At 42.6% G+C, this 115488-nt stretch overlaps 4 protein-coding genes and 7 non-coding genes across 13 annotated transcripts in view; 6 read left to right on the top strand and 5 right to left on the bottom strand.

Annotated features, from left to right (window-relative positions):
• The window catches only part of lbhd2 (LBH domain containing 2), a 16943-nt gene extending 3533 nt beyond the window's left edge, over positions 1-13410 (top strand). For both annotated transcript variants that reach the window (XM_011490690.3, XM_004082692.4), the window contains exons 2-4: positions 6165-6246; positions 7955-8129; positions 12490-13410. In XM_011490690.3, the coding sequence (XP_011488992.1) occupies positions 6166-6246; positions 7955-8129; positions 12490-12551 (318 nt within the window). In that variant the 5' untranslated portion in view covers position 6165 and the 3' untranslated portion in view covers positions 12552-13410. The remainder of the gene's footprint in view (positions 1-6164; positions 6247-7954; positions 8130-12489) is intronic.
• A 36188-nt stretch (positions 13411-49598) lies between these two features.
• Positions 49599-52837, top strand: LOC101175526 (radial spoke head protein 3 homolog). Its single transcript, XM_004082691.3, has 8 exons — positions 49599-49780; positions 50089-50170; positions 50241-50346; positions 50436-50581; positions 50707-50910; positions 51185-51347; positions 51439-51525; positions 52618-52837. The coding sequence occupies exons 1-8, from the start codon at positions 49695-49697 to the stop codon at positions 52689-52691; spliced, it is 948 nt and encodes a 315-aa protein (XP_004082739.1). The 5' UTR covers positions 49599-49694; the 3' UTR covers positions 52692-52837.
• A 4850-nt stretch (positions 52838-57687) lies between these two features.
• exoc3l4 (exocyst complex component 3 like 4) lies at positions 57688-83057 on the top strand. 2 transcript variants are annotated; one of them, XM_020713628.2, is made up of 14 exons: positions 57688-58311; positions 61119-61355; positions 64106-64222; positions 66683-66904; positions 68526-69144; positions 71355-71472; positions 72912-73037; positions 73317-73417; positions 75447-75545; positions 77533-77656; positions 78077-78199; positions 79559-79711; positions 80089-80210; positions 82631-83057. In XM_020713628.2, exons 2-14 carry the CDS (start codon positions 61154-61156, stop codon positions 82848-82850), a joined length of 2346 nt encoding a protein of 781 aa, XP_020569287.1. In that variant the 5' UTR covers positions 57688-58311; positions 61119-61153; the 3' UTR covers positions 82851-83057. The 2 variants fall into 2 exon arrangements, with proteins under 2 accessions (XP_020569287.1, XP_011488990.1); XM_011490688.3 differs by having other exon boundaries at positions 57688-58398.
• Positions 83058-88043: 4986 nt separating this feature from the next.
• LOC111946892 lies at positions 88044-88249 on the bottom strand. The gene has a single exon (XR_002872705.1). It is a non-coding gene; the product is annotated as a small nucleolar RNA U3 (small nucleolar RNA).
• A 1163-nt stretch (positions 88250-89412) lies between these two features.
• Positions 89413-89618, bottom strand: LOC111946890. Its single transcript, XR_002872702.1, has one exon. It is a non-coding gene; the product is annotated as a small nucleolar RNA U3 (small nucleolar RNA).
• Positions 89619-93143: 3525 nt separating this feature from the next.
• On the bottom strand, positions 93144-93349 carry LOC111946893. Its single transcript, XR_002872706.1, has one exon. It is a non-coding gene; the product is annotated as a small nucleolar RNA U3 (small nucleolar RNA).
• Positions 93350-95657: 2308 nt separating this feature from the next.
• On the bottom strand, positions 95658-95863 carry LOC111946887. The gene has a single exon (XR_002872699.1). It is a non-coding gene; the product is annotated as a small nucleolar RNA U3 (small nucleolar RNA).
• A 568-nt stretch (positions 95864-96431) lies between these two features.
• LOC111946891 lies at positions 96432-96637 on the top strand. The gene has a single exon (XR_002872703.1). It is a non-coding gene; the product is annotated as a small nucleolar RNA U3 (small nucleolar RNA).
• Positions 96638-98045: 1408 nt separating this feature from the next.
• Positions 98046-98251, bottom strand: LOC111946888. The gene has a single exon (XR_002872700.1). It is a non-coding gene; the product is annotated as a small nucleolar RNA U3 (small nucleolar RNA).
• A 554-nt stretch (positions 98252-98805) lies between these two features.
• Positions 98806-99011, top strand: LOC111946889. Its single transcript, XR_002872701.1, has one exon. It is a non-coding gene; the product is annotated as a small nucleolar RNA U3 (small nucleolar RNA).
• An 8530-nt stretch (positions 99012-107541) lies between these two features.
• Positions 107542-113835, top strand: tnfaip2 (TNF alpha induced protein 2). Its single transcript, XM_020713615.2, has 11 exons — positions 107542-107952; positions 108600-109230; positions 109672-109783; positions 109863-109985; positions 110340-110434; positions 110506-110598; positions 110733-110859; positions 111098-111217; positions 111295-111450; positions 112577-112698; positions 113357-113835. The coding sequence occupies exons 1-11, from the start codon at positions 107784-107786 to the stop codon at positions 113496-113498; spliced, it is 1890 nt and encodes a 629-aa protein (XP_020569274.1). The 5' UTR covers positions 107542-107783; the 3' UTR covers positions 113499-113835.
• The last annotated feature ends 1653 nt before the right edge of the window (positions 113836-115488 follow it).

The following is a 115488-nucleotide window of genomic DNA, read 5'->3' as shown; positions in this document are numbered from 1 at the left end:
CCATCCATCCATCCATCCATGCATCCATCCACCCATTCATCCATCCATCCATCCATCCATCCAATCATCCATCCATCCATCCATCCATCCATCCATCCATCCATCCATCCATCCATCCATCCATCCATCCATCCATCCATCCATCCATCCATCCATCCATCCATCCATCCATCCAATCATCCATCCATCCATCCATCCATCCATCCATCCATCCATCCATCCATCCATCCATCCATCCATGCATCCATCCACCCATTCATCCAGTCCTGCGTTATTTGCATTTGGAAAGAATTATGTTCACCGGTAATAGAATAGAATAGAATAGAATAGAATAGAATAGAATAAAATAGAATACTGGTTACCAGGTGCAGATGATCTGAAGGCTCAGAGGGACCTTTCCCTTCTGTCCATCATTGTACAGTTATTGATATTTTCCTGATGATAAAGCAGGAATCACCTGTCACCTGAAATGACCTGTCTTCATATAAACATTACTACTAAACTTTTAACAATACTCCTCTTCAGATGTCAGATCTTTGTTTGTTTTTTAGCTCTCCCCCGTCCTCCTCTTTGTCTTTTAGCTCTTCTCAACCTCAAAGTTTGCATCTTTGTGTGACAACAGCATTCAGGCGAACGTGTGTCCTTTAGGAAATGTTGAAGCTGAAAGTGTCTGGGTGGTTGTTTTCAGGTCAGACAGGTAAACTGATGGTGGTTTGGCTGATTTTCCATTTTGTATTCAAACATATATTATCCATGACAAAGCAATATATGGAACAAATCACCAAGGCAGCCTTTTTTCTGAGCTGCGTTTTAGTTAGAAACCAGCAGACGCTAATTTCAAGATGGAATTTTCCAGAGTCTCATTCTTTCTGTTCAGTTGTTTTGTAATTTTTCAAAGGAAAAGAAAGCAGAAGTGGTTTTAGATTACCTAATAATCAGTCAAAAAAAATAACAAAAAGAAAATGTTTTCAAGGCATAGATGCATTATACGTGTGTTCAAAGTAGGAGGACCTTGTTTCACAGCTCCTCCCCGCCTCACTGAGAAATAGATTTTAGTGAAACTTTTGAAAACTTTCTGAAGGATTAGTCGCCAACAACAGCCTGTAGTTACATTTTGGACACCCAAAGCGTGAACAGACGTGCGCGCTCTTCCTGCCTCCAGCAAAGCAGAAGTGAGGCTACTCACTCTAGACGGGCGACTCAGACCTTAAAGCAGACGGCGCATGTCTGCAGTCATGCCTGGCATCAACATTCAAATTCTTGCATTTGCCAGGTTGTGCATCAGCGCAGAGTGGATGCACTCTGCAGAAACCTGATCAGAACTCCAACCACGTCCACAGGCCCTCCATTTGCTTCCCACAGAGCAGCAGACCCCCGCGGACCGCTGCGACTCGCTCCAGAAGCACAATGCCAGCCTGTGGTGTGGAGAAAGGCTGCGTTGTCTCTGCTGATGCTGACAGCCAGGTGCAGGTTTTACAGGTGACGTCTTTCAACAGAACACAAAGCAACCCTCTGCAAAACAAAATTCACTTCCTAGACAATCATAGGCAGAAAATCTCACTTGGTCGTCCCCATGGAAACAGCAACTGCCTGTCTGATTGTAGGAAAGGAGAATTTCTGATAACTTGAGAAGTCGCCTTTCACCACTGAGCACGCTATTGTTGTGGCCAGTCCTGCAAAGGGGATGGTGTGTCATGCCTACTTTTCAAAAGCATGCACACTTTCCTGAGATCCTCATGAGACGTTTGGGTCACTCGTTACAAAAAAAAAAAACCCCAGACAGCACGAAGACTCTGCTGTGACCCGTCTGTGACCAGCAGGGATGGCTCTGCTTTATCACACGCCTTCTGTATGTTTACTTTTTACATTGAAGTGAGACACGAATCCCTGTTTTCCTTCTTTCACACGACACACACCTGTAAAGCTGCTGAGCGGACTGTGGGTGTCAGCCGCTGCATTGACACGGTCACTCAAACACAGAGGCCATCCTGGCATCATCATGAGGAGAGGAGGAGGATCAGAGGAGTTTTTGGTTGTTCATTCAGAATTATCAGGCATTTTGTGGTGCAGAGGTAGAGCGGTCAACCTCTGATCAGAAGATCATTGGTTCGGTTCCCGCCTTGCCTGCACATGTGTCAAAGTGCCCCTGAGCAAGACACCCACATTGCTCCTGGTGGTTGTAGGTTGGCGTCATTCTTTGGCAGTGGAGCCCCCATCAGTGTGTGAATGAGTGACAGTGAAGGCCTTTAGGTCTTCAAGGAAGACAGAAAAACGCTTTATAAGGGAACACCATTTACATTAGATTCCAATCGTCTTCTGATCTGTTCCCACAGTGTCCCCAGCTGTCTTTTAACCCTTGTGCTATCTTAGATGACCCCCCCCTTACATTGATGTGTTCTCCCTACCATGACAAAGGTGGATAAAGGTGGAAAGATTTCATGTAATCCATGGACACCAGTGAAGATTACAAATGTAGATGACCCAAATAGATGACCCAACTCCCAACGTTAAAGTGCCTAGGATAGCACAAGGGTTACAGAGGACATAGGTTCTGCAGAGTGGCAGGAGCTCATTAGAAATTCAGCTCTGACTGGTGGGAAGGACTTTTGGCGCAGAGTAAGCCCGCACCCACTTCCCCTTGTCCATTTGCTTACAAGCTCTCCTGCTAGCTTAAAGCCCTCACAACCCCAACCAAACATTAGCAGTGCAACAAAAATGCGGAGTAACAACAGAGCTTCACCGCCGTGCAGCAAAGTATGTTCACCTGATGGTTGCAGAGAAGGCTGCTTTTTTTCCTTTTTGACCGCAGCTCAGGTGTGAACTTGAAACATAAGGTTATATCTCATTTACCTGATTGCTGTGGTTGCTCCCCGCTCCTGCACCAGGCCCTGACCTGCCGAAAACATGGAGAACAGACAGGAAGCAGCTCACCTGAGGAACAGAAAAGTCTGCAGAACTGTCAGAACTGTTACTGTCCGTCTGTTACCTGAGGAAAAACGAAGAAAGACTGGCAAAGTTAAAAGAAATTATAAAAAATACGGAAAGGCAAATATTTATTTTACAATTTTCTTCACCTGAATCTTTAAAAAGCCAACTTTTTTCCGTTTTCATTCAAAATCTTGTCGAGTGGATGGATTTTAAAAGCATCTGCTGGTGTTTTGGTGCAGTCCTTGACGGCTCATGGACGCAGACAGCATGTTTCAGATCCTTCCAAAGACCTGCAGCAGGGCGTAGGTCTGATGAACTCTTTCAAATTGTTCGTTTTGTTCTTACGTGTTGAGGAGTGCAGTGGAATTGGATATTACAAACCCTCAGGTTTGGTTCTCTTGGTTTTTTCACAGTTAGAGTTCTGGTTGTGTTTTGTTGTTTTTCCTTTTTCTCACATTTACTTTGTCCTGCTTACGTTCTGGTTCCAAAGCCTCCATTCTTCTGCATTGGCGTCTTTTACAACAGTTTTCTGTCCAGAAACGGGTCCTAAAGATGAAGCAGCTGCATGAGGACATGTACAATCTCTTCATGTTTAACGTTTTCCACCACATAAATAAGATTTTTAATCTTTTTTGACAATACTTTTTTAAATAGATATTGTGTAAAAATACAATGAAAGTTTTTTAATGTGATGGCAGCATCAGAACAGTCAGGTACAGATCCATGGTACAGATCAGCTGCTTCGGTTCTTCTTCTGCCTCCTTCCTGCGTTTTCGGCAGCTGCTGATGCCCTACAACAAAATGTTTTCCCGAATCTGAAATCACTGAAGCCGCAGCTACAAGCCTGTCAGCATCGCCTCGATTTATCTAGTGTTTTTAGATCTGCATTGCACAATGTAGAGCTTTTTCCTGAGGAGTTAGAGTTTAAAGTGGCTGAGCGTGGCGTACAGAGAAGACGTCTTTAAAAAATGAATCATTTGGACTGCAGTTTGAGCGGCTCTCAAACCTGCATGAATCACTCGGCTTCACAGATGTGGTGTTTACCCACGCAAAGTCCACCCTCTGCAAGAGATGATTGTTTCATGACTGGAAAGTCCTGATGAAGATTGGGGTCGACTATTGACCACACAAAACCCCACGCTGTTGAAATATGTCACTGTTTTTTTGATCGTTTTTTTAGGTACTCCTGTTATCCAAGAGACAATAGGAAACACGTTCTAAACGTTCACGTTAAAAAAAAAACACAGTTCTGCATCAGAACCTGATGAAAATATTCTGGGTTTCTCGTACTTTTTGGATTGACTCATGGAACGACTGCTTTACGTGCCTTGAGCTCCAAATGCATTTTGTTTGGTCCAGTTCTGGATTCCAGCTGGGTCACTGAACTCTTGATTCTTGTCATTCTCAGCCATTCTGACAGGGTTGGTGCTGAGTTTGGGACTCATGGCTTCAAGCTTTGAGTTTTATCTCCTGAAAATAACTCCTCACCCTTCTGCCTTCTGTGGTTTGAGTGCATGTTTTTATCATGTTATTTCATTGTTTGAATCACCATAAGAATGACTGAAGGTGCAGTCTGCAGCTTTGATTCTAAACATCATCAACGTCTATAATTAACCCACGCTCTGCCTCTCTGTCCAGATTAAACCTTCCGTTTTCACCTTTTGTCTTGTCGTTTTCTTGTTGTTTTTGAGTTCTCCTTTGTTTTAATGTGTCCTGGACACGGCTGCAATATACCAGCTCTGTTAAAGTGCCAGCTTTGGAATTTTGTGTTTCTGCTGTTAACTAAATTTCAGAACTTTGGAAAAATGTCAGTCTGACAAAAAGCACAGCGCCCCCAACTGGTGGGCTGTGGGAGGGTCCTCAAATGCTGTCAGCAACCAGCAAACCATCTCACGGTTCGTAACGAGACGTCAAAGATGATCCAGAATAACCTTTTCTAGGTTTTATCTTTCTTACATTACCTCCATTTGGGCGGTAATGAATGTAAGCAAGAGATCTGGAGCGTCCACTGTGCCACAGCACGCCGCTATAGAGGGGAATGGATGTGGCTCACCCGTGGATGGCATGTAGTCCTGGCCTAAACCAGGCAGCATAGAGACTAAAGAAAAGACAGAAAAGAAAGACTAAATCTGGAAAACTGAAGCTCGCTTTGTGCTGAGAAGGTCCTCAGTCAAACCACTGTGATGGACAACACAGCAAACGTGTTCAAGATCTACGGCAATAATGGACTAAGTTATGACCGGTTACTTATGAAAACAAAGATCTAACCTTCTGGATGTGGAAACTCCAGCATCACCTGTATCCGTGGAGTTTTGGGTCACTAATTTGCTGTGATTCCAGATGAACTTCTAGTTATTTCCAGATGTAGGGACAATTTAGTGCCACAATCTCAACGAGTGTCCCAGGCTTCAGTGTTTTTGGCTGATCTTTTGAGCCACAGCCGTCGTCATTCGCTCATATTATGGTTTCATCTGTGAAGGATTTCTGCTCCTGTGTGCTCCAGCGCTGCAGCAGGATGTTACTGCAGGATCTTGACCGTCCTGATACACTTCTTTGCCTTCCTACGGCTCCCTTTAGGGGGCTTCACAATGAATCATCCACCTCCATCTAACCCTCTCCACTCTATCCTCCTCACTCATATCAGCCACCCTCAGGTCCTCCTTCTCTCCATCCATGAACCTCCTCTTTGGTCTTCCTCTTTTTACTGGTAGCTCTAGACTCAGCATCCTATCACCAACATCATCGCTGTTTCTTCTGTCAAACGGTCTCCATCTGCTTCCCTGCATTGATCTCCAGAACATCTACCATAATCTGTTCTTCTGAAGTATTCATTCCTGATCCATCCCGATCGCTCCCAAAAAGAGCCTCAACATCATCTGATTACCTCCTCTAGTCACAAGTGTCCTTACGGGTGGATACAGGCTCCGTGGAGGGGAAAATGGGCAGACCTGTATGTGGTCTGCAGGAAATTTTTAGACCGTAGACCGCTCGGTGAGCCTGTGGAGCCAAAATGTTAATGCATTTTTTTGTGCAGACATACTGCATAGTTAACACTTAATCTACATGTAAGGTAAGTAAGGGTGAAGTAGGTGAGATGCACCACAGATTTTTTTATTTTTTCAACCCCCTGAACCCTACGCACTGCACCAGCGGGCTGTTAATAATGACAAATGAAGCTGGATCTGAGTCATGTCTTAGTTTGTTTCTTACTGGTGATCCTCAATGTCTCTTTCCAGGATGACTGAAGTGATAACCTCAGTGGAGCCGGGGACGGAGGACTTTGGTGGTGGTGGAGGAGCAGGAGGAGAGCAGGACTCAGTATCCTACATGATATGTATTTGATGTAAATGCAGACATTCACAGAAGCAAAAGCCTGAGCTTCACTGGGGGAGAAGACCCTCTCGCCTGTGTGTGAATCTGTCACCAACATTTCTACAGTCTGGTTGGATGGAAATGCCACTTTGTTGTCTGCTTCAGTGACAACAAAGTTAAATCTAATCTCCTCTATTGATTTATTCTCACTGAGAGTCTAGGAAAAAGTTTACTTGTTCATTATTAGACCAAACTGCAGAAAAGAGAATGCCAAAAAGTCACAATTCCCCACAATTAAGGAAATCAAGAGAGGCTGATTGATGTTCATTAATGTATCATCTGCACATATAGATTATTCATTTATTTATTGGAGATTTCAAGAAAGTGTATTAACTTCTACATCCACTTCATTCTGTCATAGGTCTTTGAGATCTGGAGAATGACAGTGGAGGAAAGCAGTGTTGCAGTTACAGATTAAGTGGTACCACCTAAAAAGCTGAGTTTGGTCTGTGATGTTCAGAGAAACACTTCAACTATGAGAGACAGAATGGAAAATAAAAATCCAGGTGTGCAGGAAAAAAGTATTTAGTCCATAACAGACGTTCACTTCAAGACTTTGTAATGTTACCCTGGTTGTCAATGACAGAGGTCAAAGGCTTCCTGTAGGTCTACAGAAGGTTGGATGTGACCACATGACCTTCTCCCCGTCCTCCTCTGGATCCTCTGGATGGTCTCCGGAGAACTTTAGACGGGTTTGGACCTGTTATGTCTTAAGCAGGAGGACCTTTGGGGCTCTGCATGATTTGAATCCATGACATTGTCATCTGTTACTATAGTAACCTTCACTGTGGTCCCAGCTCTCTTCAGGTCATTGACCAGTTCCTCTGTGTAGCTCTGGACGGTTTCCTCACCGTTCTAGAGATCATGTGGGTGGAGGTAGATTGTCAGTAATCTTGGTGTGAGGAACTGGTGGTGGAGGACCCAAAATGCAGGAGACCAGGCTTGGGGACAGAAAATAAAACATTTAGGAAAAAAACTGAAACATGACAAAACCATGGGGAGCAACAAAAAGGTGGCAAAGGAGAAGAGAGCAGATGGCCTGACAAGGATGAACAGAAACCAAGACACTTAACTGAACTGAAGACAGCTGTGGATCATGAACCTGAAACTGGTGTGATTGACAAAAAGGAAACCAAAAACATGAACAAGAACAACAAAACCAAACTAAACCACAGAATCCTTCCACTTGGTTTTCTTCCGTTTTCTAAGAATGGCTCCAACAGTGGATCTATTCTCTCCAAGCTGCTGCCTATTGTAGATCGGTTCATTCCAGTCTGGTTCAGGTCTACCATCTTGTCCCTGGTGTCCTTCGACAGCTCTTTGGGCTTGGTGGAGAGTTTGCAGTCTGACTGTTTAGGGATGTGGACAGGTGTCTTATATACTGACAACTTATTCAAACAGGCAACCACTGGAGGACAGAAGAGCTTCTTAAATTGGAAGACAGGAACAGAAATGCTGTTTGTATGAAATAAATCCTTATTTTCTGCACCATTTGATGCATACATTCATTAAGAATCAAGCAATGTGATTTTCACCTTGTATGAACATTACAGCCAACTTAATACTTAAAACACTTCATAATAATTGCACAGCAGAGCTGTGTGTGAAGGATGGTTGACCTCCCATCGGTAAACCTTACATAAGTTTCAAACAGATCTTCCCAGATGTCCATGAGAGGAACCCAAAACTGTCCAAGAGGCTTCCTTCCATCGTGGTGGAGCCCACAGATGCAGCTGAGGTGGAGAGTGGAGAGCTCCGCTGGCCTCCAGAGGACGGAAGCTCTGCAGACGCCCAAACCGAGAGGCGGAGCTCAGACAAACACACTGCAGGTGAAGAGGAAACCCAAGCTCAGCCTGTTCCAATTCAAACTGTAGATTCAGGTCCAGTGGTTACGAGCGAGCCATGTATAGTGAGAAAGTATGGAGAGACTGTGAAGCAGCAGCTTTCTCATCTGCAGCTCCACAGTCTGTTTGAAGAGCAGATGGGAGACGGTCACAATGGTCATGTCTGCGAGAGATGAACACACGTATCTGCTTCTCTGTGTCTTTTCTGCACATGAGATCTCAAAGTTTTTCTTTTTCATGAAGACGCCAAAGAGTCAAAGACCAAATGAAAGAACTTAACCTCAGATATGAGTCTATAGTGATGCTCAGATGTCATATTTTTCATTCCTTCAGAATGCACATCATTTGTTACCTTCACTTTCTCCTTCATTTCCTAAGACTGCTGTCTTTTCATCAGGGAGGATGTTTGGCTGCAGCTTAGCAGCTCTCAGCAGCAGCTGAGAGTCTTCTGGTGGTTTGGCATCGGAGCTTCCTAAAGTCAAGTGTCATCTGCGTAAAGATTCTGCCTGAGCAGGACCTTTACCAGAGGGAGCATTAACAGGCTGAACAGCAGAAGTCCAGGAATTGAACCATGAGGAACTCCATGATTTCAGATTTAGAATCAGAATTGGAGACAACCTCTTCCTTCTCTTTTACAGCCTATCAGGAAGGATTTGACGGTCCATGACATGAAAAGGGTGGCTTCAGAACAAGCAGCACGAAAGCTGCTGTTTCCCTGAGTGGGTGTTGATACGGGTGTCGCTTAGCCCTTCAACAGGTGGTGTCTCACAGCTGTGTAGTCCTATGAGGCCCATTGGACGTTTTTCTACAAGGCTGTTTGTGTTTCAAAAGTTGGAAGTTTTCAAAATTCTAGTTTCGTAAAAGGGAAATCACAATTTGTCTCGTAACACTGAGATAATTTTCCAGCATGGAGGAAAGCAGGTTGATCTTAGCTTTTTGACCAGAGTGTTCCTGTTGGACTTGATTGCATGCAGATGAGCAATCTGGTACTAAATGAGTTGGGGGGGGGGGGGGTGTTAAAGAACACACAGGAATAGCTGATGTTACTGTCTATGCTAGTTATCACATTTAGTAAATAAACATTTTTAGACTTTTTAAACTCTTAGCAGTATAAGATAGGATAAGGCGGGATTTTATTCATCCGGGTAAATTGGAAATTGAGTTGTTACAGCAGCCAAACAATAAATATAACAGTTAGAAAAAACAAACGGCACGAGTAAGGATAAAAATAGAGGTAAAAATTCAAAAATGGTAGTAAAAGTACAAGTCATAAATAAATAAGTGAATACAGCAGCAGTGTCAGCAGTCCTATACCGTTTTATTGTCAAGTCTAACTGCTGTTGGGACAAAGCACCTCCTGAAGCGTTCCTTTTTGCTCTGGGGGTGCAGCGGTCTGCGGCTGAACGAACTCCTCATGGTCCTCACCGTCTCATACAGAGGGTGAGGCAGTGGCGCCACCAGGGGGTGGCCAGGGGTGGCCATGGCCACCCCTGGCCACCCCTCTCCGACACCTGGCCACCCCAGTGGCCACCCCAGTAGCCACTATAAGCTGTGGTAGCATCAGTTGTGCGTTTCATCCCAAATGCACAGCCAGCAAGCGGCAAGTCGCTCTGATCACCTTAACCGGCCTTCACCCCCTCCCCTCCCTGCTGCCTTTGAGTGCGCAGACATCTACAGAGGAGCCGCTGGACGCAGAATGAATAAGACGCGTGCTTCACTTCCGCGTTCGAACCCTCAGATCCTCTGGGCCGGTCAGACAAAAGAACCAGTCTCAGTCACTAAAGATGAACTTTCTTTATTACTTTTTCCTTAAGTCCAAAACGGCGACTGACCGCGCGTGTACGCGCTCCACACCCTCACACGCGCTCTCCCCCCTCTCTTCCTGCATCGCGCGAGCACCGGTTTCAGCACGCACACACACGCGTGCGCGCGAGAGCGCACGCACGCACACACAATCACACATCCCGAAATGCTACGTTTCTTTTCCTGTTAAATATTTTCCGTGGGTCTTTAACAATCTGTTTATTGTACTTTAGATCTGGATAGATAGATAGATAGATAGATAGATAGATAGATAGATAGATAGATAGATAGATAGATAGATAGATAGATAGATAGATAGATAGATAGATAGATAGATAGATAGATAGATAGATAGATAGATAGATAGATAGATAGATAGATAGATAGATAGATAGATAGATAGATAGATAGATAGATAGATAGATGATAGATAGATGACTTTATTAATCCCACAATGGGGAAATATCATTTATCTATGGCAGCAACACGACATTCAGAAATAATCTGTATAATATAACATCAATAAAGGACATCACAAATGACATTTATATTAAATAATTAAAAATATCACAGAAAATTATTATGAAAAATTATTATCAAAAATTAGATGCTTATTAAATAAAGAAATATATATTAAATATTAAATAAACACAGCTGCAAAGGTGTAAAAAACATGCGGTCTGCAAAACATGTAAACCCAGTGTGCAAATACTTGGTGCAAATACGCCACATCATCAGCAGCGGTGGTAGATGTGTCATTACTTCTTATTTATAAGTAAAAAAAGGATGTCCCTGTCACAAGCCACTCATTTTCATGGCACTATTTAAGCACTGGTTGTTGTGTTACCGCAACATTTTGATGTGTTTTTGTTTCCACAGAGTTACCTATAGTCATTAGTTGATGCTTGTGTCTGTCCATTTTCAGAGAATGAAGACAAATTCAACATATATTCTTATTTTAAGAATAAAAGTGCAGCAGAAGGAGTGAAAGAGATGGTAGGGGAGCAACAGAGGAGTAGTGAGGAGGAGGAGGAAGATGAGACAGAGCAGCATGAATGACAGAAGAGAACAAGGAAGACAAAGATGAGACGGCATCAGAGGAGGGACAGTCAGCATCATTGGTCAGAGAAGCAAGGCAGAACTCAGTATAAGCATTGGCTCCACCTGTTCCTGGACCAACTGGTGAAGTTAGAATTATGTTACCCTAATAATAAAAATGTTTCATGATTATTAGTCTGAATAGAAATGTCAACAGATATAATTAATAATTAGAAGGATATTTTTATTATTATTTCAGAACAACAGATTTCATTTTTTGTTTATTATAGATATCTCTCAGTCAAGAGCCGAACACCCCAAGCAGACACACCAAAGCATTAAATATAAACAAAAAAATATATATATATATCAGTAGTAGTATCTACTAATGGTATCTACTAGTATCTATTAGTTATTATACTAGTAGTATCTACTATAAGTTCATGTTCTACAAAATATCAGTAGGCATTTATCTTTCTGTTGGTTTTCTAAAGGTTGTTTTACTACGTTTGGTAGAATGAATTTTAAAAATATAGCTCATGGTTTTTGTGTGCCACCCCAAGATTTAATGTGGCCCCCCACTGGCCACCCCCATGAAAAATTTCTGGAGGCGCCACTGGGGTGAGGGGGGTTGTTCCCGATGCTGGACAGCTTGGTCAGCATCCTCCTCTCACCTACAGAGTCCAGGGGGTTCAATCGATGAAAAGACATAATGTGTGGCCTTTGTCAAGTGTAGGATAACACTGTGTTGTCATACATTTGCTTTAAAGTACAGGAGAAAGAAGTTTGATTCTGGAACAAAACATTAAAGACCTATATCTCATGGATAAAACCGGATGAGCTTTAACTGTTTCCACAGCAGTGGAGATGGTCATTCTACAGTCCACTGACATTTTGATCTGATTTGCATATTTTCCTCCTGAACGTTTGTAAAGGTTACTCTTCTTTAATGTTCGCCGCGCTTTAGTGGGATTTTAACTGAAGGATTAACACCACGGTGTTAGTCAGTTATCATGGTTTCATCCATCACATCTATGGCAACACGTCTGTTCTATGAAACTGCAAAATATGAGTCAAACAGCTCAGCATAACTGTGAGGTTTTTACTCTTCAAGGTTCACAGGGTCAAGGGTCACTCCATCCATAGTGCAGCTGCCGATTTTATCAGCATTAAAGCATTTCAGTTTGTTACACACAGCTGGTCTTAGTTTATTTCTGGTCACTCCCGTTGTTAGAGACTTTACTGGTTGTTCATAAAAAACATAAAGAGCTTCTCATTTGATCTGTTTAGATTAAACCACATGGATGCAGCACGTTATGTAACAGCAGGACCTCTGCTGATGTCATTGGTATGCTCTTGCATGGCTTTAAGACTGAATTAGTGATTGATTTGAATAATCTGCGTTCGCAGATCTGTTTAGAAAAATGCTCTGAAGAGTTTCAGTGTTTCAGTGCAAACCTATGATTTTGGCTTTTTGAAATCTCCAGCTGTGTGTTTCTTTCAGATGTGGAGAAGACAGACATTGGTGGGGATGAAGAAGGGGTGGAGATGCAGGACTCCAACTAAACAAGAGAAGCTCCTGTGAAACGCAGTTACTGCGAGTGTGTCCAGGCTTGGACGGAGGATAAGAAGCCAGCAGAGGAGCACACGCGAGGAGGAGGAGGAAGAGGAGGGTGGAGAACCCCAGCACATGGGCTTGGAGCCTGAGAAGTTTCATCACATTCTACAGTAATTCCCCAAAAAGCGATGTATCCTCAGACAAACGATGAACTGTAATATTCCTCACATAAAAACTAGTGCAGTCTGAAACAGAAATACTTTAAGCAGCCGGGGGTTCCGCCTTCATCATGCTTCCAGCTTTAAAATGAAAGAAAACAACAACTAAGACGTTTTCTGTCTCCGGCTCCAAGCCCCTGTTTGTCCAGACTCCCATCATCCGATCTGGACAGATGTTTCTAAATACCGTATTTGAGTATTTAGCTCATGTGTGCCAACGACTACAAATGGTAGCTCCTGTATTTTGTGGACAGTTATTATTCTAGTTTTAGATGTACAGAACATCACTGTTAGGTGCTTACTGCTGTAGTTGAGTGATCTAGTCTCACTTTGTTCTTTGTAATCATACACACAAGTGTTGGAAGAAGAACAAACCTGTTTCTTAACTTAATATTATGACATTGTTTGATATGAACATATCTTGTTCCTTGGAAGACTAGTCCTCATGCAGTAGGGAATTATTTAAGGAAATGTTACTGTGTTGTTTTCCCAACAGCAATATGTTCACCAGGGTTTCAAGTCACCCAATTTTCTTACAGAAGTAAAAAGAAAGTATATTTTAGATGTCAGTTGGTCTTCACAGACATATTTTTTAAAATTCTGGAAACCTGAATTATTGCAAAACCAATAAATCTTTTGAAATTCTCGATCATTGCGTCTTTCAGTCATTCTCCACATCCCATTATGGCTGGATGGGAATCTAAACCCCTCCCTCTTTGAAATCATTGCACACAATGGGTTACATAGACTAGAGTCGCTACGCTAGCTTGTTACGCAGGCAAAGTTGGACACCATATTGGATAGGTCGAGATGCTCAGTGCTGTGCTACAACTGCACAAACAGCTGGAAAGACAAGGATGTGACTTTCCAGAAGTAAGATCTTACTGTCAGCTTTTTTGTTTTTAGGAGGATGACCCGTTGAATTAGAGCACATTACTAAGCGGAGGAAAATGGCGTATACTTGTATAGCGCTTCTCACCTTCGTCAAAGGCCCAAAGCGCTTTACGGTCAGTGCCATTCACACATTCACACACTGGTGGCGGCTCCGCTACCGAACACTGGCGCCACTGGCGTGGATTCCCTATAGGCCCCTCGGACCAGTGCGACTGTCGACCGGGTTGCACTGTTCTCAGTCCGCTCAGACCGTCCAGTTTGGAAACATGGAGCGAGGAGAATAACATTTTGTGTAAATCTTAGTCTGTGTGTAGAGTTGAATAAATTTACAACCTTGTATCAGGAATTGATTGTGTTTTCTATATTATGTATAAAAAAGTCTGAACTGTCGTTCATCTGTTGCATCTTGTACAAAAACATGAATCCTACGGCCTGGGTCTTATTTTTACTATGATACAAGTTGGAAATGGACTGGAAATTCTTCTCTTCTTCAAAAAATCCCTTCAAGTTTGCATTTGGCCCCCTAAAATAACCAAAAGGTCACATGGAGAGGGACTTTCTTTTTTTTTTGCTTAGTGCCCTGCTCCAACACACGTGAATGTTTCCATGTTAGAGATCTCACTTCTCCTCTCCATAAACACTTCCTCTCTCAGTGGCGGGCAGCAGCACAGCTCTTCATCACAGCCCAGCAGATCACACGGAAAGCATGTGAGCGTATTCAGCCCCTCTGATAATGTCAGTCCAAAGGTAAAGGCAGCGAAGGATAAGACCGTTAAAGCTGGGGGGTCCATCATGTAGGACGTCAGGGCAGTCAGTCATTAAGCTGAAAAGCTGCAAACATTTTAATTAAAGCCTGCCTCACACCCACTTTTCAGAGGGGGCAGAAACTCTAATGTGGGATGTTGACAAACGCAGACAGCAAGCTGTGGCGAGTTTTCTGATTCTATCCGTGGTCGCAACCTTTTTAAGACACGAGAAGCTCACATTTTTCCACATGAAATATCAATAAACTGGAAGAATTCTTTGATTAATCCATGAATATAATAAGACATGAATGTGAATTATGATGTGACTGTGTGGACATTACAGCTAACATCCTTTGATTTGTTGTACAAGCGTTTCCAGTGGTCTTTGATTAGGATTTTAGCCAAAATCAAAACATCTGTCTCTTTTTCTAGGTCATAGTTTCTGTAGAGCGGCATGAGTTCATTAAAAATTACCCATAACACCCCCAACCTAACCTAACCAGGGTGCAACAAAAATGGCAGCAATATCAGAGCTATCCAGTTGTCCAGTTCTGATCCAGATTCCAGCTCAGATCAGGAAAACAAAGACCTTCATGGATCTGTTTGTCTGACAGTGGATGCATCAGAATGGAGCAGAGCAGGAAGCTGTAGCACCTCCGTAACAACTGGAGGCTTTTTCCTATAGCGTTTTTTCGTCTGCTCCTGATTCACAAGGATTTAAAAAAAAACACTCAGGAAGGCAAATTTGAGCTGAATGTTTTACAAATGTTTCCGACCACCGGAAAAATGCTACCAGAACACGTTAAAAGCAGCACTTTCATTGGAGTGGGTCTTTTAACTAGTTTTAAGTGTCACAATCTAAATGATCTTTGTTTTGGACTGACTCTGTGCTGCAGTCTCCTGCTCTGTTCCGCCTTGCTTCTATTTTGCACATTTCTTTCTGGAAGATGGCTTCGGTTTAGGGTTCGGACGTCACAGATCACTCGACGGGCTGCTGAAGCGTTCCAGCTGCATTTCCACAGAAGAGTCTTCCTTCAGTGACTGTGATACTTTGCTGTGTTTCACAGAGGACTGCTTTCTGAACTAATCTCAGCAAGAGGCTGAATTTACCCACAATGCCTTTGCTTCCCCAGAGCACAGTCGCCGGTGCATGGAGAGGAAAAGAGACCACGGGAGAGATGGAGGAGAGGAGAAGAGCGTGCACAAACAGAAACTTCCAAAGGAAAAAGGCAATATTGGAATAAAGGGGTAAACAGAAAGAGAAAATCAATGTCAACTTTAGTTGACATCACTGCTTCCATGTCAGCCCTTCACTAATCTAAAGCTCCAACACTGCAGAACACGTGACAGCTTATTGCACATGAGCAGAAAAAAAAATCAGATTTTGTTGCCTTTTGTTTTAACAGCATCTCCTTCCTGTAACAGCGACTACAGACATTTCTGCTAAAGTAATCCATTCTGCATCTGCTTCTCCCAGTTTTTCTGCCAGAAACCCCTGCATAGCATCCATGGCAAAGGTGCAAAATGGATTTCTCATAGTATTTTTCCCATCAGATGCAATTCGATCGATAGATAAATTGCAACTTGTTGTTGTGCAGGTTGTAGAGTTGTTTTAACACTTGCAAATCTTCACTAAATCAGTGACAAAACAAAAACAAGCTGCGGGTGAACTTTGTGACATCAATGAGACTTTTGTGTCACGAAGTTCCTCTTTGGACAGACTGGCTGTTATAGTTTTGCCACTCTGAGGAGGAGGACATCTGTGTTTACTGATACGAAACAGATATTTTAGTGCATAACTTCCGGTTTTCTATATTTCCACTCAGCTTAGGATGTGGTTCTTTGTAATGCTAATGTCCTGCAGTGTGGAGAGACAGAAGCAGCAGCTTTGTGTTTTTGAATGTCAGTGCTGCAGAAGCAGCCAGTTTCACCTGCAGATTGAGCTGGTTGATTCTTGTGGGTCCATCCCAACCCAGCTGACTGAAGCGAGGTTCTGATTCCACTGGAGATCCAGTTGGACAGAGAGAAGGCAGAGGCTGCCACAGTTTGAAGCGATGCAAGGGTTTTTGTCAATACAAACCGGTTTTTGTCAACACCTGCTGGTTCACAACAGCTCATTTACGTCCTTTACAATAGACATTTAGGTTACCTGTATCTTTCTTAAGTATTTGCAGATACTCTGTGGAGGACATCCTGGGCTTTCCAGTGATGTGTCATGAGATAGGTTAGCATGCTCCTCTACCAAGATGGCTGCCAAAGCAGCACCTTCATTTTATGGAAAGATGAAACTTAACTCAAATATTCTGTACCTATTGCTTTTTTTACCATGATAGTTATATATATTCTTGGTCATAAACATGTTAGGAACAGTATTTTTTTTAAATCTCAAAACAGTTTCATGTTTCCTGTTTTGAAACAGCAGGCATTTAACCCTTGTGCTATCTTAGATGACCCCACCCTTACATTGACGTGTTCTTCCTACCATGAAAAAGGTGGATAAAGGTGGAAAGATTTCATGTAATCCATGGACACCAGTGAGATTGCCAAATCATTGAAGAAAAAAGGTTCAGAGCAATTTTAAAGTGCCTAGGATAGCACAAGGGTTACTGGCTGCACATTGTTTTAGGAGAAAAAAGGGAAGCAGAGAGGATTCTATACCAGATAACAGAGGGAGATTCAGATTTGGAGCATTCAGATGATGAAAAGGATGAGGATGATAAGATTCCTTCTGTGATAGGTGAAGATGATGATGAAGATGATTCAGGATAATCTGATGAGTCAAAGAAGGAGCAAAGTATCATGCTCATTGGGCCAGGAATAACTTGTATGTTTTATCTAGTTTCAAGCTCATTTTTTACATTTTGTTACCATGTTAGAGTATTGTTGTATTTTTACCATGTGTAACTGCTGTGGGCACTGTGGCAATGCTCCTACGGCTGGGCTGCTCCTGGTATGAAGAGATTCCCAAATACTTCCTCGCCGCAGGGCCAAGCCTTAATTTTTCTTTTGGTACTTTTATCAGTATTCATTGGATCTGGGGTCATGGGTCGTAGGCCTTAACGGAGGGGAGAGGAAAGGGTGAAGGGTGGGTTGGGATTTTATTGTAATTGTGTGGGTTTTTTTTCTCTAAACGTTAAAGCGCTTTGAGTTGCGCGGTGTATGAGAAGTTTTTATAAATAAAGTTTGATTTGATTTGTAAATGTAAAAAATTAACTTGAATTTTTTTTTTTTAAACATCCATCATAACAGATTCACACATGTGCTACCTGGGCGTTCTGGCTGTTAGGTTGACCCCAAAGTTTATACTGGAGTACAATCTAGTACTTTTCACAGTACATTGATGACAACGTTTTTGAGGATCTGGCAGGTTTTACCGAACAGAGACAGCTGCAAACAACAGGAGTGTCACTAAAAAAGACACTGCCCAAGAAATCAAGATTGTCTTTGGCGTATCAGTACACGTGGCTTGCCTTGGTTTTCCCAGAGTCAAAATGTTTTGGGCTAAAAAGACTAAAGTTTCAGTTCTTGGCAGGAAAATGACAAGGGATGGGTTTTACAAGCTGAGGAGCACACTCAAGATTGTAAATGACCTGGATTTGGCTGAGGAGGCAAAGGAGTCAGATATTCGTTGGAAAGTCAGACCATTGCTTGACCGTGTGAGGTAAGGTTGTCTCAGCCTTCCAGGAAGTGCATTGATGAGCAAATCTTCCTGTTCAAAGGCCGCTGCCCAGAAATGAGTATGTGCCAGGAAGGCCAAACCCTACCTGCCAAAGGGTTTTTGTGCTTGCCTCACCAAACGGCTTGGTCCTGGATTTTTATGTCTATCAGGGCAAGTACACATTCAGTGGCCAAAAAGAAACAAACAGTGAAACAACAAGAATAGTCAGGATTCAGGCGAGATTCAGGGCAGGGGGCAGGCAAACTGAGTCAGAGACAAAACAGATCAGCTATAACCCTCCGTAATAGAGGGCAGAGTAGCACAAACAATGCTTCACACTGAGTGAGGCTCAGCGCAGTGCTCAAGTGTACTGTGAGTGATTGCAAATGTACGGTGGCCCAGAAGGGTCACAACACAACACATTAACTTTATACACAACACACTAACTTTACACACAACACAATAACTTTACACACAACACACTAACTTTACACACAACAGATTAACTTTACACACAACACATTAACTTTACACACAACACATTAACTTAACACACAACACATTAACTCACAACACAACACAATAACTCACAACACAACACAATAACTCACAACACAACACATTAACTCACAACACAACACAATAACTCACAGCACAACAAATTAACTCACAACACAACACATTAACTCATGGCCCAGAAGGGTCACAACACAACACATTAACTTACCTCACAACACATTAACTCACAACGGAAGTAAAGCAGCAATTGAAGTGCTTTTATTCTGAAATTTCTACTGGGCTGAGCAGCTAACTACCTAACAGAAAGTAATGTCACAGTGAGCTGTGGAGGGAGCTGCACGCGCGCTCCTCTCCTCTCCTTTTTTCCGCTCCGTCCTCTCACACAGGCACGTGCAGTCCCCAACACACACGCACACACAGGACGGAGCGGAAAAAAGGAGAGGAGAGGAGCGCGCGTGCAGCGACAGAGGGGGGTGTCAGAGCGGAGGGAGGAGTGTGTGTTCATATTGTGTGTGTTTAGAGGAAGGAGAACCGTAGTAAAGACAAAGTTTCTGGCAACACTGCTGCTAGCTTCTCTTGTAGCAATAACATGCTCCCTCCACAGCTCACTGTGACATTACTTTCTGTTAGGTAGTTAGCTGCTCAGCCCAGTAGAAATTTCAGAATAAAAGCACTTCAATTGCTGCTTTACTTCCGTTGTGAGTTAATGTGTTGTGAGGTAAGTTAATGTGTTGTGTTGTGACCCTTCTGGGCCATGAGTTAATGTGTTGTGTTGTGAGTTAATGGGTTGTGTTGTGAGTTATTGTGTTGTGTTGTGAGTTAATGTGTTGTGTTGTGAGTTAATGTGTTGTGTTGTGAGCTATTGTGTTGTGTTGTGAGTTAATGTGTTGTGTGTTAAGTTAATGTGTTGTGTGTTAAGTTAATGTGTTGTGTGTAAAGTTAATGTGTTGTGTGTAAAGTTAGTGTGTTGTGTGTAAAGTTAGTGTGTTGTGTATAAAGTTAATGTGTTGTGTGTAAAGTTAATGTGTTGTGTGTAAAGTTAGTGTGTTGTGTATAAAGTTAATGTGTTGTGTTGTGACCCTTCTGGGCCACCGTACAAATGAGAGTCAGGTGTGAGGCATCCACAAACTGTGCGCTGGGGTTGCTGGGAGATGAAGTGCCTCCAGAACTCTGCTCCTTTTTTTCTCATTTTCTAAATTCAGTACTATTTTAACAAAAATATTGTGCTGTTGTCCTCCCTCTTATATTTTTGAAATAATTAACATGTAAGGTGTTCTTTTAGTCACAAATAGAAAATCCCACAAAATCAGAAATTGTAAGACACTTTTTCACTGGGTTCTCAGGAGGTTAAATCTCTCTGTTCAAATCAACAGAGTTTATTTACTAACTTTAAACAGGGTAATAACAGCCCTGTTTAAAGCAATAACAGCAATAACAAAGAAGCAAAAGTTCGAAAAAATGAAACAGATCTTTAGGGAAGTTAGAACCAAAATCTGCCAGAGCTGCTTCTGAATCTCACATCCACCTGAAAATAACCAGTTTCATGTTCAACTTCCTGGAATGTCTTCAGGAAATATGATCTTTGTCACAAAAAACAACAACAAGCAACAAAAAACATTTCATTTATTTTGGTGGGATTGGAGGAGTCTTGCATGCTTCTGTGTTTCTGCAACCATTTTCCAGACGACTGCTTACACTTTTAATATGTTATCTTAATATGCCACGTTGACACTGGCCATGTGTCTTCAGGAACGGGCTAAATGCGGTTTCATGAACACGCCTCCAGGTTTTTTCTTTTACAGCTCTATTCTATAAATTACACACTTGGTGTCGTAGAATTCCAGCAAAACAAAAACCACAATTATTCATGTCTTGTCTGTAATCATGTTTTCAACGGTTAGCTCTTCAGTGTTTTGAAAAGGACGCGATCCACACGTCACTTCCTAATCCGAGTCCCTGATTGGTTCTCAAGCAGTCAAAAGTTCAGCATACATTTACTGATGCCCGGTTTGTACGTTGAGCCTGGGCTTTAAAGCTTGTGTAGCGATGCATGGACGCCAGAGTTTTGAACGCGGGAGCCCAAAATGTGGGTTGAGGTGCTTTCAAATAGAGTTTGCATTGGAAGTGACTGCTTAAAGTTGCAGCGGCTGGTGTGAACCTAGCTTATCTGTAAACGCCCGTGAACCCGAATTTCTGGGTTTCGCGTTTAGAACTCTTGGCTTTGGTCGATCGGATCTATGTGCAAACCAGGCATCACTGAACGCACGCGGAAAGTTCAACCAGCTCAACAATCAGGGACTCAGATTTGGCAGTGATGTGTGGATTTTCAAACTGCGGAAGTGCCAACCAGTTGAAAATTGGACATTGAAAATAATAATTGTGCTTTTTCTGGCAATTTTTTAAACTCTATAACACCAAGTCTTTCATATATCGGAATAGAGCTCTGACAGAAAAAGCCTAGAGCAGGATTCACGAGATTTGGACTGTTTTGACAATTTGCACTAGTTCTCTTCCAACTGTAGGTGGTGGACATGCCCACAAACAGTAGAAAAAGGAAAGCAGAAGAATCCCCTCCCTGCCGCTACCTGCTATGAACACCACGGGTTGAATGTGCATTTAGGAAACAGCGGATGGAACATTTTTGAACACACCTGTGACAGACTGCTGACATGTTCAGGGTGTACAAACAGTAGCCGGGACAGGCTCCACCCTTTTCAAAGCACGTGACCCCGACAGGGATTTGGCGGGATAACAATGGATGGAGAGATTCAAGCTTTCAGTACACACGTCTTCTTTAGTTTGTACTGCAAAGGTTTAGCTTTACGTTGCACGTAAAACTTTTGTTTTTGGGAAAAATTTGAATTTGTGTTTTACTTCTTGGCTGTGGGTCTGTTGGAAACGTGAGATAATGTCACGTCTTGTAGTGTGAAGACACAAGTCCCTCCAAACATGCCAGACAGCAGAAACTTTTAAAAACTAAGCAAAAGCAAATCCATTCAAACAAATTGGACGTTGGAATAAAACGCTGCAGAATGTGATGTCCTGGTTTTTAATTTCCCGATAGTCTGTCAGGATGAAAGGCAGACGGGGTCTTGGAGGATGTAGAATCTGATTTGATATGTCTATAATTTTAAAATATCTTCTGAAGGTGAGCACATCACATTAAATGTGGATCATTCACATTAAAGGGTTTGCAAGAATATTAGAAAATGATAAACAGTTGAAAATGAGATTCAAAAATCAGAATTTCCCCTCTTTGACTGTCAGAAGTGTCTTTTTTCTGTCTTGCTTTGTTTCCCTGACTGTTTCTGCCTTTTCTCTTCCACTCAGATGAGCTCCCACACAGTCTGATGGCCTGTTGAAGCTGATACTCTGTGAAAGGTCAGGCTGGTGTCTTGATCTGGAGAGCGAGATGGATGACAGGATCTCCATCTTGTGTCTTTCGTGGCCCGTTCACTCTGTGGGTCTGACCTTTTAGATGACAACCTTGTGAGGAGCACTTCAGCAGAGCAGCCCGGGTCAGTCCTGGGAAAATGAAGTGCAGTAGAGAAGGAAAGAATGCTACATCAATTATCTCTCAAATGTCACAAGCTGCTTCTCAAGGGACTCACGACTCGAAGTTTCCTCTCTTCTGGAGGGCAGCTTCAACCCACAACGCACCTGGTTTTCCTCGCGGTTCTCAAAGAGCCGCGATCAGGTAAACTCTGTCGTAGATCGGGTCAAACTAGACCCGGGAACTAGACCTGGAAAAATGGGAAAATGACATTTCGCACCCAAACAGATGCCAAGGTTAAGGTCAACATCTCATGTAATCAAACAAAACTGATCCACATGAAGTTATGTGAGCCTTTTTTAGGAGGTAACCTGGAACTGTCCCACAACAGCACATTTAAAACAACTCCATCATTTGAACTAAGTAGCAGCTGTGGTCCAATGATCTGTCCTCAGGATTCAACCATAGACACAAACATTCCTGATGTTACCCACTGGATCCAAAGATAAAGTCAGGAGGGGGCGGAGCATCCTCCCACCAACAATATTCCACCCACATACCAGTCAATAATATATCATCATATATTTCTGCCGTAAAGTTGGACTTGGGGACGTGTCTGAAGAGTTCTCCTTTGCGCTTGTTCAGATTTAATCTGTGTCTGGTTTAAGGCCCGCCTCCTCGTCAGTGACGGTCATGGAGCCACCTGTCCTGTTGCACCCGTTAGCTCCCGTTAACCTCCGTGAACACTTGACTGACAGCAGACACAGTCAATGCTTTGACTGCAAAGAAAGTAGGGCTGCACGTTATGAGGAAAACTCACAAATTGCGATATTAGTGATCAATATTGCGATGACAATATAACCCGCGATACATGAACAAATAACAAAACAACCAAAACATCATTTCTACTTTACAGCAACAGTTTCAAAATTACACTCCAAATGACCCTCGTCTACATGGGAGGCGAACATCTAACATAAAAGAGCTCCATCCGATTGGTCAAATGCATAAATGAGCGACCTTGGTTGCCTTTCAGGCAGACAACTCTAGCAGTGTTTTACTCGGTTACTCCCCTAGGGCATCCGTCTCCCCTTCTTTTTCGGCGATTTCGGAGGCGTTGCGGCTCCCCTGTCATTTGGCGCAGCAGAATCTCAGACATGTGTCTGCGGGGGGAGCGTCCTGAGGTGTGCGGGTTGTCGGTGGCGCTCGCTTGGGAGATGTTGGGCCCCCCTGGACGCTGTTATCACCAGTATGTTGAGCGGCATGCTGGCTTTTCCTCTGCGTTTCTGTGTTGCCAAATGAAAAGAATGTGAAAATAAATATTTTACTGCATGAGTTGTCTGACTGAAATGAGCGACCTTGGTCGCTTTTCAGGCAGATTACTCTAGCAGTGTTTTACTCGGTTACTCCCCTAGGGCGGTTAAGTTAATGAACTCACCTGTTCAGCGTCCTATTTAAGTCTAGGTGTGCAGTTGTTCATTCTCTTCCTTTACTGCAAGCGCTGCTTTCGTAGCCCCACCCTCCTCCCCGGCTTCCACCTGTGAGCTCCGTGAGGGTTTGTTATTACCCAAAAGTTTAATGGAAATCTTGTCTCATGGAATTGTACGGAGCCTTATGCCAAACAAAAAGTATATGAATGCCAAACGAAAAGAATGTGAAAATAAATATTTTACTGTATGAGTTGTCTGAGTAAAAGCGATTTATTTGATCCGTTTAATACTTCAAGCAGCCATAAGATTGTTTTTGCACATCAAAAGTCACCATTTATCACAATTTGCACAGCTTGATATCGGGAAAACAATACATTTGCGATGTATTGTGCCGGCCTAGGAGGAAGTGCTGTCTGTGGTTTTTCTCTGTCCTTACAACAGTCTCTGGATTCTCACCCAGTTCGCTCGTGAATATGTATACATAACTGATGTTATAGTGACCCCTTTTAAATTCCCACACCATTCAAATTGCATTTCTGAGTATTTCATTATTAAAATTGATGAAAAAATGCTGCTGGATAAAGCTTGTAGCTGTGAGATAGATGCTGAAATCAGTGGCCCACGGTCTCCCTGCTCCGCTCCATTCTGATCATACTCTATCTGACAGATAGATCCATGAACGTCTTTGCTTTCCTGGTCTGAGCTGGAATCTGGATCCAAACTGGACTAATGGATAGATCTGATATTGCTGCTGTTTTTGTTGCACCGTTAATGTTGGGGTGTGAGGGGCTGTAAGCTAGTGGGAGAGAGTGTGAGTGTGTTTACAGATGAATGACTTGATCATAAACAACAAAAAGCTGCAGAGTCAAATATTAGCAGCAATATTTTTGGTTATTTAGCTTGTTTTAGGAAAAAAAACAGGTTTGTCATGGGGGGCTGTTCATAGACTGTTCTCAAAGGTGTAGCGATGTCCTGAGAAGAAGCCTTTTTACAAAAGAATAGCCGTTAAAATGCTTGTTCAATGCTTTCAGCCAGCAGGTTGAACATGTCTTATATCAGCAAAGCACAAGGACATGATGGACGACAAGTCTGGCGAGAATCCGTTCAGAAATAGCGCCAAATCCGGATTTTATTTTGGTTGGGCGTTTCTGTTTATGGGCAAATTCATTTACTTGTTAGCTAAATATTTAGTTAGAAGTTTAAAATTTAGCTCCAAACTAAATGTTTCTTCCAAACACAACATTTAGTTAAAAAAATGAAACATATATTAGATCAAAACATATATTAGATTAGAAAATGAAATATTTAATTTGAGCCTAAATGTTTAGGCTTGGATAAATAAATATTTAGGTGGGATCTAAATATTTAATTTGCAAACTAAATGTTTCGTTTTATAAAATGAAACATTTAGTCTTTAAATTACATATATAATTATAAAACACAATATTAAACGTTAAATGAAACATTTAGTCTTTAAATTACATATATAATTATAAAACACAATATTAAACGTTAAATGAAACATTTCATGAGTATATGTAACATTTATAAATACATAAATGAAAAGGATAAAATATGCATTTGAAAAACAAAACCTATTTTTTTCTAAATAACAAAAAATATTGCACTTAATTTTTGACTGCAGCTTAAGAAAAGGCTCTCCATGAAGTCTGTGTGATCCATGCAGTTGTTCTAGACGTTTTTCTTTATTTTAGTTTCTATTGTCATCTCTGCGCTTGTTTATTTTTCATTTCTTTACCCTGTTACAGGCCTTTTTTCTAAACTTTCCCCCCGTTTTTTTTTAAATATTCTAGTCTCTTCATTTCCTTCATCTGATTTATTTTTCCTTCCCTTGTTTTTAAAGTCCATCCTTCAGCTCTTCTGTTTTGTTGCCAGTCTTTGACTCCTTTCAACTTTCTTCCAATAATGTTTTGATTTCAGTCCGTTCAGCTTTTTTGCTTGAAGAGAACTTTTACAGGTAAAAGGTTGAAATCCTGGCGTGTTTTCTCCGTGAACGGCCACAGGCAGCAGGTGAGCTCAGCTGCAGGTCCTCCTGCGTCTCCCCTGTTTCATTATGTAAAATCCATTCATGTTCACTGTGCTACAAACAGCCAGCAGACGCTGTAGCGGCCACTTGTGAATCCCTGGTTTTAAAAGCAGCTTTTAACACAGCCATTAGAGCCGCAGAGTGCTGCGAGGGAGTTGGGTTTTGATGATGTCAAAGTGCGCCGCGCCAGGACTTTCATCTCCCCCTCCTGCTGGCTTCAAACGCTTCATGCAGGTGGGTGGGTGACATGTGGAGGTAACCTCCAACCTCCCTGCTCCCTGCTCAGCCCCATTCTGGCCTCTCACAGCCTCCAACCTGAGCTGCACAGTTTGTTTTTACAGTCTGACAGCAGACAATTGAAGGTGCCGTCAGAACAGATTACCTGCAGCTGTGAGCCTCAACAAGGCCGTGAATGGTGAAAAGTAGAGCGAAAATACAAGGAATAACTTTGAAAATGTCTGAAATGACATCCAACAGAAACAACCACATGAAAAGCGTATAGTTTTTGAAAGACAAAATCATTTTAATGTGAAAAGACGAAGCAAAGAGCTTTCTCTGATGGTTTAACATAGCGTAAATGGTAAATGGCGTATACTTTTATAGCGCCTTTCTACCTACAAGGCCCAAAGCGCTTTACAGTCACAGACCCATTCACCCAGTCACACACACATTCATACACTGGTTGCGGTTCCGCTGCCAAACATTGGCGCCAACCTCCCACCAGAGGCAAGGTGGGGTTCAGTGTCTTCCCCAAGGACACTTCAACTCATGGGCGTGCAAGGCGGGAATCGAACCTGCAATATTATGATCATGGGTCGACCGCCCTACAGCTGCACCACGGCAGCTTGAAGGCAGAACGGAGAACTACTTTGAACCTTTCACTTATATCATGCAAAATCAACTTTTAGAGCTTTTAAGTGGCGGTTTCTCACATTGTGGCGGTTTCTCACATTGTGACATCACAAAGGGAGGACCCGCCCCTTCCAGGAAGAGTCTGTGCTGCCAGCTCCGCCCCCAGGCAAACAGACACGCCCACTTTCTCCTATGAACATCCATCTTTGCAAAAGTTCAGATGTTTGTTTTTGTGGGTGAAACGCAGACACGCTGCTGAGGCCGACTTAGAATGACATCATGAAAGGGGCGGCACCCAAAAGGAGAGAAAGGCGGGGTCTCTGATATCGAGTCATCTTATGCTGCATTCTTTGTGGCTGCGTGTGGTGCGTTTTGCAAGAACTCGCTCTATACGCAGTTTTATGAGCGCGCATTCAGCCAGTGGTGCACCCACCGGACCAGCGGCAGACACGCAGGCAGCGGCTTTTACTGTTCACTAGCACTCATCAGCCACCTACAATAGGTAGAGCCTCAGAGTGAAAAGTCAAAGCAGTTCAAATCCTACAAATACAGGCTTTTTGTTTTCCCGGCTCTGTTGCTCTGTTCCTGTTGTTGTCATATTAATCTGATCTCTTCGTCATCATGTTTACAATGGTTGATACTTCCGTAGTTTGAAGCGGACGCCACCCACACCTCACTACCAAATCTTTGTCCCTGATTGGTCACAGTGCCGCGTTGCCATGATTCACCACCAAAATGTTCAACTGGCTGGACATTCAGCGCCAGATCAATGAACACCCGATTTGTACGTATATCCAGCGACCGGACTTAAAAATGTACAAATGTATTAAAAATTAATTAAACTAAAAAGGTAGCAATGTGCTATCCAGACACATTCATCTTCTAATCTGTTTTTTGGCATGTGAAGGCAGGGGGACGTTCTGGACACACACCCATGCACATTTAGGGACAATATACATTAACCAATGAACCTATGAAGCATGTTTTGGGATGGTGGGAGGAAGCTGGGGTCCCTGGGGAAAGCCTATGCAAGACCGGGGAGAACATTGGTGTTCTGGTCCAGGTCCCCCAGCTGGGACTTGAACTGGGGAACTTCATGCTGCCCCCACTGTTCCAGACATGGAAGCATGTTTGAAATTTGACCGTCCTTTAAAAAACTTCTATATTTAAAAAAACAAAGCCGTTAAAAAGAAGTGAGGCTGAACAGCTCATCAGATGAAGAGGAACTCTTCCTGAAACTCCAAACTGATGAAACGAAAGCGCAATGAGATGCAGTGTGTTTGAGTGAGGTGGTCTTGTATGTGGACAGGAGCCAGCAGTAGCTTTGTCTCCTGTGAGACCTCTCAGCTCTGTAGCTGGACGCCCACACAGCACAGAAGAAGCTGCAGCGACCCAGCACCACCACTGACAAAACCACACAATTCCTGCTACACACCATCTCACTTGATAACTCATTTTCATCCTAAAAATGTGGAATAAAATGTACTTGTTGACAGGTGAGGTGAACAAATAAATAGTAATTGAATTCTCCTGTAGGTGTGAGTGTCCTGAGACAGATACAGTAGAGGTGTGTGCTGCTGCTCTGTCTTTGCTGTCCGTCTTCCTCCGTTGTCATGGGGAAAGTGACAGTTTTTACAGCTTTGCTCACTCTGAGGGCCCACACAGCACAGCTGAGTCCATCTGGCCCCCAAAGTGCAGCTCTTCGGGGGGCTGCCATCGCTCTCGTGCCTCAGCACCGGTCCCTGGACTCAGGAACGGGATGTGAGCAGGAACCGAGCAGAGAGAACAATCTATTGGAACCCCATTGCTGCATGGCAGAGAAATTATTGGTGGGATTTAGTCACACCTTAAAACCATGCAGCATAAAAGACAATAAAAGGAAAACATTGTTTCAAAATTATTGCAAACTAACAAAGGGAAAAGAGCATGCAGGCATTTAAAGTGACTTTTTAGTGACTTAAAGAAGACGGAAAATGTTTTTGGGTGGACTCAGGGGTGGCGAACAGAGAGGTCAGTCCAGTTCTTCTGTTAATTCAAACTATATACATTTACAGTAATTGCTGTTCACCTTTCGACACATCCATTCAGGGGCCGCCACAGCCAATCAGCTTTCACTGATCTGCCCATTTGGCTGAGAGAATTACACCGGATGCCTTCCTGACACAACCCTGTGTTTTATCCAGTCTAGGGACCGGCACAGGGAGACCCAGACTTGGGCCCCTTGTGGCTACAGCGTGAAGGGTCTTGCCCAAGAAACCAAACTGGAGGAAGCTTATTGTGCCCCCAAATGAACCTGGGTTTGCCATGTCCCAGACAAATTAGAGTCACCAATCACCGTTTTTGGACGGTGGGAGAAAGCCAGAGTTCCTGGAGAAAACCCAGGCATGCACGGGGAGAACATGCAAACTCCCCAGGGAAAAACCCAGCTGGGATTCAAACCAGCACCTTTTCACTGTGAGGCAAAGAGGCTAACCGCTGCTCCCCCGTGCAACCCTGCTCCAGAATGTATGCATGTGTTAGCTGATGAATATATTCCTAAAGACTTTAAATGGTCAGCTGGCTGCTACCACCGAGTCTGTGTTCTACTTTTTTCAATTTTTTTATCCCACCATAGTTTGAGCATAAGAAAATTGAATGAATGTCAAAACAAATGCAAAATAAATTTAAAAAATCTAGAACAAATCATTTTTTGTCAGAAAAACAGCTTTTAATAAGTTTTCATGTAAGACATTTTCATTGGTTGAATGTTGTAAAGCATTCAACCCATCGTTTTCTCTGTTTCTCTTTATTTCTTTATTCTAGTATCTTCCAGCATTATTTTGCCGCTCAACTCCTACAATTTTTCACCTATTTTTAACATTCAACTATTCAAATGTTCAGTTCTTTCATCTTATTCCAGCTATGACTTTTGGTCCTTGAACTTTTCAAGATATTCCAGGTTTTCCAGGATTTTTTGCTCCATTAAAATACATGGGGAATCCTTGAAAACCTTTGCTTCTTTCAACCATTATAACTTCAACATACTTTTAGCTGGAGACACTATTACTTTAAAAAGTTTAAAATGCTAACAAAGCTTTAGACTACAACATACGTTTTGAAATTATTATGGGATTGGCAGCCAGTTTGTGTTCTTCAAATTTTCAACATTTCAGCAATATCTTCAGCAAATTCAGCTGTCTTTCAGCAGTACAGCATTCAACCCTGCATTTTCTTCATGAAACGCAGCTCCTTCTAGTTTAATTAAACATTTTCCCTCTTAATCTGTTTACATCACTATGTCCAAGTTTTTTTACCACCAGCAAGATGTATAAACTATACTTCATAGACGTGTTCTACAATCTGATTGTGGCGTTGGGTTGTGAGCCTGAGCAGACATGTGTGAAGGGAGGATGTGAAGCTTAAAAACCGTCTCATCCATCCGTCACTGTGGGGGTCCTGAGCTGAGTTGCAGAAAAGAGACGACTTGAAGATCTGACAAACAGTAACAGCATCTGCAATGCTGACTCCAACAGCAGGAGTCTCCACAGCTTTCAGACCACAGGGCTGGACTGGGAGGTGACAGAGAGGACATATCACTGCAGCAGCTTCTGGGTGAAAAAAGTCTGTCTGCGCTGCATGGGTGGGCCTCCTCTGGAGGAGGGAATGTCCCATAAAACACACACTATGATGGTTTTTCCTCTTTCTTTTTGGTCCACCCATCCATTTTCTAACTGCTGACTCCTTTTAGGCCCACTGGAACTCCCTCAGCCACTGTTGGGTGAAGGTGGACAGTTTTTGTCAGTCCATCACACAGACAGAGACAACCACACATTCACACACAAAAGCAACACATCGCGTCATGTCAGCTGCAGGATTGTTCCTCTCCGGAATGCCTTTTGTTTCTGTGAGCAACAATGCCTGGATCGGTGAACATCTGATCCTTTGGAACCCAAACCAAGGCCCGCGTTCTGCTTTTGAAGCTGCTTTGGGGGTCACCACAGAACCAGCCGGGGATGTTGCTGCCCCGCAAAAACAGAATCTTGGGAAAGGAAAGAGACCCTTATTTCAAGAAAAACTGCCCTGTTTTCTGTCTTCCAAGAAAATTATTCTTATCAAGACAGTTTACAAACAGCAAAACAATCTTAGTTTGACAGAAAATGTCTTAGTGAATAGATTCTTTTCTCAAATCTTGGTAAGACCATATTTCTTAGCCCAATGGTGGATTATTTTGCTCAACGAAAATCTGCCAATGGGGTAAAAATGTTTTTTTAAGGGGCTATTTTTGACTTTGCAGACCCTGGTGAATATTACCTTTGAGTATGGACTAAAGTCCCAAGAGTTTGCTCTTTTTTTAAGCGACTGTTTTTAGTTTTCAGGTGCTTTTTTGGAAGGAGAATTGAATTTAGTTTTTTTTTTTCTGTGTTTGCAGCTGCATCAGAAAGAGAGTTACAGTTTTTCTCAGTCCCTTTAGTACAATTCTCAGATCAGAATGAAATTCCCAAAACTATTTGTTCAATCTTCACATCATGATGTCATTTGTGCACATCATATAAGCAGTTTCTCACTTCTTTGAACAAATTGCAATTGCTTTGGTACATCCATGCAAATGATTATGTACAATTCTCTGCTCTTTACTAGATTATCAATTGTTTATGTCATGTTTATCAAAATGTATTATATAGTTCACTGTGCAATAGTCTGACTCCTCAAAACACCTAGTCATTAGTTCATCGTATAAGTCATTAACTGCAAAATGGTTGACCAAGTTGTTATAGTGTGACAAACATATTTCGCTGCATTGGAAGAGAGGATATTCGCTGTGATGTGGATGAGAATTTGTGGCCTAACATACAGGAACAACAATAGGTGTAGGAAGACCACACCAATTCCTACTGCACTGCCTGTACTGTTGTACAGAATGTTGTCCTATCTTTTTTCCCTTTGTGTTACTGTTTGCAGTGGGTTTTTTATATGTTGGTATGACATGGTCTGTCAACAAATTACAATATGAACAATAAAAGTGTAAATGTGAATCTTGTCCAGTCTCTGGCAATCAAACAAAAAAGGTGTAACTTACATTTTACAATAATTGTCATCAAAACTTTAGCCATAGTTTACATCAGAACCTCCCTCTAAAGTACACAGTTATATTGACAACATGACTAAGTAATTTGACTGTCTTGTTCGTAGACAATGACACAAGGACTTGACATTCTGATGGCACTGACATGTTCAATGACATAAAGACTTAGTTTTGAGAGATGAACTAAAGATTTTGAGCAAGTTACAGGCTTTTGCAAGAAATCCATAGTGTTTTGCTGTTTGTATAAATTGTTTTGAGAAATGCACACACGTATTTGCAAACTTCAATTCTGATCTGAGAATTGTACTAAAGCGACTGAGAAAAACTGTAAAGTTAAAGGAAACAAAGAAAGACATTACTAGTGAGCAAAATAAATGCCACTTGTGGAACATTAAAAAATAAAGCTGTAAAGAACCATAAAAATACTTTGTATGTAAAAAACTAAATATTTTTAAAAAGCCCCTTTAGGATCAGAAATGAGAAGACTGGTTTTCTCCTTCCTTTCTGACGTATGACAAACTTTCTGACAAGCTGGAAGGGTTTGTTTCAGGGAACATGTGTCAGCAGCTGGTGGGTGAGTGAAAGAGAAGCTTCAGAGGAACTCAGCGCTGCTTTTATCTGCTTAATCATATATTCTTCACGTTGGGGGAGCCCACAGCACATTGCTATTCTGGCAGCATCTCTCCACATCTCACATAAAATCAAGCAGCAGAATGAAATTAACAAGATTTTCTTAAGTATCAAAGGGAAAAAGCACCTCATTTCGGCTCTTTGCTCTTTAAATGTAAACTTTATTTCACAGACGTCAAAAGAGTTTCTCCTCATTTTTCAGGAGCCTACAACTCTGACAGAAAAGGAGTAAAAGTTTAAGCCATTGTAAATACTTGATGTTTAGTACAAATACAGCCATGTTCACAACACTAGAATATTTATTTCTCAGTGTAATGATATTAGTCAGTCCGTGTCTGGGTTGCCTTATATTTCACAGCTTTTCTTTTAAAAATATAATTAGACTGGGGCAAATCATGATCTGAGCCAAAAACAGGTTCAAGAGCGTATTATTCATAATTACACAAGCAGTTTGTCATTCAGCTGCAGCGCACGGCTGCTCTGTGAAGAGCCTCTCCTGGTTTGTTTGTGAGCAATGCTCCAATCAAACATGCAGCACAGCTCCGCGTTACTCTAGTAACCTTTTCTATGAATAGTAAATGTCACCGTAATCAATTTTAGATGGGGCGGCTCTGCAGGTGGAGCCTGAAGTGGGAAGGGAGGAGGCGCAGAGGTGGTTGGTGCTGTCAGAGGCGCTGTGCCCCCTCCCACACCGCGCAGCATTCAAAGTTATTACCGGATTCTTGGAGGATTGGTTTGAAGAAAACTTTTTTTCTTTGTATTTTTTAAACTCTTCTGGATTTCACTTTTTTATTTGGCGTGAAAAAAAAGAACTTTAAACAAGTCCAGATGATTTTTATTTTATTTAAACTTTCTACCTTTCCTGGATGGATGACTGTCTTCACAGATAAGGATTCTTGCCGTTCTTTTGACCAATTAAGCTTTTGCAAAAAATAGCATAAGTATAAATGGGTTTGCTCATATATTGCACTCAGTTTTTGCAGACTTGTAAAAATTAGAGAATGCTTTTAAATTCTGATGTATTTGAACCCAAAGGCTGCTGTGGAGCTCTGTCCACACAGTATGGCCTTTAGTTGCAATGAATGATTAAAGTCCAGTTCAGTTAACAGCTGCTACATTCTAATGACCAGAATACCATTCTGGCTCTGATATGTTTTTAACATCTCTATTACCCTCAATATTTTTTTATTACGTGTTTTCTTTATTGCAAGTTTTTTCCAGTTCCAAACTGACCAGATGCCTCAGTAAAAAAATGTGACAGTCCGTTTTGTTCGTGAAAGGCAGTTTCTATATGTACCTACATATATATCTATATATAAAAATATATATGATATATGTATATATTTTTAGACACACTTTTTGTATGTAAGATAATTGTTGCTGTTAATTATTATGTTGTTTTCTTCTCTCTCTTTGCACCAATTTGGGACAGTTTGCAATTTCGTTGTACTGTTGTACCAAGCGTGACTGTACAATGACAATAAAGCTTTATCTTATCTTATCTTATCTTAATCCAGGTCAAAATGGCTTCAGAATGGCATGGGTGAAATTAGAGGTTCAGTTCAGTGTACTTCTGGTCAGCGACCTGTTGACCTCTGTAGCAAAGAGCTGCAACTCTCAAATTACCACATGAAGACAGCTTCTCCAGGTCAAAGCTGGAGTCCTCACAGCTGCTTCAGACATTTTCTTCTCACAAAAAATCCACATTGGCTGAAATTGTTAAACTGATGTTGCTTTCTGGTTAAGTTTAAGCCTTAACTGCCCTTACATGTGGATCCAGGCTGTCTGCGGGGGAAAAAATAGGCAATTCCGTACGGGTCACAGAGGTTACCCACAGGTAATTTCGTAGACGACCCTGTGAGCCCATAAGGCGAAAACGTGTACATTTTTTTTCAAAAGCATGCTGCAGACGGCAGATCATAGTGAACCCATAGTGAACTGGCCCCGACAACCCAAAAACCTGCAGGTGCTTGTGGCTAAGGCGTTAGCTGCTGCATCTTTTCTAAACTAAGTTTCTTTTTGTTATTTCATTATGAGGAATTCTGTGACTGCAAACATGTTGTGTATCTGGAAGCACAAACCATAGACTTGTGTGTGAATTCTCCTTCAGAGTTTTGACAGCTTCTGGCACTTTTCAGTCTTCAAAGAAAAACGTTTGTCCGTGCGTTTTCACCAAAGGAAGGAACTTACTTTCTGAATAGGTTAAGTTTTCGGTATATGATTTTTCATCTGAATTCCATCTTTTCTTAATAAGCAGCTGATCCTGCTCTGTGTTCTCAGATTGAGATGGTTAAGAGGGGGCAAACTTTCTGACTCGTGGGCCACCAAGGCCTCGTTACCACTGAGCAGTCCGGTATTTTGAGCGATTCTAACATAAAATAGACCCATTAAGCCGAAGCGAATCGTACAATTTTCAGGCCCCCTGTGGTTTTAGGTCCATAGAAGAATGTTAGGGCGGAGTTACTGTTGAACCCTGTTGATTGGCTGAAGGTCATTATGACAAAAGAAAACTCCTAGAAAGTGGCTGTATTCGTCTTCGCTGCCCGCCATAATCTCTCAAACATTAACTGCTTTGTAGGTACGAAGAACCAAAAATGAGCTGCTGGATAGCCTCCATTGTTGTTGTTAGCTTCACCCCCCCATGCGTCATGACTGTCCAACTTTGAGAGGAAACGCTCTCCTGAACTGCCTGGACCATTCTAACCCGGATCAGAACGGACCGCTCAGTGGATACGAGGCCAAAGGGCTCTAAAATTAGACAAAATGGCCAGACCAGGATCGGATGCCTAGAGTGTTTTGGTAACCCAACTCATAAGAGAAAAAAAAACAACATGGAATCTGGACAAAAGCATGCTTTAATCTGGATTTAAATTGATATATATATTTTAAAACATAACATTTGGGAGTTTTTATTTCCAAACTATGGCTTTTGATCTCACTTTAGAGTCAGTTACACCTATGGGTTGATGTCTCTCAGGGAAAAACCAAACTTAGAGAAATTCTGCATTTATATGGTCTTGGAATTGTCCAAAAAATGGTTGTCCAACTCTGAAAACAAGCATGAATGTCAGAAAAACAACAAATCTTCCAACAGCACATGAATCCATGAACAACTTTCTGTTCTTCAGTGAAGGTCAATTTACTTGTAGTGCTGCATTTATGAGGTGACACCAGAATTACAGTAAAATAAAATATAATTTTTTGGATTATCAACATAAATTATTCCAGTTTGGAGGGCCAGACCAAATAGTGCATCCTTTGTGCTATCTTAGATGACCCTACCCTTCCATTGACGTGTTCTCCCTACCATGAGAAAGGTGGATAAAGGTGGAAAGATTTCATGTAATCCATGGACACCAGTGAAGATCACAAATCATTGAAGAAAAAAGGTTCAGAGAACAGTCTAGTGCAGGGGTCGGGAACCTTTTTGGCCAAGAGAGCCATAAACGCCACATATTTTTAAATGTAATTTCGAAAGAGCCATACAATAATGTAGTGTCTCTTTCCCACACTGAGGCATGGAGACTTAACCTCATTTAAGGTTCTCTATTCTGGTTACTGCAGACCGCAACAAACGCCGTAAAATTAATTCAGCAACTCCTGAATCTCTCCTGTCGACACGAGACGAGAGAGAGCGCTTCTACCAACTTTATATTCACCTGCTCCCGCTCCAGCCCTCCCATTTCCCTTATTCGGCCCATAGCTGAACCCCATTGGTCCAAACTACCTAACAACAGGCTGAGCGACAGAACTGAGAGCCAATCAGATCTCTGCTTGATGCCTTCAATGAACCCCAGAACTTTTAACGCGGCCCGACAGCCAAGTTAAACTCAGTCCGCGACAATATGTTTAAAACTAAATATACAAGTGAATGTGTGCATTTGATGTAATTTCAACATTTTTAAAGTACAATAAGTCTGTGGATCCTTTTTAATAACATTGTTATGCTATTGCTAATAAATGATGAGTATTTCTCGTGGTAGTTTTGCTGATTGTCTAGTCTGGTTGATACGTGGTGAGTTTCTGCTTCATGCAGGCGTTGAGACTTTAAACGTGATCGTAGGTCTGAATGTTCTGTAGATGTGACAAAGACTGCTCACATGCAGACGCGGAGCCAAACACACACTCACACACTGCAGTGAGTGACGGGCATTGGGTTTTACGTTTTTACAATCCCTGCGCGATTCACCTGCTGCCTGTCCCCACAACACCTCAGCCCCACCCTCTGCTTTCTCCCTCACACATCCCGTCCCCGCATCTGCGCGCTCTTTCTCAGAGACGGGAGCGCGAACTTTTAGGCACGGCAATTCACAGGTTTCCAGTTGGTACAAACTCTGTGAAATTATAGATAATTGTAAACTGATAGCGCTGGCGCAGATTTTTCTCTCCAAGCACCGCTACTACTGCGCGCCTCTGGCATCGCATCGCGCCCGAGAAGGACTGGACTAATGATAAAAAAAAAGTATAATTAAAGATTTGTCTGCGAGCCACATGTGACCATCAAAAGAGCCATATATGGCTCGCGAGCCATAGGTTCCCGACCCCTGGTCTAGTGGGTCAAGATGACCCAACGTTAAAGTCCCCAGGATAGCACAAAGGTTAATGGGTTACATTACCATGGAGCTGCAATAGTTTTCCCACCCCTGAGTTAGAGAGGCAAACCTGTGGCTCTTGGGAGAAAAGAAGAACTAATCTTTAGCTGTTTTGAATAAACTTTGCAGAAAATAAGGGTTTGTTTTTGTTTTTACTAAGAAGTTTGCTTGAGCAATAACCATTAATTTTCAAATGTTATCATGAGAGGTTTAACAAAGCAGAAACTCTTCCTAGAATAAAAATACGCTCTGGTTAAACTGGTCTTTGGTCTTTACAGAAAGAGGTGTTGGTGAATAGAAACTGCCTTTCACGCAGTGATTTTGGAATCCCTCTCTGTTCCAAGGTGAATGCCGAGGTGATGCTGAATTGTTCCTGGTTTGTTGATCCTACAGCCCTGCAGCAGGTCACAGAGAGCGGTTTCCTCTCAGGCTCTGCTGTCTGTACATCACCGACCTACAAACATGATACAGAGTCGATGACAGCACACACATCATTAATAATCTATGCTGCTGCCACTGCGCTTCGACATGCAGCCTTTCAGAGCTCCACTTGCAGAGCTTGCTTTGCATTCTTCTGCTCATTTTGACAGACAGATTCAGACTATTATCTCTGATGACAAAGAGCTGTAATAACTTGTGCCGTGTTTCATTGAGAACCACAGTCTGATCTGTGGAATTAATCTGCTCCATTTCAGCCGCCCTGAAAGAGCAGCTCATGTGCAAAATATCAGTTTCTTTGTTCTGCTGTTGTGGAAGACAGTTTCACAAAGATAATCAGAACTTGAATGGTTTTGGCTAATTTGGTTTTCTTGCAAATTCCCGTTTATTGTTTTATTTGTCTGGAATTTCTGATGTTAGTTAAATGGAGAAAAAAGATGTCTCCACAGTCTCTTTTGTACCACAAATACAAAGCAATTCCATCATAAACTTGCTATCACCTGTAAACAGACCGGTTTGGAGAAGAATGGGTCCAAAATGTCTTTGAAATTGACACCAAAGTGTTTTTTGGTTCTCAAAAGCTTCTGTGGTTTTGTCTCACAAAGGCTGAACACTACAGCTAAAACCCCAAAGCCCACAAAGCCCCAGGCTCCTCCTCAGCACGACAAACCTCAGATCACACAAGTGTGTGACGGATGGATTGTGTTTGTGTGACACAGGCTTGACAGTCCAGTCCGTTTGGATGAGTCTGACCTTGCTGTGGCTTTTGTCACGTGACACTTCTGGCGGGAGCACTGCAGGCTGTCATACATGTAGCTGACGTGTGCTACGGACACACACATGTAGAAAGAGTTGAAGAATTCCCTCACATTGTGTCTGTGTTCCTGTGAGAACACTATGTTCTTTTTTGGTAAAAAAGGACACCTCGCTTCCATTCTTCCCCAGCAGCATAGCAACACAGTTGGTGAGGATGCAGCCCAAAATCCTGAGGGAATTCCATGATGAATGCAGGGATGTGACTCGGGGCTTCAAATGTTTCATCATTTTCCCACACATCTCCAAAAGTATTTCTGCTTTCCTGCTGTGGGAGTCGTCTCTGCAAGCATTTGTGCAGCTGAACCAACCTGGAAGGAAAGCGTGTATTTTCATTTCTGCAAAACTGCTATCAGAGTTGACACTCAGAGCTGCTGTCTTTATTTAAGCATCATAACAGATTAAATGAGCTGTCAATCTTTCAAAGAGCTTGAAGAGAACTCTTTGTTTTTGTACAGTTGCCAGTGTTAGCTGCCACTCATGGCTGGAAAGGTAGCAGCATTTCAATTACTGATGATTTCAAATGTTAAAAACACATCACTAAAGAAAAAGATAACAAAAGTTTTTAAAATCCAGAGGTGGGGATGATTTTCCAGTTTTTGTTGAAGTCCACATTATCTTTTGATCTTTGTTTGACTGTTAAACATCAGAAAATGAAGTTATAATGAAAATGACAGTTGTGTGACGTGTTTTCATACGTTATGGAACTATTGCATCTAGAGATCAAAAATAATACGTTTGATTGAAAAATCTAATAATTGAATTAAACAAATTAGAAAAAGTTTAGAGCCTCAGAATAACAACACGTAGGAGTTGGCGAAGGTGAGTGTCTTTCAATTGTTCCCATTCTATTCCCCCTGAATCCTTTTCCTCTGTAGTTTCTTTTCGAGTTTCCCTTCGTCAACTGGAACCAGAACACTTCTCAGAGGTCATGATATCTGGACCCAGGGCCCATCTTGACTTGGAGCCCTTTCAGCCTTACGTGAGGCCCATAGTCGCCAACCTTGGCATCATCGTGGACAGTGATTTTAAATTTGACAAACAGATAGATGGCGTTTTAAAATCGAGTATTTATCTTTTTATCTAAAGTCAAACCCCTTTTATCTTTGAATATTTTTGAGCAGGTCATGTACGCAGTGCACTTCAACGGGAACCAAAAAATTCAAGCACATCACACCTATTCTTGCGTCCTTGCACTGGCTTCCTTTTAATTTTAGGATTAGTTTTAAAATGGTATTGTTTGTTTTTAAAGCTCTATATGGACTGGCTCCAAAAAACATCTCTGACCTCATTCAGATTTATAAACCAGCTCGTGCTCTGAGGTCAGAGGTCAGCTCCAGGTCGTGGAGCCCATGATGAGGCTGAAAACTAGAGGAGACGGAGCGATCTCTGTTGTCGGCCCTAAACCGTGGAAGGCTCTGCCTCCTCATGTCAGAACAGCGCCCTCTCTGGAGGGTTTCAAGTCTTACAGTAAATCGCATTTTTATTCTCCAGCTTTCACTGTAACGCCACATGAGTTGTGTGGTCCTCTGTGGTTTTATCTGCATTTTTTCTTATTTTTATTCATTTTATTGTTGTATTTTGCTTGTTTTGATTTTGTTTAATATTTTTTATCTAATTGTAGTCTCTGTACAGCACTTTTGAAAGTGTTTGTTTGGGAAATGTGCTACATAAAGAAAGGGGATTGGATACTCCATTCCTCAGACATCCTCTCACTATTCAAGGTCTTGTTGCTCTTGCAGTAGCCGTCCAGTTTTCTGGAAAAAAGTTCCTGATTTTCCACAGTCTGACTCTACGCTTCTGCATTTCTGTCCTGTACTCCCTGTGGATTTTTTGGAGGCCATAGGTGCAGAGAATAGTTTCTCCAGGGTATTTTTTCTGTGACACATTTTCTTGTCCATGACTCCATCTGTCACCAGTCTCTGTGAGAACCTCCTTCTTGTTGCCTCTGGAAGAATCTCTCCTGAGTGTTTCATTTGTGGCCGTATCACTAAGTGGGCCGTTCATGTTGGCTTCAAACTCGGCTGCATTCAGGATCGTTGTGCATTCTCTTTTTCCACTTGCAGGATGTTGATGCTGTGGTTCCTTTTCAGCAGAGCTAAGGCCATCCTTTCCTTTCAGGTGAGATTAGACAGGGATGGTTTGGCACTGGACTGACAGGCAGAAATTCTGTGCAGCGATTCTTCTGCCTAAGATTCTTCCAGCTTGCGATTCTCAACTGCTGTCTCTGACAAGCTTCCCCTCAGGAATTGTTGAAGTGCAATCATTAAACCTTGTCTTTTGGAGAGTCCCCCCTTTGTATGAGTTGGCACATGGACAGAAAAATGTTCAGTCCATCTATCTTTGTCAGAAGGATAAACGGGCGGATAGATAGATAGACAGACAGACAGACAGACAGACAGACAGACAGACAGACAGACAGACAGATAGATAGATAGATGGACGGACGGACGGACGGACAGATAGATAGATAAATAGATAGAATTTATTCCAGACTCATAGTCCAATCAATAAAAAGGAGTACACAGACCCACATTAAAAAGGCACAGTGTCAAAAACACAAAAGTTAATACAAAATAAATAAATTAAAAGGATAAGACTGAAACACAAAATAAAAACATGACTTAATCATACCACACCCTAAACATTAGTTACAGGGACAAAAAGACAGTCCCTCCAGTGTTTCTATAAATTTGACTGCAAGTGTTTGGCACTAAATCTACTGATACTTATATGAGAGTATTCTCTGAAGCATGTAGTCTGCAGAGATACAGACTGATCTGTTTGCTTTACCATTGGCAAAATTAGCAGCTAAACAAACAGAAAGAGGCTGGGCAAAACAGTGTCATACTTTATCAGGATAAAGTAAGTAGCCAGGAAAAAACACCATTGATGATACCTTCTGCTGCAATAGAAACCCTGCTCTCTCTTGTAAATAGTCTTTGTGGTTTTAGCATTTTCTTGTAGCAGTTGTCTCACAATGAAGAACAAAATGATTAAACTGCATTTCTGATTATTTCTTTATTCAAATTTAGATGAATCAGGAGCAGATGACAAAATGATGCGTTATAAAAGCTGTTTTGCATCACAAAAGAGAGCTTTTTTACGCATAATTTTTTTCATCTGCTCCATTCTGATCATCCACCTGCAGACCAACAGATGCACGAACGTCTTTGTTTTCTGAGCTGGAATCTGGATCAGAACTGGACGGATGGATAGTTCTGATACTGATCACCATTTTTGTTGCACTGCAAATGTTAGATTCAGGTTGTAAGGGGCTGTAAGCTAGCGGGAGAGAGTGTAGACAAAGGGATGAAGGGATATCAGCAGAGGTAACAGTCCCACCCACAACTCAGAGGAGAATTTCTAAAGAGCTCCTGCCGCTCTGCAGAAACTATGTCCCAAAAACATAAAAAGGTTCTTTGATTCTGGAAACACCTTGAAAATAGATCAAAAGATGATCAGAGTGGGACTTTCAGTTTCTGCTTCAGGCTAAACCCTGCTACCCAGTGAAGCTGGTCTCTCATCAATAAGTCTAAATGACTTATTTGACTTGATGAACAGCCTTTCTGTTTAAATGTCTGTGTTTTTAGTGTCTTTTTTAAACCATAGTAAGTGCTACATTAACTACATAAAAACAAGGTCAAGTCAGTGACAGTATGTTTTTTTGAGCTTGATAGACTTCCAAGGTCTCACCTTTGGGGTAAACTTCAACACCACTGTGAGCCGCCTGTCATCACGCCTCAAATCTGGTGGCTGAATGCGAGCACATCCCTGCAGCCAGGTCTGCACTGGTCACTTGTGGTGTGCATGTTTGGCTGTCGTTCTCAGTGGCAAACAGATGCTGAAGCTGCAGCTTCGAGGCAAAGCCGACATTTAATAGGTTATAAAAGGCAAAAATAGGAACCATGAATAAATCATGGAGAATGGGTGTGTCAGGCTGTATGTGCTGATGTTGATGTCACTTCCTGGGGTGGGGGTGGGGGGATGCCTGTGTGCCTGTATGTTTCACAGAGTGACTCTGACAGCTCGTCTCACAGCTGGGATACCCGGTCCTCAGGAGTGTGGCAATAAAGCCACGGGGGCGCTGGTTATTCTGGGAACCATGTAGGACGATGTTCTCATTTTTGTCGCCAAACACCGCCCCCTTCCAGCCCACCTCCTTCTCTCCCTCTCATAACCCTTCCTCCACCCCCTGCTGTCTGACTTCTCCCTCTGTTCTTTGCACAAACTCAATTAGAGATCAGCGGGGAGAAGAAAAGCAGTGGTCAGACTGAAGTTTGGAGTGTGGAGGCAGGTACAGAGGTGTGTGCTGCGGGATGAAGCGGAACACCTGTTTGGCCTTTGAAAGATGCTCTGTGATGTCAGATGGCAGCTTCACTGAGTCAGTCGAGCAAGGAATTCATGTGGGACAGCCAGCCTGACAACGTCCATCACCGACAGACAATGAAAAGATCCTTTTAGAACAAACGAGATTTGACAGATGAGTGTAGGAGGGAAACTCCTCCTAATTTCACCTGTTTGGGTTTGGAAGAGAAGCTGGGTTGAAGGACTGTCACTTTCGATGTATGTGGACCGTGTAAATTGGTGTGAGACTCAGCGTGAGCGTTTGCTTTCTTCTCAGTGACCTTCTCAAATTGTATGCAGTCTGCCTCTTTAGTCTGCCCGTCCATCAAAAGCTGTCACTTTTACCTGAGGCTGAAAAGACCCTGCTGGAAATTCCTCACAATGAGCTAAACTGACTTGCAATCTGGTGATCCAAAGATTCTTATTTCGTCTCCTACAGTTGACCTTTGGTTACATCAGCCCCAGTAACTGGTTGATCTTGACCCCTGGGGCAGAAACCTTTTTGGGAAGCTCACTGCACCAGATTTATTTGAGGACATCGTACACTGTTTGCAAAAAACATCAGAACATCATGGAAAAGTGTATTAATTTCCATAATTCCATTTAACTTTCCTTAAATATAGTTTTGAGTTCCACTCAATCCAAATAAAGTCTTTTCTAAATGATTTTTCCATCTTCAATCCTTCAACAGTCTGGACGCGGTCCAGGTTTGTATCTCCACCCTGATTGGGGTCCAGGTTTGTATCTCCATCCTGATTGGGGTCCAGGTCTACATCCCCATCCAGATCCTGAGCAGAAGGATTCCTGAAGTCCTCTAGAACTTTCTGCTAGACCGTTGCAGTGAAGACAGCAGAGTTTACCAACACAGGGGATCCTTCTTCCCCAGACCAGGGCTGGAAGGATCACAAAAGGGGTCCTCAGCACCAAAAAGCAAGGGGGCACAGGGACACGGAGAATGCAAGCCCCAGCTAGAGAATGCGCTCCCGCCGCGCCGGGGGGGCAGCACAAGGCCCTCACCCACTGGAGACTCCCCCCAGCCACAGACGCACTGTCAACATGCTCCAGGCAGCCACCCACCAGACCTGCAGAAAGTCCAGTAGAGCACAAGGCAGGGGCCACTCCCCCCAGTCCAAGAGGAGGACGCCCAAGAGAAGTAGGGGTTCCCTACAAGCGTGGCTACATCTTAAAGGGAGCAAAGTTGTTTCCTGCAGTTCCTTTGAGGCTTGTGCAGCCACCTTAAGGGATGACATGAAAATGAAACGTGCGATGACCGTGCTTGTGGGAAGTGTTTCATGAACATTTGTAAGGAAAATGTAAGTTAGACGCTCTTAAGACCCGTTCACACCGGGACGAATTTCGCCGGTTTTAACGCCTCGTGACTAAACAAAGGGCACCAATGTGAGTGTGCACACCGACGCGAAAAAACGCCACGCGTCAAAGCGTCACTTTTTAAAAAACGCCTCGGGTTCGTTTTTTTTTTCAACGTGTCGCATCGAAATCTATTCGACCAATGAGAACGGCGCTTTTGCACACGTGTCTGGAGCTTCTGAAGTTACAGTAAAACACAACTTGGGGGCGCTCAAACACAAAACTGCCTTGCTGAGCACACATACCAGCGAAGAAGATAGACGCCAAGTAGCGTCTACACAGCCGCGAAGAAATAATGACGGACATTCTAAAATATCCCCGAACCAAGCACTAGTTGGAGCAACTGGTGCTTGAAATATTCATGTTTTCTTTGTATGATTCTGACAAGCGCGTAAATACTTGCTCTCTTCTTCTGAGTGAAAAGCGACTTTAAGAAGCTTAAAGTTGCGCAGCGCCACCTTGTGTACAGGAGTATTTCTGTTTACATTAAGCGCCATCTAATGACAGGGAATGAAATTGCATGTTCGCTCGGCTCATCGTCAGCGAAAATCGCCTGGGTGTGAACACAAAAAACGTGGCGAAAAACACTGGCGAATAACGCCTGGCGAATATTCGTCCCGGTGTGTACGGGCCTTTATAATGTACGAGTGATGCTGTCTATAGGCTACCTTACGCAGCATGCCAGTCATTCGTTAGGTTTGCCCGCTGGCTCCTTACTAACTGTGGTCAAATGCTTTACTCATGGAATGAGCAGATAATACATAAGTGACTGTGGAATTCCTAAAGGATGCCCCCACAAACTACACTCTGATTGTCTAACTTCCTCATGTCTTGTTGCGTCCAAAGGGTGCGCAGAGAGCATCCACCTTTCCCTTGAAGAGCTCTAATGGGCTCCCTGCTCAGTGTGAAGGATTAAGGGGAGGTAGAAAAAAGGCAAAATTAGTAAGACACACCCGCGTCTCACCTCTACTTACCCTTGTGTGTGTCTTAAGTGTTCACTACAGTCTAACGCCTGCAGTGCCTCACCTAGCTGGTCCTGTCGCTTCCCCAGCTCCATGGCTGTTCATTAGAAATTCACCCCGAGTTTTGAGCAGGACTATTAGCGCAGAGTAATCCCAGTCACACTTCACATCACCCATCTGCTTACACTCCCACTAGCTTACAGCCCCTCAAACCCCCAATTTAACATTAGTGGTGCAACAAAACGTTGACAATATCGTAGCTATCCAGCCGTCCAGTTTAGGTCCAGATTCCAGCTCAGACGAGGAAAACAAAGAAGTTCACGGATATGTTTGTTGGCATCAGAATGGAGGGGAGCACGGAGACTCTTTCATCACTCATACATATCTGACCTTTTAACCCCACTCTCTTAAGACCGATCCTTGACGTCTTCCAACCAAAATCTTTTAAGCGTTCTAAAAACCCGCTTTAAGAACAGAGCAGATCTCTCCTTTCACGCCATTGTCCCTCGTCTTTGGATCTCCCTACCATTGTCGTTGAGTCAGATTGACTTTGTTGAGTGCTTTAAATCTCAGGTCAAGATGTTTTTATTCTGGAGAGCTTTTAGTTACTTTTATTCCTTGTTTCACTGTGTTTTGCTTTATTACTATTATTGTATTTTATTACTTTTTGTGTTTTGATATGATTTTATGCTCCTTTTGTAAAGCACTTTGTGATTTGTTCTGGGAAAAGTGCTATAGAAATAAAGATATTGTTTCTTCTAACCCTGTTTTGTCCCTTTCGGGGTCACAGAGCTGCCGGAGCCTATCCCACCCACTCGTGGGCAAAGCCAGTCTGTCACAGGGCCACAATCACACACCCATGCAGACTCACATTCACACCTAGGAACAACTTTGAGAGACCAATGAACCTATGAAGCATGCTTTTGGACGGTGGGAGGTTGCCGGAGTCCTCTGACAAAACCCACGCATGCATGGGGAGAACATGCAAACTCCACACAGAAAGGTCCCCCATTGATGTTCTGACTGGTTCAGGTCTCCAGCCGGGACTTGAACCGGGGGCCTTCTTGCTGCGCCAACAGCAGGGAAACTGTGATCTGAAGAAGGAAATACGCAGATAAACAGTTTAATCTTAATTTTTCTCTGCGTATGTCCTCCATCATGACAAAAATTCCAGAAGAGCATGTTAAAAAGACCAAAAACAAAGTATTCGTTGGAGTGGGACCTTAAGACTCATTCTACCCATCAGACTGTTCAGTTCCTCCTAACTTACAGCAGCTGGGATTGACAGTCACATCAGATGGCTTTAGCTCTGTACAGAACCGCTTCATTTCTGTTATTAGGTGGATTCCTCCAACAGTCATGATACAGTGACTGAAAGAGGCAAAGCGCCCCCTGCTGGTCACAGACTCCTGGTTCCCAATCCATCAAGAATCACACCCAGGAAATCCTACACAACCTGTTTTTCCAAGACTGTTGGGATCATTTGGCCTGAGTCCTAAGAATCTTGAGTGAATGACAGTGACAGGATTAGGACTCTATTCATTGAATGTTTCTTGCTTTCTTTGCTCAGCTGCATAAACTAACATCTGGTTGGAATTGGGGCTTCAAACATATTGTGTCTGGTAAAACTCTCACAGCCCCTGATGTCCCATGGAAATCAGTCAAACAGAACTAGTCTCTGTTCTGGTCACAGGGTGGCAGCATCAGGCAAAAAAGTGCTGATCTGTGACGTCACGCACCCAGACAGTGAAAGAAAAGCAAAGAAATATTAATTTAAAAACCCAAATGTTTATTGTGGACTTCAAAATTATTATTTTTTTAATTTTTATTTTACATTTTGCACTTTTAAAATACAAACAAATCAAGATAAGAAAACATAATCAAGTAAAGAAATAAAATAGAATAAAATAAAATATACAAAAAAAAAGAAAACAAGCAAAGTTGAACAAGTGGGGTAAAACAAAAATTAGTTTTGAATTTTAAGTTCTGAGCGGGGTGCATTTTGCTTCTGTTTCCTCTATTGGAGTTGAAATTTATCAGCTTTCAAGCGTAAGTGAAATGTCATTTTTTCCATAGAACAGATCTCTTCCATAATGTCTGTCCATTGATCCAGTCTTGGTGGTTCACTTTTAAGCCAATTTCTTGTTATGGCTTTTTTGCAGGCCATGATCATGACTTTCAAAAGATACTTGTCCTCTGTTTGAATCCCTCTTGTTGGTAACAGTCCTAGGTATAGTATCCGTGAGTCAGCGGGTATTTCATACCCTAGTATTTCCTGCAAGGTTTGGATGATGCTTTGCCAGAAGGGAACAACTTTACTGCATGTCCACAAGATGTGTGAATGATTGGCGTTCACGCCTCCACAGAGCCTCCAGCATTGTTGTGGAGTCCTCAGCTGTTTGCTCTTAAACCCTTGTGCTATCTTAGATGACCCCACCCTTACATTGATGTATTCTCCCTACCATGACAAAGGTGGATAAAGGTGGAAAGATTTCATGTAATCCATGGACACCAGTGAAGATCACAAATCATAGAAGAAAAAAGGTTCAGAGCACTGTCTAGTGGGTCTAGATGACCCAACTCCCAATGTTAAAGTGCCTAGGATAGCACAAGGGTCAAGTGAGGACTGATAAAGAACCTCGTTATATTTTTCCACCCGAATTCTCTCCATTGTCCTGAACTTGTTGAGGTATGTTGTAGCTGACAGAATGAGTACCAGTCATCTTCTGACAAGTTAACCTGCAATTCTAACTCCCACTTCTGTTTTAAGTACAATGAATCAAAACCAGTAATTTTCATCAGACATTTATACAGTTTGGAAACCATCTTTGAAGGCAGTTTCTTATAAGCCCCTGTCACCATTTCTATCATATCACTGCCTTCCTGTGTAATTGAGCTTTTTACCTCTTCATTGTAAAAGTTTCTTAATTGAAAATACCTAAATAAGTCTGTGTTTTCCAGTTCAAACTCTTCTTTGAGCTTTTCGAATGTTTTGAAAATGTTCCCCTCTGTTAATGTACATATTGGAGTCAATCCTCTAACTCTCCATTTCTTAAATGTACTGTCTAGCTGTCCGGCTTTGAATCCAGTAGTGTGAAGGCCATATAAGTAATTTGTGGTTGTTACTAAATTTGTATTTATTGACCACCTCGCACCAGGTTTTAATTACAAACTCCACTATTGGGTTATGTTCTGTATTTACTACTTGTATTTTTCCCCCCCAGTCTGGGGCGGGCAAGAAGCATAGTTAAGCTCAATTTTTTTCCATTTAGAATAGTAACCTGTTGAACACCAATATATTATGCGTCTTAACTGGGTTGCCGGATAATATTCTTGGAGACTTGGTAACGCTAGTCCCCCCCTTTGCTTTTTCCAACCGAAGTGTTTTCAGCCTCACTCTAGGTTTTTTCCCGTTCCAAATAAATCGAATTAATTGTTTGTTCCATTTAACAAATTGTTCATCTGGGATATGTGGACGTCAATATTTATATGACATATAAATATTTAGTTGCAAAGCTTAAATGTTTAGTTTGAGAATAAATATTTAGGTTAAATCTAAATATTTAATTTGCTAAGTAAATGTTTAATTTTATTAAATTATATCTCTAGTTTAAAAACTATAGAGATTTAATGTGTAATCGAAATACATTAAATATTTAGCTTGCTATCTAAATAGTTAGTAAATGTTATATTTATAATGTGTATTTGAAAAATTACATTTTTTTCTCCAAAATCAGTCTAAATAACCAAAATGATGCTGTTAACTGTAACTTTCCAAACGGCCCCCGTAGATTTCACACTCCGATGTGTCATCACGCCAGTCTGCAGATGCGCTAATCCGATTGGTTCACAATCTGAATATTGAACAGATGTGTTTGATCTCAGCAAAAACACACGAAGGAATGCAAAGTGTGTCGTTTACCAATAATTTTGTCACGTTTTCTTTTCTTAACCCCCCGTGGGGGGGGGGGGGGGGCACAGCTTTATTGAACATAATATTATGAACATAATATTAAAGTACAAAACACAACATCAAGGACTCAACAAGAACATCAGCCGCACTGACCAATGCTATCATTCCAAACTTATTCTATTACAGTTAGTAATTAAAATAGCAGAAACATGTCAAAAATAGAGCTTGCTGATAAGAAAATAAAATAGCTGCAAATCCCTCACTACAATCCCTCTAAAAGCAAAGTAATGATTGTAAGGACCAAAGATGACAAAAATGTAAACTTTTCTGTTTTTAAGCTTTGTGGAACGCCTCTGGAACAAACCTCAACTATCAAATTTCTTGGACATGTCATTACTGATGATAAGAGGGATGATAGAGGCATTCAGAGACAGTACTGTAAACTCTATGCTCAGGCAAATATATTAATAAGAAAATTCAGTACGTGTTCTCCTCAAGTGAAGTGTTCGCTGTTCAGAGCTTAATGCACTCCTCTGTATACGGCTTTCTTAGTGGCCTGTAATGATGCTTTTAGTCTTCTGCTACAGGTGCCCAGGTGGTACAGAGCCAGTCAGCTGTTTGTGGATGCTCACATCCCCACCTGTGAAGCTCTACTACGTAAGCTTAGATACAGCCTCATGGAACGCCTGGACAAATCTCAAGAACTCAATTATCATGTCTCTGACTGATCCCAAAAGAAGATCATGCCGCTACACTTCTACCCTGAGGAAACACTGGATACAGCGATCATACTCTTTTTAGTTTTTATTCTTTGCTTTTTATTATGTATGCTGTATTTGTATCTTTTAATTTCTATGGACCGCATCTGATTCTGAAAATAAAAGTATTGTTATGTTATGTTAAAATATATAAAGGAGAAGACAAAAAAACTATATTTAAAAAACAAAACAAACTTAGAGGACGTGATTAATTTTCAAACAAAAAAGCACAAATTGTTCCAGTGTTATTTTTTTCCTCGGTGTGTATTTTGTCAAGTTTTCGCGTGGCTGTAGATGACGGAAATGACGTCACATTGTCGCTTTAACTTCCTGGAGACGGTTGCTACAACAGACCGAGTGGCCGTTGGCGTCCGTTGAGACGCCGCAGCAGCGCGTGACCGTTTCCAAAAAATGGACGGCGGCAGAATGTACGTGTTCTCGAGTCGCCCCCGAGTCGTGGAGGATCCGTGGAAGCCCCGGTGGTCTCCGTCTGAACGGTAAAGCCCCCCGCACACGTGCGCATGCGCGCTAGGAGGGAGTAGTACAGTTGGAGTCAGCTTGGGGAAACAGTAAACAGATTGCGACAAAAGAGCTTTGATTTGAGGGAAATCTTGTCAAAAGAAGTTATGTGTGAAACAGTTTGCTTTAGGGCTTAACGATGGCTTTACACTGACAACAGTTCAATAACACAGTCCTGTTTCTATGGCAGTGTTACTGTAGCACACATTTCAATCATGCTCTTGCATTAAAGACAAATGTGAAACTGCCTCACTGCGTTTCATGCGGCTCTTACCTGATGATGCAGGATGCAGCAGAAGCATGGAAACATTATGAGGGATCCGCGCGTTTTCAGAGGAATCGCCTCCTCCCAGCCCCTCAAGTTTGCAGTAAGTCCAGTGCTCTTCCTGTATTTGTCTGTGCACCAGCTGATCCTACTCTGCTGACATGCTTACACAGGAGGAGAGCACAACCAGAGCCGTCGGTCCAAAACAGGCCAGGAGGAAGTTCAGAGCCAGAACTCCTGAAGCTGTTCAGGGCAGGAAACACGTGGATGTTCAGACAGGTAAAGCACTGCACTCTGACGAACCTCCGTTTCACCAGAGTGCCTCACAAAAACGGAGATGTTTTCTCCTCCCTTTGGTTCTCATGCAGAAAGTTACCTGGAAGAACTGAGCGACATTCCTGAGGTCAAGGAGACTGAGTGTCAGACTGACGCTTTTCTGGACAGACCTGAAACTCCCCTCTTTCTAGCTGCAAAAACTGGCAAAGATGCTGCAACTCAGATATATGAGGGAGACGTGGGTCCTTTTTGTTTTAGGAATTGACCAAAGCTGCTGTACTTTTGTGTGGTGTCTGCGTTTCTGAAGAAACAGTTGCTGCTTTCACGAATATGCTGAACGCTGACTCCACCTGTGCTGTGCAGCTGTTTGACTTTGAGGAGGAAGTGCAGCCCATCCTAGAAATCCTGGTGGGGAAGACGCTGGAACAGTCTTTGCTGGAGGTCATGGAGGAGGAGGAGCTGGCTGCACTGATGGCCCAGCAAAGGGCCTTCCTGGAGCGCCGGAATAACGAACTCCCAGAGGTCCATCGGCTTGAGGAGCAGGAGCGACGCCGGCGTGAGGAGAGAGTACGCACCTCCTTCACACTGCCTTATAATTATTGTCTTTATTTCTGACCCAAACATGCAGAAGGAACTTTTTTCAATCAGAAAGAAACGTGAAAGAAACTAATCACAAAGAAACCAAGAAAATCTTTTACAGACCTATTATGTTGGAAAGCTGCAACATTTTCACAGCTTTGAAATAAAACTTCATCAAAGAATAATGTCACTTCAGGCCAGCAGACGACAAATGAGGTAAAGGTACGTTCTAATCAAAGTGATCAGACTGATCTGGTCTCAGGAGCGCAGAATGGCAGAGCAGAGGAGGGCGTTGGAGGAGGAGAAGGAGGTGGCAGAGAAGATTGCAGCTCGTGCGCTAACCCAGCAGCAGCTGGCTGACCTCGTGCCTTCAGTCTTGGCCTCACTGAGGAGGGAGGGTTACTTTTATGACCCCGTGGAGAGAGGTGAGGCCGCGTCCAGGCGGCTCCAGAAGCTGCATCAGTGCTGAGCGTGAAGATCTGTACAAAATGATGACAACGTTTTTGTCATTTTCAGATGTCGAGACACATTTCTTCCCACGTCTCATGGATGATGTTGAAAGCATTTTACAGAAGAACTGCAGAGTGAGGGAGCTTCTGGACGGTCAGACACTTTGTTTCATTTGTTGCTCTTTATGGTTTGGAAATCTAGTTTGCTTTTGGTTTTCAAACCTTGAGTGTGGCCCATGCCTTCGTGTTGTCCAGACTGAATGATTGCAGCTCAGATTTATTTGTGGGGCAAAGAGGTTTGACCACATAACACCCATCTAGGTCTCTTTGAACTGGCTGTCAGTGCAATACTTGGTTTTATTCAAATTCAGGTCCCTACTTTAAACCCCTGGCAGGTACTTGAAAGTACCCCTTCTTACTTTTCCGGCCTGCTTTTCAAATACTCCCCCCTAAAGTCCTTACGCTCCACCAACCAGTTTGTGTCAATGGTTCCCAGAACTAAAGGTAAGTTTGCCATGTTGGCTCCTAAACTATCAGCATTTCTAGAGGTCACGCCCTCGGAGAGTTTTAAAAAGAATTGTTCCTCCATTCCAGCGCTTTGGCATCATCCTCGCCCTGGTTTTATGCTGGATTGAATCTCTGTTTTCATTTGGTAATGTTTATTCTTTTATGTCTTATGATTGTACAATGTTTTGTTCTCCCTGTTGACAGCACTTTGGGCCTCTTGGCTGGTAGTGGAAGGTGCTTTATGAATAAATAAATGAGGAAGAAAAGGTTTTGCACAAGTTCTGCTTCCGTAATTCAGTTGAATTCAGTTCATGTTTGAAGCCCCAATTCCAACCAGATGTTAGTTTATGCAGCTGGGCAAAGAAAGCAACAAACATTCAATGAATGAAGTCCTTATCCTGTCACTGTCACATTCACTCCAGATTCTCAGGACTCAGTTGAGTCCTTTAAGGCCAAATGATCCCAACAGTCTTGGAAAAACAGGTTGTGTAGGATTTCCTGGGTGTGATTCTTGATGGATTAGGAACCAGGAGTCTGTGACCAGCAGGGGGCGCTTTGCCTCTTTCAGTCACTTTATCATGACTGTTGGAGGAATCCACCTAATAACAGAAATGAGGCGGGTGTGTACAGAGCTAAAGCCATCTGATGTGACTGTCAATCCCAGCTGCTGTAAGTTAGGAGGAACTGAACAGTCTGATGGGTAGAATGAGTCTTCAGCCTTTTCCATTTTGTGTTTTAGAAATCATCTATGACGTCACTCAGAAAAGCCTGGAGACGCTTGAAGAGCTGGAGACCAAAGCATCCGACCCCTGAAGCTGCTGATATCATAAAGATCCGTGTGAAATGCTCTCAGTCAGGAACCGTTCAGCCCTGTGTTCTTTAGATTTGTGCTGAGTCAGCAGTCAAAGGAGGAAAATCAGAATTCCACATGCAATAGTAAAGTTTTATGTTCAGTCGTATTCTTTTCTTTTTTTCATTTGTGTAACTACAGAACATTCAGGTCAGAAGCTCTGGATAGCTTTAGATCAGCTCCTTTGGTTCCCCGTCTTCCTGCTTGTCCTGTGCACACGGGGCTGCTGGGGCAACACACAAAAACATCAGGGTCATTCCTGAAACCGGATGGGAAACCTGGCATGTTTTGGATTCGACTCTGGCTTTACAGTTGACGTTAGAAATGTTTAGTTAGAGAGCAAGAAGAAGGGAAAAACAAACTGCAGGAGTCTCTCACAGGGTCGGCGGGCTGATCTATGATGGATGACTGGATCTGCAGACTCCATATCTGAAGGACACATTCACCAACCCTGAGCGAGGTGGCACGGGGGTGTAGTGGTTAGCACTCCCACTTTAACAGTGGAAGTTCAAATCCTCACTGGGACTTTTCTTTGCATGTTCTCCTTGTGTGTTCATGGGTTTTGTGGCGTATAAATGGCGTTTACTTGTAATCGCCATTTACCCGCCACAAAACCCATGAATGGTTCAACGGCCCAAAGCGCTTTACAGTCATCCAGTCACACACTGATGGCGGCTCCGCTGCCGAACACTGGCGCCAACTTTCCACCAGAGGCAAAGTGGGGTTCAGTGTCTTGCCCAAGGACACTTTGTGCAAGGTGGGAATCAAACCTGCAATCTTACGATCAGGGGTCGAGCGCCCTACCACTTTAGCGGCGTACAGCTGTCCCAAAGTTTAGTACATCAGAGGAAAGAGGACTTCGGCAGCGCCAACAACAACTGTTGTTTTGGAGCGGAAATGATGTCATCAGAACCTCCACCACCCAGTGTCAATCACGACCTGGCAGCCAATAGGCTGAAAGCCCCACCCCCACACAAAACTGGGTTCAACTCTGAAAATGAAAGCTGTGAATTGAAACTGAGGCTTGAAGGGAAACAGGGAGAGAAACAGCAAGACAAAAAATGAAAGTAAAAAAATGCAGCTGTGTTTTTTTATTTGCTAACAGCTTTAGGTTTATGGTTTTTTTGTTTAATTTGAGTTTCAAATTGTATTCTTTTTCTTTTCAAATGTTCAATATTTCTTTCTAATTTAAAAATCAGCTCATCATTTATCTTTTCATCTTTCAATCCGTTTTTTTTTAATATTTCATCATTGTGTACTTTAGAGTTTAAACTGTTAGAATCTGCTGTTTTATTGACTTCAAGCCGCTGCTGCTTTGACCCCATACATGTGCTCCAGAGCGAGTGGGACTCAGATGGAGGCTTGAACAGAGCAGGAGGAGGAGGAGCATTGATGCTGGCAGCTATTGAGACATGAACTCAGTATCAGACTGAGGACCTTTTAGGAGATGCAGTCCTGCAATGAGGGCTTTTGCTGCAGGTCTTTTCAGTCGGGATAAACAGCAGCCGAGTGATGCCTTGCCTGTAAACGAGCATCAGCTTCTTGGTGCACAGTCGCTGGATTTCCTCACTGAAGGGAAAAAGCAGAAATACCAAACTGCCGAAAGACTCGTTCATTTTCCATCTTCTAAACTGAATGTGGATGTCATTGAGCTCACAGAAAACTGACCTGTCTGCTGCATCAGAACAACCAGTGGCGGTTTTTGATATGGGCGATGTGGGCGGTCGCCCAGGGCGGCACTTCATAGGGGGCGGCATTTGCCGTGCCTGAGGCGTTACACCTAATGTGCTACATACAAAAGAATACCTCAGAGTGAAACAACGTAAAACAGGCACATGAAAAGGAATTAGGCAGAACAAACACCCGTGCTCAACCCAATTTCGAAAAAAGCAGGCAATGGAGATTATTTCCCACAATTCTTTGCTCCGACACAGCAGACCCGATGCGCACGTGACCACCGCCCTCTGTTGCAAGACGCTTGCGGCCACACCTCCTTGCGGTAGTCTTTGGAACATAAGTCAAAAAACTCGAGAGGGGAGCGCAACTCGCCGGTGGCTGGCTGAATCACACTAACAGGTGATTGGGAGTCTTTTTCTATCTGACAATCAACTCTGAGCCGCAGCTGCGCCTCCCGTCATAGAGACGGAGCCGCGTGTGTCAGAGGGAAGGGGAGGGGGGGAGGGGGGATGAGCGCAGACCATTTTTTTGGAGGATTTCTACTGTTGGTGTTGCACAAATTTAGGGAAATGCCAAATATTTTTGGAGTAATCCCACTGATGAGTTCTAAGATTTAGTCTTTAATGTTTTATAAGACCTAAACATATTAATCACAATAAGTTTTATTTTTTAGATCTAATCCCTCTGATATGTTTCACAAAGACACACACAGGACGTCACACATTAAGAAATTATTGCTAAAAATGAAGCAGGAGTCCAGCTCTAAAAAAAAATTCTCTAAAAAATGATGAAAGAGCAAAGAAAAAGGAATTATTTGATATAATTTCTTATTAATATTTCCAGGCTTTCTTTGCTTTTTGTCCTGCAGCATGTTCATATTTGTATAATTTTGACAGAAAATATTTATATGGAGAACAAAAAATTACAACTTATTTAAGGTTTAACTTGTGTTCCTGTTTTTATTCATATTTATGTTCAAAAAGTTCAGTTTAAAAGGTTTAAAAGTTTAGCTTTAGTGTGTTCAGTAAACATTTATCTTCTTCGGCCCAAAACCTTAAGCGTGTTTTTAACTTAGGCCCCTGTGTGACTGAGTTTGACCCCCCTGTAATATGAGTCTAGAAAATTCATGCATTTTTTGTGTAAAATGGCTAAATAGAAGATAGGGAACACAGCAGGATGTTGTCAAATTATGTATGTGTGTGTGGGGGGGGGGGCGCTGGTGGGGTTACTCGCCCAGGGAGTAAGTTAGTGTAGAACCGCCACTGAGAACAACAGACACAACACATTTACATGTCCTCCCCCTGATGAATCACGTGGTCATGAATAGTCGCCCCTCACCTCTGAACAGCCCCAACTGTGCGTGCTTTGGATGAGGCGCTCGCTGCGGGCTCTTACACGCTTGCATGCTTTAATGCCACATTCCAGAGGAAAGGAAGACCTCCGCTTTTATTCTGAAAAGTCTGGACTCAATCATTTGGACTCTCTGTGACTTCCTGTCCTGTTTGGGGATGAATCCTCCGTTCCTGCAGGATTTAGTGAGAACTGAACCTCTCTGTTCCAACAAACATCACAGCTACAGGTGGAGTGTGGTGGTGACTCCGCCTCCTTCCTGCAGGTTCCAGATGAGTCTGTTTTAGTATCAGCACTTTATCATCCCTCACTACATCTCCCATAGTTCATTGGGGCAAGCTTTGGGATGAATCTATACTCCAATCAAAGTAATGAAACTCAATAATGAACATGGAACAATAAATTGATCATTTTTTTAAATCAATCCCAGAGGGTGTATAAGAGTGAAAATGTTTTAAATAAAATTATGTTAATCTATAAAGTATAGAAAGATGATAGGTTTGAACCATAAACATATAAATAACTGTTTAATAACTGTATTTTTGTTTGTACCGGATGAAACTGACTGTACATAATGACTGATTTGGGCCAATAATTTAAAGACATTTGGAATTTGATTGCTAAATTTGATTTTAGGAATATAAAGGATACATACATAAATGGGAATTTACTATGAAAGTAAATTTACTGTGCGTGAGTTTGAGAGAAATCTAGTGGTCATGTTCTGTAGATGAAATATAAACTCATATACTGTGATCAGATAGAAAGTTCAGGTTTTTTAAGTCAACTTACAGTTTTTCTCAGTCGCTTTAGTACAATTCTCAGATCAGAATGAAATTCCCAAAACTATTTGTTCTATCTTCACATCATGATGTCACTTGTGCACATCATATAAGCAGTTTCTCACTTCTTTGAACAAGTTGTAATTGCTTTGGTACATCCATGCAAATGATTATGTACAATTCTCTGCTCTTTGCTACATTATCAATTGTTTATGTCATGTTGATCAAAATGTGTTATATAGTTCACTGTGCAATAGTCTTACTCCTCAAAACACCTAGTCATTAGTTCATCGTATAAGTCATTAACTGCAAAATGGTTGACCAAGTTGTCATAATGTGACAAACATATTTCGCTGCATTGCAAGAGAGGATGTTTGCTGTGATGTGGATGAGAATTTGTGGCCTAACATACAGGAACGACAATTCCTACTGCACTGCCTGTACTGTTGTACAGAATGTTGTCGTATCTTTTTTTTCCCTTTGTGTTACTTTTTGCAGTGGTTTTTTTCTATGTTGGTATGACTTGGTCTGTCAACAAATTACAACATGAACAATAAAAGTGTAAATGTGAATCTTGTCCAGTCTCTTGTAATCAAACAAAAAAGGTGTAACTTACATTTTACAATAATTGTCATCAAAACTTTAGCCATAGTTTCCATCAGAACCTCCCTCCAAAGTACACAGTTATATTGACAACATGACTAAGTCATTTGACTGTCTGGTTCGTAGACAATGACACAAGGACTTGACATTCTGATGGCACTGACATGTTCAATGACATAAAGACTTAGTTTTGAGAGTTGAACTAAAGATTTTGAGCAAGTTACAGGCTTTTGCAAGAAATCCATAGTGTTTTGCTGTTTGTACAAATTGTTTTGAGAAATGCACACACGTATTTGCAAACTTCAATTCTGATCTGAGAATTGTACTAAAGCGACTGAGAAAAACTGTAATAGAAGACCTAAGGATCAATAAAGATATGGAAGAAAAAAATGTATAATTGATACAACTATAATATTTAAATGGTTTTATTAACAGACAGAGATAAACGTGTTTGGTCCAAAGATCTTTCTAACAGAAACACGAGTTTTCTAATAAGGACTGAGTTAAATGATTTATTTTAAGGCTCAAAGCACTTTAAAGAAAAATGTAAGTTAAGATGAAATATTAGTATAAAAGACACGGAATTAAGGCAAAGTGATCAAACATTTAAGTAAAAACTAACCTCAATTAAAAGTTGCTTTTCCTGCTAAAATTAAGGGGGGGAAATGAAGTAACGTGTTTTATTTAAACATAAGACAAAACTAATCAAACCTCAGCGACCCAACTGTGTTTCTATTGAAAATGTGACTTTTCAACTCGAAGAAGCTGCAATGTTGGTCATTTCTGTGTAAAAAGGAAGCATTCTTATTGGCTAATATACCACTTTTTCGCGCATGAACACTTTGAAGATAAAACGGTTAATCCTATGAGGTTCGTAAAGTCTCACTTCCATAAACCGGAACAACAACCGTTCGTCCTCCTGCAGCCTTCAGCTGTGTTCCACTTCAGACCTCAGAGCCACAACGACCCAAAATCCTGGCAGGAACGAACCCTTCACCTTTGGACAGGCGCGCACGCGCGCACAAGGTCACCTGTGGGAGGGAGGGGCGTGTTGTCACCTGGCATTTAACTCCTAATGACGATCAAACCGTTTGGACGATCAGGCAGAAATGAAAATGAAAGTTAACAGAGACGCGGCGGCGAGTCATCCTGTTCCACCTGAGCTGCACAGGTAAGGCGGCGTTCACGGACTGCTGGATATTTCTGCTTCTGCCGGGAACGAAGGCGCGCGCACTGCGCTCAGACGGATCTGCTTCAGGTAGGGGAACGACCCGATCTTTACGGTAAATTACCGGGGAGGGACGGTGCTTTTATTTGACCTTCTGAGAGCGCGCTTTCAGAGGGAGGGGTCATCAGGGGCCGAAGGAGCTGCAGGAAGGTGACGGGCAAAGTGCTGATGCGTCATTTGTAAATGATTAGCCTGCGTTAATGATCTGTAATTACAGGGAGATAAGTGTGGAAACAGGAGAGTTAGGATGGAACTCTGGTTCTCTGAATCCCGTGCTTCAAGAACTTACTGAAGGATCCTTTACTGACTACAAAGTCAATTGTGACCTTCCAGTGACCCACATGAAGCTACCAGGACTGTTCCAATCTCATTTCACAAGAACACAAGGAACCCAGGGGGCAGAGAACTCTGGCACTCATCCGGGAGTCATAGAACCGTGTTTACATAAGTTACTCTTGTTCTATTTCATCCCTCCTGACCGCCAGAGGCGGAGCTTCAAGCACTAGATGGTCAGTGCCAACAAAGTCCATAGGGGTCCGGAAAACGGGACACATTCTCACCTCAGAGCGGCAAACCAGAGTGACCGCAAAAAACCATCCATTGGATTGGGGTCAGGCATATTCACCCTGCAGAATCTCGTAAATGTATCCAGGGATGACCAGGAGGCAGCCGCAGGATGTGAACACAGCTCTGGTAGATTGACAAGACACCCAACCCCGGTCAGCAAGGGTCAGCCAAGCATAGCATAAGCCTGCCGAGTGGCACCGCCAACCCAGTGGGCCAAACGTTGCTCAGGAAGCGACCGCTCTTTGCTGGAGCCAGCAAAGCAAACAAACAGGTTATCAAAAGATCTCAATTCTGCAGTCGCCTTAACGAAGCTCTGCAAGGTACAGGCAGGGCACAGGTGGTACTCCTCAGGACCACCAACGTCGACATGGGCAAGGTGCAGGGGCTGATGGCATGAAGGCAACACAGCCCCCTTTGAGACAAAGCAAACGTTGGCCAGAGAATGACCTCCGAGCCATCAGGGGACCAGCAGTGCCTGGAGTTCGCCAACACGCTTGGTGGAAACCATAACCAATAAGAAAACGACCTTGAAGGAGAGCCACGTTAGGTCAGCCGATACCAGAGGCTTAAATGTCGAAGATTGCCAGGGACAGGTCCCACAAAGGAGCTGCCCGGCGACGAGGGAGGCACAGCCGACCGCCACCCCAAAAGAACTGAGAGACCAGGTGGCTGCAGCTAATAGTGACACCGCCCACCCCACATGCCAACACAACATGGCGGCCACGGCAATCGCCTCTAAGCCCATTGAGACGACTGTTGTTGTGATTTTGGGCTATACAAATAAAATTGAATTGCATTGAATTGAATTAATCAAGCAACTCCTGAAGGAACTGTAAAACAGACGCGACCACACAAGCCCCATGTGGCGGCACCAACCAGCAAAAAGACTGATGGAAATGCCACACATGTATCCAAGGCGGCGGGGGTTACCTAGTGTTCTTTAGCAACCAGGTGAACACCTGGAAGCGACTGGGATTGCGAACCCATCTCCCCAATGGAGACAGCAATTCCCGCCTGGCAAGGCGTACCGGCGAGCAGCAGCAGAAACCAGATCTGCACCAACCAGAAGGGGGCCACCAACCAGAGCCTGTGATCCTCCTGGAGAACCCACAGGAGAGCCAAATATATCAGGAAAAGTGGAGGAAATGCATGAACCAGGATGTCCTGCCAGTCCTAGGCCAGAGCGTCCTGTCCCAGGGCCCCCCGAGTTGCCACATCTGGTAGGGCAAACCCAGGGGAGCCACTGTCGACGCCACTATCAAGATCCCCAGGAATCATAGGTGCCGTAGGGAGGGCACCTCCCTACGGCACCTATGCCAAACCTTCCAAACAAGACGAGGATATCAGCCACCCTTCAAGGGGAGGGGCACGGCGTCATAGCCTCAGAGTCCAGGGACACAGAAAGAAAGACAGTGGGCAAGTTCCTCTCCGTGAGATTCACCCGTAGGCCAGTACCCACATGACCCAGCACCTGTCGAGCATCCTGACCGAGCAGCCTCGGCGCCAGAAAAAGGAAGGAACCGCACTCCTGCTGCCACGTCACTTTATAGCCTTACATGGGTCACCGGGATGTCACAGGTGACTTTGTCAGTAAAAATAAGCCAAAATCCAGTATTTATTAAATCATAAATTGCATTTTCCAGACTCAATCTGCTTTTAAAAAACAGAAATATAACTAAAAGGAATATTTCTGTACCATGCATTGTAGTTCTTTTATTAAAAATGGTCTCTCTTTCCGACCTGAACCTCTTTCTAAAGCAGAAGAAAGACTGGTTCCAATCAGCTGCAAGTGACAGTTTAGAGGGCAACCGGTTCGTTGACAAGGGGGAAAAGCGGAAACAAAGACAAGAGCCGCTAAACACTCGATCGTTGGAAACTACATTTGTAATTTAGAAGAAACAGAAAAATAAACTGGAGCTCCGTCTAAAGCTTGCCTAGCACACCACTGGCTGGAGGACGTCTAAAGTAGGAGTGTTCTAGAGCATTCTGCTTCACCACAGAGTTTGTGTGCAGACTTTGAACCTCATGTTTTGTGTAAATAAGATCAGGTCATGTGTGTCTGTGTGTGACTGTACTCGCAGAAACCATCAACAGAACCTCACTGCTGGTTGGCTCTCGTCTGTAGAGCAGAGATCATTCTAACGCCTTAAACTTTCATTTGTTGCTTTTCTTGATCATCATAGCTGGAATTTCTTCAAAGGGCTGAGACAGTTCAGTCATGGACAACCCTGATGAGGATGGAGCGTCCCTCCAGAGCAACGGGACTAAAAGCGGAAGGAAAGGGAAGCTGGGAAAGTTCGGGTCACTCAAGAAGAGCATCAAATGGGTGGCAGATAAGAGTCCTCTGTCTGTAGGAACCAGAAAGTCCACATCCGACGATGCTGAAGGCTTACCTTCTACCTCCTCACCTTCATCAACCGGTGAGTCTAACCGCTGACTTTAACCGGAGACTTCAAGTGGGAATGATGGAAAGATCAGGGGATGACACTTGGTTTTATTATGATATAGTTACTTGTGGTAATTCTGCCCTTTGTGAATGGATAGTGAAAAAGTACTATTTAGGGGTTTTTAAATTAGGAGTTCATATATGTGCGTGTCTACCAAAACACACACATTTGTCTTTGTTATTTTAGTCTTTTATCCGTCAAAGTGGAACGCGGTTGTTGGTCAGACTTCATCTGAAGAACATCTGTGTTTTGGTGAAAACCTGAAATAACAATTATAACAGGAGACATGGGAGAGCAGGAAGAACATTATGGAGATCAGACAGGCTTCTGTTTGCATGTCCTATTCGTCAGATTAGTACTGACTCCAGTAGAAAATAAAAACAGCATGTGCACGTACGTGCACAGGCAGAGATACCTGACAAAGGTGGCCCACTGTTTGCTCCAGAGGGAATTCACCTTGAACTTTTAATTAAAACCATTTGAGAGTTGAAGGACAATGACAGGAATTCAACCTTTACTGGTCTTGACCTCCCTGAGCCGATTATCCCAAAGTTAAGATGAATCAACCAAGACGGTCAGATGTAGCCTCAGGTCCTGAAGATGGAACTGAATTTCATCAAACAGTCCTTTATTGTAAATGTACTTAAAGACTCACTGAAAGATTATAACAGGAGTTGATGCTGAAAAAAATCCATATGAAGCTGCAGCTGAGAATGTCATATGGACATTCTCTTAGGACAGTGTGAAATTGATTCTAAAATAATAATAATAATAATACAATCAAGAAGATAAAGAAACAATGATAATAGAAGGAAATACGTAGGTCTTTCAACCTATTTGAACGTCAACAATAACATCCTGTTTAAGTAAAGAAGTAGTCTCTAAAGGTTTGAGTTAACTGCTACCATTTCAGAGTAAATGATAGTGAACGTCTTCCTGACACAAAAGTACATATTTGTCACTTTAGGAACTGGTTTGGAAATCCACCGGCTGAATCTCTTTGGGTTTTTCCCAAAGGAACCGGTTCCTCTAAGTCGACTTAACCGTGGTTTGTGGGACTTCACGCGTTCTTCCTTTCATCAGCATGAAAAACAAGAGTGAAGGCGAGCTCTGCATAATGCAGCTCAGCTTCCATATGTTCTGCTGCTGTCAGGTCTCTGGTTCTGGCTTCGGCTGACAAGAGGAGAAAGGAAGAAGACTTTTTTCACAACTGAGATGAATTAAGTCTTTGTTGTAAAATCATCTGTGGTCCAGTTTGCATAAATAAGTGGGTGAACTTAAAACACCATAAAGCACTAAAAGGCACTAAAGAGCTTCACGTCAATGAAAAACCAAGATGAAGAATAAAGTATAATGAAAATATAAAACTACTGACTAAACAGGGACACAGTCACTAAATGAAATACAGTAAAATTGGACAAATGGGTCACCACAGCCAATCAGCTTCCTCCATCTTCATAGGTCTGATTCGCACATTTGGTTTGGCAAAGATTTCCGGTCGGATGCCCCTCCTAACACAACCCTCAGTATTTATCCAGGCTAGGGACCGGCACCGTGAAACCCTGGCACTGATTAAATGAAAAAAGCCACTCTGAAAAGTGGAAGTTGTAAATGAAAACTGGTCAGTTGTCATATACAGGTGGGGGGGGGGAAATCATTCAACAGCTGAGGCTCCTCACAGAAAAAGCTTGGTCCCCCTCACCTGGACTCATGATTCAGTCTTCAACCTTAGAGACCCTCTCCAATAAAAATTGTCTTTTTGACGTGTTCTCGTAGCTTTTTTCTCATAATGGAGGACATACATAAAGAAAATTAATCTTAAAACTGCATTTCTAGGTATTTCTTTATTCAAAATGTTGTGAATCAGAAACAGATGATAAACTTAAAGCTGTGACGTAGAAGCTATGGCATAGTAGTAGTAGTAACCTTTTTAGTTTGGACAAGTGTAAAATAACAAAATAAGACAAAAATGATATAAAACAAGAAAATTATATAAAACAAGACAAGACAAAATTATATAAACACAAGTCCAAAAGGGAGTGAGAAGAAGAAAAATCTTATAAACTCTTACCCCCTTTAAGGTAAAGGGGGTGAGAGTTACCATAGCTTCATGCTTCTGATCATCCACTGTCAGACAAATAGATCCGTGAACGTCTTTGTTTTCCTGCTTTGAGCTGGAATCTGGATGGATCTGATGTTGCTGCTGTTTCTGTTGCACCGCTAACGTTAGGTTGGGGTTGTGAGGGGCTGTAAGCTAGAGGGAGAGAGTAGGGTGGGCTTACTCTGCAGGAACTATGTCCTAGAAAAGGACATGAGTTTTGTTTTGTTTTGTCTAAAAATTACATAATCAAAATGAAAAGACGACTGGGAACGCTTTGAAAAGAGATCAGAAGATGATCTCAGAGGAGCCTTAAGTCTCGGTTAGCAGTTTAACACGGTCTTTAAAATCAGCCGGTGGTGTTAGGTGTGAGGGCTTCCTGACTGCATGTCTAGAGCTTAACGAAAAGTCATCTCTCAGCAGAAATGACTGAGAGAGTCAGCAGGCTGCTGGCTTTCACTTTTACTCTGTGGAGTTCTGCTGTTTGCATAAGCAAATATTTACAGTCAATGAAGTGTTTGGTTTGGTAAATGTCAGGACACCAAATCACTTGAACCAGAAAGTAAACAGGAGATGTTTTGTGGGACCTCTGGTGTTTCTTCTGAAGCTCCTGCTTCTCTCTCAGGTCCGAGCTCACCTGCCAGCTCTTCGAGGAACGGCGGAGGCTTCTTCCAAAACCAGGAGGACAATCTGGGCCATGCTGCTTCGCCCAAAAGCAAGGCGCTGACCCGTTCAAAGACAGGTGAAGGACCCACTGACGTAAATCCGGCTGAACGGAAATATTCGTTCATATTTTCTTACAGGATGAGTTTTTTCACATCAGCAGTGTCTTTTGTGTGACTCTGGTTTTTCATTGTTGATTGCCGGGTCTGTCGGTCTGCGTCCGCACTTTCAGGACGGACACAGACGGAGACCATTCAGGAAAACCGCTCTGAAGCTTTGCTCTCTGACCCGGTTTAATACTGAAGTCAGATTACAGATTACTCACTGCACACTCACATCCGGGCACTATTTTATCAGCAAATTCTCTGGGAGCCTTTGTCCATTCATCCATGCAGCCAGCGACGCCGCTAGCCTGGAAGTTTTTACACAGAAACAAGAGGCTAACTGAACACACTTTCCACTCAAGTCCAAAAACACAACAGTTTCCCAGCTTTCTAAAGCCGCTTCATCATTCTGCTGCTCTCCAGGTTGTTTTCCTGACGCCAACCTAAACGCAGAACCACATGACACGGGTTCCTCCAGGGCCTCTTGTTTCAAATTAAAAGCCTCCTCTCAGTGCCATGTTGGTTTCAGTGAACAGAATCCCTCATCATGATAACAAGGCTTTCATTGTGGAGTTTTTATTAAAGCAACACTCCTGTCACACAGGTGTGACAGGTGCCTCCATATAAACATTTGTTCATCCAACCTGGCCTGCATAAGAAAACGGATACCACACCACGGAACTAATATCCATTTTTGAAACAAATACTGCAGTTTTCTTGTTCAAATGAGAGAAAAATAATCCAAAAAATCCAAAAATTAATTTCTGGTTAACTGTTGTTCTGTTTTTATTCGGCTGCTAAATGTTGACAGGAAAAAGGAAAAAACAGTGATTGTGTTAACAAGCAGTGAAAATCACAGAAAGAACCAAGAATGTTTATACACTTTTATACACTGTATACAATTATACACTTTTGGACATTGCTGCAGGGCTTGGAGCCCTCTGAAACTCTCATGATCTAGTCTGATATTATCAGTGTTACAAGTCAGCATGTCACGCGGAGTCCCTTAGGGATTGAATCTTGGGCCTCTGCCTTTTAGCCTGTTCATGCTCTTTCTGGGTCAGCTCACAAGCACCAACAATCTTTCATGGACACGCCTCTCAGCTTTAGGTCGCTCCGTCACCGAACCACTATGGTTCATCAAGGCGGTGCCAAACAGCCACTACGTACATTTTACACTTATTGCACGGATGAAAATTGGTCATACATGTATAACCGTGAAAAAAGGGAGAAAACTTGTAGTTATTACGTGAAATTTTCACAGATGTATCAGGAAGGAACCACGTTAAAACCACGGCAGAAGTACAAATAAACCACGCAAAGAACACGTAGATAACTGAAGATCATGAACCGTCTATGATTATTTCTCTGTTTATCTGCAATTCATTAGTGGTTCATGCATCAATTACGTCACTTAACGTGATATTTGCGCCGTATACGTGATATAAAAGTTATGCATTAGTGGTTCATGCGTGTTAAGTTTGTTAGACAAACACAACTGGAGAAGATGTAAACAGGTAGAGATGTGGAGGAGGGGCTTAAACTCACCGCTTATGATTCCAGTAAATTCACAAATGAATAGTGTTGATGCTTTATTGGGTTTACTGGATTTTATGTTAAAGAAAGAACATAGAAAGAAGTCTGCATCAAAGTGAATTTGTTTCCATCTTCTCACTCATCTTAACTCTGATATTTGACAGACGGAAAAGTCTATTCAAGGTTGTGGAAAATGGGCAAAGGGTCAAAGGTTACTTCAGATGTCCAGTTTAGAATCAAAAGATGAGGAAAAATTAACCCTCGCTAGGCACCAAATACGACCACTTTCACTGTTTGAGGAGAAAAATTTGGAGCAACATTTGGCTAATGAAGGTTTCACTTAATCAGACTAGTCTTTGCTATTTATCTTATTGGTGGATTTCCTCTAAGCTTCTCATTTACAGTCAATGCTTCAGATGCGATGGACACAATCATTTTTCTTCTTTATTTCAGTTTTATGGGTCAGAGTCTAAGAATTTATTCATAATTGGTGTCAGGCTAGTATTCAGCTCACGAAAAAAAAGAACAGAAAAAAGTGGCAGTTTTTACCAGAACCAGCCTTTAAAATGAAAACTAACTGCAGACTATATCTTAATTGGGAATTCAACTTCACAAGTATTATATTTTTATGATTAATAAGTAAAATAAACAATGTATTTTGTTCTTTTGTCTGTATGCATGCAGGCTTTAAGTTATTAGGGGCGTGGCTGCAAAAGGGGCGTGTGGGGGGGGTGCCAACCAGTGATTGCCCCAGGGCGCCATATTAACCTGGACCGCCTGTGTTCCTAAAGCAATGTATTATCCAAGGTTAAAGCACTAAAACCTTTTTGAGGCTGTGTGAGCACCGGCACTGTGAAGCCGTGCTTCTTTGTACTCAAATGTGTTTTTTTTATTAACAGAGCCCAGTATGTCCAAGCTTGGTGACTCTTTCCTGAAGAAAGGATCATCTATTCGCCGCAGCCTGAGGTTTGGCATCAAAAAAGAGAATGACAAAAGGCTGGAGCCTCTGGAAGACGTCTTGGTGGAGAGGACAGAAGGGAAAAACGAGAAGGAGGAAGACATTCCGGAGGAGATGGATGAGCTGTACACTCTGCCAGACTTACCTGACCCGCCACTCTCAGGTACGTTTTCCTTAAGTGGATTTTCTCTCCTGTCTTTTGCCTCAAAGTCCTGAACTAAACCGGAATGCAAGAGCTCAGAGCACTGGCTCCAGACTCACACACTGGACCTCTGTGAAGCTCTACTGGGCCACTAAAAGGATCTTGGGTCACTTCAAAGGCATTTTTAAACAAAGATGAGTCTGATATGCAGTTTTGAAGTGTCGCCATAAGAAACGTAATCATGTGTGAAGTTGTCCGTTTTCTCAGGTAGGCCTACCCTTTTGGCCGCACGCATGCTTGTCCTTTGTTCTGTTCTGTCAGACAGCTTTAATGAATCCAAACGTGGATATCATATTAGCTCTAAAACATCACCTGCGTTTCCATTGACTATGAGTTTGTGCAAGTTGGATTTGCAAAAATAAATTCTCAATTTTGAAGAAACACATTTATTGAAAAAAAGTTTTTGTTCTTGGAGGAGGAGGTTTTAGAGGCATATCCAAATTGACATATTTCACAAAACTGCAATGGAAACACTTTTTATATTAAATGAGTCATGTGACCAACAACCGGAAGCACGATGCCCTTCTTGGTAGGAACTGGCGGCCTTGGGCGCTGCACAGCGGGCGCCACCAGAGGTCCCACAGCGTCACAGAGCTCATCAGAAGTGGAGCGTCTCATGTGGAATTGTTGGATCCACAGCTCCTCTGGAAAATCACCAACCACCATTTCCCAAAATGGCTTCATCCGTAGCCCCTCCCACATTTAAGGAGCTCGCCGCTCCACGACCTGAAGAAGACGCCGACGTCTCCTTTGATAGATGATGATGAGCGCTAGTGCCGTGGTAGAAATGTTAATGGATCTGCTGTCAATCAAAGTATTGTTCACATCCGTGTTTTTGAATGACTTAACGGGGGAGTCGGTTTGTGTTTATTCACATAATTAGGATTTAATAAAAACAGTTTCATTAAGAAATAGTGTTTTTTTTTGACATTTCTAGAATTTGGTTAAAGTTTTGCACATATGTGTGATGGAAACGCAGCTACTGACTGCTCCTTCAGCTGTGACTGTTGTTTCAACAACAGCAGTTGATGATGGGAACCTTCTTGTTTGTGTAAACCCTTCACAGTTTGTCCATAGACAAGAGATTTGTCCTGCTTGTGTTGCAGCTCGAACCCAAAGAACACGACTTTGACAGATCCTGAGATAAGTCTCTCTGTTTACGTGATTGTACAGCACAGACAGTTTCAGGGCTCTGTAAACTTAGTTGGTAAAGAGGACTTGCCCTTCCTCTGCTCTTTATCTTTACAGGGTTGTTATGAGCCAACTGTGGTTCAACCAGCTGACTGATAACCCTCCAGTCTGATGATGGCATGGTGGACTTCCAGAAGTTTATAAAGCTTTCATCAGTAAAAAGTTTTTCAGTCTGAAGGAGGGCTTTGTTTTCTGAAAAGGTTGAGGTTGTACTCGCTTCTGGCAGAACCTTTTTTAAGCGTTCTTACACTGGGAAAGCGGGGCTGATGTCATCTCAAACCATGAAACTCCATCAACAGATGAACGTTTGAAAATCGTTAGACCAAAGTTGGCGTGAGGGAAGGGGATTGTCAGATGGACGTATAAGGCGCGTGTGTTGTTATCCCTGCAGTGATGGAGATCAATAAGCTGATTGAAATGGAAGTGCTGGAGGAGGCCCATCTGAACCTGCTCGCCTTGCGGCTGGAGTTACAGAAGGAGCAGGAGGCCGGTGTGGAGGACTGCTCCACAAAGGTTGCTCAGAAGCAGAAGGACCTAAGCCTTCTCTACGGAAACCTACGGAGCAAGATCCACGAGATAGTCCGAGATTCCAGCACCCGTCCTGCCAGAAACAAGGGACTTCTGGTCCCGGTGGCCCGCATCATTCAGGAGGAGGAGAAGAGGGCCGGGGAACCCGGAGGACTACCAGACAGCTGGGTAGAAGCCTGGAAAGACGCTGTGTGTGACAGTGTCCAGGTCAAGGTGGACAGTGTTGACCTTGAGCCGAGGGAGCAGAATGTGTCCTGGTTGGCGGTTCATCTGGGGAAGCTGGGTAATGCCATTGTGGAGGATCTGGAGAATGTGAAGAGGGAGCTGCGATGGTCTTACCCACGCACCTTCAAAGTTTTCAGCACGTATGTGAAGAGCTACCACAGAGTGGTGGGGCAGCACCTGAAGAAGCTGGAGCAGCAGTCCACGGAGCTGAAGGATCTGTACGCTCTGCTGGACTGGATCCTCAACAAATACAAGAGGTCAGTGTCTGCCAGCGGACTTTCCTTACTCCAGGATCTTCTTTTCTCTCACCTCAGTCACAGATGCTAAAACCGGCTGATACGTCAACCTGAATGGAGCGAAAAGGAAAACTGTAAGCAGTCCTTCCTAAAAGGGTTCTTTCAGTTTAAAACCTTCTAAATTCAACTAGATATAAAAAAAGTTGAACTCAGAATTGTGTCATGTAAAAAAGTTTACATCTGGACTAATTTTATGTAAATTGCTCAAAAATTCAGACAACTCTCTGTAAATCCAGAGTTTAGTGTCTGTTCGGTTGGGTTTTGTATGTTTTCCCTTATATGATATTTCAATATTTAAAAGATTATATTCCTTTGGCACGTAAAGCTATGAATAAAAATACATTTTAACAGAGGAATTCATTTTTATCTTAATCAACAAAAACAAAATGTTTTTTTGGACAGAACAGCTTTAAAACTTTTGTATTTTGAGTCTTGTAGACTTTTTTGTTCTTTTTGGTAAAGTTTGTCATTTTCATTTGCTCACGTTTTGTTTGAAGTGCTGTGAAAATACATAGTTATGATAAGTTTGGTGAACACATCTGTGGTTCAGCTCAGACAAGTGGAATTGACCCGACTTGGTAGAGGCGAGCTTGTGGTTGGACGTCTTTTTGCTTTCATCATGTAGATAAAAAGGTAAAGACTTCAGAGACACAACAAGAAGAAAAACTGACAAAGCTTACTTCAGGATCGATTTGATACCTTTTTACAGACATAATCTTGGTCAAGTTTTCGCTCAGATCAGTGTTTCAATGCGTATCTGTGTCCTTTACATCCCTACTGTTTGGTGTAAGTGCAGAGTTACCTTCCAAAAGGCTTTAGGTCCTTCCTGGGACGGTTGACCATGTCAGTACCATGCATCTGACCGTCAGGTTTTACATTAAAGAGAAGAGCTTCTTCAAGGAGAGTCTGTTCATAGTTTAAATGAGTTCGATTGGTGAATTTTTAGTGCAAAAATCACTGACCACATCTGAGAACTGGACTGAGTGGCCCCACCCCCTGGGGTTCCAAACAGGAAGTAGCTGCTGGTTCCAAGAAGCCAAAATGGACTCCTATAGAGAAACAGCTGATCCTCCGTCATTCATTTGGTCAGAAGAACCGTTCTTGATCTGATCAGTTTTTTTTAACAAGTCCTTGATAATCCTCATTTTTTCATAGTTTTTCTTTAGTTCAAGTTATTCCAGTTATAAACGGACCAATCAGATACCTTCATAAAAGAAGGTGGAGCCTGAGCCCCCCCACATTCAATGTTCAAGAGTTTTGATTGACAGATTTTGTACCACTTTCACTGGTAGGGGCGTGGACTTCCTGATTGGTGAGAGTGGTTGTCGTAGAAACGGCGACTCAGACAGACTCTGAACGATCACTGATTACTGAGGTTGTCTGGGTCCAATATGGCGGCATCTGTATGGCATAAAAATGGCAGCTGAATTGACTTTATTTGGTTGAAGCTGGAAGTAATAATAATTGATACTTTATTTATCCCACAATGGGGAAATTCTTCTCTGCATTTTGACCCATCCCCTGGGGGTTGTGGTGAGCTGCAGACTGGCTGTGCTTGGGGGGTGACAGCTGGCTGGGGAGAGTGGGGATTGATATGCCAACCCTTTGGTAGTTGGATGACCTGCTCTACTGCCTGAGCTAAACTGCCACCTAAATGCTTTTCCTCGAATGATGTCAGGATCGCTTGCTCAGTCCAGTTCTCCAATACAGTCAAGGGCAAAAACTCAACCGAACAGGTTTTGACTTTCAGCACACTCGACTTTTCTGACAGGTTTTTCCAGACGGTGGTGATTATTAACTGTTGCTGTGGTGCAGTGTTTTTCTCATTTGACTGGGGTTTGAAAACTGCATTTGTGTTGTTAGATCTCAAAGGCCTGTCAAAGCCTGAGCCAACTTTTGTTCGGCTAGACTTTTTGCTTTTGGGAAAACAAAAATCTTTTTTGCAACAAAATTTACACTTTCAAAGAACAAACAAAAACCAAAAATCTGAACCTCTTCACCCCCATAAACATCTTCAAATACTCCCAAATTCCCAGTAGAACCAGAACCTTATAGTTCTAGATGAGGAACAGTCTACCAGGACACGAGCAACACGAACAAGCAGCCTCTGAGGCCACGATCAACCACAATAGAACATTAACGTTGAAATGCACTTCCTTTGACTCCTGCAGTGAGAGGATCATGGGAAGTCTGTCCTTGCAGCCGGACATGAACGGGGAAAGCACTGATCTGCAGCTGGAGTCTGACTTCCTGAAGCAGCTGAAGGACAAGTATGTCTGCAGAGTGAAGGTGAGGAGCTCCAGGTGAACTCTGGTTCATTCAGACAAACAACAACTAAAACTTAAGTGCTCTTCTCCACACCAGAGCGCAGCTGCAGTTGTCAGAAAGGTTCTTTACAGTCAAGACTAAAAGCTTCCTGGAAGTTAGTATGTGCAACCATGAGCCGTTTGATTGGAAAGGACACAGTCACCCCTCAAAGCATAATAGGACGACGTTTTAGAGGTTCCACTGTGAAAAGAAATATTTCTCAGCTCTTCCCATTTCTATTTTTAAAAAGTGGGACACCCACAACTATTTACATCTTTTTGCAAACTTTCTTCTTCTTCTTTTTCTTCTTTATTATGCATTTATTTATTTAGCTCATGGAATCACATCATGACATCAGACAAGAAAATAAAACAGAAGATAAACTAGAACATTTACATTGCAGGAAGGTGGAAGAAGCCATAAAAGACAATGAATTAAAGAAAAAGAGACAGAATAATAAAACAACAAATGGCAAAAAACAAACAATTTCCGTAGAAAAATTAGTATTTGGCCAACAGTCTATTTTTGTAAATTGACAGGGATTTAGCAGGTCAGAGTGTTTTTGCTTCTGTTTCACAGCAGTTGACTCACAGCTTGTATGTGCATGTGTGTAGATCAAGAGTCCTAAATATTTAACATCTTCTCTTCTGTCATCCCACCCCCTTTTCCCATCATCATGTGGGAAAAGGGGGTGGGGCGATTTGTCAGTTATCTCTGCTTTTATTGTCATCCTTACAAAACCTTTACTGTGTGTTTGTCTTTGGTCAGTGGACTTTTAATATTTCATGGTCTCATCCAGGTTACAAACTTCACATTTTCCATCAGTATGTTCAGGAATGACCTAGACATTGTCATTCTGCTGCGTTTTGGCAGCTGTGGATATTTCAGCTCAGCAGAGGTCTGAAGACAGAAAAGTGGTTCACAGACTGTCGGAGTGACAGACTGAGAATCACGAGGTCGTTGTTTGATTTTCCCACAGCGACGCCTTCTGCATGTCGCTCTGTCAGCATTAGGGTCATTTTCAGTCAAGAAGAGACCTGCTGGTTATTGGATAAAAAGTAGCTTTGTCAAAATGTGCCTCATGTTTTAAGAGTTTGAGGCTTGACTGCGCACGCCCTTCTGTCCTGTTCAACCATCACAACAGAGCGGCCGGCGCTTTGCTGATCCGTGTTGCTTTGCACAGAGGTCAAGACTGCCGCAGCAGGTGGCTGCAAAGACACGACAGGAAACGCCCTAGTCATTGCTGAAAAATAGAAAAATGAGACCTCAGAATGGTGTCCGCTGACAGGAAAAGGCTCTGCTCCATAGTTTATTGCTCCATAGTTTATAAATGCTGACCCTACATGTGTGTGTGTGTTGTGTGTGGGTGTGTGTGGGTGTGCGTACATGTGTGCGTGTCCACACGCTCCGTGCTGCCACAGGAGGATGTGAGGATTTCTCTGGAGAGAGTCATTGAACTGGAGAACGAGTCCGTCTGGAGTGTCAGTAAAGAGCTGGAGATGGAGGACGACGTCCTCTGCTCTCCGTTTCCTATGGACATCTGGACTGTGAGCGTTCACACATTTCACACTTCATTGATCAAGACATGAACACTTCTCAACTGCACTGTAAAAATAATCAAACACTCATACATATGGGTACACATGGTAAACACTTTGAACCTCTGGAAAACTACAGAAAAATCCATAAATTATTATAATTATTATTATTATATGTTATGTTTAATTGTTGAACCTGACGTCTGCATCTGTGATGGTGTAATACTGCAGCATGACCAGGTGGTGGCAGCAGACAACTGTGTTCATAACTTTCATTTTTCTTTATAGAAAGTTAAATCAAGTATCGTCAACTCCAAACAGCTGGATGTAAATCTGGAACAGGAAGTGACCCAAACATGTCTGGAAGAGCTGCAAAACTTCCCTAAGAGGTTTGTCTTGATGAACTCATTGTTGTTTTATTTTATTTTATGCTTTCATTTAATTTTTTATTTTGTTTATTATTTTATTATTTTAGTTTATCTTTATTTATTTTTTATTACTTTTTTTAAAATTAGCTTTATTTTAATGGGGCAGCGCAGTAAAAAAAAAAAAAACATGATAAACTTGGTTAAAAAAGCCAGAATTAGCCAAAGGCTAGTTTTCATTTGTGGTCTCGTGGCCCTGATGTAAACATAAAAATAAATACAATAAAATAAATAAAAAACATTTAATCACAACATCCAATCAGGCTTATCTTTTAGTGTGGGCAGCTATAAGAATTGACAAGCTGCAATTTAAACCTTTTTTTGATGCTGTTTGCATCCTAACCTCCTCTGGTACTGAGTTCCACGCACTGGCGCTCCTTCCTGATCAGGCCGTTTTACCCAAAGTACTCCTGCGCAGAGGAATGTGGCCGTCGCCTCTGACAGAGCCGCGTGTAACTCGCTCAATGCTGTTTCTTTTCCAATTCATGGAGCACTTTATACATCAGTTTCATGTTGGGAAATGTCTGAGGACTGTCCCAGTTTAAAATAATATATTTTTTAAATTACACACTCATGGCAGTGTCTTGTTTTTTTCTATTCATAACTTTAATTGCTTGTTTGAACAAGACTTTGAGTGTTTTTTGCACTCTGAGCAGCCTGGGTCCAACTGGTTTTACAATAGTCAAAGTGACTGAAAATCATAGACCGCAAACATATTTCTGCAGCTTCTTTCATTTCAAATTGCATGAAAATTTGCAAAGTTAAACTTGATTTTATACTCAATTTGTTAAAATGGGCTTTAAAAGTTAGCTGTGAATCCAATATTAACCAGATATATTTATGTTGGCTGACAATTTGTATCTTTTCTCCGATAACATGTATGTCGGGATCAGGTGACATTGTATTTATCTCAGTGAAGTAAATGCCTGCAGCTTTCGAGATGTGTAACTGTAGACAGCACTGCTGCAATCAAATTGTGACACAGGACATTGATTAAGTGAGTTTAGCTGCAACAGTGTCTTTTGTACAACCGTGAACACAGAAAACCTCAAACTTAAACTTCTGCTTCACAGGTTTTCTTTTGAAAGTGGTAATTCTCCAAACACAGCAGAAAAAAAAGTAACAGACGAGAGAAGCAGCTGATTCTTTTAAGGTGGACAGGACTGCAGTGGATCAGACACCGTTACCTCTGGAAGTTGCATCTAAAGATGCAGATGGAGGTCACATCTGCATCTTTAGATGCAGATTCGTTTGAAGATCAGTGGACCTTCACCCGCATGGCTCTGCATACTCAAGCGTGTTTGGGCTTGTTTAGTTTGTAGCTTTATACAAATCAGGAACTTGGAGCTTGTGCCTGAACATTCATGCACTCATGTCATGATTTATTTTTTTATTTATCTCCTTCTTTTTTGACATTTCATCAAAAGGTCATGAGCGTTGGTGGTGGTGGTGGTGGTGGGTTGGCGTTTTTCTGTCAGAAGCGTTTTCAGCTGATGGTAGATTTGTGGTTATGATAACTCCGTCTCTGGTCTGCAGAGCGACTGAGCTCTTATATGAAAATATACGACACTCCACTCATAAACAAGAACCTCAAAAAAAGGTTTAGGTTTTTGGAAAGAGGCATTTTGCTTTTATAATTGATCATTTTTATACCGAATAAGATGAAGAACTTCTACTGGATTGTAGAGACGCCACTTTGTTGGATTAAAAGATCAATTTAATGAAAAATTTATTTTTTCTGCTCATTAAATAGTTCATCCGTGTCCAAAGTCTTCCTTTCATGGATGACTTTCTCTTGAAACGTTTATTTTTCTCATAAAGCAAAGGAGCATTCTGATGGGTTTTGCAAAAAAAATGCATTAAAAATGTGAATTTCAAAGTGAATTTTATGTTTTTGGTTGTAAGTATCCCCTATCAGAAGGTATGTTGAAGCTTCATGTCGGAGCGTTTTCCTGCCGCCTCCTGTCGTTGAAGAGTCTCGCTTCTTCTGCAGGTTTGAGGAAGAGTTCAGACGCCACTTCAGCGCCATCCAACCACAGCCTCTTTGGACCGAGTATCTCGTTGCATACATCAACAGCTTCACAGCTTTACAGTAAGTCAAGTGATTTCACCAGTACTCCCATAATGCATTGCAAAGAGGAGCGTGCTCAGACAAGCTCTTAAACAAACAACCTTGATCTTTGTTTTCTCAGCAGACTGACATTTTCAGGGGGGGAAAAATGATATTTTGTACTTAAAGTTCCACTTTTGTTCACTCTAAATCACTGTAGGGATGTGAAAACAAACAAAAACTGGTATATTTATATTTGTTGTGAAAAAAATCACATTGATTTAGCAGTTTGGCATGTAGTCTACCTGAAATCACTTTTCCAAATGTAGAGCTTTTTCCACAAAAACATGTGGATGCTCCTCAACAGTGTTTCCATAAACATGTGCAGTAAATCTACAGAGAAATACTGATTGTGCTTCGTATGCTCAGTGTAAGTAATGATTCTCTTTATAGATAGTTTCAGTTAAAAAGGCACAAAGCTGAAGTTCTCTTCATAAAAGCCTCCATTGAGCTGTTTTTGTGTCGATTGATTCATTGTTAGCGCCTGTTTCCAGCACAGACAGAAGCTCCTTGTGGGCAAAGGAGCTGCTGAACGTTTGTTTGGATGAATCACGGCGGAAGTCTCTCTGCTGGGAGAATCGCTGACCTCGTCATGGAGAGTATCCGTGCTCCAAAAGAGGAACTGTTTTGGTGCCAGCCGCGTTTGTGAAAAAAGAAAAAATGTCAAATGTCGCGAGCGTTGCAAAGAGGGCTCCGTCACGTGGTTTCAAGGAATCGCTGCAGCGACTGGGAAGTGGATTTGTGTTGCGGGGGGGGGGCATGTATACCGCTAAAAGCATGTCTGCAGGGAGGGGGGTGTAAACGTGCTCCATTCTGTGCAGCAGCTGTTTTAAGCTGAGAGGTTATAAAACACTCCCCATCTGTCTTTCACTAAACTCTGTGCATCATAAAAGAAAAATGCAGCTCGTGTCCCTAGAAACACTCAGTGAACTTGATGCTCTGAGGTTTTCCTTTTCTGTGATGCAACATCGTCTAAACAGAGAATTGATGGCAAGCAAAAGCAGCATTAGATGAGTCTGAATGAAGAGTGTTTGTGCTGATCATCCATGTTTGATAGTTTGAGCCAATGACTCTGTGCAGATTTGTCCTAAAAAAGCTGAGCTGGTGTTTGCGTCTTTGTGAAAGTTGCGGCTTCTTTCGCTTGACTTTAACGTTTCTTTTAGCTCTGAGATGCTGCAGATGTTTCCAACTGCAAAAAGGTCGGCAGAGTTACAGCAGAGCTTACGTTAAGGCCGTGTCCCACAGCCACTACGTACATTTTGCATGGATGAACTTTGGTCATGCGTGAGTGAACATATGTGGAAAAAGGGAGAAAAGTTGTGACTTTTTCACAGATGTATCATAAATGAACCACGTTAAAACCACGGAAGAAGTACGAATGAACACGCAAAGAACACATAAACTAATGTAGGACATGAACCGTGTGATTATTCTGCTCTTTATATGCAATTCATCAGTGATTAGAGTGTTTTTGACGATATGTGATATAAAAGTTATACATTTGTGGTTCATGCGTGAAAAGTCTGTTAGACAAACGTGGAACGATTGGGGAAAGACACACATTTGCGCATGAATCTGGCAAAAATGACACACAATTGTATAAGATTTTTGTCATAATTGCGTATAAACTACGTGATATATGCATCGACTGCGTAATTCTCCACCGACCAAAAACTCGGAACAGCTCGAAATTCACGTGAAGACCCGTCGGCCGAAACTCTCGACGGACATCTGCACATCGACGAACGCAAGAAACACGTATGAATGACGTAGATCACGCATGTGTCATGAAAGACCGACATTTCATATGTGGACAATGTGAAAATGTACGTATTGACTGTGTGACGCGGCCTTAAAGTGGAGAGTTGCTGAAAAAAAAAAGAAAGCCAAAGAATTTGGCTTTCAGAGCATCTTTGCCTCCTTCGTGATGGATTGTTTTCAACGTTGTGTCATTTCCGGTGTCCTGCAGGAAGCACATGGACGGTTACCACGGCAGCTGTCCTCGCCAGGTGGAGGCTTTTAAAGGGGAGGTGGCGTCCCTGACCGCCAGGCTGATGCAAAGCCTGGAGGACCAGTTCAAGCAGGACGTTAAGGTAGAGTGCCTTATTTTTGCTGGAATGGGTGCAACGCTGGGCTGTCCCCCCCCCCCCCCCCCCCCCCAACATATGTTGCAATTTTTCTGCTGCGGTTTCTCAAAGAGGAATTGAAAATATAATTATTCCCTTGGAAACTTTGTTTCACAACACCCCCACCACACAGTTTCTTGAAATGAAGACTTTCACAGAACAGGTAGGATGAAGGTGAACGTTTGGTCTGAATAAGCTTTCAGCAAACATCCGCAGAGCAGAAGAATCAACTCAAAGCACAATGAAGAAAAGCATCAATCACCACGAATTACAGCCACTGAACAGAACCATCTGCGTTCAGCGCAGCAGACTTCACTTATACGATGACTGTGATGTGATGAAGTGCTGCAGATTGATCACAGGAAGACACACGTCTCTGTTTTTCAGCTGTACCTCAGGAGAATGGTGACCAGAAAGTGGCTCACCAACGACGACGACTTCCATCAGCTCCTCACTCGGACAGAGCGGCTTTCCCAGCACTGCCATCTCCTACAGCCCCCACACGCCCAGGTGAGCAGGGGGCAGGTAGCGACCAGCCTGGATCAGAAGGCTTAGCTGCCATCCTTTCTGTTAGGATGCTAGGAAAACAAGGAAAAAAATGATATCGGAAGATTTGTGGCTAAAGTTTTCAGCAAATAAACTCTGGAAGCTTAGTTTTATAAACATTATAATGTATTTCTTATCTTTGCACACATATTTACTGATGAAAACCTTTTTAGTTTTGAGTGTTGCAACTCTATGTTTTTAAAAAAACGATCAGCTGTCTCCACTATTTACTCTACAAGTTTAGAGCTTCTTCCCCAAAGATCTTTTTAAACAGGATCACAGGCAGAATGTCACAGGAAATTGACTCCTTCACAATATGGATCTATATTTCTATCAACTCTAAAAACGGAGGAGCAAAGCCGGGGAGTGAGGAAGAGTGAGGAAGATGGTGCTTTACAATCAAAACCAAATGAAATGAAAATAAAACCCCAACCCTCCCCCTCTCCTCCACCCCATTAACCCACACAGAATGAATACGTCTTATCAAGTAACTTAGAAGAGAAACTTGGCTCTGCTGTGAGGAAACAGAATGTTGGGATTATATTTATACCAGGAGCAGCTCAGACACGGCAACGGCGCCCACTCCAACCTGGACCCCAGCCGCCCCAGTGAAGGCAACAACCACGGCATCAACCCCCGACCAAGCCGGCAAGCCCTAGCACAAAGGATCCCTGCACAGGCTGGATTCATGATAAGAAAGAGGTTATAATGAAAAACATAGGAGGGGTGGAGGGCTCCACCTCAGGTTCCCAAGGACTCTTACTTTAAAAGCAGATTAAGACCATTAAAACATTTATAAACCATTAAAGAATCTTAAAACACTCAAGTTTAGACCTGGAAGGTCTTCATGGCATCATTCAAACACAGCATTTCACTGAGGTGTCCGACTGAACGATGGACACGCGAACAGGCGTGTTGCTGCGGCCTGCAGGGTGTTTGTCACTGGACGTTTTTACCGTAGGAACAGTGAAAATTCTACGTCTGTGTTCTGTGGCATTGTGATACTCGACCTAACGACCCTTTCATTACATCCATCAAAAATAAAACCTATTGAGACCCTGATGTGCTTGACGGAAAAATATCCTCTCTGATGGTGCGACCGATTTCCACTGTTGAGTCGTTGCCTGGAAGTCATTGAGGATCATGATGTTGTTGTTAGCTTCATTCCTGTGGCTGCCATTGTTTTTTGACAGCATGAATGAGAGGAGGGTTTCCTGCTTTAGCACCGTGGATGAATAGGTGGAAGTTCACGTGATCTGGCAGCCGCTGCTGCTCCTGTTGTCGTGCCAGATCCCTCAGTCTGTCTGTCCCTCCATGATGCAGGAGTTTGCCAGCCGACTGCACTACCACGTGGTCCGGGAGTACGTCGGCCAGCTGATGAAGAAAAGCTACTCGTGCAAGAACCGTAAACACGAGAAAGCGGCAGCCAAAATCAGCAAGCAGACGGGCGCGCTCAGGGATCTGTTCAGCAGCATGGTAACCACACCACACCACTAACCTTTGACCCCAGAGTTTTGGCTCCAGTGTTTCTCCATCCGTTAATTAATTATGTTAAATGCGATCCAAGTTTGAAGACTGTGTGTCATTTTGCCGACAGCCGCCGGCTGTCGGCAAAATGACACACAGTCTTCAAACCGGTTAACAGTTAAGGAGAACGTTTTAAACCAGTGTTTAGATTTAGGCTAAACCTTTCTTGCTCTTTACGTAGACATCGGTAAATTGTCGAACTAAATCTTCCAGATCTTTATTGAATCTGAAGGTAATGAGGACTGATGACCTGACATGAACCAGCTGCTGCGTTGTTATCAGGCGCTCTGGAAATCCTTTGGTTAAGCGGCTTCCTCTGCTTGTAGAATTCCAGCATGGAGTGGCTGCACCCTGTGGGGGAAGACCTGAGCACCATCATTGGACTGAAGAACAAGGCTGACATCAAGCACCACCTGCAGCCTCTACTGGAGCATTACCCAGACTTCAGGTGAGCTCAGCGATGTTAGCAAAACATCTGTATGTTCTATGAAGTGATAAATAAAATAATAATAAATAATCATCAAAAGGAAAAATTTGCAGTGAAAGCAGGCTTGAGTTTTGGTCATTTCTGGATCATTTTCCATAGAAATCAAGCTGACTGACTTGAATGTCTGAAGAGCCCCCTGTGGTTGTTTAGTGAACTGCTCCTGGCTCCAGTTATTTCCAGGTGGTGATGAGTTTCCTGTCATGCTATACCTGCTGGGTGACCCAGGTTTGAATCCCTGATGAGACATTTTTAGAAGTTGGGAAAAAAAGTTCCTGGTAGTCATTTGCGTTTAATCATTCATAAGAATACATCCACTTCAGACTTCAGTGGAAAGGGAAATGTGTTTCCTCCTCTATATTGAAAAATAACCTCCAAGAAGGTCGAGACCCCTGAGACCCAAATGCAGATTTGGTTCTGTCATACGAGGGTCAAAGAAGAAGTCCTTTACTTTGGGGTTTTCCAAGCTTTCTTGCTCAGTTTGCTCTCTTTGAAAAAAAAGGAATGGTTTTTCATCAGAGGGGTCACGGACAGCAAGTTCATAGTAAATTCCAACTCTGCTGTAACTATTCTCTAAAAAAACACATTCAACTGCATTCTTGATGGTGAATCACAGCAGAGTTGTGGTCCAACATGAAGGGATGTCCTGTGGCTGCATGGTGGATGGGTGTGTGTGTGTGTGTGTGGGGGGGGGGCCTGTGGAAGACGGTGTGTTTCTAAAAACTCACTGAAGCTCCTGAGCTGTCGTAACATGACTGTTTTGTCTCAGTGACCACGTGCACGTGCAGAAAAACACCAAGAAATCCTAAATGAAGACAGACACGTTTGAAAGTTCCTCTTTTGTGGGCAGCAGTTCTGCTTAAATGAGGAATGAAACTCCATCAAAGGCGAATTTCCATCCAAAGCAACAATGAAGTTAAGGAAACAATGAGGGAATTTACCTGAAACAGGTGAAGGGCTCTGCTGTGTGCAGACACATTCACGTGCAGAAGCATGCATGTTAACTGAGTGGAACGGACTGGAGGTCATCTTAGGTGAAGCGTGCAGATCTAGTTCAGTTCAGAGGCTCCAAACAGCCAGGAAGAAACTGCAGATAAAAATGAACACGTGTCCACGAGCTCCTGAAAGCCCAGCTTGGTTCTGTCCATGTGTGGAAGTTCAGGCCTATTGTTCTGTCAGCAAACTGAACATAAATCTCTGGGTTGAGCAGGAGTTACTGCTCTGAAACACATCAGGTTTTCTCAACCTTCTGAGACGTCAGCTCACAGAACAGAGAAAGAAACTTTTATTGAATCCATGTGACTGACCCAAATACAGACCACAGTGAATATTTAAACCCTCGCTTCAGGATGATGTACAGAGATTAATTATTAAACCGCCAAAAACCCAATTTCTTTACTTCAAAGTTCACCCTTGAGAAGGACATTTTTGTTATTACCGTCTTAGCTCTCAGTTGTGTGGGGCAACATGGCTTTCGGGAAAATCCTCATCCAACCAGAGAAAGGCTTTTATTTCACTGTATTGTTCCAAAGAGTTCAGTCCTGCTTTTGTACTTTACAGGGAAACTCTGAAAATCCAATGAAAGTGGTGTTTTTGTAGCATTTTACTGATGGAGAAAAAAATACAATGAAAATAACATCTCTGAGTATTTATTTCATCAGTTTAATCAATTCTTTTTCTACTAGTTTCCAGCAGGCTGAACCCCCCCCCCCCGATGTTCATTAGAATTCAATCAAATCGTATAGTACAGACAGAGGACATGAATGAAGCTCGTCTAACTGATCAACCAGAAACACAGACTGACATAAGGGACGGAAATGAAAGAGGAAATCTTCAAATCTCTGAGCCGTTCATAGAAATTGCCTTTTTCGTCCCAATACATTTGAAAATGAAGGTACGTGCTACATTTGCCAGGACACAGTCTCCCTGCTCTGCTCCATTCTGATGAATCCACTGTCAGACAAACAGATCCATGAACGTCTCTGTTTTCCTGGTCTGAGCTGGAATCTGGATCAGAACTGTACGGATGGATAGATCTGATATTGCTGCCATTTTCGTTTCACAGCTAATGTTAGCTAGGGGGTGTGAGGGGCTGTAAGCTAGCGGGAGAGCATGTAAACAAAGGGATGATGGGAAAGGAGAGAATGCTTCCAACAGCCCCACCCACAACTCAGAATTGATTTTCTAATGAATTCCTGCCACTCTGCAGAAACTTTGTCCTAGAAAACAACACAGGTTTTTAGATTTTGGCTAAAAACGGCGTCATGTCATCATCATACAAAGACAACTGAAGGGCTTTGACCATATCAGAAGAGGATAAAGGTTTAGATGCTGCACAGGTCCAGAAAGAGTGTTCATGCTATCACCCGTCTGTTTTCCTACAGCAAGAAGCATCTGGTGGCAGTTCTCTTCTTCCGAGGGGACCTGGGACGCCGTGAGCACCAGCTAATCCTCCAGAGACTAACAGACCTCAAAAAGGGCGGCAGCGGCTCCAGCTGCGACCGGAGCCGAGTTCTGTTCGGGGACATGCCGGTCACCACCAACACCAACTGCCTCCCCGGCCCGCCTTTCTCCTGCTTGAGCCGCATCCTGCCGGATCGCTAAAACACGCCGCTGTGTGACAAAAATCAGACGTACGCGATAGCTGTGGGTTTTCGGAAGCCTTCTTTCTGTCCCGCAGCAGGAAGCCGTCCTGGACTGAAGAGCCAGATTGTTTCTGCAATTCCTCCTCCTTACTGAGCCTTTAAGTAAAAATTAGAGCCCAGCCACAAACTCAAAAACTCACCAAAAGTTGCACGCACTGAGAACCCAGAGAAAAAAAATGATGACATCACAGCGTTAGAAACCATCCAAAAAATGAATGGGCCCAAAATCTCTTTTATTTACTAACAAAACCAAAATACACGTGTCTAGGATATCCATAGAAAGTTTTAAATTATTATGGGATGGCCACAGGACCTACGGCTTGGCAACCATTTTGTGACACGTGCTGCCAGCTCAGGTCTACAACCTCAACTGAAGTTGTGTTGACCTTTGGCATCAGGGACGAGGCTCCCACTTCCCATTCAAAACAAAAATAAAAAAACTCCTTTAGGTTTTGATCTATCGCCTCCTAACTCCTCAAGCATCACCAGGAAGCTACTTGGGGAAAAAAGTTGGCTTAGAGATGTGTAGAATTGAAATAGCGTTAGTGTGGCGAGAAAGGTTTTTTCTTTGCTGGAATATTGTGAAAATTTAACACAGGAGTAGGCGCCTCAAGATGAATGAAACAAAATGACGTGTGGTATGACAAAGTTAGGAATGTAGGCGTGGTTGATATTTAACCTCAGTTGCCAAGAAAATACATTGACTTTTGCCGATTCTTTTAAAAATGACATGGACTTGTTCGTCACTCCCAGGCAACCAAAAAATAAAGTGGTTGCTATGGACATAAAACCAACAGAAAAGCTGCCATTATAAAAATTGTTTTAAAAAGAATCATCAATTTATCATGTGCAGCTCTGACCAGAGACGGAGTGTACGGCAAGTGTAGCAGCTCGGCCAATCAGGGCAGGTTGGGGACAGATGGCGAGGGCGGGGCTGCGGGCCATGCAATGCAGCTCGCTGGTGATTTAGCATGACTTGAGTACAGAAGATGGAAAGAGGAAAAGCAGCCACATTTAAAAAAGGAAAGTTCTTCTTCTTTCATTTCTGTTTTAGTCAAATCTAGAAACCATCAATGTTTGTTTTTGTAACCATTGATTTGCAGAAGAACTAGACTCACTGTTATCCTAAAACCTGAATATTTCTAGATTTTCTCTACGAAACACTACCGATAAACGAGAAGAAGAGGCAGCCAGCTCCTCCTCATCCTCCTCATCCTCCTCCCCCTGTGGTCCCAATCCTCCCCAAGTTTCACCTCTTTGTTCCATCTTTTCCAATGAAACTTTTTTAGATTTGATTTTGTTTGTACCGTATTTTCCGGACTATAAGTCGCACTTTTTTTCATAGTTTGGCAAGGGGTGCGACTTATACTCCGCAGCGACTTATATTAGAAATAAATTGAAATAAATACATTGTTAACCCTCCTGTTATGTTCATTTGTGAGGAACAGAGATGATGTTCCTGGGTCAATTTGATGTTTGAGGTATGTTAAGTGTTAAGAGGATGTTAAGTGACTCAGAGAATCAGCAAACTTTTTTTTACAGTAAGATCTTTAAGGCTAACAACATAATATTCTATTTTCCAATGATTTCATAAATTGAGAAATGCAATAAAAATGAAAACTGTTTCTACAAATACAGGATGAAAACAGAGTATTAGTTAGCCAATGATGCTTCATGAAAAGAATAAATAAATAAGTTTGAGAAAAAATTACTGTGAAATTATTAGATAAACAGTCTGCTATGATTGTGTCATATAAGGTTGTGAAAGTTAAAATGCGACTTATAGTCCAGTGCGACTTATCTGTGTTTTTTTCTACTTTATAATGCATTTTTGGGCTGGTGCGACTTATACTCCGGTGCGACTTATAGTCCGGAAAATACGGTACATTAGGGAGCAGGCGGTTTTTACTCAGATTCAGTCGCTGCTTCCTGACTGCTGAGAAACCCAATTGTTTTATGGATTTCTCTCTGTAAAAGCTCAAGAGGGGAGGGTCTGTCTTCTTCTTGGTTGAAAGTGGGATTCTTGCTCCTGCAGTTGTGCTCCTTAGATGAAATGTGAAAATGTGAGTTTTCTGCGTGAAGCAACTCCACGTGCTTCACAGGAGTCACAGTCAGACGGCGGCTGATCTGCCAGTAGGAGCCAAGAAGACGTTTGACCTGAAACTATAAATACAAAAGTGACGACAAAACTGGAGGATTTGGACTGTTCTGTGGTTCTGACTGTTTTGACTTGGGTTCATGTCACAAACATCTTTCCTGCTGTGGGTCAAACTGTAAGAATGCATGACAGCATGTTAGAGAAAGGGAGACACAAAGGGCCGTTTCACATAGGGGGGAACACTGGGGGGCTGAGCACACACCCTCACACATGACTAGGGAACTTTATGAAGTAAAAAAAACTTTTATTAAAGTTTCTTAAGGATTGTGCCACAGCGTCTGAAGACAAATGTTGCAAAATGTAAACTTAAACATGACGATGTAAACAACATCTCAAACATTATTACTGATGTTCAAGAAGACAAAAGGATCAGTTTTGATATTGCAGACAATTACTCCTTTTTTTTTTTAAACTTTCCTGTGTCTCACAACCACCAACGGTTCCGGTTCTGTCAGCTTACATCGTGGGATTCTGTGTTTAAAGATAAAAATCATCCTGCTGCTGTTTCTCTCCATGACTGCAAAAAAGGATTGACTGTTTTCAGTCCTTTGCAACTTTTAGAACAGTCTGTCGTATTTCCTGTACCTCTCCTCTCATCCGTCTCTTCCCTAAAGGCTTCATCACTACAGAACATTCCAGCCGCTCAAATGTTGGAAGTTGAGTTCTTTATCCCTTGTGCTATCTTAGATGACCCCCCCTTACATTGAAGTGTTCTCCCTACCATGACAAAGGTGGATAAAGGTGGAAAGATTTCATGTAATCCATGGACACCAGTGAAGATCACAAATCATTGAAGAAAAAAGGTTCAGAGCACTGTCTAGTGGGTCTAGATGACCCAACTCCCAACGGTAAAGTGCCTAGGATAGCACAAGGGTTACAACGCTCTTTTGTGCTTCCCAAACGTCCCTGACGGAAAGCAGTGAGGTTTCACCTGCCGTGGCCCTGAAATCACTGACTTCAGTTGGGGCGCTACCTGTTGTTGTCTTCCTCATCTGACTCATCTTCACCTCCTCCATCTGTCTCCTGCTGACCTGTTTTCCTTGTTCTTCGTCCTGTAAAGTTTAACCTACTCAAAGGTTAAACTTTATTAACTTTCTCCTATCTTGACATTTGGACTTTATTCCTGCTTGGAAACACATGCGTATGTGAGAGATATAAATGCAAATGTAACAATATTTGATTTTCCTAAGGAAATCTGTGTAAATGCAAATACATGTAAAAAGTCTTTCGATGACGTGGAAGTGAGCATTCAAAGCAAATCAAATGGCGCGAGGATTCTTCCCAACGCCCCAGTGCTGTCATGAGACCGGCCACGTGTTGATGAAACTTTGACATTTCTAGCACATTTACCTGCTTCGTGTGTCGGGACATGTTCTTCCCGCCCTCTGCAGCCACCACCAGAGTAGAACAGTCGTTGGATCTGAGAGCTCATGATGGTGAAAAATTAAAACTTTTAGGAAAATGATCTAACAGAAAAACTGCATCCTTGTAGGCCTGTGTTTAGGTCAGTGCTTCTCAATTATTTTTTGTAAGGCCCCCCCCTAGGAAAAAGAAAATGCACCACCCACTCGCCGCGGTGACTCTAAATAAGATCGGTATCTATAAAAATTGTGTAAATATACCTAAAATTGTATCTTTTAACAATAACAAAAGAAAAAAGCAATTTAAATTCAATTTCAACAAATATTAACTTTATTTAGCCACAGAAACCCTGTTATAGTCTAAAACAGGAAAGAAGCTTAAAATGCCTGAAATTAAAAAAATCTGTTGGTCCTCATTTAAACTAGAAACATTTTTGACCAACTGAACCATTTGATGATGAGAAAAATAATTCAATCAATAAACAATATTAAATGTAAATTGATCTGAAACATTAACACAGCAGCACCAATATATTTAACGTTTTTAGTCTGAAGAAATAGGTAAAAAACATTGTTTTGATTTTTTTTCTAAAAAATGGATTGTTTATTTATGATCTCATAAAGTGCAGCTGTTTTCCTGCATTACCTGCTGTCTTTATGTCAAATACTGACACCAACTAAACGACAGACAGACACAGAATACATTTATGGAAAATAAAGACACTTCATAAAAATGTCTACAATAGTTCATAAAGAATGACATTATTAGCATGAGCTGAGTAATCTAAAGGCACGCTATGATGCAGGTGTTGCACAACTGAGGCTGTGCTCCATTCCACCTGCAGACTGAGCCCACTACCCCTCCCCTCTCCTTCTAACACACGCACACGTGTGTGACAGGAGACAGGAGCAGTTGCAGGGACGGCCGTTCATGGTTTTAGGCTGTTACAAACTCTGTCATGTAACATCATGGGGAACTAACAGTGGAGCAGATTTTTTTCCAAGCACTGAGCTGCTGTCACCACCGCCCCCCGCTAAATTTGCGCCCCGGGCAATTGACGGTATTGCCTGTGCCTAAAACCGCTCCTACTGCGTGACCCCCCTGGCATTGCGTCGCGCCCCCCACTATTTGAGAAGAACACCTCTATGTTTGGGTGTGTCCGGCTGAATTCATACAAACAAAAGGTAATTCCAGAGCCACAGGCTGAGCCGAACAGAACAAGTCCAAGTCAGTACTGAGCACAAAGAGACAAGGAAAGCATTACTCTCTTCACATCTGTGCTCTGAAAGCAACCGTGACCCTAAAATACAAGCATGTGGTACCACAGCAAGGTTCATCTGCATGTTCATGGGAAACAGGCAGGTCTCATTAACAGTTTTTTTTGTTTAACATTGATAGAAGAAGAAAAGTCTGTCTGAATGACCAAAACTAAAAGATACCTACTTGTTTCTCATGAATGTGATTAAACATCAACAGGACTTTATAGTGAATACCAAACAATAAGCCAACAGAAATTATTGAAATGAGAAATTGAACTCTATATGACTTTAAGCTAGACATATTTCTTAATCATGTAACCATCAACAAGTACAACCATTACAGCTTAAACTCAAACTGTTACCAAGGAGACAGTCCACTCAGACAATGTTGCCTCCTTCAGTGTCACATCCAGAAACACTCAACAGTCTTCGTCAGTGAAGAAGATTCTCATCTTCTCACCAGCTTCCTGCTCTGAAGGAAACATCTTCATTCATCATCATGGACAGCAAGACCAACCTCTGTAGAAACACAATCCTCTAGTTCCAAACTAAAGAAATGATCCCTGCAAGTAGAGTCTTAGTTAGTTCTGGATGTTGTTTGTCCTCTTCTGTCTGCAGACAGGAACTCCTACTCCTGGTGACCTCTGTTAGTTTGTTGAAACCTTAAATTATTTTTGAACTGTAAACATCTGCAAATTTAAGAATAATGTCATAATAGTCTGGATGTGACACTGAAGGAGGAAACATCTGTCTGAGTGGACAGTTAGTCTGTTGGAAAATTAAATAGCTTCTGTCTATGAATCTTGAACTGTAATCGTTCACACTTCAAAGAATGATTTTTAGAGTGTTTAGAATGTAACTGAACACTGAATAAATGTCTTTGCCATGTATAAATGTATCCTTTTATACAACACTGAGAACTTCAAACAGAAAACACTGATGATAAAACATAACAGAAAGTACACTGTAAAAAGTGATTCTTAGACTAAAAAGATTTTATCGGGATGAGTCCAGTACTTTTTGCTTTAGTGATTAGACTCAGAATGATTTCTTCTTTATTCTAGCTGTGAACTCCATCCTTCCATCCATCCATGTTCTTAACCCACTGATTCCCTTTCAGGGTCACTAACCTGGCTATTGTTGGTCAAAGACAGCGTTCAGCCTGGACAGGTCACCAGTCCATCTCAGGGCACACAATAAATAACACATAGTTTGGAGTAACCAATCAACCTGTGAAGCATGTTTTTGGACTGTGGGAGAAAGCCAGAGAAATCCCATATATGTACAGGGAGAACATGCAAAGAAAAGACCCAGCTGGGATTTGACAGCCAGAGGCATCTCGCTGTACAATTTCAGCTCAATATATATAGATATTAGAGAACGAGGATGTCAATCCTCTACCTCTCATGCGTTACCTGAGCCATTTAAGCTAATTAAGACCTGCTATACAAATGTCTTCATGCTGCAGTCTGACTGGAGAAGAAATGTCTTCAATCATTGTCCAAGATTCAGTTCATCATTTGCTTTCATCCATAACAGACTGTCAGCTGTTTTAATGGACTCATGCAGCAAGGAGTTAAAGTGAAAGTTTAATTTATCTAAATTAACTTGTCAACAGTTTGAAGCTGCACTGAAATGTTGACTTTGAGAAATAGTCTGTAAAAAAACCTTCTGAACAAAATTGGTATTTTTGCATCCAGGTACAAGAACAGAAACCATCAAATCCATTGAACAACCTTAAGTCCACTCAGACAATGTTTTCTCCTTCAGTGTCACATCCAGAAACACTGAACAGTCTTCATCAGTGAAGAAGATTCTCATCTTCTCACCAGCTTCCTGCTCTGAAGGAAACATCTTCCTTCATCATCATGGACAGCAAGACCATCCTCTGTAGAAACACAATCCTCTAGTTCCAAACTAAAGAAATGATCCCTGAAAGTAGAGTCTTAGTTAGTTCTGGATGTTGTTTGTCCTCTTCTGTCTGCAGACAGGAACTCCTACTCCTGGTCACCTCCTGCAGGTCACAGACTGCTAAGTTAACAGTTTGCTCACACAATTCCTGCTTTAGTTACTTCATGGAGAGTAAAGATGAACATAGGATGTGGCTCAGTGAAGGTTACTGGGATGTCTTCCTCAAACGTCTACATTCTAATGCACTAAAAAGACTCCTGAAGTTCCAGAAGGACCAATCCATCTGTGATCAGATAGATGAAGGCTTTAGGATGACTGCTAATCTCTGAGACAGCTGAACCCAAACAAAGAAGAAGGATAGTTTGACACAACTGGGCAAAAATGTTGGGGAATACTTGGTGTAGTTGAAGCTATTTCACCATTTCATTTATAGGTGACTTAAATGATTTAAAAGAGTTAAAATGCTTTTTTTCCAGAATCAAGCTACAGTTTGCAGATCACAGGTGTGAGTCTGTGACCTGCAGATAACCGGGAGCAGTAGTTCCTGTCTGCAGATAGAAAGTAAAACAGTTCAGTGGTGGGTTGCAGTGTGCACCTGTACAGCAAGGCAGGATGTTCAGTGTGATGCTGATGAGAGTCTGTGGTCAGACAGATGGCAGCAGGCAGAGATGTAAACAAGTGGAGGGAAACTCCAGCAGTTCTATAATTTACCAGTTTCAGTTTGATTTATTTTTCCATCCTGCCAACCCGGTGTGTGGGCCCCCAGGTCCAATGACAGGCTAGAAACTGAACAGTACTGGAAAAGTATATGGGTGAAAGAGACAGCACATCACAGCAATGCCCAGTGGCTGGTCTCTCTGACAAAAGAACATAGCAACCTCCCTGAACAGAATCGAGTAACCATCACAGTCTGAAAAACATTGCCAAAATCAAAAACACAATGTCAAAGCCAGACCTGGAGATACTTATTCATGCATTTGTCTCCAGTAGGTTAGACTACTGTAACGGCCTGCTCACCGGCCTCTCCAAACGAGCTGTAAGCTTCAAACAAGCTCTTCAACGAGCTGTAGACTTCAAAGCAGCTCTGCTTGTGTACAAGCTTCTCCATGGCCGCGCACCAAAGTACATCTCTGACATGTTAGTGCCATATGAACCATCTTGTACTCTGAGGACCTCAGGGACCGGCCTCCTGTTGATTCCCAGAGTCAGAACTAAACAAGGGGAATCAGCGTTTCAATATTCTGCAGCTAAAATCTGGAACAGCCTCCCTGAAGTCGTAAGACAGGCCTCTTCTGTGTTCATATTCAAATCTAGACTTAAAACATTTCTGTTTAGCCGTGTATATGACTGAAAGGTCCTATCTGCACTTTTCTTTCCTTTCCTTGCTTTTTTTTTTTTAAATCAATTTTCAAATTTTTTCTTTTCTTTTAAAGTAAATTTTACGTTGATTATTTCTATGATGTATTGTGATTTTAATGCATTTTTCTGTTTTGTGAAGCACGTTGAATTTCTTTGTGTACAAATTGTGCTATACAAATAAACTTGCCTTGCAGACATCCAAGAAAGAGTCTCAGTTATGAAGAACTGGACACCACCGGGCCCTGACATGATACATGCCTACTGGCTAAAGAAACTCACCGCAGCACAAATGAACCAGTTCTAATCCAGAAAGATCCCTCATAGGGTGCAGTCCCATCCAACTACCGGCCAATAACCCGTCTGTCCACAACATGGAAGCTCATGTCAGGCATCATTGCAACCAAGATAAATAGGCACACGGATTAATACATGAGCAACACACAGAAGGGCATTGGTAGAGACTCCAGAGGAGCCAAACGCCAACTCCTGGTCGACAGAACAGTCGCTCAAGACTGCAGGTCACGACACACCAACCTGTGCACAGCCTGGATTGATTATAAGAAAGCCTATGACTCAATGCCACACGTGGATCACTGAATGCTTGGAGCTGTACAACATCAACAGGACTCTAAGAGCCTTCATAGGAAATTCGATGAAGCTGTGGAAAACCGACCTTGAAGCCAAGGCAAGCCACTTGCACAAGTGTCCATCAAATGTGGGATATACCAAGGTGATGCTCTGTCCCCACTGCTGTTCTGCATAGGTCTGAACCCCCTCAGCCAAATAATCAACAAGACTGGCTGTGGATACCAACTCAGAAATGGGGCCAACATCAGTCACCTCCTCTACATGGATGACATCAAGCTATATGCTAAGAGCCAGCGTGACATTGACTCCCTGATCAACACCACCAGGATCTACAGTACTGACATTGGGATGTCATTCGGGCTCAAGAAATGCAGCCGGATGGTGACAAAGAGAGGCAAGGTAGTCCACACAGGAGGGGTCTCACTCCCAGAAGGAACAATAGCAGACATCGAGGACAGTTACAAGTACCTTGGAATTCCGCAGGCAAGTGGCAACCTGCACCCTGAGACTGTATGCTAGCCCCAAGGAAGGAGGCCGAGGACTAGTGAGCGTAGAAGCCACTATCCAGGATGAAACATCCAAGATGCATGAGTACATCAAGCTCAAAGCCCCAACTGACAGTGTGCGCAGAGGATACAGTGCTGGAGGACAGATCCTCATTGGAGGACAAACCCCTGCATGGGATGTACCACCGAACCATAACTGAAGTGGTTGATATTAAGAAGTCCTACCAATGGCTAGAAAGGGCTGGCCTACAGGACAGCACTGAAGCACTCATCCTGGCAGCTCAGGAACAAGCCCTGAGCACCAGAGCAATAGAGCCTCAGATCTACCACACCAGACAAGACCCAAGGTGTAGGCTGTGCAAAGAGGTGCCTGAAACAATCCAGCACATAACTGCAGGGTGTAAGATGCTGGCAGGGAGAGCATATATGGAGCACCACAATCAAGTGGCTGGAACAATATACAGGAACATGTGTGCAGAATATGATCTGGAAACCCCAAGGTCAAAATGGCAAACACCTGCGAAGGTGGTAGAGAATGGGAGGGTTAAGATCCTGTGGGACTTCAAGATCCAGACTGATAGGATGGTAATGGCGAACCAACCAGACATTGTAGTGGTGGATAAAGAACAGAGGAAAGCCGTTGTGGTGGATGTGGCAGTGCCAAGCGATGGAAACATCAGGAAGAAGGAACATGAGAAACTGGAGAAATACCAGGGACTCAGAGAAGAACTGGAGAAAGCCTGGAAAGTGAAGGTGACAGTGGTGCCTGTGGTAATTGGAGCACTCGGGGCAGTAACCCCCAAGCTGGAGGAGTGGCTACAACAGATACCTGGACAGACCTCAGACCTCTCAGTCCACAAAAGCGCAGTGCTAGGAACAGCTAAGATACTTCAGGATCCTCAAGTTCCCAGGCCTCTGGTAGAGGACCCGAACTTGGAGGAGAAACCACCCGCGGAGGGTGAGAGGGGCATTTTGTTTTTTTATATAATAGTATAGTTATATAATCTATCATAAATCATAGAACAGCCTTTCATGCAAATTTGTTTTTCTGTTGGTAATTGGTCTCAGCTAATAAGAAACATGATTTTATTATTGGTGTAAAGTAACAGTCCACTCAGACAATGTTTCCTCCTTCAGTGTCAAATGCAGAAACACTGAACAGTCTTCATCAATGAAGAAGATTCTCATCTTCTCACCAGCTTCCTTCTCTGAAGGAAACATCTTCATTCATCATCATGGACAGCAAGACCAACCTCTGTAGAAACACAATCCTCTAGTTCCAAACTAAAGAAATGATCCCTGAAAGTAGAGTCTTAGTTAGTTATGGATGTTGATTGTATTCTTGTGCCTGCAAACAGGAACTCCTGCTCCTGGTCACCTCCGTTAGTTTGTTGAAACCTCAAATTATTTTTGAACTGTAAACATTTGCAAATTTAAGAATAATGTCATAATAGTGTTCAGAACATAATTAAACTCTGAATGGATTTGCTTCAAAGATGTATAAACATGTCAATTTAAGCAGTGTTCCCCAACCTTTATGTGTCATGTGATGAGTTTGCATAATGGGAACTACAAGTCTTTCCTCTACCAATATGGCTGCCATACCAGCATGAAGGCTTTAGGATGACTACTAACCTCTCCTCTGAGACAGCTGAACCCAAACAAAGAAGGATAGTTTGACACAACTGGACAAAAATGTTGGGGAATACTTGGTGTAATTGAAGCTATTTCACCATGTCATTTATAGATTACTTAAATGATTTAAAAGAGTTAAAATGCTTTTTTTTCCAGAATCAAGCTGCAGTTTGCAGATCACAGGTGTGAGTCTGTGACCTGCAGATAACCGGGAGCAGTAGTTCCTGTCTGCAGATAGAAAGTAAAACAGTTCAGTGGTGGGTTGCAGTGTGCACTTTGTTGTACAGCAAGGCAGGATGTTCAGTGTGATGCTGACGAGAGTCTGTGGTCAGAAAGATGGCAGCAGGCAGAGATGTAAACAAGTGAAGGGAAACTCCAGCATTACTTGAAGTGATAATGTGAAAAGAGAATTTATGGTTACGGTTAACCATCACTTTCCATAACTTTCCATAACCTATCACTGAATTAGCAAAACTAAAAACAAACCCATTGGAGTCTGACTATTGTAGTCTGGCCGCTAAATCAACCCAGACACCTATTGGAACATCCAAGTTTGTCTGACTGTGTTGGTGTCTGACTGCAGGAAGGTAGGGAAGCCTACCGCAAACACAGGGGATCTTTATTCTCACTCTTTTTTTGATTTTTGCTCTAATATTTTAATTTACTGAAACATCTTCTGTGCTTTGGAGTCTTATACACACAATATCTTTGACTGTTTGGACTTTGATTTCTTCTTGCTGTAAACCATTTTCTTTACAGTAAACGCATATATAAAATCATGTACTACTACTTCATTCTGTGTTCTTTTTCTTTTTTAGTTTCACTTTTAGTTTGATTTATTTTTCCATCCTGTCAGTCCAACATGAAGGATGAGACTTTTCATGGTGATGTGCCTTAATGTCAAACTGTCTAAACATTTTGATCTGCAGGACCAACAGAACGCTAAAGGGACCATGTATTATAAGGACACTGACACTTTGAATGATACAAAAACTTACTTAAGGAGCATAGATTAAACGTTTTGGAGAGAGATGAACTTTTGCAGCTGTTGTGCTGAAGGAGTTGAGTCATTTTAAAGAATGACCAAAGAGTTTAGAGAATGTCCTTTCTGACAGAAAAATAAGCCAAAGTCATTGAGAATGGCCATATCATTGTGGTGGCTCTGTCTGTCTGAATGAGTCATTGATTAGCTTTTGTAACATGAGTTAAGTGTTTTGGGAGTGGGATGACACTTTGATGCTGCTCCAAGAGGCTTTGCTGGGTAATGTAGACCATTTTGGCAAAAGCACATGGACATCTGAGTACGTAGCCAGCTGAGTGTCCTTCCTCATAAACCCATCGTTTCTGATCACTTTCTGATTACCTTCCAGTCTACATTAGAACATGCTACTGCACCAGTGCAACAGTTTAGAGGAACATTATCTGACCGTTCTGTGTTCATGTTTAAACTCACAGTTCAACCAATACTTAGAAAACATTCTGAGAAAATACTCTGAGAGCAGCTTCCATAGCATCAGTCCTTGTATAAATGACCTGTTTGTTAATGATACCTTACAAGCTCTCAGGAGTAAACTCCACGTTGTTGCCCCCCTGAATCCTACGTTTGTTAGACAAAACCAAGTAGAGCCGTGGTTTAACGCTGAAACACGTTCTCTCAAACAATTAACCCGTGAGTTGGAAGGAGAATGGCGCCACTCCGGTTCAGAGCAGTTTCTGAATACCTGGAAAAATTGCCTCTTAAATGAAATGAAAAACCTCTGTATAGAGCTAGAACACAGTACGATTCAACATTAATATCAGAAAAAGAAAAAAAAACAAGATTTCTTTCTAGTACAATTGCTAGATTAACTCACAGTCAGAGCTCAGCAGAACTACACATTCCTTTTTCTCTCAGCTCTGATGATTTCCTAAAATTTATGTTAGTTCAATCTCAAATATTAGACACAAGTTTAATCAAGTTATTCCTACTCAGACTTCAGATTTTACAGTCCACTCAGACAATGTTTCCTCCTTCAGTGTCACATCCAGAAACACTGAACAGTCTTCATCAGTGAAGAAGATTCTCATCTTCTCACCAGCTTCCTGCTCTGAAGGAAACATCTTCATTCATCATCATGGACAGCAAGACCAACCTCTGTAGAAACACAATCCTCTAGTTCCAAACTAAAGAAATGATCCCTGAAAGTACAGTCTTAGTTAGTTCTGGATGTTGTTTGTCCTCTTCTGTCTGCAGACAGGAACTCCTGCTCCTGGTCACCTCCTGCAGGTCACAGACTCACACCTCCTCCAATCAGACTGCAGTCTGATCACATACCTTACAGTTTTTCACTCGCTCTAACTCACTTTTTGAAACAAAAATGACATTTTCAAAACCACCTGGACATTTTTCCACATGTCTTGGCATCAAAACAGATTCAACGTTTTTCATACAATTCATGAGATGTTTCCGTGGACGATATGCAAACACGCTGCTGAGGCCGACTGTAGGATGACGTCATGAAATGGCGGCACCAGCAAGGAGAGAAACGCGGGGGCCTAAGAAATTGAGTCACACCCCCCCCCCCCCCCCCCCCGAGTTGGAAAAGAATTCTATTCCATTCAGAGTTTAATTATGTTCTGAACACTATTATGACATTATTCTTTGATTTGCAGATGTTTATAGTTCAAAAATAATTTGAGGTTTCAACAAACTAACAGAGGTGACCAGGAGTAGGAGTTCCTGTCTGCAGACAGAAGAGGACAAACAACATCCAGAACTAACTAAGACTCTACTTTCAGGGATCATTTCTTTAGTTTGGAACTAGAGGATTGTGTTTCTACAGAGGTTGGTCTTGCTGTCCATGATGATGAATGAAGATGTTTCCTTCAGAGCAGGAAGCTGGTGAGAAGATGAGAATCTTCTTCACTGATGAAGACTCTTCAGTGTTTCTGGATGTGACACTGAAGGAGGAAACATTGTCTGAGTGGACTGTTACTTTACACTAGTATTAAGAAACTGTTATTTCTATTTATAAAAGCAGAAACCAATCACTGACAGCAGAACAACTCTGCATGAAAGGCTGTTCTATGATATCATTTCACTTAAAGTCAAAATTAAAATTCAGCTTGAAACTGTTGACATGTATTCAGTAAAATATGAGTAGTGTCAGAGTCACATTAGCAGACTGCTGGGATTTCCTTAAGATACATAAGTCTTCTCTCACTCCGAGCAAACTGACACCCATTTGGAACAACCCTGACATCCTGGGGAAATGCTGAACTTTCCAACCTGGAAGGCTGATGGAAACACATCCAGAACAAATAATTCATGATAAGATGATTCGTTCGGGCCAGATTGCATTTTACAAAAATTACTTTTTACAGTGATTCTTAATGTTTTTTTTCTCAGTATTTTCTGTTTTACCTTTTCAACATTGCAGATTAAAGGGCGTATACCATGCAAAAACAACTTTTTTGACTTTTTAAGTGTCTTTTAATGTTCATTCCTCACAAAAACAACCCCAAAGTGTTTTTTTGATCCATTCACTCATTTCTGAATATTCCTCTAAAAACCTGCTCTCTGAGCACCAGCCCCTCCCAATCCATGAAAACCAGTGGGTTCTCACTTTGTCACAACACAAAGATAGGAACTGCCCCTTCCAGGAAGAGTCTGTGCTGCCAGCTCCGCCCCCAGGCTAACAGACACGCCCACTTTCTCAATGGAGCTAGTGGTGATCGGCTAAACGCTTTCATTTATTTGACCAATATGAATGTCCATCTGTGTAAAAGTTCAGATTTTATGTTTTCGTGGGAGAAATTCAGACACGATGCTGAGGCCGACTCTCGGATGATGTCATAAAATGGGCGGCACCCACAAGGAGAGAAAGGCGGAGCCTCAGAGATTGAGGCGTCTTACTTCTGGGTAGGAAAATAGCTCAGAAATTGCTATTTTATTTTTTAAAAACTCATATGGTTTTAAAAAAAAAGGCCTTCTTTCAGACGGGACAGGTCACCAATCTGCCACTGATAACACACCCATTCACACCCAGGGGCAATTTAAAGTCACCAATTAACCTATGGAGCATGTTTTGGGATGTTGGGAGGAAGCCAGAGTTCCTAGAGAAAACCCACACATGCATAGAAAGAACATGAAAACTCCGCACAGAAAGATCCCCCATCGGTGTTCTGGTTCAGGTCCCCCAGCCGGGAGTTGACCTGAGGACCTTCTTGCTGTGAGGTAAGAGCGCTAACCACTGTGCCACCATCTTGTGTGGCATGTCTAACATAACCACATATAAGCAAATCCAGAGTTTATGTTCTAAGCATTTCTATAAAGTTATCTTTTGTTAATAAATAAACATAGTCCAAAATCCATTTCAGCTTTTACCAACTTAAAGTCCACTCAGACAATGTTTCCTCCTTCAGTGTCACATCCAGAAACACTGAACAGTCTTCATCAGTGAAGAAGATTCTCATCTTCTCACCAGCTTCCTGCTCTGAAGGAAACATCTTCATTCATCATCATGGACAGCAAGACCAACCTCTGTAGAAACACAATCCTCTAGTTCCAAACTAAAGAAATGATCCCTGAAAGTAGAGTCTTAGTTAGTTCTGGATGTTGTTTGTCCTCTTCTGTCTGCAGACAGGAACTCCTACTCCTGGTCACCTCTGTTAGTTTGTTGAAACCTCAAATTATTTTTGAACTATAAACATCTGCAAATCAAAGAATAATGTCATAATAGTGTTCAGAACATAATTAAACTCTGAATGGAATAGAATTCTTTTCCAACTCGGGGGGGGTGACTCAATTTCTTAGGCCCCCGCGTTTCTCTCCTTGCTGGTGCCGCCATTTCATGACGTCATCCTACAGTCGGCCTCAGCAGCGTGTTTGCATATCGTCCACGGAAACATCTCATGAATTGTATGAAAAACGTTGAATCTGTTTTGATGCCAAGACATGTGGAAAAATGTCCAGGTGGTTTTGAAAATGTCATTTTTGTTTCAAAAAGTGAGTTAGAGCGAGTGAAAAACTGTAAGGTATGTGATCAGACTGCAGTCTGATTGGAGGAGGTGTGAGTCTGTGACCTGCAGGAGGTGACCAGGAGCAGGAGTTCCTGTCTGCAGACAGAAGAGGACAAACAACATCCAGAACTAACTAAGACTCTACTTTCAGGGATCATTTCTTTAGTTTGGAACTAGAGGATTGTGTTTCTACAGAGGTTGGTCTTGCTGTCCATGATGATGAAGGAAGATGTTTCCTTCAGAGCAGGAAGCTGGTGAGAAGATGAGAATCTTCTTCACTGATGAAGACTGTTCAGTGTTTCTGGATGTGACACTGGAGGAGGAAACGTTGTCTGAGTGGACTGTTGCTTTGTTGAATACAGAAATAGCTTTTCATAACAAATCAAGAAGTAAAAACACTTGTGAATTATTCTGACAAGGTTAACTGTCTCCCTAGTTTATTATTAAACTCTGACAGTCCTCTTGAATTTGAATGTGAGATTTTACTTCAATGATATTTTTGGACTGCCGATTATTGTTTGGATAAAAACACCAAACTTTCATTGCTGCCTCCAGAAAAACAAGCCAACAGACTGAGAGGAAGGCACATTCCACGCCATTGTTATCTAATGTCATCAGTTCAGATTTATCAACAGAAGCTGACGGTTTCACAGAGAGAACTCAGACCCTGCTGACCTGGGACTGGTGGAAAAACCACAGAAAAGCATCCTCAGTGTCAGGGGGGGGTCACGTCTCCCTGTGGAACACAAGGGAGCAGATGACAGAAAACATCCCTCCAGAAAGCAGCTCCACGCTCAGACTTAGTTTGCAAAGGCTTACAGGAATGGCGTTATGTCCCAACGGTCTCAGTTGATAAAAGGGGAAATCCCATGATGCACTGGGATCCTTATCAGTCTGTGTGTAGATTTATCAGCCTCTTTCATTTCATGTTTGTGTTTGCTTTCTCTTTATTTTTTTATCTGCATTTTGCAAAGCTGGAGTTTAAAATGTTTTTTATTCTTAGCGTCAGGAAGCTGCACAAAAATCTGACACGTTACTCTGCGGCTGGAGAGATCGTAACTGTGCCTGGATGGAGGTCAAACATCTTTGATGGTTAAAACAAGGATTTTTTATTTATTTTTTTGATGAATTTTCTTGTGGGTGTTCTGTACTCCAGGGGGGTATTCCAGGAAGCAGGTTATGCTAGCTCCCACGGTAAGTTTGAGGCTAAGGAAGTTGATAACCTCAGTTTTCGGTCTCAGAAATTGAGGTATGTTTCAGGGTAGGTCAAGTTGCCATAGCAACTCATGCTCTGAACATAACTTGGTCTGGAGAAGGTTTAGTTGAAGGTTAGTTTGTTTACAGAGAGGTGAAGCAGCATGGCGTGTCCATTTGAAGATGATTTAGTGGATGAAGAAGCTCAGATAATACTTTTTCCACCATGAGAGGGTGATGAGATCACATATGGATGTTGGAAAATTCAACTTTTTCACTTTGATCTAACTTAGTTATTTGCTTCAGTTAAGATAAATTATTTGTTTGTTAAGTCAGTTTAAAAATAACACGTATTTATCAGACAGTTATTTTACTTTCATTCAAATTAATTCAATTAAGTAGGTGTAACTTTGGTGCTGCTGTTAGATCGGCACCGCAAGGGATTGTGGGATACCATATCCTTTGCCTGTCTGGACGGATTTTGGTTTAAGTGTGGGTTTTTGACCAAATGTGTTTAGTAGTTTAGCCGTTTTACTGTGTTGTGCCATGTTTTGCTGAGTTGTTTATTCCTACTGTGGTTATGTCTCTGAACCATGAGTAAGAATGAAGGAGAGGATGATGAGTTTATATAGCATCCCTACCAGACATTAGAGTAATGATTAAGACGGACAATTCTTTAGATAGAAGTATTTCATTAAAGGTGGCAAAATTGGATAAGTTATACATATTTGCGTCACAAGGAAAATGGAAAAAAGATCAGAAACTTGTGCGTTTACTTTGTCTGTTCTTCTACTACAAGCAGAAACTCTTTCTTTTGATGATGCAGCCGTGTTACTTTTTTGATGGACGCATAATCTTCATACGCCTTCATTAAAATCTCAGACTCCGTCTCACTTAAATATTGGGCTCTCTTTGGTTCTCCACGCGTTTCCATGGTGACTCCGGAAATCGGCGATCCATTGAGAATGTCTTTATGTACCTTCCGTGCACGAGCATTAACCCAGGGTTACCAAGTCGAGCGTAATTACGCCAACTCATATCCGGTCTTTTGGAACCGACATACCCAGAGTAAGCGAGTTCAGGCGGATTTTAGCCAGAGCTCAGGGTTAAACTCAGGCTGGTTTAAACATGCTTCCTGGAATACCCCCCAGCCCTTCTCTTTGTTTATGCTTCTTGCTTCACCTCAGAACTGTTGCTCCATGTCCTCACACAATGAAGAAAACTGAATTTAGAGCTACTTTTATACTTGGTTGGACAAACCATTGTGACCTATGAAAGCTGCTGCTTCTGTTGAGCTGCTGACACAAATGTTTTCCAACCTGCAGGTTTACCTCAGGTTCCTGTTTCAGTGTAATTTGTTTAATTTTAATCAAGAAGTCTGAAATCAGTTTCCAAATTTTCTTCTGTCGCTTCATTAAAAAGGGACTTAATTCCAGTATAGAAAGAATAACAGGATTTTTCTCTCACTTTCGATTGAGGTCAGAATGTGATAGTTTCACGTTTTTGTTGGGACATTGCGGAAAGTTTAGCTCGTGGGCGCCAGTTTAGCTCGTGGGCGCCAGTTTAGCTCGTGGGCGCCAGTTTAGCTCGTGCGGCGCCAGTTTAGCTCGTGCTGGTTTGCGCCGCCTTCCATCCGTGAAACCTGGGTTCGACTCCGGGCTGCTCCCTGTTCCCTTCTCTACCTCTGCCGGTTCCAAGCCCGGTTTGAGAAGGTTGCGTCAGGAAGGGCATCCAGCGTAAAACATTGCCAAATTTACCATGCGACTTGTTCGCTGTGGCGACCCCTGATGGGAGAAGCCGAAAGTGGAAGAAGAATTGTGGAAAGTGTTGAGTCGCTTTTGAAAAACTTTCATAATCTATGTTTTCTTGTGCAAACATGAGCTCTAAAAAGAAAACTGGAGGGATTTTAAGGCAACAGAGAAGACAGGTTTGCTGAACTTCTGCTTCCACAGAAACCGTCTCTGAAGCTTTCATCACATCACAGGCAGAGCAAGGAGGCAACAACTCTTCATCTCCACTTTTATCTTCTGCTTTGTTTTGTTCTCAAGACTCCAAATGAGGTTTTTATGTAATGCTCACCCAAGGCAATAAGAAAGATTAAATAAATGTTTTTTATTGATAGTTTGTCTTCGATCGGTTGTTAAAAAATCGTTCTTGTGTAAAAAAAACAAAGAAATTCCTGTCCTGATAAGCAAAAACAGTTTATAAAAGCTTTTAGCTGTGACGCAGCAACTGAAATGGGTGGGGCCAAAATATCTCTGCTCCGCCCCCTTTCTGATCATCCACTCAGACAAATAGATCCATGAACGTCTTTGTTTTCCTGGTCTGAGCTGGAATCTGGTTCGCTGTAGATGGTGATCCTGTGCACCAGGTCTCTGTATGCCACGTGTGTCAAACTCAAGGCCCGGGGGCCAAATGTGGCCCCCATGTCATTTTATGTGGCCCGCGAGAGCATAAAAGTTTTTAATTTCCTAAAATAAAAATTGATGTGTATTTATGCATATTTAGGGGGAATTAGACTTGAAATATGGGATTGGGCAACTATACATTAGGACTGTCCATATAACCTAACCTGACAGAATCAAATGTAAAAAGAATGCTAAAGTCACAAGCAAACATATGTTTTCTATGCAACTGTAATTGTCACTTTTAAAAAGTTATAATAAATAAATAATGAGTTATTTAACATTAAGGAGTAGGTACATTTATTTTTCATTACATTTAGTTACAAGTATAAGTTATATCTGGCCCTTTGAGGACAGACACTATGCTGATGTGGCCCTCAGTGAAAATGAGTTTGACACCCCTGCTGTTTGCAGACTCGTCCCCTCCTCTGATGAGACCAAGGACGGTTGAGTTGATGATGCTGTTGGAGTCCGGGGAGGTGCAGTCGTAGGTGTAGAGTGAGAAGAGCTTTGGACTGAGGCCAAAATATCTCTGCTCCGCCCCCTTTCTGATCATCCACTCAGACAAATAAAACCATGAACGTCTTTGTTTTCCTGGTCTGAGCTGGAATCTGGATCAGAACTGGACGGCTGGATAGATCTGATGCTGCTGCTGTTTTTCTTGTACTGCTAATGTTAGCTTGGGGGGCTGAAAGCTAGAGGGGGGAGTTTGCATACAGTTGGATGATGGGAAGGAGACGGCTTAGATCTGCGTCAACAGTCCTGCCTCAGACGTGAATTACTGATGAACTTCTGTTGCTCTGGAGAAACTATGTCCTAGAAAACTACAGTTTTTTTGTCTAAAAACGGCATCATCATCATCAAAAGACCACTGGGAAGAGTTTGGATATACATCAGAAGATGATCGGATTGGGATTTTAACAACCCGATCAACAACCCGATCAAAATCAATAAAAATTTGTTTTTTTCCTCTTTTTATTGCTTTGGTTGGGTAAAACATACAATCAATGTTTTTATGAATACCGGCAGATAAAGGGTTAACTTCTCAGTTTCAGAATATGACATCATCACATTTGACCGAAAAGTCCTGGATCAAACCGTCCGTCCGTCCCTGAAGAGAAGAAACCATCACCGAAGAGTGGGGAGAGGTGTGCCTTTGTGGGAGAGGAAGCAGAGGGGAATGCAGGGTTGTCATGGTAACAATGATGCCACTGACAGGAAGCGAGCCTGCGGAAGCCTCAGGCAACGAGTATAAGAAGTCTGTGAAGAAAACATCCAACTTGGACATGTCTGAGAAAGAAAGAAGGGTGTGAAAGCATTTAGGTTTTTACAGTCTCCATTTGAGTGAAAGAGGGAAGCCCATTTCAGAGGCAGAAGCCTCTTCTCCATCTTCTTCTGTAGCTCTTCAAAGGCCTGGTGAGTCTCAGAGGAAAGTGGAAGAACTAGAAAAAGAAATCAGAACTTCCTGTCACCATTTCCGAACATTTGCACCTTCTGGTCTCACAGTCTCCATCCCGCCTGAGGCGTGGTCATGAAGGCGCGGGCAGACATGGGAGTCTGGTCACATGTTGGGACATGAGTTGGATAAGAAAAGCATTTGGTTCCGTTTTAGAAATAGATTGTGAGCAAACACAAAATCCATCAGTCTGAGTATCACATGTGGGCGGAGCCCATGAAGGCCTGACACCATGCCTGTGCGTGTGTTGAGCCATTTATCAGAAATCTCAGGTTTCCATGCAGGAAAGGTTTCAAACGCTCTTCCCAGAGATCTACTTCCTGGAGATCTACTTCTCACTTCCTCGTTCTCCCTACTCTCCAGTTCTACCTGCACTTCTTGCTCCTAATTACCTGGACTGGTTAGTTTATTCCGCCAGGATCAAGAGAGACAGCTGAGTCAGCAGAAAGCAGTGCAGGGTTGTGGATCTTCAGAGCCAGGGTTGGGCCGTCCTGCCTTAGTCTGGTCCTGTCCAGACAGGTCCCTCTGTCGCTCCAGAAATAATGAATAGAAGAGAAAGTAACGAACATCAAAGAGATCCTAAACCCAGACTATCAAAGGTTTGTTTGGGCTGCGAAATCTGACTTGTTTTAACATGGAAGTCAGTGGGAAGTTGCTCCTTTCTGAAGCCAGCCCCCAGTGGTCATTTGAAGAACTGCAACACGTGACACCTGTGGGTCAGCATCAAAGCTAGAAACAGACGTTTGGAACACAAAGGGTTTGAAAAGCGTCGTGTCGTGGTTGTTGGTGACGATCTGTCACAAACGGTTTGATCCTTCTTCATGATGAGAGACACGTTTGTCCATTTGATGTCTATTGTGACACTGATCAAGATTTAGCTTTGTTGTTTTTATTGATTGAATACCGTCTCATCCGCCTTTCAGCTTTTCATCACCTCAGAGTTTTCAGTGTTGGCTAATGAATTAAGGCGGCTGTCAGGCTCCTCCCTCCTCACATCTGACCACAGAGGCCCTGCAGCAGACAGGGCCCACGCCGCCGGAACACAGCTCACAAATCATTTCACATCGGCATTCCCCACACAGGTAGAGCCCCGGCTCTCCACCGTCATTAACACAAGAGCCTGCTGGAATTTCCTCCCATTAGCCACGGCTGGCCGGCCTCCAGATGACGTCTGTTTCAGGAAAGCTCTTTGGATTTCAACAAAAAATGCAGACAGCAGCTTTGCAGCCGCGCAGCTCCGTCTGGGAAGGGCCCGGCTGCTGAACCGGAACCACTGCAGTCCGGATCGGTCACCTGTAGAGAGGATCAGACACAACATGGGATGCATCACATGTGAAAAGGAAGGTTCAAGGTTTTATTGCCGTTTGCACATACAGTACATCGGAATTTCCCTCTGGCATCTCTCAGCTCAGGGTGAAAATAAAAAAAAGACTAAATTTAAGAACAGAATCAAATTAAATAACAAAAGTATAAAATATAAATATAAATAAATATGAATATTGCAGCGTCCCAACTTTTCAGAAGAATTAGTGCACTTTTGTGGAGTTTAATAGTTTATTGCACTCGTTGTCCCAGCTGGATGGCAGGTCTTGTTGTGTGGTTCAGTCTAGTAGTCTTCCCTCTCTCATGTCCTGTGCCAGCATTCTGATTGTTGCTGGGAAGAAGCTGTTGTGAAAGCGAGAGGTGTGTGCATCCATCTTCCTCACATCTGGAATAAGTTGATGATTTGACGTTAAGCTGGCGTAGATAAAGTGACAAACTTACTTTGGTTGTGTTGCATTGAAAGTGTGTGCAGGTCCACACACTGGATCAGTGCGTGGGCGGGGTGATGTCTGTCTTTGATGATCTTTGTAACTCCCCTCCTGCTGCGCTGCTTCTAGATGGTCTTCATGGATGGAAGGTTGTAACCGATGATTTTTTCAGCTGTGTTGATGACCCTTTGCAGCATCTTTCTCTCTTTTGTGTTGGTGTTACCAAACCAGGCTGTCAGTCCGCTGCTTTCTACAAGCCCCCTGTAGGCTTGGGTGAGGGTCTTGAGTCCGGCCTTCTTCAGCAGCCTGATGAAGGGCAGCCTCTGCTGGGCTTTCTTCACTCTAGCAACAGTGTTTCTTTCTTCGCTGAGGCTGTCTGTGATCTGCAGACCCAGGAACCAGTGGCAGTCGTCCGCTCCACCACAGTCCCGTTGATGATGAGCGGCTGATGTGGCGATGCTTTCCTTCTGTAGTCCACGATTATTTTCATTTGTTTTCTCTACGTTGAGAACAAGGTCGTTGTCCTTGCTGTGGATGGTGATCTGTGCACCAGGTCTCTGTATGCCACATGTGTCAAACTCAAGCCCCGGGGGCCAAATGTGGCCCCCATGTCATTTTATGTGGCCCGCGAGAGCATAAAAGTTTTTAATTTCCTAAAATAAAAAATAAAAATTGGTGTGTTTTTATTCATATTTAGGGGGAATTGGACTTGAAATATCAGATTGGGCAGCTATACATTAGGACTTAAACACTGTCCATATAACCCAACCTGACAGAATCAAATGTGAAAAGAATTTACGCTAAAGTAACAAGCAAACATATGTTTTCTATGCAACTGTAATTGTCACTTTTAAAAAGTTATAATAAATAAATAATGAGTTATTTAACATTAAGGAGTAGGTACATTTATTTTTCATTACATTTAGTTACATGTATAAGTTATATCTGGCCCTTTGAGGACAGACACTATGCTGATGTGGCCCTCAGTGAAAATGAGTTTGACACCCCTGCTGTTTGCAGACTCGTCCCCTCCTCTGATGAGACCAAGGACGGTTGAGTTGATGATGCTGTTGGAGTCCGGGGAGGTGCAGTCGTAGGTGTAGAGTGAGAAGAGCTTTGGACTGAGGCGGCACCCTGGGGTGCTCCGGTGCTGACCGTCAGCTCAGCAGACACCTTCTTCCCCATCTTCACCACCTGTGGTCGGTCAGTGAGAAAGTCCAGTCTGAAACCCTCAGACAACAACAGAACAGAGATGCTCTCAAACTGCAATGATTGACTTTGAAATATCTGAAACCTTCAGCAAAAATCTAAATTGAGGGGAGCTCATGAAATTGTTTGACAGTAAAACAAAACAGATTCGTGTGATTTTGATTTTGAAAAAGTCCAAACTTTTCTGGACTTTATTTGGTTGAATTCTCTCATCACTCCAGCACAGCAGAGCATTTGCTGGGATCAGATTGTAGACAAAAGCAGCTTTTTCCTTTCATTCATGACATGTTTGCAGCATCTCAGCAGAGAAAAACATTCAGGAAGTCAGCGAGAAAGTAGAGAGAAATGAAGATGAGCTGCTTTTTTAACCAACGGGGGGGTTCACCACTGCCTGGTGGGAGAGACAGAACAGGCAGACGGCCAGAGCTCTCTTAAAAAAGCCTGTGTGTTTGTGTGCGTGTGAGGTTGTGCGAGAGCGGACTTTCCATTGCTGCGTGTTGGAAGGAGGAGGAGCTTGTGGCTCTTTAAAAGCTGCACACAGCAGTTTGGATGAGAGCGACAAAAGGATCAGGGTGAGTATCAGAAGACGAGGGGCTCTCTTCACATTTGTTAGCTTTCATGATTCCTTTCTCTGTTTCTGTTCCCAGTTGTGTTTTTTTATGAGAGTTACCGTTTTTAGAGGCTGTTCTGAAAAAGGATAAAACTGTGAATCTATTTTTTATGCATTTTCTCTGATTTTTTTTTTTAAACTTTTTAACTTTCTTGGACAAAATCCCTAAAATTTTACCGTTTGGATTTTTTTAACCCCTTGATGCCTGAATTTATATGCAGCTCCATCAAAAAAAAAATGTATTTATGTTTTTGCTTCCAAGTAAAAATTCATGTTGATCCATGCACTAGTTACAGAAGGTGAAAACATGTAAACAGCTTTAAAGAAATGTCTAGTCTTCAAACGTAACCTGCTGCTTTCTCACATCAGCAATCAAACCTTCATTTGAATGATTTGAATGACTGTAATCACACCGACTTCTGCGTCTTCATCAGCTCCTCTTCTGGTCCAGTTTCTGCAGTTGGATCCGGTTCAGATCCAGTTTAAACATGAGGATTCGCTCAGACTCGGCGCCTAACGGCAGGCGCAACATCCCCCTCAGTCCAACCTGGTTTAGGGACAAGCTGCAGAGGATTGTGGGGCATCCCAGCCCCCCTCCTGTGGAGGAGGACCTTCTGGCTGTGCCTGATGGAAGCCAGCCCCCCGAGCCTGCAGCAGGTAGGAGACCTTTGAGAAGCTCTGACATCATGCAGCAGACATCATCAGCTGTCGCTGTTAGTTTTTTACTTCTTCTGGGTTTCAAACAGTCATGGACTATAATAATAATAACTAGAAGGAGCTGCATGTCCAGAAGAAAATCAAGGGTTTATGGTACAATGCTGAATGAAAAAGAAACTTAAAGGGTAATAAATGGCAAAAAGACATTAAATAAAGAAATGATCAAAGTTGACCATAAATAAAGTAAAAACAGCTCAATAAAAAAAAAGATATGTTTGTGAAAAATGCCAGAGCCGGGTATCGAACCAGCGAGCTTCTACACCAAGGATTCCCCATGTATTTCAATGGAGGCAAACATCCAGGAAATCCTGGAATATCTGGAAAAGTTCAAGGATTTGAAGGACCAAAAGTCATAGCTGGAAAAACATTTGAATAGTTGAATGTTAAAATAGGTGAAACATTGAAGAAGGAGTTAAGCTGCAAAACATGGAGGAAAATACTAAAATTAAGAAAGAAACAGGAAAAAGATGGGTTGAACGTTTTACAACATTCATCCAAGAATACTAATAATGCTATAGAATGTTCTTCTTGCTGAAGTTTGTCGTTTACAGATGTTCTAAAAGCTGCCTCTTTGTTTTCTCTTTCAGGAAATGCAAAGTTCAAAGATTTTCTGGACGGACAGTGCTTCCATGAGGCCAGCCTGCTTCTGATCTGCAGAGAAAACAGTCTGATCAGGCGGACGTCGGAGGAAGAGAGGCTCCAGCATCACGCCGCAGAGATGGACAAGCTGGCTGCAGACCGAAGCCACCTGCAAAGCCTGGTGGTGCAGTGTTTACAAGGAAGTCTGGCGTCTGAGGGAGACAACAGCGAGGCCTTAAGGTCTGCGGTGAAGGCCATCTACCTGGAGGAGAAGCAGGATCTTCTGAGGAGACAAAGCGGGTGCCAGAATCTCAGTGAATGGCAAACGCTGCACGACTCCACCCTCCGCAGCCTGGTGCAGGATCGGCTGGAGGATCCACATTCAGGCCGTGCTGGCCAGAGGGATCAGTCCCACATTCAGTCCCACATCCAGAGCATGGGCAGGCAGCTGAAGGAGGACCTGCTGTTGGTGGTCCGGCGCGTGAAGGCATGCTACCCCCCAGAGGCAAAGATCTGCCACTTTTATGCCACGCTGTACCACCAAACCCTCAGCACCGCACTCAGGGATATTGTGGAATTTGTTTTGGATGACCAGGACTGTTCTTTCATCCTGCGCTGGGTCAACGAATACTTCCCAGGGTAAGACGACAATCCACCTCCCAGATGAATTTAGGCCTGACAGGTCTTGGGTTAGTCCAGGTGCTTTGCAGTCAAACCTCTGGTCAGAGAAGCAGAACTTTTTGTTATTCCATAGGCGTTCCCTGCTGAGTGGGTCAGATCCTGATCTCCCTAAAAACTGGCCCTCACAGGGAAAGTGTGAGGTCACCCAATCAGTCAGGGAGGCCAAACGGGCTGAGCATTTGTGAGGAGCAAACCTGCCTATCAGGTGTGAAGACAAATCAAATGAAACCAGAGTCTTAGCAACACACAAGGTGCAAGGTTTTAATCAAATCCATTTGCAAAGTTCAGCAACCTCCAAAAAAAGGAAAAGCTTTGATGAAATGTTGGTTGTGAAATGCCTGCAAAGTCATGTGATGTGTCCATGGAACAGCAGTGTCACAACCTTCTCCTGTGTGTCAGGATCTTTGAAAATCCAGAGCTGGCCGGTGAGATTGATGTTGCCGCTCTGGGAGAGCTGCTGCCTGAGATGTCACTGCAGTGTCTGGAGGTGCAGCACCTGAGCAAGCAGCAGGTAACGGCAGTCCATGCGTCTGAGGGGGTTGGGTCTGACAGACTGAGTGACAGCATGGCGTGTGTCCTGGTGCTTTCAGGCTGAACTGGCAACATTCACAAACCGAGTCCTGGAGGAGGAAGTGAAGCAGTGGGACCAGGGAGCAGAGCCGAGCACTGAGGAGGGCCGCTGCGTCAGCCACCTGGCCTACGACGTCATCCAGGTGCGGCCCCAGTACAAAGCCCCAGTTTTCAGGGAACTCTGCACTGGGCTCATTTTCTAATAAACTTGGGCAAAACGTGTATAGAAGAAAAGGGATTTTTAGCTTCAAGAGGTTTGAAAGACATCCAATCCAATGTTTCCGAGTCTGTCTCCCGTTAACTGAAGTCAAGCCGAACAAAGTATACAAACATGAAATGTGGAGAAACATTAATCAACAAGGAGGACGGGAAGTTCAGTGGAAACTTATTGGTGATCTAATGGTGCAGACTATTACATTGACCTGCAGACTTCTGAGTCTGCAGTGTGAGTGCAGTTTGTGTGGAGTCACAGATTTTCCCTCTCCTTCTGCCTTTAGTTCATTAACGGCATGGTAACGGCAGCAGAGAAGGTTGTGAGGAGCCTGCAGAAAGCCCAGACCATAACATACCCCCTCCTGGATCTAATGCAGAGGTAAAAACCCCAGACGGTCTTCTGAGGAGCTGAACTGACAGCAGAAACTCACTTCATCCAAACTCTTGCAGGTATAAAGTCCACCAAGAAGAGGTCATCAAAATGAACAAAGCGAACACCAAAGCCTACATGAAAGCCCACCTGGGCTGCGTGGAACAGTTTAGGTGAGGGTCTGATGTGATGAGCAGCCGAGTCGGGGGCCTGCAGCAGCCGCAGCCGCAGCCGCAGCTGCAGCGGCAGCGGCAGACGCAGCCGCGGCAAGCTTTGTTCTGATGTGTCCTCTTTGTCTTTTCTGCAGAGACTTCCTTCACAAAAAGACACATTTGTTCCCTGAGACGGTGCGGGAAGACTGTTTGTGTGTCCTGGCTGACATGAAACAGTCTGCATGCAATTATTTATTGAGCCCCGTGCACAAAGTGCTGAAGGTAAGTCCTGTGATCAGAGACCGCCGTTCACAGCTCATGCATGCATGCAGTCAGAGCCGGTCACAGACCTGCACAGACTGTCAATGCGACACAACCAAAGCACGTTTGTCACTTTATTTACGCCAGCTAAACGTCAAATCATCAACTTCTTCCAGATGTGAAGAAGATTCTAGAGATTCTGTTCCAGTAGAGATGAAGCTTCTCTTCTGTAAAGCGTTTGTTCCTCTGCCTCACACAGCCACAGTACCAGAAGCTGGGAACCAGCGATTGGCTGAAAAAGAACGCCTTTCAGAAGCTGCTGGACACATTGGAAAAAGAGCTGCAGCAGTTCCAGGATGTGCCCCACACCTGCCGGCAGGTACGCTGTTTTGCCCTTTAACAAGCTTTTCAAAGGCGTGGACCAACACGAAGCTGATGCAGGTTCTTCTGATTCAGGAGCTGATCGGACGGCTCCACCAGGAGGTGACAGAGGAGTACGTCCGGAGGCTACTGCGAGGAGACCTCCGGCTGAAAGCCCGGGAGCAGCAGGAGATGGCGTGCGCCGTCATGATTAACAACGCAGAGAGTCTGCGCAAGCTCTTCACCAAAGAGGTGAAGCTCCGCCCCCATCGCTATAGCAACAACAAGCAGCAAATGATGCAAATTAGTGCAGAACTGAAACTGAAATGAGAGTAAATCTACCATGGTGATGGTTGGAACCTTAGCTTTCCTGTGTGGGAAACGTTCACATTCATGTTTGTTTTCTATGAATCTAAAGACTAAAATCCTCATGTCAGTAAACATCTAACAGGATTTTTTCTTTTTATTCATCCTTTATTTACCCAGTAAATGACCCATTGAGATTAGGAATCTCTCTTTCAAGGGATTACTGGCTAGGAGGAAAAAACAAGTTACATTTACAATAAAAATGTAACGTTTAAAAAGGTAAAATGAATAAAAATGAGAACTTGCGTAAAACAGGTACAGTTTAAAGTGACCTTGTCCTCCGTTCTAAGCTTAGTTTTAAAAAATTCAGAGGAACTATTTCTTTTCATTTCCAGCTTTTTCGTAGTGTTCCATGTGGAGGGGGCAGAACCCATTTGCCCCGTACGGGCATATGGAACATTTGTAGACACAATTTGTAGAAATCAATGACACCGAGCTGCATTTACTATGGTGATATTTGAACCCATTGGATTTCTTAAAATATATTTTAGGAGAAGTTATCATTTGAAAATAACCACTAACACTTGGTTTCACACTGATTATTTCACAAACCTGCCAAATGACTTTAATGTGACAGACTCATTTCTGCAGCAGCTTCTAATAACATTAAAGCCCCTTTTGCTCTTTCAAATGTGTCAAATATTTCTAAACAAGAACAAATGCAGGAAGAAATCAAGCAGAACTGGAGAAATGACTTTAATAGAATTCAAAGGTTTGAAGAATTTGTCTGTGAAGGATTTCCTCTGACCAAAAAAACGTCTTCTTTTTTCAGTCACTCAAAAGTTTCACTGCTGGCCACATGTTTTTTTAGTTTACAGCCCTCTGTGCCTCAGTAACATCTGCCATCTACTGGTTAGGAAGGGCATTTCTAAAAAACAGCTGAGAGCCCAGAGAGTCTGTGACTCATCACTCTTTAGAAATACTGGACAAACCTATAAAAACTCCATTAAAGAAACTTCCAGGAAAACCGGTTCAACGGGTCCCAAGAGCTGATGATGCCGTGTTTTTACAGGGGTCGAAGGAGGTCTGGCTGGAGGAAATCCTGATCAAGATCGCAGAAGTGCTGAAACTGCAAGACGTTCCTGCCATCCAGGTGCAGGTGGTTTCACTGGGATCCACCTACCCTGACCTCAGGTGATCCTCCTGCTCCGTTAGAACAAGAAAAACAGATGCAGGGCGTTTGATCTCCACTCATCTGACCCGACAAGGACAGAAAATCCCGCTCACAGTCAGACAGACTAGCTGCAGGGAAAGGCCGGCCTCAAGCAGGAAAGAACCGGAAATCCTTCATGGATTCAGATGTTTCCTGAAAGCAGCAGGAGCAGCAACAGGCCGAGCTTACGACTGCTGACACACTGTGTGTGCACACATGTGCACACGTGTGGGGTTAATGTTTGTTACTGCCGGGGTCAAACTGCTCTCACACATTCCCAGAAATAGACACTTAGTAAACACAAAGTCAGGGACACTTTGCAATAACTGCTTCACACACACGCAGAAGTCAGTTCGGATTTGCGTTGTGTTTTAATCTTTGAGAAACCCTTATTCTAATCACACTGGAAACCTCCTACAGTTTCTGTCCAAAGCGTGGATGTAAATATGAGTTTTGTGAACATTTAAAACAATGAAATCCTGTCAGTAATGGTTAAGACAATCAGAGGATCAAAAAGGATGAAGCAATGTTCATCTTTTCATTTTTGCATGTCCAAACCTCCAAACAAACAGCAGTGAGCGGATCAGAAACATCTTTGTGACTGAACTCCGTCCCCTTCTTCCCCTCTTTTGTCCACAGAGAAGCCCAGGTTTCTGCTCTGCTCAAACTGAAAGCGAACCTCTCCAAAGCCCACAGGAAAACCATCAAAGCCACGCTGTCCGACGCTTTGAAAGAAGCGATTCCTGGAACTGGAAGTCATCCTTTTTTCTCCAACATTTAGGCCAAACTTCTCCAGTTTTCTGCTGCATCGTTTTAGCAAGCTTACGTTTTTTAAGCTCTAGAGGAAATGTCAGTATGTCTGAGCTTCCTTCTGCACTGTGAATGCGAATGTGAATAATGTGCATGGGCTTCACTGCAGAGCAGTGATGCAAGTGTGACTTGCAGAGTTATATATTTTTATACTGCGTCGGTGCTTCCAGAGCCGTTTCAGGAGATTCCTGTATTTTGTGTGTTGATTTTTGTGTTGCATGTAATGCAGTTTCTGTTGCATCTCAAGTTCTCTCTTGTACCTAAAATGAAAATTCACTAATAAACGTGATGAGATAAAATGATCAAAACGTCTCTGCTGAATCTTCAAAACAAAGATTTTAGCATCAAGTGAAAAACGGACGCATTACCGCCACCCTCTATCAACCGTACTCTACTCTCCAGCTGTCGTCTTTCTTCCCCATACAGTTCACAATGACAGAGAACGTGCTAATTTCCGTTCTACCTAATGGAATTTTCATCTCAATACCCCGTTTCAACGCCTTTTTTGCCAGAAAATCAGCCATTTCCCTCCACCCTCCTATGTGCTGGTACCCACATAAATCTGATGCTTATTTTCAATTTTTCCAACCTGAACAAACTCTCATAAATTTCATACAATATATCTGAATGCTGTCAGAAGAATAAGACTTCAGAGACATCAAAGCTGCCAATGAGTCTGAACAAATTATACCATCTCCAATTCTATTCTGTTCCAACCAGTGTAAACTAAATGCTATTGCCAACATTTCAACTGCAAAACTGAAATATCCTTTGACGTCTTAATTCCAACATATTTTCCAATGTAGGGATGCAGAAAGAAAAACCAGTTCTCATTGTGTCTGGGTCTTTAGATCCATCTGTATCTATGGGAATAAATGAAGTATGGACTATGTCTAACCTGACTGCTGTTATTTCATCCCAGTTTCCCTTCCCTTTGCTACCGTCCATCTTCATGTGGAGATACAAATCCACTTGTATGGTTGGAAAAACCCAGAAAGGAGTGGCTGGGTACAAAAACGTCTTAACTAGGGTTTTACCATGAATGTTTATTTCTCTCGCTAATCTATCTAATTTCCAAGCAACACTTTCATTTGTCCCACTACCGCTTTCCCAACAAGGATCAATAGCCCTCCTAACCATGTTCTCTACATCTACACAACCCTGTATTTTCACCCAATAATTAAGTAGCAGTTGTTTAATTCTGAGATTCAATGGTAGATCCCCCATTTCAACTTGTAATGACACAGCAGGAGTTGACCTCATGGCCCCAGTATATATTCTCAACGCCTGATTTTGGATGAACTCTATCTTATGTGACAGCGTTTTGCAAGCTGTATTGTAAACAATAATTCCAAAATCTGTGACTGACCTAATCATTGTAACATATATTTGTCTCAAAGCCCGTGCACTAGCTCCCCACCCAGTACCTTTCAAGCATCTCATTATATTTATGACTTTCTTACATCTCCCTACTAAACTATCAATATTCTCTCTTCATTTCAACTTTGTATCAAATATAACTAGATACCTAAAACTATGCACTTGCATTACTTCTCCATATAATTTTAAGTTCAAAACAGTTTGTTGGGTTCAAACAACCTGCAACATCATAACAATTCAAAAAGGAAAGAAAGACCAACGGACAAAGGTACCTTTACGAGGAGAGCAGACAGAGATCTACCCAGTAAACAATCTCTCTCCACTCTGGCGCAAATTCTGCTGCCTCCTCTTTTAATAAGTTGATTTGGGTTGTCCCTAAGTTACACATGCGCTGAGCTCTAAGGAGGGGAAACAGATAAAAACACAGCGGCAGCGCTATCAGAAAGCATTTATTACAACATGTCCATCCTTCCACAGTCTTCTCAAATAATCTCTGGACCTGCAAAGCCGTTTCTCACAGATAAACTAACACAGAGCATCCTTCGATTCATTTTAGACACAGCTAACACAGGTTCTCAGGA

This window comes from Oryzias latipes, chromosome 22 (genome assembly GCF_002234675.1).
Source record: "Oryzias latipes chromosome 22, ASM223467v1".
NCBI lineage: Eukaryota > Metazoa > Chordata > Actinopteri > Beloniformes > Adrianichthyidae > Oryzias > Oryzias latipes.
Note: the sequence above shows the minus strand (reverse complement) of the source record. Positions and strands in the feature narration are given on the sequence as shown.

What these genes read in the sequence shown, in the direction of transcription:
- exoc3l4 (XM_020713628.2), top strand. Translation starts at nt 61,154, where the DNA reads ATGGACAACCCTGATGAGGATGGAGCGTCCCTCCAGAGCAACGGGACT. An exon ending in TTCCTATGGACATCTGGACT is followed by an intron (nt 73,038 to 73,316) that starts GTGAGCGTTCAC and finishes TTTTCTTTATAG; the next exon opens with AAAGTTAAATCAAGTATCGT. An exon ending in TACAGCCCCCACACGCCCAG is followed by an intron (nt 78,200 to 79,558) that starts GTGAGCAGGGGG and finishes TCCATGATGCAG; the next exon opens with GAGTTTGCCAGCCGACTGCA.
- LOC101175526 (XM_004082691.3), top strand. Translation starts at nt 49,695, where the DNA reads ATGGACGGCGGCAGAATGTACGTGTTCTCGAGTCGCCCCCGAGTCGTG. An exon ending in CGGTGGTCTCCGTCTGAACG is followed by an intron (nt 49,781 to 50,088) that starts GTAAAGCCCCCC and finishes CTGATGATGCAG; the next exon opens with GATGCAGCAGAAGCATGGAA. An exon ending in ACACGTGGATGTTCAGACAG is followed by an intron (nt 50,347 to 50,435) that starts GTAAAGCACTGC and finishes GTTCTCATGCAG; the next exon opens with AAAGTTACCTGGAAGAACTG.
- tnfaip2 (XM_020713615.2), top strand. Translation starts at nt 107,784, where the DNA reads ATGAGGATTCGCTCAGACTCGGCGCCTAACGGCAGGCGCAACATCCCC. An exon ending in GTCAACGAATACTTCCCAGG is followed by an intron (nt 109,231 to 109,671) that starts GTAAGACGACAA and finishes CCTGTGTGTCAG; the next exon opens with GATCTTTGAAAATCCAGAGC. An exon ending in TGCCCCACACCTGCCGGCAG is followed by an intron (nt 111,218 to 111,294) that starts GTACGCTGTTTT and finishes CTTCTGATTCAG; the next exon opens with GAGCTGATCGGACGGCTCCA.